This window comes from Talpa occidentalis, unplaced genomic scaffold (assembly GCF_014898055.3).
Source record: "Talpa occidentalis isolate TD23 unplaced genomic scaffold, MPIMG_talOcc4v2.1 talOcc4.12, whole genome shotgun sequence".
In the NCBI taxonomy this organism is placed as follows: domain Eukaryota; kingdom Metazoa; phylum Chordata; class Mammalia; order Eulipotyphla; family Talpidae; genus Talpa; species Talpa occidentalis.
Window position 1 is genome coordinate 37,868,664 of NW_023601212.1, and position 144,179 is coordinate 38,012,842.

Here is a 144,179-nt window from a genome sequence, read left to right on the forward strand (position 1 = left end):
AAAGTCCCCACCTATGAAGATTCTATCACCTAGCTTATTTTCTCTTTACATTTGGTCCATCAGTATCCTGGTGCCTCAGCATCTTGGCCTCCTCTTCTTACCCAATCTTAACCTCTTAAAGACTATGAATATGATCACATGAATATGACATGTCCTCAGATGGCTTTTTACCTCCTTCCCTACTCATGCCCTTGTCCCATCAATAATAGTAATTCAGTCTATTGCCTCAAGCAACCACTCTTCCAGATGAACAAAGTTTTGTGATGAACAGTCACCTTTTAAGTTGATGACCATACACCTCAAATTTCTCTATTACCATTCATTTTAAAGGTCTGTGAGACAACTTTCCTGCATCTCTCTCTCTTACCAAGTCACCTGTTCAACCTCTATTTTCTTACTCAATTGATGGGTTAACGTATTTAACAGCATGTAAAAGCTGTCAGAGAGAACATCATCATATTTGGACAGTGGTTCCATGGAAGGCCAACTTCTGTCTTTGTATTTGAGCCTAATTGCTTTCCAAGGGTACTGCTCCTATAGATGTCTTCTTGAGTCATTCTGAACTGCATGCATTTATGCTCCTGTTCTAGAGTCTGAATCCTTCTATGAGAGGATTCGGCTTTCAAGCTTCATCCTCTCTTTTCCTCTCTGCTCCACATCTAAGCAAGCCCATGAGCCAGAGTGCCTTTGCCTCTGGTTCCAGCAGGAGATTCAGCCTGAGCAGGGTACCCTCAGTCCAGCCCACCCCCTAACCATGACAAACACCCCCCAACAAACCAGTCTCCTTTCCTAGTTTGATCAAGCCACTATGCTATCTCATACCTGCTGGAGAAGCTTGGCCTGCTTTCTCCAGAGACCTCAATTATGTACCAAGTATACTTTTCGTACCCTCCGGGTATGTGTGTAGCAATCAGCAGTCTCCACAGATGAATCAAATGTTGAGTGGAAGTCCATCTGCTGCTAAAGATTGGTTAAAACACTTTAACACCTTCTACCTTAAAAAAATGTGCTTGCTAGAATTTCAGTTAGACTGTTTCAACAGGGCCTCAAAATAACATGGCTTACACATGACAGATGTTTATTTCATGCTCACATAAATATCCAAGCTTATGACCCTGCTCTTCAGCTCCACCACCACCTTGGATTAAGCCACATCTGCCCTGCACACTGTTATGCCTCTAGTCTGCCTTCCAGCCAGCATGGAGAGGGAAGTGGTAGAAAGGGCACAGGCCTCCTGTGCATACAGCTCAAGACTTAGTCACATAACTGTTTTTAGCAGCAAAAGAGGTGGGTGACATTGGTGTTATGATGAAGGCCAGGTACCTGTAAAACAAACTACTAAATAAGAAAGGGAGGATTCAACATTAGAACTGGTAGTCTTTGTTCCTCAAACCTTCTCTTAACTTTACATTCCTGTGGTAAGAAGTCCCCAAATCTATGAATATGTTAAGTTACATGGGAAGGGCAGTTAAGGTTGCTGATAAAATTAAATTTGCTTATCAACTGACTTTCAGATATAGATCTAGGATAATGCAGGAAGACCCAATGTAACAGTAAGTCACCTTAAAAGTGAATCACCTTAAAAGTAAGTCACCTTAAAAGTAAGTCACCTTAAAAATAAGTCACCTTAAAAGTGGCAGATGGGGGCAGAAGAGGAGGTCAAGGGGATGCAACATTAAGACTTGACCCACCCTTGCTGGTTTGAAGATGGAGGAAGTGTAACAGGGTGGTCCCAGGAAAGGGGGAGGTTCCCTGCCCCACCCAAGGGAGGGTGGAGCTGAGCAGGAAGAGGAGAAGCTGGAGAAGAGACTGAGGAAGGAAGCAGGATGGAGCCAGGAGACCTGGAGGAGGCGCATGGAGCCTAGAGACATGTAAAGAAACTGCGCTTGTCTTTTGGTCATGGGTGACACAGATGTGGGTGAGACCTGTGGGGAGGTGACAATGGCAGCTTTTATCTTGATGTTGATTTTGCTCTTTTCCTTCCGGGCTTGTCCGGTTGTTTGTGACCCTTTTCTGTGGGTCCCCACTGGAAGATGCTTTAGACTTGTAGCAGGCTTTGGGGCCTTGTTCTGGGCCAATCCCATTTGGATGGACTTTTACCCATGAGGGGATGGGTAACTCTGGATGCTTCATTTAGAAACTAGACTCTTTGCCTTACCTGTATTGTTTCCTAGTTTTATTAAAGTTCCTTCCCATTAAAGTCTTATATGTTTTGTGTTGATGCGGCGGATGGCAGAACCCATTTAGAATAGGCAGGTTTGCGGGGTTTGGGCTGACCCCCTCTTCCTGTCCTATAACAGAAGGAGGCCATGAGCCAAGGAATGCAGGTGGTCTATAGAAGCCCAAAAGACAAGGAAATGGATGCTCTCCTGGAGCTTTGAGAAGGAAACAGCTCTTCTGATACCTAGATTTTAGTTGAGTGACATCAGTGTCAGACTTCTCAGCTCCAGAATTATAAGATAAAGAAAATTGTGTTAAACCATTAACTTTGTGGTAATTAGTTTTTCTTTTGTTGGTATCCCTAACTCATAGAGCAGTACCTAAAATATAGAAATGGCTTGATATATTGAATAAATGAATATTTTTGCCTTGATCCATTATTTTGATTTGACACTATTTGCCAGATTTTAACTCTTGGGGGCACAGAAATGAATGACAATCTCTGCCATACAGAAAATACGAGGGTTATTATTTGTACAGAGGAGGTAGGAGAGTGGACTACAAGGAAGAATTGGAGACAGTTCATCCTAAGCAGAATTTAGAAGCAGTTTTAAAAGTTTATCAGGTAGGTGTAAGCAGAGTGAGAAGGAAGGGCCTCAAGTGATAGTGTGTGTCCTGGCAGAGAGGCCATGAACTAGCAGGTTGTATTTGGGAGAACTATGGAGTAAATGGTGGTAGGAAAGGTAGTAGTGAATATGATGCAAGGTAAGCAGGGGACCTCAGAAAACGAAACATTTACATACCATATACCATGTGTAGGGTGCAAATTTTCTCTAGTAGCTGAAGCAGAAGCTGTGAAAGCTTTTAAAATGGTATAGATATAAAAGATTTTCATTCTGGCCTTTTCACTCACACTTTAGAAGGGGCATTCTAGCAATCCTATTGGTACCAGAAGTGAAAAATTCAGCTTGAAATAGGTTAGATGAGAGGCGATGAGGGTGACTTAGAAATAGTTGAGGGAGAATGAATGAATGGCTGTGACTATCATAATCCTATGAAAAATTTAACATAATACATCTTTTGGTTTGGCTTCTGTACTTTAAAAAGTAACTTCTAATATATAAATGTGGTTTTCCCAGTAGAATTTTTATTGAGAAAAGGTTACACTGATCAGGCAATTCAAGTAACCCAATAAGGGTTGCAGTTTATTTTTCCTACTTACCATTCAGTTCCTTGTGAACTTTGCTAGTGTGGTTAGTTCTTTAGAGACCACTTGCACCTGGATAAAGTGATCAAGCAAAACTACATGTAGACCACTTACATGAGATATTATTAACTATAAACTGTTTACACCACTGTGAAAAAATTTAGAAGAATTTATTAGGAATTTCAGCAAAACGAAACTTCACAACTATAGCTAATACATAATTTGAATAAAAAATCCTTTTTTTTGTTTAAATATAATGATTTATTTCCAATAACATGCTCATTAAAAACAATGAAATAATTCCATTCATTAAAAATGCATTTATCAATAAAAATACATAATAAAGTATAATTTGTAGCATAAATGTAAACCAGTCAATTTATATGTTATCCATATTATGATTAACTTTCTTGTATGGTTATAGTGTTTTAAATCATTAACAAAATGCGGAATTATATAATATATTTACAGATAATTCTTAAAAATAATGATTCAATAGTTACTGTTATACTTCATCAGTATTTTCTCTGCAGTCTGTATCCAACATCAGGAGATAGACTGGTCCTTTGTTGGCTGCTCTGGAACATAATTTCAGGATATTCTTTTATAGTATACTCATAGACTTTAATCTTATAGATTTTAATTTAGATATAAATTAAATATTAGATATTTTACTATAAAATGTTAGATTTTTACTATAAAATATTAGATATTTTACTAAGACTAAACTCAAAATTCCAGTTCTCAAATGCAACAGATACATCAATTTCAACATAACCAAGAATTAGTTTATGTAAGGGCATCATGCTAATTATAATTCACAGCCCTTACTCTTTGCTATTGGTAAATGTGCTTAAGAAGTGCGTTTTATCAGAACCTGCTATGTAAATAATCAAAACTTAATAATTTTATTTCCTACAGGAAGCACATGGAACTCAAATATCGAATAGGTAGTTTAACCATATATATTGGGCAAAAAACCTCAGTTGTTTGGGAAGATTATTGTTAAAAATTCATTACTTTTATTTTAGAAAGCAAATAACATGCCATAAAACAAAAATTCTGCTCTAAGACATAGTTTTTACATTGAAAAATTGTAACTAAGCAGGGCCTCCCTGGTGGTTCAAGGGGTTAAGTTTCAGCACGATCAAGCTATCGCCAGTTACTGCAGCATGAGTTCCATCCCTGGCCAGGGAGCTACCCACATGGCGCAGCAGACCTCTCCTGTCTCACCTGCTGCTCCCCTCAGCAGTGTATTTCAGTGGATCTGCTCCCCACTCTGTCTCTGGTGAATCTTCTCAAACCTCCCTGCTCCCTGCACCTCTGGCCTACACCCCAGTTCTTGTATGCATAAATAAATAAAATAAATCTTAAAAAAAATTGTAACTAAGCAATGGCAGGTATCTGGAGGGTGTCCTATAGTAACCCTGCCACACTCTTGTGTGCTTTTGTCTCCTGTCACATGAAAGCTACTTGAAGACAGGAAAGCATTTTCCTTCTTCTACTCCCAGCCCTAGCAGAATGCCTTCTACCTGGTAAGTACTAAGGCAAGGTCTGTTCAATGAACAAAAAAAGACCAAAAGGATAACTTCTACAAAAAACAGCAACAAAATTCATGCGTGAGGTGGGAGGTAGATGAATGTATAAAGTTCACATAGGTCATAAGTTTTCTAGGGAGAGAGATAACTTCTGGAAATTAAGACTCAATTTTCAAATCTTAAATGAATGTCCTTTCACTTTTTGGTTTTGAAGTAAAATGGATTTATTATGTAATTAATGGTGTAAGGCTGAAAAAACCTACTTCTTGAATCAGCTATATAATACATATAAATTATAAAGTTAGACATATGACTTTATACATTCAAAACAAGATTCTTTTAAGTTCATGTGAGTATGAAAACAGTGGCACTCAAATAGTAAACAAAATAAAACAATAATAGAAACTTAGGTGCAACATCTATGAAACAACAAATACTCCCATATGTGCCCATATGTGGAGTGATGGAAACCTTTAAGAAAACTCCCTACTAATTTGAATGAGGCTAGCAATTGTCCTAGTGCATATACAATACAGTTTTGGAGGTTACTTGTGTCATATATATAATGTATAGGCATATGATTATATATTGTCTTTCTAAAATTTACATACCAAATCATTTTATTTATTTGAAATGCAGGAGATGCAAGAACATATTATGAAAGCTTTTAAAAGACAAAAATATATCTAAAGCCCAACTATTTTATTCCCAGCAGAGCACTAAGCTGCTATTTATTCTTGTTTTGAAAGAACTCCAGAAGTTTGGACTTCTATTTTCTGGACTCAAAATAGATTATAAGCAGCTAAACAGACTGGAAGGCAAGATATAGTTTGAAGTAAGCCCAAGTGATAAAAAGAGAACAGGGGATAAAGACATAATCTGAAACTTTGCATCTATCATAAATGCTAACCTGAATGTAATAATGAAAAAACAATAGGAAAATCCAGATCACAGGACATTTATCAAAACAACAAGACAACTGGCCTGGACTCTTCAAGAGTGTCAATGTGTACAAAAGACGGAAAAAGAACAAAAAGACTTTTACCAGGGCCTCCCTGGTGGTGCAAGGGGTTAAGCACCACAGTATGGGGCAGTCTGCAGCCTCCGCAGCACACGTTTGAACCCTGGGCAGCCAGGGGGAAATCCACATGGCGAGGCAGACCTCTCCTGTGTGGCTCGCTGCTCCCCTCAGCAGTGTATTTTGGTCAGTCTGCCTGTTCTGTTCCCTGCTCTGTCTCTGGTGGATCCTCTCACCCCACCCCCCGCCCCCACATCTCTGGCCTGTGCCCCAGCTCTTGTATGCATGTATAGACAGATATTTAAAAAAAAAGTTTTTCCAGATTTACACAGCAACCAAATGCAATGTAAATTCCTGAGTTCGATCCTGTATCAAGGAAATAAAATAGACACAGAGGATATTTTTCTCCCAGACAACTGGGAGAGTCTATAACAGATGTTCTATTAATATGAGACTGCTTGGAACTAACCCCACAGCCAGAGGTAAGCTGAAGGCCCCCACAAGCCAGGCCCCACCTGACAGGGAGTTGGAGCCCAGAGGGGGATCCAGCAATTTGAAGCCCAGAGAGCAATCCATTCACTCCACCTCCAGGGCAGTCTGTGGGACCTCAAGACACACCTTGGGAATCAAACAAACACAGCAGGAGGAGATATTCTGTGACAGCGACCATTAACATATTCATAGTATCACTGCCCTACTGGACTTCTGGCATAACAGTATTTGACTCGATTGGACCACCAGTTTCCAACATCCCAGAAAGAGTACACCAAAGAGATGCTAGCCAGTACCAGCGACACAGTGTCCCAATGCATAGGACAAATTAGAAAACAAGCAGCAGGGAGAAGAAAAACTACAAGCAACCAAGCAAGTCCTCAGGGAAAAGACATACCACAAAAAGAAAATCACCCATCAGATTGCAACATCAGTGACTTGGAAGAACTCCTGAACCTTCCAGAAAGAGAGTTTAAAATTGCCATGATTAAAAAACTGACAGAAGTCATAAAGGAAAACAACGATAAGGGAAAAATAATCAACAATCAGAAGATGAAATTGAGTCCCTAAAGAGGGAAGTGAAAGAAATGCAGGAGATCAAAGGATTAATGGAGGAGCTAAAGGACTCTGGGAAAAGCAGTGATAGCAGAATAGATGAAATGGAAGAATGAATAAGTACTCTCAAAGACACAGAAATAAAAAGAACCAAAACAGAAAAGGAAAGAGAAGTACGAAGGAAAAAGACTGAAGAAAGACTTCGGGAACTATCTGACTCCATAGGAAAGGAAATATAAGAGTTATAGGAATCCCAGAAGGAGAGGAGAGAGACAGGAACAGAGAAAATATTCAAGGAAATAATTGAAGAGAACTTCCCAAACATGAAGAAGGAGCTGAAAATAGACATACAAGAAGCAAAAAGAACACCAAACTTCCATGATGAAAGGAAAAATACAGCAAGACACATAATAGTAAAGCTAGCAAGAATCCAAGACAAGGAAAAAATAATGAAGCTGACAAGAGGGAAGAAAGAGATAACATACAAAGGAAAACCAATCAGACTGACATCAGACTTCTCTGAAGAAACACTACGGGCAAGGAGAGAGTGGAGGGACACAGTCAACATGTAAGGGGGAGAGGATGTCCTGAGCTAATTCCATGCAGGCTTTTTGGACTCCACCCCGTCTCCAGACCAAAGCCATCAAGACATTGGGAAAGACAAATCCCGTCACCACCAAAGGGAAGGTGGCTGGGACCTGAGGGTGGAGTTAAGCAGCCAGGTTTGGTATAAAAACCAAACACGTGGGCCTTGGGGGGCTCGCTCTCCCGCTCGCCTCCTAGCTTCATGGCTCCCGGCTTGCGGCCAGCTCTCAGAGTGCCATTTGGGATTCCAAATCAGTGGATAGGGTAGGATGCATTTAAAACTTTGTCTCCCACTTTTCTCCCTGAGTTGTACATTTCCTCATTTGCCCTTCCCTTGTAAATAAACCTTTTATTAACCTTTCGTGTGTGCCTGAGGTAGAGTATTGATAAGTCCTTTTAAGCACACGGGTGAGGACCACAGTCAGGCAACCCGTTTTGTATTGGGGCTGCCCTATAACAAACAGACTCCATGACAACAAATACCAACCAAGAATACTCTATCCTGCAAAGCTGTCCTTCCTCTATGAAGAAAGAATAAGGACCTTCCCAGACAAACAGAAACTCCGAAATTTCATCAAGATTAAACCCCTACTCCAAAAAATACTATATGGAATCCTAAAGCCAGAACCAACAGAGGGATGAATAAGAGTGAAACAAGACCACAAAAAAATTATTAAAAAAATAAATAAAACCAGAGAAAAGACAAACAAAATGGCATATACAGACACTAACATATCAATATTAACTCAGTGTAAATGGACTAAACTCTTCAATAAAAAGACACAGAGTCGCAGGCTGGATTAAGAAACAAAACCCAACCTTTTGCTCTCTCCAGGAGACTCACTTAACTACAAAAGATAAAAATAGACTGAAAGTAAAAGGATGGAAAACAATCTTACAAGCAAATGGACCAAAAAAGAAGGCAGGAACAGCTATATTTATATCAGATAAAAAAGATTTCAAACTCAAAAAGGTAAAAAGAGACCCAGACAGTCAATACATTATAATCAAGGGGACAATACTTCAAGAATAAATAACACTCATTAACATATACTCACCAAATGAAGGAGCACCAAAATATATCAGACAGCTATTATCATCTCTGAAAACAAACATCAGAGAAAACACATATGTAGTAGGAGACTTCAACACACCACTATCAACAATGGATAGATCAACAAGACAAAAAATAAGTAAGGACATTAAAGCTCTAAATAAGGATCTAGACCTCATGGGCTTAACAGACATCTATAGAACACTAAAGCCAAAAAATCTGAGTAGACATTTTTCTCAAGCGCACATGGATCATTCTCCAGTATCGATCACATACTGGGACAGAAGACAAACAACAACAGATACACCAAGATTGAAATCATACCAACTATCTTCGCTGACCATGAAGGCATCAAACTAGAAATAAACCATAAAAAGAAGGCAAGGAACGCTCCTACCTCATGGAGATTGAAACCCACACTACTGGCAGACCACTGGACTAATGAGGAGATCAAAGAAGAAATTAAAAAAATACTTTGAGTTGAATGACAAGGAGGACACCAATTTCCTAAATGTATGGGATGCAGCAAAAGCAGTATATAGCAATACAGGTTCACAGCAACTAACAAGAAAGAACTTAAAGAAACAACCTAATCTCACAGCTCAAAGTACTAGAAAAAGAACAACAAAACTCTAAATCCAGTAGAAGAAAAGAAAGAGTAAAAATCCAAGCAGAAATAAATGAAATCGAAAATAAAAAAAAAAAATCCAAAAGATCAATGAAACCAAAAGTTGGTTCTTCGAAAAAATAAATAGACAAACCTCTAGCCAGGCTCACAAAGGAAAAATAGGAGAAAGCACAAATAAATAGGATCACAAATGAAAGAGGAGAAATCACAACAGACACAGCAGAAATAAAAAGAATAATCAGAAACTACTATGAACAATTATATGCAAACAAGTACAACAATCTAGAAGAGATGGACAAATTCCTACAACTCTACAATCACCCAAAGCTAGATAAAGAAGAAATAGAACACCTAAACAGACCAGTTACAAGCAGCGAAAATGAAATGGTAATCAAAAACCTCCCCATAAACAAAATCCCAGGACCTGATGGATTTATAAATGAATTCTACCAAGCATTCAGAAACAAATTAGTGCCTATCCTTCACAAACTCTTTCAAAAATTGTGAAGGAAGGGATAATACCAAACACGTTCTATGAAGCCAACATTACACCAATACCAAAACCGAACAAGGACAACACAAAAAAGGAAAACGACAGGCCAATCTCTCTAATGAACACAGATGCAAAAATCCTCAATAAAATTTTAGCTATCAGAATCCAACAATGTATCCATAAGATAATTCACCACGACCAAGTAGGATTTATTCCAGGAACACAAGGATGGTTCAACATCCGAAAATCAATCAATGTGATCCGACACACCAACAAAAAGAAATATAAAAACCATATAATATCAATAGATGCTGAGAAAGCCTTTGACAAAGTACAACACCCATTTATGATAAAGCCCTTTGAAATTCTCGGGATACAAGGAACATACCTCAACATCATAAAGGCCACATATGACAAGCCCATAGCCAGTATCATTCTCAATGGTGAAAAGCTGAAAGCATTTCCATTAAGACCTGGAACAAGACAAGGATGTCCACTCTCACCACTTCTTTTCAATATAATACTGGAAGTCCTAGCCAGAGCAATAACACAAGAGAAAGACATACAAGAAGTCCAAATAGGCAAGGAAGAAATCAAACTATCACTATTTGCAGATGATATGATAATATACATAGGGAACCCCAAAAACTCTGCAGAAAAACTAACCTAATCAATCAGTTTAGTAAAGTGGCAGGATACAAAATCAACACACAAAAATCAGTAGCCTTCTATACACAAACAATAAATCTGAAGACAAAATCAAGAAAACCATCCCTTTTATTATTGAAACAAAAAGAATCAAATACTTGGGAATAAACCTAACAAGAGAGGTAAAGGACCTATACAAAGAAAACTATAAAACTCTGTTAAAAGAAATAGAAGACACAAGACACAAAGAAATGGAAAGACATCCCCTGCTCATGGATTGGAAGAATTAACATGATCAAAATGGCCATCCTACCAAAAGCAATTTACAGATTCAATGCTATTCCAATAAAAATTTCAATGACATTCTTCAAAGAAATTCAATAAATATTGATGAAATTCATTTGGAGCCACCAAAAAACCCCAAATAGCCAAAACTCTCCTGAAAGAAAAGAAGGGAATGGAGGCATCACACTCCCAGATTTCAAACTGTACTACAAGCCATAATAATCAAACCTGAATGGTATTGGAACAAGAACAGACACATGGACCAATGGAACTGAATACAAAATCCAGAAATAAACCCATAGATTTATAGTCAACTAATCTTTGACAAAGGAGCAAAGAATATGCAATGGAGCAAAGAAAGTTTGTTCAATAAATGGTGCTGGGAAACTGGGTTGCCACATGCAAAAAAAATGAAGCTTGACTACTACCTCACACCATGCACAAAAACCAACTCAAAACGGATTAAAGAAAGAGACATAAGACCTGAAACCATAAAATATATAGAAGGAAATACAGGCGAAACACTACATGACATGCACCTCAAAAATGTCTTTACAGATACATCACCCAAAGCAGTGATAGTGTAGCTGGGACTACATCAAGTTAAAGAGCATTTGCACAGCAAAACAATAACCAAAACAAAGAGAAATCCCACCTACTGGGAGAAAATTTTTGCATACAACACTGATAAAGGACTGATTGCAAAAATCTACAAATAGCTGATGAGACTCAACAAAAACAAAGAAAATAATCCAGTCAAAAAATGGACAGAAGAGTTAAAAAGAAACTTCTCCGAAGAGGAAATGCAAATGGCCAACAGGCATATGAAAAAATGTTCAACATCACCAAATCAGGGAAATGCAAATCAAAATCACAATGAGATACCATCTTACACCAGTGAGAATGGCACATATTAAAAAAAAAAAAAAAACTAGCAACAACAAATGTTGGGGTGGTTGTGGAGAAAAAGGAACTCTCCTGCACTGCTGGTGGGAGTGCAAACTGGTGCAACCACTATGGAAAGCTGTATGGAGATACTCAACCTACTAAAGATAGAGCTTCCATGTGATCCAGCAATTCCACTCCTAGGTATTTACCCAAAGGACACAGAAACATTAATTCAAAAGGGCATCTGCACCCTTATGCTTATAGCAGCACTATTTACAATAGCTAAGCTATGGAAACAACTCAAATGCCCCAAAATAGATGACTGGATCAAGAAGATGTGGTATATATACACAATGGAGTATTACTCAGCAATCAAAAAGGATAAACTCATGTAATATCCAGCAGCATGGATGGAGCTAAAAGGGATCATGCTCAGCGAAATAAGCCAGAAAGAGAAAGAAAAATACTGGATGGTCTAACTCATAGCAGGAATTTAGAAACCTAAATAAGGGACCAGGAAAAAGACTAATCATAATAAAGAAAAAATCAAAATCAACAAGCAACTATAAACCAGAGACACACTACGTTGGAAATGGGAGGAAAGGAATGATTATGGTCAAAATAAGGGGGGCAGAACGGTATGGGGAATATAACCAAAATGAAAATGCATACATTGTGCAAAAATGAAAAATGATGTAAGAATTATATAAAATATATTAATAAAAATATTAAATTTCATGGGTGTAACAATGGTATGTGCTTAAGTAGGAGATTGTTCTTAGCTGAGTATGTATGCTAAAGTGTTTAGGAGGGAAGTATTATCATGTCTGTAGTTAACTTTCAAACAATTCAAAAATGTGTGTGTGTGCACATGTGTCTTTATTCCTTCGCTTTACTTAACCTTCCATCCCTCCTTCCCTCCATCCTTCCATCCATTCCTTCCTATTCCTTCATTCCATCTGTCCACCCATCTATCCATTCATCCACTCACCCACCTATTCACCCATCCATCTATTTGATAAAGCAGCATGTGACCAATTGATAAATCCAAATGAAGAGTAAAATAACACAGAATAAAAATAACCCACAAAATGGCAAACAAATCCCCAAATCTCCATGCAAGATATGGCACTTCTGTTGGGGTAAGTCTGATGACAATTGTTTAAACAGGACTTATTAATCATGTGATTTTATGCCATTTTCTCTGAAAATAAATGCAAGGTTTCTGACAAAATTAGTGATGCTAAAATAGGGGGGAGTAGTATGTTTGGAGGTAAAGAGACAGAAAAGATTAATGATTGCCAACACTCACAAAGAATGAAAAATAATGTAAGATAATATTTCAAACCTACCCCTAATCCACATCATTAACTTTTTAGCTATTAGTCAGATACTCTAGCAATATAAAGACAGAGGATACCAATATGCCAGACAGAGTAATTTGCTGATTAGATAACTTTTTTCCCCTGCAGGGTAGTATTTACTATTCATGCCCGGTTAGTTGTCTGAGGTTACATACTGTTTTCAAGTAGAGCTGAAATATATGCAAGAGGGATCTCAGTTGGGTATTATCTCACTGAAGTGAAATAAGAATCATAATTGCTGTAACCAACAAATCATTATATTCAAAATTCAGACATAGAGAAATTACCACCGTAAAAATTACTCAAATAGCTGAACTGGCAGACATGAAAAATTGAAGGATAAAACCAAACAAGCATGTAAAAAAGAGTTTCCATGAAAAAAAAAAAACAGCAGGAGCCACACTGTTGCCAAAAAAGCTGGATCTGAAAATCACAGTATAACAATGCCACATCAGAACACTGACTTCAAGAACCATGTTCCCAGAGGTAAATAATAAGCTTCGAGAGGTAAGGACAGCTGCTTTCTAAGTATTATTCACTACTGTACAGAGTGTAGCAAAGAGCTGAAACATGGGTAAGAAATGTTTTATATCATTTACGTAAAAGTAAATCATAATTAAGACACTTGCAGGGTCTTCCCTTTCTCTAGTCAGGATTTCAGAACTGAGGACATGTGATGAAAACACACGAGCAAGCACCTAGTGAATTCTCTAATAGGATTTTCTTTGTTGAACACCTCAGCTAAGGATTGTGAGAGGCTGGGAAGTAGCTTAGTTTGAGGAAGTTTCCATCTCATAGACCTAATTTCTGTGATTTCCTTATCTGACCTTGGATTAGTTACTTAGGCTGAAGGTTTCTGAACATAATGACTGTTTCTTTATATCTATATGTCTGTCTGTCTGTCTCTGTCTACTTACCTAGCTAACTTCCTCCTCTCTCCCTTTCTCTCTCTTCCTCTCCCCTAGAATTCAGTGCCCAAATGAAAACCTAAGTAAGGGACCAGGAAAAAGGCTAATTATAATTATATAAAGTAAAAATCAAAATCAACAAGCAACTATAAACCAGAGACACACTACGGTGGGGTGGTAGTGGGGTGGGGGGAGAAGGGAGTAGGATCAAAACAAGGGAGGTGGGAATTGTATGGGGACTATAACTAAGATGAAAATGCATACATTGTGCAAAAATGAAAAATGATGTAAAAAATATATAAAATAAAAGAAAAAAAGAAAAAAATTCAAGGTAGTACTGTCTAGTTTTGAACTCTAAAGACAGGGAGGGATATGAGCAAGGATGGAATCATTGCCCATGTGAGTTTCCTACCATTTTCAAATTAAGGCACATATCTAAGACTCTTTGAAGAATGGGGCACTGACACCTGCTTCTGCTTCTATGATTGAAATATTATGGATGTAAAAATTGTTGAGTTTTTTTAATGATAGGATATTTGCTTGATTCTAACAAAATACCTTATTTTTGAAAGTTGGTTAGGGAGAAAAGCTCTCTAAAAATGAGTTTGAAGAAAAATTAATGTCAATACACAAAAAAGGAAAACTATAGGCCAATCTCCCTAATGAACACTGATGCAAAAATCCTCAATAAAATTTTAGCTATCAGAATCCAACAATGTATCCATAAGATAATTCACCACGACCAAGTTGGATTCATTCCAGGGGCACAAGGATGGTTTAACATCCGAAAATCAATCAACGTTATCCAACACATCAACAAAAAGAAATATAAAAACCATATGATAATATCAATAGATGCTGAGAAAGCTTTCGACAAAGTGCAACACCCATTCATGATCAAAGCCCTTGAAATTCTTGGGATACAAGGAACATACCTCAACATCATAAAGGCCATCTATGACAAGCCAACAGCCAGTATCATTCTCAATGGTGAAAAGCTGAAAGCAATTCCATTAAGATCTGGAACAGGACAAGGATGTCCACTCTCACCACTGCTTTTCAATATAATACTGGAAGTCCTAGCCAGAGCAATAAGACAAGAGAAAGACATCCAAGGAATCCAAATAGGAAAAGAAGAAGTCAAACTATCACTATTTGCAGATGATATGATAATATACATAGAGAACCCCAAAATCTCCACAGAAAAACTAATTCAACTCATCAGTCAGTTCAGTAAAGTGGCAGGATACAAAATCAACACGCAAAAGTCAGTAGCCTTCCTATACACAAACAATAAATCTGAAGAAGAAGAAATCAAAAAAACCACCCCTTTTATTATTGAAACAAAAAAAATCAAATATTTGGGAATAAATCTAACAAAAGAGGTAAAGGACCTATACAAAGAAAACTATAAAACACTGTTAAAAGAAATAGAAGAAGACACAAAGAAATGGAAAGACATCCCCTGCTCATGGATTGGAAGAATAAACATTATTAAAATGGCCATCCTACCAAAAGCAATATACAGATTCAATGCTATTCCAATCAAAATCTCAATGGCATTCTTCAAAGAAATAGAACAATTATTGATGAAATTCATATGGAATCACCAAAAACCCCAAATAGCCAAAGCTCTACTGAAAAAAAAAGAAGGAAATGGAGGCATCAAACTCCCAGACTTCAAACTATACTACAAAGCCATAATCATCAAAACTGCATGGTATTGGAACAAGAACAGACATACAGACCAATGGAATCGAATAGAAAATCCAGAAATAAACCCACAGATTTATGGTCAACTAATCTTTGACAAAGGAGCAAAGACTATGCATTGGAGCAAAGAAAGTTTGTTCAATAAATGGTGCTGGGAAAACTGGGTCGCTACATGCAAAAGAATGAAGCTTGACCACTACCTCACACCATACACAAAAATCAACTCAAAATGGATTAAAGAACTAGACATAAGACCTGAAACCATAAAATACATAGAAGGAAATATAGGTGAAACACTACGGGATTTGCACATCAAAGACATCTTTACAGACACATCACCCAAAGCAGTGATAGTGAAGACAAAGATAAACAGCTGGGACTACATCAAATTAAAGAGCTTCTGCACAGCAAAAGAGACAATAACAAAAACAAAGAGAAACCCCACCAACTGGGAGAACATTTTTGCACCCAACACTAATGATAAAGGACTGATCACAAAAATCTGCAAAGAGCTGATGAGACTCAGCAACAACAAAGAAAATAATCCAGTCAAAAAATGGGCAGAAGAGCTAAAAAGAAACTTCTCTGAAGAGGAAATGCAAATGGCCAACAGACATATGAAAAAATGTTCAACATCACTTGCAATCAGGGAAATGCAAATCAAAACTACCATGAGATACCATCTCACACCAGTGAGAATGGCACATATTAAAAAAACTAGCAACAACAAATGTTGGCGACGTTGTGGAGAAAAAGGAACTCTTCTGCACTGTTGGTGGGAGTGCAAACTGGTCCAACCACTATGGAGAGCTGTGTGGAGATTTCTGGACCTACTAAACATAGAGCTTCCATATGATCCAGCAATTCCACTCCTAGGTATTTACCCAAAGGACACAGAAACATCAATTCCAAAGAGCACCTGCACCCCTATGTTTATAGCAGCACTGTTTACAATAGCTAAGCTTTGGAAACAACCCAAATGCCCAAAAGTAGATGACTGGATCAAGAAGATGTGGTACATATATACCATGGAATATTACTCAGCATTCAAAAAAGATAAACACATGCAATTTGCAGCAACATGGATGGCGCTGGAAGGGATCATGCTCAGCGAAATAAGCCAAAAAGAAAAAGAAAAATACCGGATGGTCTCACTCATAGCAGGAATCTAGAAAACTTAAATAAGGGACCAGGAAAATGAATATAAGAAAGTGAAAATCAAAATCAACAAAAAACTATGAACCAGAGACACTTTTTGGGGGGGTGTGGGGCGGGAGGGGAAGGATTGGGGTCAGAATGGGGCGTTTGCAATTGTATGGGGGAATATAAAAATAAAATTTAAGATTAAAAAAAAATTAATGTCAATACATGATTCTTATACATAATAAAATTTCCTAAAATCAGGAAAAAAAATCTTCTTTAAACACTTACCAGAAGTGGTATTATTTGTAAGGCATTTTTGATGGAAGGATTTTTGCAAATGGTTTCTTGTACATCTGAAATAATTATATAATGATACAAAATAATTTAGTTATATATTTTGAAAGGGAATGACTAAAGAATCAATTATTAAATTCTGATGTGTCAAAACATCCAAAATTGAGTAAGAGACTTTCTCATTGACCCCAGAAAGTCATTATACTTATAGGAGGTTAAAAACTGGAAGCTGGGCCTCCCAGGTGGCACGCTGGGTTGAGCGCAGTGCTGTGAAGCTGTCCAGTCTCTGCAATGAGGTTCGTTCCCCAGAAGGCCAGGGAGAACCCCACATGTCGCAGCAGACCTCTCCTGCCTCGCCTGCTGCTCCCCTCAGCACTGTCTTCGGTCCTTGTGCTTGTTCTGCTCCCCCCTCTGTCTCTGGTGAATCCTCTCACCCTCCTGAGCCTCTGGCCTATACCCAAGCTCTTGTATAAAAATAAATAAAATCTTTAAATTTTTTAAAAAAAAATCCCCAAAACTGGAAGCTATTTCGTTAAAAAACAATTGCATAAAACTTAAGTTTGATAAAAAGGAATTCCCAGTATTTAATTATATAATATAATAATCTTTATTCAAATGTTAGGTTTTTTCCTTTTCTTCTGTTTTTTAAACCAAAAAATGAACTTCATTCTTGGAGCATCTCAGGAAAGAAGACATGTTTATTTAGCTGCTGAGGCACAAAAAATTGAGTGATTTGATCAATTCTTGCGTTTTAATTTTTCTGGCTTTTGTCTATAAAATAGCAAGCATCAGAGAAAAAGAAAAATATTCAGGCAGAATCTTTTATATGAAATAACTGATCACGTGGCAATATCTAACAGAAAAAAGATAAACTGTGTAATTTTATATCCTAAATTTATAGCCTTGGTTCTGTGTTGCTTTGTGGTTGCAGCCTCTTGCTCTTAATAGTATAGTACTTTTATTTCATTTTTTGTTTGTGTATTATTACTTTTAAATTTTAATTTTGAAAGTAACACACATAGAGTATATAAAACATATGTATATTTTAATTAATAAGAACAAGCAGTAAGATATTTGAACATTTTTACTCCTTTGAAAGTCTCCCCAGGCTCCCCGCTGCCCTGCAGAAGGCATGCCTCCTTGCCAGGTAACTCACTGTGCTATTCCTTTGTAACCTGAACACATGTATACATCTCCCAAATAATACTTAATACTGTCTAGGTTAGCCTGTTTCTGAACTTTGCATAAAGGAAATTGGATTGTCTTTGTCTTATTCAGTTCAAAATTACATGTAATTTAGTTCATCCATGATGATTTATGAAGCTACAGTTTGTTCTCCTGTGTCTTCCACCACCAGAATAAACTGTGTCTGTAAAATTTTAATTCCTGGCTTTTATAAACAATCATGTCTCCTGATATATACATGCCGGGTTTTCTCCACAGTATGCTTCCAGGGTATGAGTCTGCTGGGTGGCAGGATATTTTCATGTTTAACGGGGGCGGCGGCTAGCTATTTCCTAAGGAGGCAACTCCCACCCACATTATGTGAGAAATCCTACCGCTGCTCTTCTTACCAACACTTAGCATTGCCAGACATTCAAGCTTCTGATGAGTAGGTAACTCCACCCCTTTGTGTGAGTAGGTAACTCCATCCCATTGCATTTTCCAATACTAACGAAGTTGAATATCATTGTTTATCAGTATTTACATTCCCTTTGTTGTGTATTCCTATTCAAGTGTCCTCTCCCTTCCCATTTTTCTACGAGTTGTCTTTTTTTCTTCTTGATTTATAGTTTGTTCTATATTTTGAACAATAGTACGTACATACTATGGAAAAATAGTATGTACTTCTATTGAAAATAGTTTGTACTATAACTATTTTTCCCTACTTTGGACCTGTCTTTTCATTCTTTCAATGAGTTTGGTTATGCAGAAGTTTGTAAGCTTAAAAAGTCAAGTTTATTAATGTTCTCCTGTATTATGTTCCTTGTGATTGACTTAAGAAATCCTGCCTAGGGCCTCCCCTGGTGGCGCAGGCAGTTGAGCGCCCACTGTGAAGCTGTCCTCAGCCTCTGTAGCGCTGGTTCAATCCTAGTCAGGTGAGGGTCCCACACGGTGCAGCAGACCTCTCCTGTGGCTCTGCTGTCATGTCCGCTGCTCCCCTCAGTAGTGTATTTCGTCAGTCTGCCTATTCTGTCTCTGTCTCAGGTGAATCCTCTCACCCTCCCGCACATCTGGCCTGTACCCCAGTTCTTGTATAAATAAGTAAATAATCTTTAAATAATAATAAAAAAAGAAATCCTGCCTTACCCAAAAGTTAGAAAATATTTTCTTATATTTTCTCATAAAAAGTTTTATATATTTTCTTTCACATTAAATCTTTCATTACTTTGGAACCAATTTCTCAGAATGGTATTTTGTAGCACCCATTATGGAGTGATGAAAATCTCATCTGAAAATGACTCCAGAAGTTCTCTGCAGCTCTTCTTTCAATGTGCTAGCTGGGATCCAGGAACAGCTTTGCAGCCCAGGTGAGAGAAGCTATACCTAACTCGAACTTCCTGTGAGCTCAGTAGCTCCTTCTCCTCGCAAGAAGGCCTGCCCTTTCTCACACATTTTTCTACAACTCTTGTATGTTTCTCCCTGCCCCTCTCCCCTAATTTTTTGTTTTCTATCTTTGTGTTTCATTTCAAAACATTTTTATTATCCTACTCTCAAAGTTCACTGATTGTTTCCTTGATTCACTTGAGTCCACTGGTGAGCCATAGGAGACATTTTTCATTTTGTTCTGATGTCTCACATCTCTGAACGGCCCTTTCTATAGTTACCATCTTACTGAAATTCTCCGTTCTTTGTAGATGTTGCCTACCGGTCCCATGTTCTCTACCTACCTTTTTCACTATAACCTTTGCCCTATTAGTTACAGTTACTTAAATAAAACCATATAAACTTTTAGACTGTAAGACCAATTACTGATTACCAGGAGGGAAGGGAATGAGAGAATTGGGGAAAGGGACCAATGGTATGGTGAAGGACAGATTTGCACTTGTACCAGTGAACTTAATGTAACACAAACACATGTTGATTCTCAACAATGAACACTTGAAAACTTATATAATGTTATGATGCGTTGTGACTTCATTTAAAAAATTCCTTATATTCTTACCAGCTCATTACTACATTTAATATTTTTAAAGTACTTAATCCAGAATTTATTTATTTTTGATGGGTGGTCACAAAAGATACCTACCCTGTCTCACAATGCTAAAATGGAAGTCGATTCATAAGTTCCTAGAAGACAGTTTAGCCTGCCACAGAAATTGGCACCATCATAAATGATATAAATATAGTACACATAAAATAGTATGGTCTATTCAAATATATTCTGAATGGTTTTGTCCTTGGTAGGTGATATTCTGGATAAATTTTGTATTCTATTTTTAAATTTTAAATTAAAATGGTCTAAATACAAAATATGGCATTTTTCACAAAAAGATGCTCTTCCATACTTACAGTATAAACTTTCATTGAGACGATTAAGGGACTGTAGAATCTTTTGTTCTTCATCTGATAGTGCACAGATGGTGAACTGCTGAGTCTTATTCAAAGCCATATCTGGTTTCTGTAGCTGCTTGCTATTTATGACAGTCAGAATTTCATCTTCAGGCACTGAAGCTTTTACTAGGTTTTCAGCCATCAAAAACTCAGAAGTACTATCTGAAACTGCAGAAACATATTAATTGTTCTTTCATCCTCACTTGTCTTAGTTGACATTTCTGTATCTATTCACTTCACAAACAGAAGAAAGCCAGGATATATTTTTTTAAGTTTGCATTTTATATATTAGGATCAATATGGAGCATTTTTCTATTCCTGATATATATAAAAATGGGATATTCAAAATCGTGGCAGTGAGGTATTAAAAATTCCTAGAGTGTTACCTGAACTAAAGACAGCATACATTGTGTAGATTATTTATTTTGTGTTCTGTTATTCAGAGAGGATTAAGTAGATTGCCTTTCCAATAACAGTTAAGATGAGTTACAAACAAGAGAGTAAGAGAAAAGGAACTTAAAGATTAGAAAATTAGATGATCAGCTGAACAGAACTCAAGCCTAGAACCAGACCCAATTAGACAGAAGAATGGAACAGATGATCAAAGGCTAGAGAGAAGGGAAAGAGGACTGAATAAATTAGTTGCTAACAAAATAACCAATTTGGAGTTCACTTTACACCATTCAATTAAGTTCCAAAGGGTCTCCCCTGGTGGTGCAGGCAGTTGAGCACCACGCTGTGCAGCTGTCTGCAGCTTCTGCAGCGCTGATTCTATCCCAGCCGGCAAGGGTCCCACATGGCGTGGCAGACCTCTCCCGTCGCACCCGCTGCTCTCCTTAGCAGTGTATTTCGTCAGTCTGCCTGTTGTGTTCCCCGCTCTGTCTCTGGTGAATCCTCTCACCCTCCTGTGTATCTGGCCTGTACCCGGTTCTTATATAAATAAATAATTAATTAAAAAATCTTAAAAAAAAAATAAGTTCCAAAAAATTTAAAGAATTAAATGTAATAATCAAACTAGTAAAGCAACCTAGAGGAAAAGAAATAAATATATCTAAATTCTATATTTAGAAGGTTCTTTGAGCTTTAAAATAATGGAGATATCACTAAAAGACTAAAAAAAATATTTATTTAAGACCAGTCTTTAAATTTCTGAAGGGCAAGATTTCTGTATCTTCTGTTTGTTATTATATAGCCAATATCTAGGTGCAGGCAGAAAATTAACTGTCAATAATCATTCATTAAAATAAAAACCATAGGAACATATCAATAGATGTTGAGAAAGCATTCAACAAAGTCCAACATCCATTTATGATGAAGGCCCTTGAAATTCTTGGGATAGAAGGAACATACCTCAACATCATAAAGGCCATATATGACAAACCCACTGCCAACATTATTTTCAATGGAAAAAAGCCGAAAGCCTTTCCTTTAAGATCAGGAACGAGACAAGGATGTCCTCTCTCACCACTGCTTTTCAATATAATACTGGAGGTCCTACCCAGGGCAATAAAACAAGAGAAAGACATACAAGGAATCCAAATAGGGAAAGTAGAAGTAAAACTATCACTATTTGCAGACAATATGATAAAAACTCCACAAAAAAAACTACTCAAAATAATCAACCAGTTCAGTAAAGTAGCAGGATACAAAATCAACATGCAAAAATCAGTAGCCTTCCTACACACAAACAATCAATCTGAAGAAGAAGAAATCAGGAAAACCATCCCTTTTATAATTGAAACAAAAAAAAATCAAATACTTGGGAATAAACCTAACAAAAGAGGTGAAAGACCTATACAAAGAAAATTATAAAACACTGTTAAAAGAAATAGAAGAAGACACAAAGAAATGGAAAGACATCCCCTGCTCATGGAGTGGAAGAATTAACATTATTAAAATGTCTATCCTACCAAAAGCAATATACAGATTCAGTGCTATTCCAATAAAAATCTCAATGACATTCTTCAAAAAATAGAACAAATACTGGTAAAATTCATATGGAACCACAAAAAACCAGGAATAGTCAAAGCCCTACTGTTGAAAACAAAGGAGAAGGATGTATCACACTTCTAAACTTCAAGCTATACTACAAAGCCATAATAATTAAAAGTTTGGTATTGGAACAAAAACAGACACACAGACCAATGGAACCAATAGAAAGCCCAGAAATTAAACCACATTTACATGAACAACTGATTTTGACAAAGGAGCAAAGAATATGCAATGGAACATGGGCAGTTTGTTCAATAAATGGTGCTGGGAAAACTGGACCACCATATGCAAAAAAATGAAACTAGACCAATACCTCTCATAGTGCACAAAAATCAACTCAAAATGGATACGAGCTGGATATAATTCTCCTACATTGCTGGTGGGAGTGCAAACTGGTCCAACCACTATGGAAAGCTGTCTGGAGGTTCCTCAGTCTATTAAAAATGGAGCTCCCATACGACCCGGCAATTCCACTACTAGGGATCTACCCAAAGGACACAAAAATATTGATTCAAAAGAACACCTGTACACCTATGTTTATTGCAGCACTATTTACAATAGATAAAACCTGGAAACAACCCAAATGCCCAAAAATAGATGACTGGATCAAGAATATATGGCATATATACACAATGGAATATTATTCAGCAATCAAAAAAGATAAACTCATGCCATTTGCAGCAACGTAGATGGAGCTAGAAGGAATTTTGCCCAGTGAAATAAGTCTGAAGGAAAAGAAAAATATCACTTGTAGGAGGTTTCACTTGTAGGAGGAATATAGGGGAAACAATTAAGACATCAGGGGAAAAAAAATAATAACAACATAAAACACAACACAATGAAACAAAATCAAACAGAATATAAATCAGAGACATCCTGCAGGGGAGGGGGAGGGAGAGGGATTGGAGGGAGGGAAGGAGGGGCAACACAGGGGAGTGAGGTGATGGTGCACAGGTGAATTGTTAGAGGAAATTCTATGGAGACTATACCTGAGAGCAGGCGGTTGGGGAAAGCAAATATTGTTTAAAAGAGAACAGTGATGTAAAATATATATAAATAAATAAACAACAACAACAAAAAATACTATTAGGCATAGTAGTAATAAAATGTCAAAACTACTAAAATACCATTTCTTTGCCTGTCATATAAATATTACAAGTTGAGTCTACTTCAAGTTGGTGTACACCACTAGAATGATTTTGTTTTTTGTGGGTTTTTTTTTTTTTTTTTTTGGTATTTAAAGAGCAGGTTTATTAGAAAAGGGATAGGATAGTAAAAGTTGCTTAGACACAAGGGGGCAGGAAGAGCTGCCCCAAAAGAGACAGGTTTGCTAAGAGAGGCCTGAATGGTCGCAGGTGGGTGGCCTTGAGGAAAGCTGCCTCCGCTGAAGGAGGTCAGTAAAGAGAAGCCCCGGCATGTGCAGGTCATGGGAAGGCAGGAGGCTGCTGCCCTACAGAGGGAGAGAGTTGGTGAAAAGAGGCACCTGCATAGTCACAGGAGGGCAGTGGAAGTGCTGCCTAGAATGATTTTGAATAAAATTTTCAGGAAAATGCTTTAGGAATACCAACTCATGTTTCCTTTGATCCATTATTCATTTTTACCCAGAAACATTTACTGGGCAATTATATGCCAGCTACTATAATTTTAATTCTGGGAATCTGTCCTATGGAAATAACTGAAATGTCAGGAATAATTTTGATATAGAAAGATGTTCAATATGTTATTATTTCAAATAAAGGTAATAACCTACATGGCAACAACCTACATGTACTGGGTGAGGAGAGTGCTGGTTCTGATTGGTGGTCTAACAGTCATGTAATATCTAAGGATTTGGGGAAATAAGTAAAAGAAAAATAAAGAAATCACAGGGAACAGAGCTCAGAAGAAAATGTTTAAATTAAAACATACCTTCTTCAGTATTAGAAATACTCCTTGTAATTTGTTTTGGCTCACTTGAACTTAGCCAGACACTTTGTCCAAAATTCTATAAAAATAGAATATTAAATCAGAACATAACTCATTTAAAATTCATGACATATACATTGATTTTTGAAACTTTTATACACTTGTATATATTTTCAACTATCATTACTCATGTCATTTATGTATTTTCTATATTTTAGAGGAAATATAAAGAATTGCAGGAATTAAGTCCTTCCCATGGAAACTGGATACTTTAAAAAAATGTTGATTTTGAAAAACTTTGTAGGTTGTAGTGATGTTTTGGGGTATTTGGAAGAGGGAAGTAGGTTGGGTTGGCAACCTACAAAAGTGCTAATTAAAGGAAACATGAAAAACCTTAAGGTTTATAATCTTGGAGGTTTATCATTATATGGTGAACCACAACTTCTGGTCCAAAACCTTTGATTATGGCTAATGCCAAGGACAGTAAGTATCTTAGATGACAAAACTACAAACAGAAAGAGCTGCCTCAGTGTTGCACAGAAGTGGGAAACAGGAAATCCCAGGGCACTGGAAGTTGGCACACGTACTCAGCGCTCTCCGTGGGATCCAGCTCTCCTTCTCTGGGTTCGGGTATACTTTGTCTCTTCACGCCCATTCTGTTCCACTTTAAGAAGTAAACTATGGTTTCTCTCAAACTACATGGCTCTAACTAGCCTTTGTACTGGTCTGAAGTGGAATGGATGTGGTGTTTGAGGCCCCTCTCCATCATCCTGGCTAAACTCTAGAGAGGCTTAAGGCACCTTGGACTGAGACCATGATGCCAAGTGCAATTCTACTTTTTTTCTGTAATCCATTCATCTCTTCTAGAGTGGGCTGGTAAAAATCCAGTATGATAAAGGTGACAGGGGCTACTACTAAAATAACTGACCCTTTATTTAGGCTCTTCAGTGAAAACAAAGAAACACCAAAACTGAAAAACCAGAAGAAAACAATAGGGATGGAAAAAAATTAAACTTGAAAACTTGATTTTGATTCAGGCATACCCATTAAAAGTTACCAAGACTTTGGAAGATTTTGGGCTAATGGAAGATGCACATGGGAAAGTGTAAGTGGACTTCGGGAAAGAAAGACAAGATGAACTCTGAAGTCTGTAAGACAGAATGGAAAGGAGCAAGCATGAAATAAGAGCCAGAAAAGTAAAGATGTATTTAGAGAGGGCACTAATAATGCATTTAAAATCTAATTTGTTCATTCCTTATGTTAGACCATCTATATATCAATATTTTAAATTTAAAATATATTAATAAAAAAGGAAAAATTATTCAATTTATATTTTTTGAGATGTTTGATGTGAACAACATGAAAGCTAATAAGGAAGTACTTGTTGGCATTATTGCATTTGTGATCAGGAAGTTACATTTGTAAGCACTATGTTATTAAGTAGTAAAACTGTTACAAATGGGACCTTATTTACATAAATGTACAAATGAGTTTTGCTTGTTGATAATATTACATCATGACTTATTAATATTCTTATCCATATAAATAGTTCCTACAACACACAAACAAAAGGACCCTCAACCTATAAGTTGGAACTTAAATTCCTCGTATGACATTTTACTCCAGTTCTATTGAAATAATACTTAAAGCAGAAACTACCAAGAAAAATGCCATTCACTCATGTAGATTTTTAAATATTTTAAATTCAATACTTGCATGAGGTTAGCCCCCTAGAAAATGTCATATGTAGGTCACAGAATTATCTCCATTAATTTTTGAATTGCTATTAGTATGTTTAACTTTTATTGCATATCTTAACCTCAAACCATTTTATGAAATCACTCCTTTATTCATTGTTGACTGTTGATAAGTTTTTGTCCATCATAAACTTCAAAGTACCCTATACAAGATTTCGCAATGTGAAATGCCTTTTAATATAGCATATTTGAAACAATATCATTACCAGTATTCCTGGAGAGCGATATAATTCATTCTATTTTTTTTTGGTCACATCTTCAAGGAAACTTAGATCCAGATAGAATGCTAAACACATGGAACTATATTAGTGTTTATGATTAGCATGTTTGCTTCCTCTACCTATTGCTCTAATTTACTTTTATTTTTAATGTATAATCTAAGTAACTCTGTTGTGAATGTCACATTTCCAGAGTTGACTACAAATAATAAAATAGTGAATTCTTAAAATTGGTTTAAAGTCTTCCTTAGTACTGTTCCCGTAGGCTAATTAGAATATTACAAATTAGAAAAGTAAGTTTCTTGCCTAGATTCCAAGGCTGCTTTACGATGACTTTGGCTGTATTTATATTTATGTTGTAGTGCAGTTCATAGTAAGAGCATAGTCCTTTCTAGGAAATTTTTCACTATGAGTAGAGATTAACTTTTACTAATACTGTACTTACATTCATTTGTTCACTGTACTTCTGTCCTACAGATCCAGGATTTTGTCTTTTCTGCTCTAACAGACTTCTCTGCTTATTTTCAACAATTCGTTTTCTTCTTGTAACAGTAGAATCTTAAACAAATGCCAGTATAATATCAAAAATTGAGTAGATAATATATATCCACCATAAACTTCCAAGTTACCTTCAAACATTACAGAAAAATTCTAAATCTCATTCATTCAGCAAATTTTATTGAGCTTCTCTTATATGTACTATGCATGACAGTTACAAATAATAGATTGAACAAAATTTCTGTTTCTGAGGGATTTAGGCAATTTTAGGCAATTTCTGTTTCTGAGGGGTTTACAGTTTAGAGCAGTGACTTTCAAAGTATGGTGCTGGAACACTAGGATATGCAAAATAAATCACTCCTATGCGGGAAGGACATATCAATTTCCATTTTACATTCATTATCTACAAGTTAGAAATTAAATTTTATTATGATTAATAAGCAGTTGGCATTGGGACCCTGGTAGGATTGACAGGTAGAGGGTCAAATACTGCATACAGTACACAAAATAATCTTGTAGGAAGTATGAGGGTTGGCAGGAAGCTCTTTCACTTCCTGCAATGTACTAAATTATGCTTTGTGGGTTAACAGATACATTGTAGTACCTGAATGAGTATCAAAATGGGAAAGAAACTTTAAAAAGGCTTTTGTAGGGTATGTATTGTGTGTGTGGTCCTGTATTATTTAAGGTGAGTGGTGTGTATATGAATATCGGTCATTTATATGTTTTTTTGTATAATTAAAAACATTCTTGCAAAATCACAAAGATCATACTAGAAATGCAAGTGCAGGTATAAAAAGGCAGAGCAGATACATAAACTTGTAGTCTCATAAACTTTTTGTCACATAATGATGACAGTATAATTATAGTTACAAATTTTATCACAAATTCAAAGATTAACAAAAAATTGTTAACAATAAACTTTATCTTAAATGCACATTGTGTCTTGAGAAATTAGGTAATGATGATAGCATGTGGAATGAAGTCATTGTAATTGATAAGACATTTAATATTAAGCATTAGGATTATTAATGAGAGAAAAGTAATGTTATATAGCTAATACATAAAATGCAGTGATACAATAAAAAACCTGCAGTGCATTGGTCTAGAATGGATATAAATTACACTAAAGTACTTAGATTGGCTGTAAAGCCATAAACAGAGTTAAGTGAAAACACAGTAAGTCAAGTGTCTGAGAATCCTGAAAGGTTTCACAGAGAAGGTTATGCCTGAGGTCCACTTTAGAATAGCAGTAAAGTGTCCAAGGAAAAGGACTCTGAGTTGTAAAGGACATTATGTGCAAAGGCACAAAGAAACAATGATGTATAATTAAGAATTTCCTTGGAACCAAAGTGTAGAAAATTCAATTAGTCTGGGACATAGCATGCAAGTATGTGTGTGAGCATGCACACATCTTGTGTGTGTGTGTGCTTCGTTATAAGAGTTCAGGTAGGAGTAAAAAATGGAAGAATTTGGAGCTCTGAAATTATGTGCTAGAAAACATGGGTTTGAATATTGAATCATAGTACTATTGCTACTCTCTATATAAGTATACATACATAGCTTCATATATCTTTACCTAACAGAGATATGTGTATATAGTTATATGCATATGACTAAACATATAAAACTATATATAACTATATACCTAAACCCACAAAGATCCCGCCCCCCCCCAAAGAAAGCTGGCTAGTAATAAAACATCCAATCTTTTAGAGTAAGGATAATAATTCTAGCTAATTTGTTAGCGCATTCGTAATTGCCCAGGCATTGTTCCAAGAGCTAAAGGCACTACTTTTCTTAAAGAAATTAAGCCACAGGAGAGGATAATTGCCCAAGGTCACAAAGCCAGTAAAGAACAAAGCTGGGATTTAGTTTCAAGCAGCTGGACTCTAAAATCTGAAATTCAAGTTCTTACCCTCTATACAAATAATTTTCATTCTGAGTTGATAGCGTTACACTGAAAGAAAGGTATTTTGCATTGGGATTCAAGATGCATAGACAGCTTTGTCAAACTTATTTACACTTAAAATCTGATGCCCACTGGAAGTTTCTACTCTAGAACATTCTGATTCTAAAATTATCTTTTATTTAAAAAAGTGCTAGTCACCGTTCACTAACTTCATAAATCTTTAATAAGTCGTGACCTATAGTTTAAAAAGCACTGCATTATGTTTATTATCACCCATATGCTAAATGTGCTTTATGCTATAGTTTCTAGTAAGATCATTTGGGTAAGCAATAAAATTTCTATATATCAATAGTTTTATAAGCTTGGAATTGTTGTCCCCTAAATCTTACAAATCTTACAAAGTTCCTCTTTTCTTTCTTTGAAGAACTTGTAAAAATACCTAAAATGAAAATTTCCTTGGCCATATAACTGCAGAGTCAAGATATCTCCTTTCCTTCAGCCTATTTGTAATTCTTTTGGAGTCAAGATCTAGCAACACTCTGTATTAGAGTGTCATTTATACTATATTTGCGTTTCATTGTTCCTTGTGTAGATGTTCAATTTTGTTGATTGTAGATCGAGTACAAGAAAAGACACAGTATATGTTTAAAACTATTTGTGTATGGTTCCACTCACACACATAAACAATGCTATCTAATAGTTAGTACAATAGATGAGAACCTTGGTATTTTTGCAAATATAATATAGTTTGCACTAGCATCTCTGGTCAATTTCTAGTCTGATGTAGAAATTCTAGATATGGCAGTGTTACTACCAAAACTCAAAATAAAGCAAGTAATTTTCAATAAGTATTATATGCTTTTAAATTTGTAGTATTCTCAACTATAAACCAAAGGGAAAACTCTGAAAACATTCACAGAATAATGGCAGATCTAAGAAGTTAACTAGTTCAATCTCTTATTCAAGGATCTGGACATTCAATCTCTGCCTGAATAGTATAGAATGGGGACCTATTACCCCAAATGGGCTTTATCTTTCATAGGTGGTGGTTGTAGCTCAAATCCTCTCTTACGTAATTTTTGCCCATTAAATTATTTTTTTTCTCCACATAATCCCTCACATTTTTGAGGACACAGCTACTATTTTTGAGACACAGTTACTATGTCTTTTAGGCTTGTACCACTTTAATTGGTCTTCAGACCCAAGCCTGTGCAGCCTAGAATAATGTGGCACACAGCTATGCTTCCACAGATTTAGTTATTATTGGCTAAAATTATGTTAGTTTTATAAGAACTAAGGGTAATAATAGGCGTAAGCTCCTATTATTCTTTTTCTTTGATTTAGTTTTGCATTTAAAAAAAAACAGTTGTCAAGATGGGTATCTCTCTTCTTAGAAATGTAAAATGAAAAAAGAATAAAGCCACAAATACATACAATCAAACTGAAAAGGAAAAGACCACATTAAAATGAACTTTTATTCATCAAGAAAGTGAAACTACATATTACAAATTGGCAGAAAATAATTGCAACACGTATAACTGACACAGAATCTTGGACTATATAAAGAATTTCTATTCAAAAAACAAAACAAAACAAAATCTAATAAAACCAAAAAACCCAAGATCAGACATTTCAAGAAGAGGAAATGCAAATAGCCCATAAACATACAATGCTCAGTTCATTAGTAACTGGAGCAACAGAATTGTTATAATTAGATACCACTTCTGACCCAGGTAGATTGAAAACATTAAAAAATCTGACAGAGCTCTGGTGAGCCTGTAGTAAAGGGAACTTTCACACATTGCTGTAGAAAAGTATTTCACATTACCTAATAAAGTTGAAACTACACATACCCTATGATCCAGCCACATGTTTATCAGACAAATAAAACTGTCTCCAGAATCATTACTCATAAAAGTAAGAAACCAGAGCAACCCAAATGTCCAATAAAGGGCAAAATTTTTTTGTATATTCATATAATGTAATGTGGTAGAATAATGAAATATGAAGTATTGCTAAATTAATCAGTAATGCATCTAAAAAACCAAATTGGTTGAAAAAGCAAATTATAAATGAAATAATTGCACTTATGTGCTAAAAAATTAAATAATATTGCTTGGGATATATTCACAAAATTACAGTAAAATTATAAAGAAAAGCATAGAACCACTAACACAATTCTACTGATGGCTTCTATAAGAGAGGGAGAGGATGCAGTTGGGGCGAATCATGGGATTTCAATGATTCTAGTGATCTTTTATTTCTAAAACTGGGCAACAGGTACAAGGTCCTTATTAAGTTTTTAACTTGTTCTTAGATATTACATACATTCTTTTGTATTAAGATATACTTTTAAAATGGCAAAAAAACTTTAAAAAGTAAATTGAAAGCAAATACATGGCATCATGATTATATCTGTTAAACTGAAAACCTTATTAGTTTTGGTTTACATTTCAGCTAGAAAAGATGATTTTGAAAATTGATTCCCATCTTCCTTTGTAATTTTGTGCTCTCCATACACTGTATTGATCAATGTGCTATTTCTTTTTCATACATATCACTGAAAAATCTGTGGTTATTCATTTTTCATTTTATAATTTTTTTTATGTCCAGCTTGAGATATTGATACATAACATAGGTAAGTTTAAGGTGTATAATGTGAAGACATACATACATATTGCAAAATGATTACCACAATAAGGTTAGTTAACATCTCAATCCCCTCACATAGTTTTAATGTGTTTTTTTAGACAGCCAGGTAGCTAACATAGCTACCAGAGATACACTGTCTCCTTGCCATGCCACTTATACTATGTGACTTGTACAAATTATTAACCCTCTAAGTGCCTCAGTTTCCTGATGTATAACATGGAAGTAATATTATTTACCTCACAGAGTTATTGGAAGAATTACATTTTTCCATATGTGAACTGTGCTTAGAATAGTGACTAACACACAGTAATACAAATCTTTACCTAGAATAATTTGCTTCCATGAAATAAGATTTTTTTAATCATCATTTTAATTTATAGATGAGAAAACTGAATCCTGGAGATGCGCTGTCCAATAACTAGCCACTAGTTGTTGGAGGCGGCCACCCCGTGTAGTGAGCAGAGGGGCCTTGCCCCTTTGTCCCTAAGGCATGTGAAAACACATGTGTCTCAGAGGAAAACCTCTGAGTGACAGGACTTGGTGTTGAGAGACTGGAAAGTGACCTGCGTGGAGTCAGGCTTCTACATCTCCACAGTCTGAGAATAACAAAATGGAGAGACCCTGCGCAGTGAGCAGAAGGGCCTTGACCCAAGTCTTTAAGGCATGTGAAAACACATGCATCTCGGAGGAAAACCTCTGGGTGATAGGACTTGGTGTTGAGAGCCTGGAAGTGACCTGTGTACATCTCCACAGTTTGAGAATAACAAAAATAATGAGTGAACTTCCCAGGCTCTGGCTAGGGGGCGATAAGATTATGTGTGTGAGAACTAACCACCTGGTACCCTACTGTCTGAAGTAAATAGATAATAGTAAGAAAATAGACTAATCATTCATACATGTTATCATTATATGGTATGCTTTGATGTTACACCTGCTGCAATTAAAATAGTATATAATGAGCACTAAGACAATAAAGATTTACTGCATGTTGGACACGACAGTCCCCCATGTCTGATTTCCCTCCCCATTGTGTCCCAGGTTTGGACTCACTAGAAGTCCACAACTAGTCACATTTTAGTATTTAAATTTAACTTATTTATGTTTTTATTTATTTAGTCTCTCCACCAAATCACCTGTGCCCATACTCCTTCTGCCTTCTTCCCCTACCCCTCCACCCCTTCTCATTCCTTCTGATTGCCATTATCTTCTTTTTGCGGAGTTCAAATATTTATTTCTTCTACTGTTTTTGTGCATTTTTTTTTGGTATTTATATCCTCAGATGAGCAAAACCATCAAAAATCTGTTTTTCATTTGACTAATTTCACTCAACATAATCACCTCAAGGTCCATCCACTTTGTCCCAAATGCCACTATTTCATCTTTTCTACTTTTATTTTATTGAGGTAACATTGGTTTATAACACTGTAGGTGACTCATATATAGGATCACACCTCTCCAGATGCACGTCTTCACACTACACCTACCGCTAGGCACCCACAGTCCTGTGCACTCTCTGCTGTGTTTTCTCCCTTCCCCTCTTGTAGCCGTGATTCCACAGTTTTCTAGGATTTGTTATTGGTTTTGTTTTATCTGACTTTCTGTTTCTCTATATTACACATGCAAATGAAACTATCTCATAATTGTCTTTTTCCTTCTGACATTTCACTAAGCATTATTCCTTCTAGTTCCATCCATATTGTTGCAAATGGGAAGAGTTCATCTTTATTTTATAGGTGAACAGTATTCCATTGTGTATATACACCACATTTTTCTAATCCACTCCTCTGTCCTGTGGTACTTAGGTTGTTTCTATAACTTAACTTTTGTAAATAAGGCTGCAATGAACATAGGAGTGCAAATATCTCTTCAAATTACTGTATTGACATTCTTTGGGTATAAAACTAGGAGTTTTTAATATTTTGAGAAACCTCTATACTGGAAAATTAGATTTTTTTCCTAAGGGTAAGAACACTGGAGCTATAATACAAAATCCTGACTCTGTTTTGAACCAGCTGTGTGATCCTGGGTTATATACTTTCATTATGTGTGCCAGTTTTCTCATCCATAAAATAGGGAGGTTTAAAATCAGCTGTATCTTTAGTCCTTTCTCATAATCAATTTTTTATTCTACCTATATAATAAGGGAGGTAAATTATTTCTATAAGGGTAAGTCATTATTCAACATTAATATCTATAAAGTACACACTGTCATACTTTAGTAAGAAACATTTCACATTAATTCAAAGAGTTGCATTTTATCTATAAAAATACATACATTTATTCTTACCGGCAGTCTTTTCATTTTGACCTAAAGCATTATGCCGTCTTTTCCACAAGGTAATGGGTTCTTTAGATCTAAGAGCCACAGAGTGATGGCTTTTGTCATGATCAGGACACCTTTGGGTACAACATAATGTCCTATCTTGATGGGCAACCATTTGAGTGCTACTTGGATGATTTATTTTTGCTAAAGTTTGGCACTCAGAAGAATGATATGGTAGAGATGGCATCACATTGACTAAGTCAGAACAGACATCTGAGAATGGAAGATCAATTTCTTGATTCCACTGATTCAGTTCAGGTTCTGTTGGATGCACATGTTTTGAATTAAAACAGTCAGGTGTAATAAAATTCAGAGAATTTTCAGGCTTTACTGATTGACACTGAGGCACCTGTATCTTTTTAGCACTCCTAATATTTGAAGGAGATTTAGGAGGAGGATGAGGTACAATTATCTTACCCTGAGCATGTAAAAATGTGTTGGCTTTGTTTGCAGACTGTGGTTGAATAACAGTGCCTTTTCTGTTTGTGTATATAAAGCCTGGTTGGACCTTAGCAGATCTTGTTCTTCTAATTACTTTTGCTCCACAGTTTTGTAGAGTTTTCTCAGTTTTAGAGTCACCACTAGGGGCTTGACTTTCCTCCTTTTGTGAAGCTGACCAGGCTTGTTTAGCAATATTATAACCTGAAGGTATAAAACTGTTCCAAGGCACAAGGTCTGTTCCAGATTCTCCTAAAGTAGTGACATTTTCAGAGACAGAATCATCTGTGGGCTTTTTCCTATCAGCAGAAGTTACAGCACAAGCAGGAACTGAAATCATGTTGCTGGCAACATCACTTTCACTTTGAATGTGGAATGGTTGAGACCACTGTTGTGATATTCCTATTCTATTTTTCAGCGAATGATTTTCTTCAGCATTTTTTCCTATATCTCCAGTTTCATCAAACCACCTCAGTTTTTTAATAGTCTTTGGGATTTCTTCAAATTTCCCTTTTTCTTTTGTTAATTCAATACTATCTCTGATAGTTGCTGCTTTCTGATTTCCTAACTTAAAGCCTTGGTTTATAAGTAGTGCCTTAAAACAATCATGTTCATATTTAGAGTCTTTCTTTAAAATACTTTTAAGAAACCTCACATCATCTCTCGCATGAATGTTGTATTCCAATTTCTTGTGCTCACCAAATAAGTCACAATTAGATAATGATGTTGATGTTTCCAATATTTTTTGTTTTTTATCTTTTGACTCAGAGTTGTGAGGTATACAAGTGGCTTCAAAATTGTCTGAAAATAAAAAAAACTCTTGTTTATTACAGTTAAGATATTTTATATTTTCATCTTTAACATCTTTCAATTCCCTTAATTTATCAGAACACTGCACTGGGTTCATTTCTTTTATACATCTACTGTTCTTTGGTAAAGGCCTAGCTGATTGTGTACTAGATGGCAAAGCTAAAAGTGTTGCTGCGGGTACAAATGAAGTAGGAGCTGAAGTAGTTCCATCTTCTCGAGTTAATTCAGGATATTTCTCTTGGTCTGAAAATGAAGTCATTTCCTGGGGTAGAGAATCTGGAGTGGTCCAGGCTTTGCTGCATTTAAAGATTGGGCTTTCAGTAACTAATGGTCTTTCCCTTTTGAGTGCTCCGGAAGTGAAGTCAGTTGTCCTCACTGTGCTAGTTTCAGAGATCTTTTCCATATTTTTATCTTGTACAAATATGGGTGGATTATCTACAGAGGCTCCTGAATTATTAGTGGTATTTGTGGCTCCTTGGATAGTACTACTCAGGGCAGATGAATTTTGCTGTTTAGTATTAAAACGTTCACATGAAGGTTTACTTAAAACATCTGAGAAAGGTGTGAAAGTCTGAGTCTTTGGATCGTCTAATTTGACAAGCCAATTATTTATACGTTGAGTTTTAGAGAATGACAGTTTATCTTCATCAAAGCAGCTTAGATTAGTTGATTGCAGATTTGCTGATTGGAAGGAATTCTGCTGGATTGATGGAGAAGGCTCCTTATTAATTGTTAAATATATTTTTTCATGTTCCCCAGCCTCAAGACTGTCTATACTTGAGAGGGTTTCAGAATTTGTTATCTGATTAACTTCATCACAAAATTTCTGAAAAAGCAAGCAAACAAACTTTTTTATAGCTTAGAAACCTTTAATTGCTCAAATTAATGACACAACACACCACTGAGCAGAGTCCAATTTTCTCTGGCACACAAAATAGAGTAAAATGACTATGGACAGTGTAGGTATGTAAATACTCAATATTCCTAGAGGGGTCTCAGAGTGAAAAAGAGGGAGCTAGTAAAGACTTGTAATAAAGTGTGTTGGCCTTAACTTCTATGCTGAAAGTAACTACCCAAATACTCTACCATGGTTATAGCTTGGAAAAAATTTTGCTGTTTCTATTCCACTCAAAGTAGGGAGTTTCTTAAAAGTTTCAAATAGCATGTGAAATTCTGAAAAAACAATTATTTACAAGTGGTATTTTTTTCTGAAGCCATCACTGGAATTGAATGAGGCTAGTGTGGGCTTCCTGCTGGTAGAGCTGCATCTTTTTATTGAAATTATCTCATAGTCCATGTGGTAGAGCTCTCATGCTGACTGCATATTAGAATATTACATTATACTTTCAAATAGAGTTCATGTTTGTCAGAAACTACCTTTATAAAGTATATTTTTCTAAATATAAGAGAAGGAAAAAGTGACGGAGGAAACAGAGATTAAAATGAGTGAAAGGTAAGGAAAAAATTAAAAAAATTATTACCCTAACATTCATGATGAATTTATGTGGATCGACCCACACTCTCTCTAATAGCCTACCATTGACGAATGACATACATTTCTTTAGTGGAGAACACTGAAAAAATGGGACAGAATTATTATTAGATGTTAAAATGTTAGTCACATATTTATAATTTCATACTTGCAAACTGCTCAGATGTTGATCTTCTAGGAGTTTCTGAGTTTCCTCTAGTTTAAGCTGGAATACATCTTTGTTCATGGACAAGTCTGTCCTGCTGTTTTCCTTCATTTCTTTATCACAATTGATTTTGAATGAGTGATGTTTCTGATGCTTGTAGTCACATTTTAACAATGATGAAGGCAAGGCATTATTTATAACTCTGTGAACCACACATAAAAGAAGTTTAGTACATTTCAATGAAATTAACTTCTTTCTATATACACATAAAAAACACACTTATGTAATATGGGTGTGTATGGTGTGTGTGTCCAGATAATCACATATAAGGATATTGGAGAAATATACAGGCCTAGTAGGACAGGAATTCCAGGCAGTCAATTGTAGAATAAAAATGTATGTGGGATTACAGTGCCAATAAAGTACTTCCCCTTCATGTAGGAATGCCCAGTTATTCATGGCTTTGGTTAAGAAATCCTATTTCTCTATTGCTTGGGATAGATATAGAAGGAATTTCTGTAGCTTTGTAAAGTAGGTCCTCAATTATTTAAGAGGATTCCTCACTGGATAGTAATATAATGCATTACTCTTAGTTCTGAGTTAATGTCATGACTGGTAGCTGTTCCTCTAATCTTAGAGTAGGCAGGAATTTCCATTCTGTTTTACTAGGTGAAATAGAGGATATCCAGACATTTGTTTTCAGTTGTATCACACATATAAGCATGGTTTTCATGCTACAGAAGGGTACTCTTAATGTAGAGTTTACTTTTAGTGCCACTTCTAAGGGGTATCACCAAAAAATTATTAATGGATTACATCATTTTCTACTAGAATTTTGCATCTTCTGAAATGTTATAGCATGATACATCTCAGTACATGTAAAAGTGAAAGACAAAGAACAAAGGAAGATGTGGGGTCTCTTATTTGAGGATGAGGTGTATTAAATAGCTGATTACTGCTGCACTAGACCAGTCATGTGAATCTCAAGGGCGTTTTTTCCTGATTCAGTTTAATTCAATTATCCAATTCAATGAGGATACAAATGTTTTGAAAGGTGACCCATGGCCACCTGCAACAGAGACCTATCTCCAATACCCATATATATCTTATTTGGACAGACTGGAATAATCAGTTACCAAATTGCTGACTATCCTTCTGTGACCACAGAGAGAGCAGGGAGAGCAAGAAGGTATTCAACAATAGTTCCTGGACATTGAGAGATTATTCATCTCTTCGTTTTAGGCTTTCCTGTGCTCATATAATCCCCTTCAATTGCCCTTCCCAAACGAAATAAAGCTAAATCTACAAAATATCTAATGAACTCGATTTATTTACCTTTAAAGTTGTCGTCTCTCAACTTTTTCTTCTCTATTTCTTTCTTCTCTACTCCACTTTCTTCTCTTCTCTTCTCTACTTTCTTCCCCCAGTGAGGAGGATTGAAGGGATGGATAGGAATGAAAGGAGATGGGCAGACAGAAAGAGAGGGAGACTGAAGCATGGGGGGAAAGGAAGAAGAAATCATAAAGGAAGAAGAACAAGGAGGAATTGGAGAGGGAAAATCTAAATAAGTTAGAGGCAAATGTGGAGAGGGAGATGAATGCAATGGAGAAGAAAAAAGAGGGACAGGTAGAGGCAAAGATGGAGAGGTAGAAGAGGAAAGTGAAGGAGAGGAAAGGCTGGATGAAGAGGAAGAAAACTGCATAGAAGGAGAAGATGACGTGGAGGAAGGAGATGAAGACAAAGAAGAGGCTGGAGAATGACAGGGAGGTGGAAGGGAGAGCACTGAGGCAGGTGGATGGTCTACAAAGGCCTGGGGCAGATTTGACAATGTTGTGGTTTGTGGAATAGACTGTTGGACTGGCTGGAAAGAATCTAAGCTAGCAAAATGTTCAGGTAACGGAGCAATATAAGAAAGAGTAGGGACTGATTGATGAGGGGGATGACTGGACAAACAGGAAGGTTTCAAAAGAGGAAGAGCTTCCAAAGGGGATGGGGAAGCAACCAGTCGAGCTGGAAGGGAACGGCGAACAAGGGCAGGCGTTAGAGTGGCTGGGGTAGAACGCTGTGTTGGAAGGACATTCTTGGGTCTGAACGTTTTGTAAAATAACTTGTTTTGTGAGTCAGGATCAGGAATTGGAGAATTTTGGGGTGGGTGGGGTAGGTGGTCAGGTGGGCGAGAAAGAATTGGGGCTGGTAGACGAGGGAAACCACTAGAAAAGCTGGGAGTAACTGGGGCTGGAGGGCGAGGAAGATATTTGATTGGGTTGGACAGCAGTGGGGCTGGTAAAAAGGCCTTTGGCCGTGTAGAGGGGTCAGACGGACAGACAGGCAAGGTATTGAGCTGGCGTGTTGAAGAAACAGTTGGATAACTAGGTAGAATTTGGGAATAGTGGGATAGCAATGGGGCCCGAGAAGGAGACAGCTGATCAGGTAAGTAGGGATCAGGTGTGGAGACAGCTGGCCAGGCAGGAATGGATCTGCACAGGTGGAAAAGCATTTGGACAGGCAGGTAGAGAGATAACCTTATTAAGATGGTTTTTCTTATTTATTGGGCTGCCTCTAGGCTTTTGATTCATATTATGTTTTGTTCTCAGGGTCCATGAATAATCTTTGAGTCAACAATGTTCTCTCGCACGGGCTGAGAGAAATGTACATAGTTTATTCAGGTTCCCCTTTTCTCATTCCTTGCTCTTGAACACTTTCACCTCACAGAACTCTGACAGCCATAGAGATAACAACTACAAGCTGGACAGTCTGGTTTAAAGTACTGGTACAAAGGGCAAACAGAGGTCAAACAGACCACTGTTCAGTTCTAGCCAGATTTTTCAGGACAGCATGTAGTTCAGAGTTGACTGTCTCACCACAAATATATGGATATTGGAGATAGATATCTAACATCATTTTAAAGTACAAAAATGTAATATGGGGGAAAACATGCATCTTTTACTCTATATCTACCAGAATGGCAAGTATAATATCTTTGCGATTAGAGTTTGGCTGTAATGGAAGACTTATTATTTATATATATATTTTTTAAAGATTTATTTTATTTATTTATTTATACAAGAGCCAGGGTACAGGCCAGATGAGCGGGAGGGTGATAAGATTCACCAGAGACAGAGCAGGGAACAGAACAGGCATACTGACGAAATACACTGCTGAGGGGAGCAGCGGGCGAGACAGGAGAGGTCTGCTGAGCCATGTGGGACCCTCCCCAGCTGGCTGGGATCGAACCAGCACTGCAGAGGCTGCGGACAGCTTCCCAGAGTGGTGCTCAACCACCTGTGCCACCAAGGGAGGCCCTATTATTTATATTTTTAATGTTTTAATTTAATTTAATGTATTAATATTCTTATATCTCATTATTTCCTGAAGAAGTTTCGATTTTCCTATAGACATATTCTCTGATTTTTCATGAGGCTTGAACATTGAATACCCTCCATTTTTTCATACATTCTTTTCTCCTTTAGATTATTACATTACCATCACCTTAAATTATTTTAATCTATCACCAATATTTTCCACATTAGAGCAATTGTTATGAGTACTGATATAACTCCACTCTTTGGAAGCTCCCTGTTTCTTGGCATTACTTTACCCTCAACACATTTTAACTTGATATTCTACATTTGTATAAAATACATTCTGTATTTTTAATATGTCAGCAACTTAATATTTGTAGCTTAATTATATTTGCTATAAATATTTCTTTTTTTAGTACATATAAGTATTTCTTTTTTTTTTTTTTATAGAGGCATGTTTTCTTTCTTTCTTTCTTTGTTTTTTTTGTTTTATACATGCACTGGGTACAGTCAGAAGCGCGGGAGGGTGAGAGAATTCACCAGAGCCAGAGCGGGGAGCAGAGCAGGCAGAAGGACCGAAGTACACTGCTGAGGGGAGCAGCGGGCGACAGGAGAGGTCTGCGCGCCATGTGGGACCCTCCTCCGGTGGCCGGGGAGCAGCCGGGGATCGAACCGGCGCCGCAGAGGCTGTGGGCAGCTTCGCAACCCAGCGCTCAACCGCTGCGCCACCGGGGAGGCCCCATATAAGTATTTCTAATAACACCTGAGCCTTAATATTCTAAGATATCTTACTTATATAGCATTTGATAATTTATGTAGCACAGTCACACAAATTATTTAATACTGTTACCTATGGACAGAAGTTCAACTTTTTAATAAGTAAACAATAGTGTTCTCTATAAATTATATATATTTGCTGTCTACCAAATACATAACATCTGCATGTACATATATATAGATAAAGGTATCGTGAAGTTGTAGTTATAATGGTATATTACAATAATGACATGAAAACTATTCTAATTTAGAATGGAGGATTTCTCATAAAACAAAGATGATGTGTATTACTCAATGGCTCTACCACAGATCTGGTCTAGTGGTAACTATTTGCTAAGGGAAATCAAAGTGGTTCTGACTCTTTCTTCTAAGACTTTAAGGAACACTGTTGAACAAAACAAGTCTATCCTTTAATTCATAGCACAGAGGAGATTTTTTTAAATTGAAAATATGTGATAACACAAAAGATAACAACTGGTGTACAGAAACAGAAAAGTGAGAGTAAGAAGAACCTGCATTCAAAGATGCAAGTTACTTTTATACTAAATGTTGTGACTTTTTTTTTTAATCACTCTAAATTCCTCCTAGGGCCCCCATCTGTCATTTTTCTTTTTCAGACAAGCTTTTCTATAAGTACTCTAGAATTAGTTGCCATACTGCCTCAACTTCCACTAGCTCGTTAACTCACTCTACCTGGCTTCCCCCTCTACCACATCAGTGTACAGCTCTTGCTAGCAATCAGCTCACTGACCAGTAACTGACCACTTCTTGACCACCATCTTTCTTGACTTTAATTCCTTTGATTTCCATATCATCAGGCTTTCCCGATGTTCCGTTTCAGGGTATTTCTTGAATTTATCTTTCTTTGTTTATCATTTATAGGCTGGAATTTTAAAAAGTTAAATGACCCTCTTCTTTGCTTGCTCTACATACTCTGAGTAATCTTACTTGTACTGTCTGTGTGCTCTCATCTACATTTGTATGAGTAAAGAGTTACCAATTCTGTTCTTCTCTGTGAATCAATTCAACTTTGGTTTAACTTTCTAAATCTTTTCCCCTGGATTGTTAGTAGGATTTGAGTTACTTATGGTAAAATGATCCTTCAATAGTAAACTGCATCAGGACTGAAAGGATTGTAAATAAATCACAAATATCTATTAGGAAGCTTTGGGTTGCTGTGAATATGGTTATTTTTATAACTGAATGTGTTTCCATGGACCTGAATGTTATTCATATGGAACCATTACAACATAAGGTTTCTCATCCATCATGACTTATTTCTTTACAGCTGAACTATCAATTGTAGGGAGAGGGATATAGCAAAGATTAACTCTTAACTGCTCTGAGGTCTGCCACAAGGGCTCCTCTTATTAAAGATCATTGTCTGTTGGCAAGTAGTGTTTTCTTAAACTTTATTTTTTTTTTTATTTTTATTTATTTTTTTTTTATAGAGGCATGTTTTTATTTATTTATTTATTATATTTGTTTGTTTTGTTTATACATGCACTGGGTACAGTCAGAAGCGCGGGAGGGTGAGAGAATTCACCAGAGCCAGAGTGGGGAGCAGAGCAGGCAGAAGGACCGAAGTACACTGCTGAGGGGAGCAGCGGGCGGCAGGAGAGGTCTGTGCGCCATGTGGGACCCTCCTCTGGTGGCCGGGGAGCAGCCGGGGATCGAACCGGCGCCGCAGAGGCCGCGGGCAGCTTCGCAACCCAGCGCTCAACCGCTGCACCACCGGGGAGGCCCGGCAAGTAGTGTTTTCTGTCCTGCCTACTGTCATGGAAGATTGATTGATTGGCTGAACTAAGGACCATCATTGGTTGAGACTGAATCACAGATTTAACTTCATTCATCAGCCACTATCACATTTATATTCATGGCCCAGATTTCTTACCACAAGAACTGGCTCCTGAACATCCCTTAAGTGTCTCTGACTCACAACTTAAGCTCCTTTCAGTTACTCCCTCTCCTAAACCTCTTCTTCCTTAACAGACCTTATTTTGAGCAATAGTTTTACTATCCAGTCACTGACTAAAGCCAATCTCCAAAGTTATGCTTGACTCTTCCCAATCATCCTCCAGTTCTTAAACAGTTAAACCATGCTGATTCTTTCTCCTAAATAGCTCTCAGTTTTCATTTTCATGAACTGAAATATCACTTTACCTGATTTTCCACATTTAATGTTTCCGATTCTGGCAATATTTCCAAGATTTGAATACTGTATGCTTGCTTCAAATCTTTCAGTATGTGTTTTTAGGACAAACTGCTAAAGGCTCTTCATGATTTAACTTATGGCCTCCTTTCCAACCAACTGATCTGCTCCCAACTTCTCTTCTCATTGTACACACTAGCCAAATCAAATCATTTTCAGCTCCCTTAACACATCATGTCCCCTCATGCCTTTTCACATACTACTTATTACCTCTGTCTGGAGTTCCTTCTCAATGTTGTCTCTGATGAATGTCCTCATCTATTAAGTTTAAGGTCACATATTCACTTACATCAGTGATATTTCTCCATTCAAAATATTTATTGAAAACCTCCAAAATGCAGAGCACTGAGCTAAGCACTATAGGAAATTATCTGCATGTATAAGATTGGACCGTTGTTCTGTAGAATATTAAAGTCTGGTTGGGAGACATACTTAAAAACCAAACAACATATACAGCCGTAATTTTCAAATTTATTTCTATAGCTTTGACTTCCCACTTTATCTTAGGTCAAATTGTTTTTATACACTTCTGCTTGGATATTTATCCCTTCAACTCCAAAGATTCAAATGAAATTTAGTATGAACTTGCCAAACCTGTACCCTTTTGTCATGTTACTTTTTATTTTTAAAGTCATCAGATTCCAGGGCCTCCCCTAGTGGCGCAGCGGTTGAGCACTGGGCTGCAAAGCTGCCTGCAGCCTCTGCACCACCAGTTCGATCCCCGGCCACCAGCGAGGGTCCCACATGGCATGCAGACCTCTCCTGCTGTGCCCACTGCTCCCCTCAGCAGTATATTTCGTCACTCTGCCTGTTCTGCTTCCCACTCTGGCTCTGGTGAATTCTCTCACTCTCCCGTGCTTCTGACTGTACCCAGTGCTTGTATAAATAAATAAATAAATCTTTAAAAAAAAAGTCATCAGATTCTCTCAATCAACACTTAAAATTTCAGCTCCTTTAGATTTTTTGCTTCTTTTCATTTTCTTTATTCCATCATATACTAAATTTATAATATCTTCTTTCCCTGAAATCTTTCTATTATCTATCTTTCTTTTTTACTGTACTACCACCCTTCTAACGTAAGTCCTTTTAAAGATTTATTTATTTATTTATTTATACAAGCACTGGGTACAGTCAGAAGTGTGGGAGGGTGAGAGAGAATTCACCAGAGCCAGAGGGGAGAACAGAATAGGCAGACCAACGAAGTACACTGCTGAGGGGAGCAGTGGGTGGCAGGAGAGGTCTGCGCACCATGTGGGACCCTCGCCTGGTGGCCGGGGATCGAACCGGCACTGCAAAGGCTGCGGGCAGCTTCGCAACCCAGCGCTCAACCACTGCGCCACTGGGGAGGCCCTAACAAAAGTCCTTTTAAACTGATGACTGGCTCCTCCTGATTTTCCTACCACTCATCTCTCCATACTCCAATATTTTATTTGATCAACTTTCTTAAACTCCAATTTCTCTGCAGTGCCATTTCTCTACAGTGTGAAAGGCATTTTCATTCATTCTTCTCTCTCATCCTTTCCTCTTAACCACTCAAAATGGTGGTTCAGATATAGCCTTTTCTCATTATATAAAATAGTACTACTCCAGTTAGGCAGTCATGAGCTATCCTTTAGATTATCCTACTTATTTTCTCTAGTCTTGCCTCCAACTTTTCTGTCCCTTTCTTTTTTTAATTCTTTTTTTTCTTTTATGCATACAAGAGCTGAGATACAGGACAGAGGTGTTGGGGGTGAGAGGATGCAGCAGAGACAGAGTGGGGAACAGAACAGGCAGAATGACCGAAGTACACTGCTGAGGGGACCAGCGGGTGAGTCAGGAGAGGTCTGCTGCGTCATGTGGGTTGCTCCCTGGCCGGCCGGGGGATCAAACTCGTGCTGCGGACAGCTTCATAGGTTGTGTCTTAACCCCTTGCACCACCAGGGAGGTCCCTCTGTCCCTTTCATTCTCCAACATTCCCACCAATTATCTATCTAAATAGAGAAAATTATATCACTCTGCTTAAAATTCTCCACTGGCTCTCTACTAGTACTAGAATAAAGTTCAAACTTCCTAGCTAGATGGATAAGCATTTCACATCTGATCTTAATCGACATTTCTAGATCATCTCCTGTACTTCCAGCAACACATCTGACAGTCCTGCCATTCTTTGTGGTCTGTGTCTGCTACAATACTGTAGGCATGAACATGCCTAAACCCAAACTATGCTTCCTTATTAAGCAACTTGTATTCATCCTTGAAGTTATATTTTTCCAACTTCAAATTTTGTACTTTGTCACTTTGCTAATATTTGTAACACCCACATTACACTTATTACGTGTGTATTACAATGCAACTGCCATTCCACAATATTACAATGTAACTGCAAAAACTTCTTGAGCAGAGCACCACACCTCACTCATATGTAAACCATGCTAATCAATGTCCAGCACACAGTAGGTACCTACCACTTTCCTTCTAGCCTCCTTACCTCTCTAGATTACAATTTATCAGTTTGACATCCATATAAAAGAAGATAAGATCTCTCCCATCTTAAAGCAAAAAAAAAAAAAAAAAGGCTGTATCTTAGCCCTACACCCCTCTGGTTATTGTTATCTTTTCTTTTTTTTTTTTTTTTTTTGAGAGTATTTGAAAATTCATTTTATTTTTATTTATTTTTTTTTAATATTAAATTTTATTTTTATATTCCCCCATACAATTGCAAATGCCCCATTCTGACCCCAATCCTTCCCCTCCCGCCCCCCACCCCCCAAAAAGTGTCTCTGGTTCATAGTTTTTTGTTGATTTTGATTTTCACTTTCTTATATTCATTTTCCTGGTCCCTTATTTAAGTTTTCTAGATTCCTGCTATGAGTGAGACCATCCGGTATTTTTCTTTTTCTTTTTGGCTTATTTCGCTGAGCATGATCCCTTCCAGTGCCATCCATGTTGCTGCAAATTGCATGTGTTTATCTTTTTTGAATGCTGAGTAATATTCCATGGTATATATGTACCACATCTTCTTGATCCAGTCATCTATTTTTGGGCATTTGGGTTGTTTCCAAAGCTTAGCTATTGTAAACAGTGCTGCTATAAACATAGGAGTGCAGGTGCTCTTTGGAATTGATGTTTCTGTGTCCTTTGGGTAAATACCTAGGAGTGGAATTGCTGGATCATATGGAAGCTCTATGTTTAGTAGGTCCAGAAATCTCCACACAGCTCTCCATAGTGGTTGGACCAGTTTGCACTCCCACCAACAGTGCACAAGAGTTCCTTTTTCTCCACATCCTCGCCAACATTTGTTGTTGCTAGTTTTTTTAATATTTGCCATTCTCACTGGTGTGAGATGGTATCTCAAGGTAGTTTTGATTTGCATTTCCCTGATTACAAGTGATGTTGAACATTTTTTCATATGTCTGCTGGCCATTTGCATTTCCTCTTCAGAGAAGTTTCTTTTTAGCTCTTCTGCCCATTTTTTGACTGGATTATTTTCTTTGTTGTTGCTGAGTCTCATCAGCTCTTTGCAGATTTTTGTGATCAGTCCTTTATCATTAGTGTTGGGTGCAAAAATGTTCTCCCAGTTGCTGGGGTTTCTCTTTGTTTTTGTTATTGTCTCTTTTGCTGTGCAGAAGCTCTTTAATTTGATGTAGTCCCAGCTGTTTATCTTTCTCTACACTATCACTGCTTTGGGTGATGTGTCTGTAAAGATGTCTTTGATGTGCAAATCCCGTAGTGTTTCGCCTATATTTCCTTCTATGTATTTTATGGTTTCAGGTCTTATGTCTAGTTCTTTAATCCATTTTGAGTTGATTTTTGTGTATGGTGTGAGGTAGTGGTCAAGCTTCATTCTTTTGCATGTAGCGACCCAGTTTTCCCAGCACCATTTATTGAACAAACTTTCTTTGCTCCAATGCATAGTCTTTGCTCCTTTGTCAAAGATTAGTTGACCATAAATTTGTGGGTTTATTTCTGGATTTTCTATTCGATTCCATTGGTCTGTATGTCTGTTCTTGTTCCAATACCATGCAGTTTTGATGATTATGGCTTTGTAGTATAGTTTGAAGTCTGGGAGTTTGATGCCTCCATTTCCTTCTTTTTTTTTCAGTAGAGCTTTGGCTATTCGGGGTTTTTGGTGATTCCATATGAATTTCATCAATAATTGTTCTATTTCTTTGAAGAATGCCATTGAGATTTTGATTGGAATAGCATTGAATCTGTATATTGCTTTTGGTAGGATGGCCATTTTAATAATGTTTATTCTTCCAATCCATGAGCAGGGGATGTCTTTCCATTTCTTTGTGTCTTCTTCTATTTCTTTTAACAGTGTTTTATAGTTTTCTTTGTATAGGTCCTTTACCTCTTTTGTTAGATTTATTCCCAAATATTTGATTTTTTTTGTTTCGATAATAAAAGGGGTTTTTTTTTGATTTCTTCTTCTTCAGATTTATTGTTTGTGTATAGGAAGGCTACTGACTTTTGCGTGTTGATTTTGTATCCTGCCACTTTACTGAATTGATTGATGAGTTGAATTAGTTTTTCTGTGGAGATTTTGGGGTTCTCTATGTATATTATCATATCATCTGCAAATAGTGATAGTTTGACTTCTTCTTTTCCTATTTGGATTCCTTGGATGTCTTTCTCTTGTCTTATTGCTCTGGCTAGGACTTCCAGTATTATATTGAAAAGCAGTGGTGAGAGTGGACATCCTTGTCTTGTTCCAGATCTTAATGGAATTGCTTTCAGCTTTTCACCATTGAGAATGATACTGGCTGTTGGCTTGTCATAGATGGCCTTTATGATGTTGAGGTATGTTCCTTGTATCCCAAGAATTTCAAGGGCTTTTATCATGAATGGGTGTTGCACTTTGTCGAAAGCTTTCTCAGCATCTATTGATATTATCATATGGTTTTTATACTTCTTTTTGTTGATGTGTTGGATAACGTTGATTGATTTTCGGATGTTAAACCATCCTTGTGCCCCTGGAATGAATCCAACTTGGTCGTGGTGAATTATCTTATGGATACATTGTTGGATTCTGATAGCTAAAATTTTATTGAGGATTTTTGCCTCAGTGTTCATTAGGGAGATTGGCCTATAGTTTTCCTTTTTTGTGTTGTCCTTATTCGGTTTTGGTATTAGTGTAATATTGGCTTCATAGAACGTGTTTGGTATTGTCCCTTCCTTCTCAATTTTTTGGAAGAGTTTGTGAAGGATAGGCACTAATTCGTCTCTGAATGTTTGGTAGAATTCATTTGTAAATCCATCAGGTCCTGGGCTTTTGTTTTTGGGGAGGTTTTTGATTACCATTTCAATTTCGCTGCTTGTAATTGGTCTGTTTAGGTGTTCTATTTCTTCTTAATCTAGCTTTGGGTGATTGTAGAGTTGTAGGAATTTGTCCATCTCCTCTAGATTGTTGAACTTGTTTCCATATAACTGTTCATAGTAGTTACTGATTATTCTTTTGATTTCTGCTGTGTCCGTTGTGATTTCTCCTCTTTCATTTATGATCCTGTGTATTTGTGCTTTCTCCCTTTTTCCTTTGTGAGCCTGGCTAGGGGTTTGTCTATTTTATTGATTTTTTCAAAGAACCAGCTCTTGGTTTCATTGATCTTTTGGATTGTTTTTTTAGTTTCAATTTCATTTATTTCTGCTTTGGTTTTTATTATTTCTTTTCTTCTACTGGTTTTGGGGTTTTTTTGTTGTTCTTTTTCTAGATCTTTGAGCTTCGAGATTAGGTTGTTTCTTTGAGTTCTTTCTTGTTTTTTGATGTGAGCTTCTATTGCTATATATTTTCCTCTTATTACTGCTTTTGCTGCATCCCATACATTTAGGATATTGGTGTCCTCCTTGTCATTCAATTCAAAGAATTTTTTAATTTCTTCTTTGATCTCCTCGTTAGTCCAGTGGTCTTCCAGTAGTGTTGCTTTTAATCTCCATGAGGTAGGATAGTTCCTTGCCTTCTTTTTATGATTTATTTCTAGTTTGATGCCTTCGTGGTCAGAAAAGATGGTTGGTATGATTTCAATCTTGGTGTATCTGTTGATGTTTGTCTTGTGCCCCAGTATGTGATCGATCCTGGAGAATGATCCGTGTGCGCTTGAGAAAAATGTGTACTCCGTTTTTTTTGTGTTTAGTGTTCTATAGATGTCTGTTAAGCCCAAATGCTCTAGGTCCTTATTTAGAGCTTTAGTTTCTTTACTTATTATTTGTCTTGTTGATCTATCCATTGTTGATAGTGGTGTGCTGAAGTCTCCCACTACATATGTGTTTTCTCTGATGTCTGTTTTCAGAGAGGACAACAGTTGTCTGATATATTTTGGTGCTCTTTCGTTTGGTGAGTATATGTTAATGAGTGTTATTTCTTCTTGAAGTATTGTCCCCTTAATCATAATGTAGTGACCATTGGGGTCTCTTTTTATTTTTTTGAGTTTGAAGTCTGTTTTATCTGATATAAGTATAGCTGTTCCTGCTTTCTTTTTTGGCCCATTTGCTTGTAGGATTGTTTTCCATCCTTTGACTTTGAGCCTATTTTTATCTTTTGTAGCTAAATGTGTTTCCTGGAGACAGCAAAAGGTTGGGTTTTGTTTCTTAATCCAGGCTGCAACTCTGTGTCTTTTTATTGAAGAGTTTAGTCCATTTACATTTAGAGTTAATATTGATATGTTAGCATCTGTATTTGCCATTATGTTTGTCTTTCCTTTGATTTTATTTATTTATTCTTTTAATAACTTTTTTTTTTGGTCTTCTTTCGTTGTTATTCGTCCCTCTGAGGTTCTGGCTTTAGGATTCCTTGTAGTATTTTTTGGAGTGGGGGTTTAGTCGCAATGAAATTCCGGAGTTTCTCTTTGTCTGGGAAGGTCCATATTCTTTCTTCATGGAGGAAAGAGAGCTTTGCGGGATAGAGTATTCTTGGTTGGCATCTGTTTTCTTGGAGTCTGTTGACTATGTCCCTCCACTCTCTCCTTGCCCGTAGTGTTTCTTCAGAGAAGTCTGATGTCAGCCTGATTGGTTTTCCTTTGAATGTTATCTGTTTCTTCCCTCTTGTCAGCTTCATTATTTTTTCCTTGTCCTGGATTCTTGGGAGCTTTACTATTATGTGTCTTGCTGTGTTTTTCCTTTCGTCGTGGAAGTTTGGTGTTCTTCTTGCTTCTTGTATATCAATTTTCAGCTCCTTCTTCGCATTTGGGAAGTTCTCTTCAATTATATCCATGAATATTTTCTCTGTTCCTACATCTCTCTCCTCTCCTTCTGGAATTCCTATAACTCTTATATTTCCTTTCCTCATGGAGTCAGATAGTTCCCGAAGTCTTTCTTCATTCTTTTTCCTTCGTACTTCTCTTTCCTTTTCTGTTTTGGTTCTTTTTATTTCTGTGTCTTCAAGATTACTTATTCGTTCTTCCATTTCATCTATTCTGCTTTCATTGCTTTTCCCAGAATTCTTTAGTTCCTCCATTAATTCTTTGATCTCCTGCATTTCTCTTACTTCCCTCTTTAGGGACTCAATTTCCTTCTTCTGATCTATCACTTTTTTAATCATGGCAATTTTAAATTCTCTTTCTGGAAGGCTCAGAAGTTCTTCCAAGTTGCTGTCGTTGCAATCTGGGGAGTGGTTTTCTTTTTGTGGTGTGCTTCTTTCCTGAGGAGTTGTTAGGTTGCGTGTGGTTCTTCTACTCCCTACTGTCTGTTTTCTAATTTGTCGTATGCGTTGGGACACTGTGTTGCTCGGACTGACTGACATCTTGGGTGAACTTCTCCGCTCCCCTCTGGCTCTTCCAGGAGCCATCTCTGTCTTCTGGGGGAGCTTTCTGCTGGTTTTAGGCAGTTTTTACTGTAGAAATGTCCCTGTTCTCAAATGGCGAAGCGGGATGCAGTCCCTGCGCCTCCGGTTTCAGGCACACTCTTCTGCGCCCCCGGTCTGCCCTGGACGTGGGTGCCTGCTCCCTCTGTGGGCTCAGACTGCTGGTCGGAAGGGGCCTGGCGTGGAATAACTTCCCGGCTGGCCACTGGGTCCTGCAGAAGCCTTCTGCCCTTTTCAAGCAGTCTTAAGAAATTTCCTGTTTTATGGGGTGTTAGTGACTTTTTTTTCCTGGTCGCTAGGTGGCGCCAGAGATCTCTCCTATTGTCCTTGGGGGGCTGTTTTTCGCCTCCCCCCACCCCGTGGGACAGGGAACAGAGCGGGAATGGTAGGGTACACCTCAACAGCTTTGGGGTGCTGTGTCTGCCTTGTGCCCCACCGTCGTGGAGAACCCACGCCCCGAATTTTCGTGCCCTGGGTCTCAGTTCAAAGCCCTCAGTTCCAGGACGCGGGCTGTAGCCCAGTTCAGTGGCGCGGGAAGGGCGCCTTTTGCACTGCTCCCGTGCCTGGGCGCCTGGTTCCTGCTTACTCAGGGAGGGACCTTCACCTCAGTGAGGACCTCCGCGTGTCTCCCCGCAAGCCTAGGTCGTCTCCCCGCAAGCCTAGGTCGCAGGCGCGGGGACCTGGGCAGCCGGGATCCCGGTCCGTGTTTTCTTTTCAAGCGTGCCAAGCGCGCAGCTTTCCCGCGCAAGCTTACCGGCAGCCCGGGCTGTGTGCGAGTCTCCTGGGGTCTTTGTTCTTCTCTAATGGCGCCCGGAGCCGTTCGCTCACCGCCGCAGCGGATCCTGCAGGGTTCGCCTCAGCTCCCGTTCACGGGGTGTGGTGGCTGCAATAGTTCCTTTCCACTCACAGTCCCGCTTGCTGCGTCGTTTGTTCTTGTTGGTCGTTTTAGTGTGTTGTTTTCCTCCTCTCTGCCGGTCGGAGAGTGCCGCCTCTGTGGGCGGGGGAGGGGAGCAGGGTTCTGCGCTTCCCTCCCTTCTAGTCCTCTTTTATGGCCAGTTTCTTCTTCGGGCAGTTTGCTGGAGTCGTCAGTTTATCTTCCGTGTCCCAGTTCTCACTGGGACCTGCCGCTTTTCCTCCCTATTAACTTTTTTTAATGGGAGATCTTACTCGCAGCGTCTCCTCGTATTGTTATCTTTTCTTTCTTGTTTTTTAATTCTTTTCAATTCATTGCAATCTCTTTTCTGTCTTCACCTCTCCACACAAATTCCTCTGACAAAAGGTGCCAATATGACTTTTTGGTTGTGAAACATAGCTCACATGCTATTGGGTATGCTCTCTGCCCTTCCAGATTCACTTTCCACACTTTTCTCCACTTGTCTTTCTGCTCAGCAGTAACAAAATGATCTCTTGCCTTTGGATTTATGGCAGGCAGTAGCAAGAAAAGGGATTGAGAGAGGAGAGAGATTTTGCTCGTTATTCCTCTGGCTTCCTCTCTGCAGGGCTTGGCCAGCAGTGGCACTGTGCCTCTGTGCAGGTCCGCTGCTTGCCTAGCATCCCTCCTCTACCACTACAGCGCTATTCAGCGCATGTCTGTGGTAGTAATGCTTACTGTGCTGCCAGTCTGGGGGTACTTCACCATCTTTGTTGGCTTCCCGGTCCCTTTATCAACTTCTTCTCAGTTAGGCCTTTTAAATTTTTCACTTTTATCTTGCCAGTATCCTAATACAACTTTTTATGTTACTTATTCCCCAGGAGCCATTTGATATCTGTACAACACTTTTGTCCCAGGAACTCTGTCCTTCATTCATTTCCATACACTAACCTTGCGTAGTCCTGTATCAACCACTCTAACTCTTCCTCTTACTTTTGCCCCACTTCCTTAAATGTTTCTATTCTTCAGTGTTCAACCCCAGTTCAGTTTTGACAGAAATGGCCCCTGTTTTGTCCTTTTTAATCCATTATCCACACTTGTTCACAATAGATTGGAATGATATACTGAAATAGAAATGTTGATCTCATTACCCATCTGCTTAAAATCTTTTACTAAATCTTCTTAAACTCTCCCAGTAAAGTTTATATTTACCCCTCTAATCTCATATCTAGCCAAGCTATTGTTATTTTGCATTCTCTGATTCAGCTATACTTTTCCTTCCAGAATACAGCACCCTTCTGATTACACTTGGCCTTTGCACATGCTCATCTCTCTGTTTAAAAAGCATCTACCCACTTGTTCCATGATCAACTCCTATTTTCTTCAAAGCTTTGCTGAAGGCCTTTCCGGAACTTTAATGAAAATTGAGGGGATGAAATTGTTCTTAGCTTTTAACTAATAGTCCTAAGAGAACTATTAGTCACAGGAATTCTAAACACATAACTTAGTAAATAACATTATATACAGGTAAAATCTTAATATAATTTATTATTTGAATTGTAGAAATCTTTATATAAATAAGTATTAAGTATTATTATCACCACTCCTTTGGTTATACTTTTTGGGCCATTATCTTACTTCTCTTTTATATTATGAACTTGGGATAGTATTTTACAATATCATATTTCTCCATATCCCCTTTAACAATGTCTGATGTACTACTATACAGGTAGCACTTTCAATAAACATTTTGAATAAATAAATGGAAAATAAAAATGTCAGGGGATAACCTGTGATTGACTGGCCCAACCTGTTGCTTCTAGATGATTCATTTAAGCTAACCTAGAGAAGAACCAGGAGATCCTGAAGACTTTTCAAGACATCAAGGAAGTATTTTCAGTGACCAAAAACCCCTTTGTACCATAGAGTTACTCTTTTTACCTAAGTTTATATGACTACAATCCAACACAAGGTTTTCTTCTGGGTAAAGATGACTAGCCAATATTATCAAATGGTTTTATATAGTTTGCAAGAAAATTATTCAACAAAGACTACATTGTAATGGCAAAGACTATAAATTAGAATTGTGCCTTATACTTCAAGCAATTTACATTCCCCTCAATTTAATATGTGAAAATAAAACAGTAAATTCTAAAACTGAGATGATAATTCATGAAAAGTATAGACACTCACCAACAAGAAAGCTATAAATATTACATATTAATAATTACACATAATAATGATAAATCACTTACCTACAATTTATTGTTGGTCTGTGGGAAGAGGGAAGGTTTACTTCTGATTTTAAGGTGGATTCCTGGATTTGTTTGAGGGCCTCTTCTAAAGGAGGAACTGGTTTTTGAAAAACTAGGGGGATAATAAAGAAAGGTCAAATAATACAGAATCACTTCCTCATCAATGGTCTCCTCATATATGCAATTTAACTGGTCAATGATACAAAATATTACTTTAAAACTTTTTAAAAAGAAATTAGTGTAAAATATCATGTTTTAAATTTAGATATCTAATTCTCAAAGAGAAACTTTTACCTCAAAAGTCTCATCACCAATTTTAAGAATATTTATCTTGAAAAAAGAAACTTTGAGAATTACCCAGGTGCTTTATTCTGGCATGTAAACCCATCAATATTTGATTTCATAGTTCCATAAATTTCTTTTTTTTCCCTAAAGATTTATTCATGCATACAAGAACTGGGGTACAGGCCAGATGCGCCAGAAGGTGAGAGGTTTCACCAGAGACAGAGCAGGGAGCAGAACAGGCAGACTGACTGAAATACACCGCTGAGGGGAGCAGCAGGCTTGACAGAGAGGTCTGCTGCACCATGTGGGACCCTCGCCGGGAGACAGGGATCAAACTGGCACTGCAGAGGCTGCGGACAGCTTCACAGCGCTGCGCTCAACCACCTGCGCCACCACGGGAAGCCCAGTTCCATAAATTTCTTTTGAAATTTACAAATATCCAAATATCCTTATTAAAAAAAGATATAAAAACACCAACTAATGTTATTGAGCACTTATTGTTACTCATTGTTACAGACATTACTTTGAAGCATTTTATCAGTGTTAACTAATTTCATGCTGAATATAACCTACGAGGCAGATGCCATTTGAATCTCCATTTTGCAACTGAGGAAACAGAGGCACAGAGAAGGTAATTTGTTCAAAGTCATATATCACGTTGACAATCATCTACGCGTTACTCTGCACAACCTTTAATTCTACTCTACCTCCCATGCGGACTCCCTGTCTCAGTTTTCCACTGCACCTTTGGTACTCAACCTTATTTAGCTTCTCATACTTCTTGAAATACTCTTTTCTCCTTCTTTGAGTACAAATGTAGGTGTCTTTTATGAGTATCACTTTCCCTGTGGTCTTGTTGAGTGGAGACTTTATTTTTCTCCAATTGCATACTATAAATAACTCAAGGTTTGGAGTTTGGAGATAGAATAGGTAATTTTCTAGCTTTTCAATGACACCTCCAAATCATCTTTCCTCCTCTCTCCTTTAAAAAAAAGCCATGTTGATTAAAGAACTAGACATAAGACCTGAAACCATAAAATATATAGAAGGAAATATAGGCAAAACACTACATGACATGCACCTCAAAGACATCTTTACAGACATATCACCCAAAGCAGTGATAGTGAAGGCAAAGATAAACAGTTGGGACTACATCAAATTAAAGAGCTTCTGCACAGCAAAAGAGACAATAACAAAAACTAAGAGAAACTCCACCGACTGGGAGAACATTTTTGCACATAACACTAATGATAAAGGACTGATCACAAAAATCTACAAAGAGCTGATGAGACTCAACAAAAACAAAGAAAATAATCCAGTCGAAAAATGGGCAGAAGAGCTAAAAAGAAACTTCTCTGAAGAAGAAATGCAAATGGCCAACAGGCATATGAAAAAATGTTAAACATCACTTGTAATCAGGGAAATGCAAATCAAAACTACCATGAGATACCATCTTACACCAGTGAGAATGGCACATATTAAAAAAACTAGCAACAACAAATGTTGGTGAGGTTGTGGAGAAAAAGTAACTCTCCTGCACTGTTGGTGGGAGTGCAAACTGGTCCAACCACTATGGAGAGCTGTGTGGAGATTTCTTGACCTATTAAACATAGAGCTTCCATATGATCCAGCAATTCCACTCCTAGGTATTTACCCAAAGGACACAGAAACATCAATTCCAAAGAGCACCTGCACCCCTATGTTTATAGCAGCACTATTTACAATAGCTAAGCTATGGAAACAACCCAAATGCCCAAAATAGATGACTGGATCAAGAAGATGTGGTACATATATACCATGGAATATTATTCAGCATTCAAAAAAGATAAACACATGCAATTTGCAGCAACATGGATGGCGCTGGAAGGGATCATGCTCAGCGAAATAAGCCAGAAAGAAAAAGAAAAATACCGGATGGTCTCACTCATAGCAGGAATCTAGAAAACTAAAATAAGGGACCAGGAAAATGAATAACTATAAGAAAGTGAAAATCAAAATCAACAAATAACTATGAACCAGAGACACTCTATGGGGGGTGGCAGGTGGGGAAAGGAGGGATGGGGGTCAAATAAGGGGGCTGTAATTGTATGGGGAATATGAAAATAAAATTTAAATAAAATAAAATAAAAAAGCCATGTTATCACACTTTTGGAGTATTAAAAAATTTGCGGTTTATTTTAAATGTTTAAGGAAATCCAGGATATTATTATGTATGGATTATTTGAAACTTGAACTGTAGAGACAGTCCATTTCCCAAATCCCAGAGGGGTGATATACAAGTAAACAATGCACAGTTCTGGGGTAGTTTACTGGATATGCAGATTATTAAGGACCAATCCTCTTGAGTCAAATACTATCAACTTAAATTGACTACATAGTGACTATTTTTCTAATTAGCATACTCAATGTCCAATTGGGTTTTTATTGGTGTAAAAAATGGCTTTCTTTGTTGAAATTAAAGGCATTCAAGACAAGTGAACTTTCCTGAACACATTTTAATCACTCGCTACAATAGCAAGAATAGAGAATAAGAAACTTATGGATGGCATTTGAGGATTGATCTCCAATCACTCAGATTCAGTGATTAATGTATGAATATTTCTGATTGTCCAATGGGAGAATGCACAGAGTTCTCTGTGCGCTTATTGATTTTTGAGTGGCCCTTATATGTAAGGTGTAGTCAGAGCAGCTAAAAGGACAAAGATCTATGACTTTATTGTTTACTATACAAGTTGTCCTTTTTTCTTTTCTTTTAAAGATTTATTTATTTATGCATACAAGAACTGAGGTGTATGTAGATAAGGGGTGTGGGGGATGAGAGGATTCACCAGTGGCAGAGTGGGGAGCAGAATAAGTGTATCTGCTGAAATACATTGCTGGGGGGAGCAGCGGGAGACACAGGAGAGGTCTGCAGCATCATGTGGGTTAGCTCCTTGGCTGGGGATTGAACTCATGCCCAGTGGAGGATGGCTGGCAATAGCTTACAGTACTGAGACTTTAACCCCTATGCCACCAAGTTGCATGAATTGCTTTGTGTTTGCCTTGCTAATGAATTCCTAGTTCTGCTAGATTATAGTTTAAGACTCGCCCTTATTAATCCTCACCACTTGTTATCTATCAAAGAAAGAACTATGTCAAAACTAACTTAGGGCAACTCACAACTACCCATTATATTGCTTGTCATTGTCAGCTAGCAATCTCCTGGTCACCACCTTTTGTTCAGTAATGATAATATAAGCCTACATTTTATAAGTACTTATTGTGTAATAAGGTTTATCCATATCATTTAATCTACTAGCTCCAATCCTATCTGAAACTCCCAATCTGTTGTCCTCTAAAGCCAGGGAAAAAGACAGCTATCATGCATACCTGGTGATCCCTTTGTTTAATTATCATAAATTTCAGAATAAACTAAAAAGACCATTAAACAAGCAGTTGTCTGTAGTTTTTCTTAGCTTTGTTCATGCTTGTCACTCATAGCATTAAATTTTCTTAAACTATTAATTCAACATTTAATATAGGTAGTATAAATAAGCATATGGCTCAGAAATAAAAATATGATACACATTTTGAAGTTTTGTTATCATCAGTTATTTGTGTATTCGTCCCCTGTCTATGCAAATACAAACAATATAAATTCTAATTTTCCCCTTTTCTCACACAGATGGCAGAATATTATGTATACTGATATGGACCTTGTTTATATACTTAACAATATTTCATGGAAATCAGGGATTGACTCAGGTTATGAGAATATAGGAATGCTCACCCAGGTGTGAGAATATAAAACTTATACACTTTGGAATGATTTGTGATACTAATTTACTAAAATTAAATGCTAAATTTTGTTTTTACTACTCTTAAAAATCAGTTTTAAGAAGGAAACATTGTAAGCCATTGTGAAGTAGAAGCAAGCTTGCAAGCTTTCAAAATTTACTATTAGAGGCAACCAAATATTCAAGCTAAACCCAAATTATTATTTTTCACATGAATAAGGTCCCACTAGTGAAAAGGATTACTGATTTTTTGAATTTGAATTTTTACTTTGTTTCTTAACTGATTTTATTGTCACTCAAGACAAATATGACTATAACATTCATTTTTGTTCTTATATTGTTCTAGAAAGAAACACACCTGCTCTTCTCCGCTGTGAAAGAGGAATATGAGCACGCTGGAATTTTTCAGTAACTTCTTCAAACTTTTGCTTTCTTTGTTGAAGTATTTGTTCTCTGATTTGGTGCTCTCTTTCTTCTTGCTCTTTCCGTTTCTCTTCAAAAGCTCTATATTTAAAGCATAAAGTAGATAACAGAATTAGGTAATATGTGTGAAAAATTTTAGCACAGAGGAGTTTCAAAACAATGCATTTATTATAGAACATTATTTTCATATTTCAGAATTGTACTTAGAAATAATAAATTTTAAGTTTAAAAAAGTCATGGTTAAGAATTTAGTTATCACATCCTCGCCCACATTTGTTGTTGCTTGTTTTTTTGATATGTGCCATTCTTACTGGTGTTAGGTGGTATCTCAATGTGGTTTTAATTTGCATTTCCCTGATTATAAGGGCTGTTGAACATTTTTCCATAAGCCTGTTGGCCATTTCCATTTCTGCTTTGGAGAAATGTCTTTTAAGTTCTTCTGCCCATTTCTTGACTGGACTGTTTATTTTGTTTTTGTTGAGCCTTTTGAGTTCTTTGTATATCTTTGTGATCAGTCCCTTTTCAGTTGACTGGAGTGCAAAGATTTTTTCCCAATCAGTGGGTTGTCTCTCTGTTTTGGTTAATGTCTCTTTTGCTGTACAGAAGCTTTTCAGTTTGATGTAATCCTAGGTGTTTATCTTTTCCTTGACTTTCTTTGTTTTGGGTGATATGTCTTTAAAGATGTTATTGCAATGTATGTCTTGTAGTGTTACCTATATTTTCTTCTATATATTTTATGGTTTCAGGTCTTATGTCCAGTTCTTTTATCCATTTTGAGTTGATTTTTGTGCACGGTGAAAGGTAGTGGTCTAGTTTATATTTTTTTGCATGTGGTGGTCCAGTTTTCCCAGCACCATTTATTGAACAAACTGTCTGTGTTCCATTGCACATTCTTTGCTCCTTTGTCAAAGATCAGTTGTCCATGTAAGTGTGCTTTTCCGACATTGCTGGTGGAAGTGCAAATGGGTCCAACCACTATGGAAAGCTGTCTGGAGGTTCCTCCAGTCTACTAAAAATGGAGCTACCACCAGGAAACACATTTAACCACAAAAGATAAACATAGACTGAAAGTAAAAGGTTGGAAAACAACCCCACAAGCAAATGGACCAAAAGAAAGGCAGGAACAGCTATACATATATCAGATGAAATAGACTTCAAATTAAAAAAAATAGAAAGACATAGACGGACATTACATCATGATCAAGGGGACAATATATTAGGAAGATAAAACACTCATCAACATATACTCACCAAATGAAGGAGCACCAAAATATATTAGACAATTATTATGAGCTCTGAAAATGGACATTAAAGAAAACACATATATAGCGGGAGACTTCAGCATTCCACTTTCACTAATGGACAGATCAACAAGATGAAAAATATGTAAAGACACTAGAGCCCTAAATAAAGGCATAGAACTCATGGACTTAACAGACATCTATAAGACACTGCACCCCAAAAAATCCGAGTACACATTTTTCTCAGTGCACACGGATCATTCTCCAGAATCAATCACATACTGGGCCACAAGACAAACATCAACAGATACATGAATGTCAAAATCATTCCAACTATCTTTGCCGATCATAAAGGCATCAAACTAGAAATAAATCATGAAAAGAAAAAAAGGAACAATCCCACTTCATGGAGATTGAAATCCACACTACTGGAAGACCACTGGACTAATGAGGAGATCAAGGAAGAAATTAAAAAATACTTTGAGTTGGATGACAAGGAGGATACCACTTTCCAGAATGTATGGGATGCAGCAAAAGCAGTAATAAGAGGAAAATATATAGCAATACAGGCTCACATCAACAAACAAGAAAGAACTCAAAGAAACAACCTAATCTCACATCTCAAAGAGCTAGAAAAAGAACAACAAAAAAACCCTAAAGCAGTAGAAGAAAGGAAATAATAAAAATCAAAGCTGAAATAAACAAATCGAAAATTTAAAAAAAATCCCAAATATCAATGAAACCAAAAGTTGGTTCTTTGAAAAAATAAACAAAATAGACAAACTTCTAGCCAGGCTCACAAAGAAAAAAATGTGAGAAAACACATATAAATAGGATTATAAATGAAAGAGGAGAAATCAGAACCGAATCAGTAGAAATCAAAAGAATAATCAGAGATTACTATGTACACTTATATGCAAAGAAATTCAACAAACTAGAAGAGATGGACAAATTCCTAGAATGGTATAATCATCCAAAGCTGGACAAAGAAGAAACAGAACACCTAAATAGAACAATTACAAGCAGTGAAATTAGGCAGTTATCAAAGCACTCCCCAAAAACAAAAGCCCAGGCCCAGAAGGCTTTACAAATGAATTCTACCAAACGTTCAGCAGTGAACTAGTGCCTATCCTACACAAACTCTTTCAAAAAATTGAAAAAGAAGGAATACTACCAAATATGTTCTACAAAGCCAACATTACACTAATACCAAAACCAAAGAAAGACAGCAAAAAGAAAGAAAATTACAGGCCAATCTCCCTAACAAACACTGATGCAAAATTCCTCAACAAAATCCTTGCCAACAACAGAATCCAACAATGCATCAAAGGGATAATACACAACAACCAAGTGGGATTTATCCCAGGGGCACAAGGATGGTTCAACATACAAAAATCGACCAATGTAATCCAACACATCAACAAAAAGAAAAAAAAACAACATATGATCATATCAATAGATGCTGAGAAAGCATTCGACAAAGTCCAACACCCATTTATGTTGAAAGCCCTTGAAATTTTCAGGATAGAAGGAACATACCTTAACATGATAAAAGCCATATATGACAGACCCACCGCCAACATTATTCTCAATGATGAAAAGCTGAAGGCCTTTCCTTTAAGATCAGGCACAAGACAAGGATGTCCTCTCTCCCCACTGCTCCTCATATAATACTGGAAGTCATAGCCAGGGCAATAAGATAAGAAAAGACATACAAGGAATCCAGATAGGGACAGAAGAAGTAAAAACTATCACTATTTGCATATGATATGATAATATACATAGAGAACCCTAAAAACTTCACAGAAAAACTACTCAAAATAATCTACCAGTTCAGTAAAGTAGTAGGATACAAAATCAACATGCAAAAATCAGTAGCCTTCCTACACACAAACAATAAATCTGAAGAAGAAATCAAGAAAACCATCCCTTTTATAATTGAAACAACAAAAAAAATCAAATACTTGGCAATAAACCTAACAAAAGAGGTGGAAAACCTTTACAAAGAAAACTATAAAACACTGTTAAAATAATAGAAGGCACAAAGAAATGGAAAGACATCCCCTGCTCATGGAGTGGAAGAATTAACATTATTAAAATGTCTATCCTACCAAAAGCAATATACAAATTCAATGCTATTCCAATAAAAATCTCAATGACATTCTTCAAAGAAATAGAACAAATACTGATGAAATTCATATGGAACCACAAAAAATCATGAATATCCAAAGCCCTACTGATGAAAACAAAGGAGAAAGGAGGTATCATGCTTCCAAACTTCAAGCTATATTACAAAGCCATAATAATTAAAAAAACAAAATGTCTTTGAGGTGCATTTCATGTAGTGTTTAGCCTATATTTCCTTCTATATATTTTATGGTTTCAGGTCTTATGTCTAGTTCTTTAACCCGTTTTGAGTTGGTTTTTGTGCAAGGTGTGAGGTAGTAGTCAAGCTTCATTCTTTTGCATGTAGCAACCCAGTTTTCCCCGCACCATTTATTGAACAAACTTTCTTTGCTCCAGTGTATATTCTTTGCTCCTTTATCAAAGATTAGTTGACCATAAATATATGGGTTTATTTCTGGATTTTCTATTCAGTTCCATTCATCGGTATGTCTGTTCTTGTTCCAATACCATGCAGTTTTGATGATTATGGCTTTGTAGCATAGTTTGAAGTCTGGGAGTGTGATGCCTCCATTTCCTTCTTTTTTTCTCAGGAAAGCTTTGGCTATTTGGGAGTTTTGGTGATTCCATATGAATTTCATCAATAATTGTTCTATTTCTTTGAATATGTCATTGAAATTTTTATTGGAATAGCATTGAATCTGTAAATTGCTTTTGGTAGGATGGCCATTTTGATAATGCTAATTCTTCCAATCCATGAGCAGGGGAGACACATCACCCAAAGCAGTGATAGTGAAGGCAAAGATAAACAGTTGGAACTATATCAAATTAAAGAGCCAGCAAAAGAGACAATAACAAAAACAAAGAGAAACCCCACCGACTGGGAGAACATTTTTGCACACAACACTAATGATAAAGGTCTGATCACAAAAATCTACAAAGAGCTGATGAGACTCAACAAAAACAAAGAATATAACCCAGTCAAAAATGGGCAGAAGAGCTAAAAAGAAACTTCTCCAAAGAGGAAATGCAAATGGCCAACAGGCATATGAAAAAATGTTCAACATCACTTGTAATCAGGGAAATGCCAATCAAAACTACAATGAGATATCATCTTATACCAGTGAGAATGGCACATATTAAAAAAACTAGCAACAACAAATGTTGGCAGGTTGTGGAGAAAAAGTAACACTCCTGCACTGCTGGTGGGAGTGCAAACTGGTCCAACCACTATGGAGAGCTGTGTGGAGATTTCTCGAACTACTAAAGATAGAGCTTCCATATGATCCAGCAATTCTACTCCTACGTATTTACCCAAAGGACACAGAAACATTAATTCAAAAGGGTACCTGCACCCCTATATTTATAGCAGCACTATTTACAATAGCTAAGCTAAGGAAACAACCCAAATGCCCAAAAATAGATGACTGGATCAAGAAGATGTGGTATATATACACAATGGAATATTACTCGGCAATCAAAAAAGATAAACACATGCTGTTTGCAGCAACATGGAGGGAGCTAAAAGGAATCTTATTCAGCAAAATAAGTCAGAAAGAAAAAGAAAAATACTGGATGGTCTCACTCATAGCAAGGATTTAGAAAACCTAAGTAAGGGACCAGGAAAAAGACTAATTAATACAAAGTAAAAATCAAAATCAACAAGCAACTATAAACCAGAGACACACTACGGTGGGGGTGGGGGAGCGGGGAGAGGAAGGATTAGGGTCAAAATAAGGATGGGTGCAATTGTATGGGGAATATAACCAAAATGAAAATGCATACATTGTGCAAAAATGAAAATGATGTAAGAATTATATAAAATATTTTAAAAAATTAAAAAAACAGTTTGGTATTGGAACAAAAACAGACATACAGACCAATGGAACTGAATAGAGAGCCCAGAAATAAAACCACACTTATATGGACAACTGATCTTTGACAAAGGAGCAAAGAATATGCAATGAAACATGGACAGTTTGTTCAATAAATGGTGCTGGGAAAACTGGACCACCACATGCAAAAAAATATAAACTAGACCACTGCTTTTCACCGTGCACAAAAATCAACTCAAAATGGATAAAAGAACTGGACATAAGACCTGAAACCATAAAATATATAGAAGAAAATATAGGTAAAACACTATAAGTCATACATCACAATAACATCTTTAAAGACTCATCATCCAAAGCAAAGATAGTCAAGGAAAAGATAAACACCTAGGATTACATCAAACTGAAAGGCTTCTGTACAGCAAAAGAGACATTAACCAAAACAGAGAGATACCCCACTGACTGGGAAAAAAACTTTGCACTTCAGTCAACTGAAAAGGGACTGATCACAAAGATATACAAAGAACTCACAAGACTCAACAAAAACAATCCAGTCAAGAAATGGGCAGAAGAGGGACTCCCCTGGTGGCTCAGGTGGTTGAGCACAGTGCTGTGAAGCTGTCCACAGCCTCAGCAGCACCAGCTTGATCCCAGCCGGCTGGCGAGGGTCCCACATGTTGAGGCAGACCTCTCCTGTCGCACCCGCTGCTCCACTCAGCAGTGTATTTCGGCAGTCTGCCTGTTCTGTTCCCCGCTCTTTCTCTGGTGAATCCTCTCACCTTCCCGTGCATCTGACCTATACCCTGGTTCTTGTATAAATAAATAAAAAATAAATCTTTAAAAAGAAAAAAAAAAGAAAAAAGAAATGGGCAGAAGAACTTAAAAGACATTTCTCCAAAGAGGAAATGCAAATGGTCAACAGGCATATGGAAAAATGTTCAACATCCCTTATGATTAGGGAAAATGCTAATTAAAACCACATTGAGATACCATCTTACACTAGTAAGAATGGCACATATCAAAAAAACAAGCAACAACAAATGTTGGCGAGGATGTGGTGAAAAAGGAACTCTCCTACATTGCTGGCGGGAGTGCAAACTGCTCCAACCACTATGGAAAGCTGTCTGGAGGTTCCTCAGTCTACTGAAAATGGAGCTCCCATATGACCCGACAATTCTACTCCTAGGGATCTACCTAAAGGACACAAAAACATTGATTCAAAAGAACACCTGTACACCTATGTTTATTGCAGCACTATTCACCATAGATAAAACCTGGAAACAACCCAAATGCCCAAAAATAGATGACTGGATCAAGAAGATGTGGCATATATACACAATGGAATATTATTCAGCAATCAAAACAGATAAACTCATGCCATTCGCAGCAATGTGGATGGAGCTAGAAGGAATTATGCTCAGTGAAATAAGCCAAAAGGAAAAAGAAAAATATCGGATGGTTTCACTTATAGCAGGAATATAGGGAAAACAAATAAGGTGGTATCAATGTAAAAAATAATAAAAGCACAAAACACAACAAAGCCAAAATGGACAATTATGATTTGTCCGAAAAAAATCTGATTTCAGAGACATACTGCAGGGAGGAGGAGGGAGAGGGATCAGAGGGAGGGAGAAGCACAGGGGACTGAGGTGATGGTACATGGGTGCATTGGTGAAGGAAACTCTATGGGGACTACACCTCAGGGGGTGGGGGGAAGCAAATATTGTTTAATAATGAACATTGATGTGTAAAATTTAAAAAATTAATATAAAAATTATAATAAGCAAAAAAATATGCAGTGCATCAAGAACTGGTGTGAGAAACTCATTAATAAAACATTTACCTGAAATACCAAAAAAAAAAAATTTAGTTATCTTTGTAAGTTTTAAATTCAGAACATCATTTAGGTCTTTATGACTAAGAAAAGGCTGTATAACAAAGCTCTTCTAATTTCTCACAGACCGGCATAGGTGTTCCCACCTTCTAAGCCCTCCTTTGGAAAAAATTCTAAGAAGTTACACTAATTTCTTTCTGTAGATGAACAATTAATTCATTTGTGAAAGAAACAGTCTTGAATATTTATGGGGAAGTCAGGAAAATATATTTTCTTTTGTAGACTAAGCATTTTATTAAATCTGAACTGTGCTATAAATCCAGACAATTTACATAAAAATCTTTATTTCTAACTTTTCTTAAAAATGTGTAAGATTGGTAACCCTGGACAGTTATTCATACATGACTACAAACACCTGCTGTTTATCCCTCCAATTTCCTATTTTTCTTAATTTCCTGTTTTATTTATTTCTAACATGCTTTTAGACATGTGAAATATATACACATGTTGATTCTGTGATGCTACAATGCAATGTCACTTCAATAAAAAAATTATATTTGAAAAAAAACTTTCAAAGAATTAATTTTGTCTGTGGGAAATGTGTGTGTGTGTGTGAGAGAGAGAGAGAGAGAGAGAGAGAGAGAGAGATTCAATAATTATCTGGACAATAGAAAGATGAAAAGGCAAGCCTGCATCTCTGTACAGAAAACTCCAAGTGACCTCTGGAGTGCATGTGGTTGGGAGGTGGTTGGTTAGAATTCTTGTGCTATAGGTTACTATTAACCATCCTTCCAAAACCCATTTTTGGGGCCTCCTGTCTTTGGGGCCTCCCTGGTGGCACAGGCAATTGAACGCAGCACTGTGAAGCTGTCCACAGCCTCTGCAGTGCCGGTTTGATCCCCGCCAGCCACGGAGCAATCCACATGGCGCGGCAGATCTCTCCTGTCTCACTCGCTGCTCCCCTCAGCAGTGTATTTCAGCCAGTCTGTCTATTCTGTTCCCTGCTCTGCCTCTGGTGAATCCTCTTACCCTTCCACACATCTGGCCTGTACCCTGGTTCTTGTATAAATAAATAAATCTTAAAAATAAAACCCTCCTTTGATTGGAATATGTTCTAGTCAACATAACTAAGATTTAGGGAACTGTATTTTTGGGCAGCAGGGCTACATCTGTCAGGTGGTCAAGCTTCACATGGTAGGTGGGAGGAAGTGGTGTGGTGTGATAGTGGTAGACAAGATCTTTAACTCCCAAAATAATTCCCTTCAAGAATCCCTCAGGTCAAGACAGGGAGGCCTGCTTTTACAACTTGATTTAATATAGTACTTGGACCTCCCTGGTGGCGCAAGGTGTTGAGTGTAAGCTCTATGAAGCTATCAGCAGCATGATTTTCAACCCTGGCCAGGGTGCTGGCCCACATGGGACAGCAGACCTCTTCTGTTTCACCCACTGCTCCCCTCAGCAGTGTATTTCAGTAGATCTGCCTGTTCTGCCCCCTACCTTGTCTCTAGTAAATCCTCTCACCCCATCCAACACCTCTCGCCTAAGCCCCAGTTCTTGTATGCATAAATACATACATACAAACAAATATAAAATAATCTTGATTTAACATAGTACTCGAAGGACTACTCAGAGTAATTACAAAATAACAAGAAATTAAAAGATCAAAATTGGAAAGGAAAAAGTAAAATTATTTCACAGATGACATACTATATGGAGACAACCTCAAGGATTCCATAAACACTCATATCACTAATCACTTCAGCCAAGTTTAGAATTAAAAATCAATACACAAAAATCAGCAGCATTTATATACATCAACAATGTACAATCTGGAAAGAAAATTAAGAAGACCATTGCATTTTCAATACCATCAAAAAGGAGAAAATACCTAGGAATAACTTAACCAAGGAGGCAAAACTATAAAGAAATTTTAAGACAAATAAATGGAAAGATATCACATGGTTATGGATTGGAAGACTTAAAATAGTGGTAATAGAGTGGTTTGTTTTGTTTTTTTTTTTTTCTATTTGTTCCCGTCAATGTATTTTATAGTTTGGGTCTTACATCATGTTTTAATCTATCTTTAGTTATCTAAGGTGTGAGGTAGTAATCTACTTTCAGGCTGTACAGTTTTCCCAAAACCAATTTGTTGAAGAGACTATCCTTTCTCCAATGTATACTACTGGTTCTTTTGTCAAATTAATTGTCCATGGATGTGTGGGTTTACTTCTGGACTTTCAACTCTATTGTATTAGTCTGCTTTTGTGTTTTTGTTCCAGTATCATATTGTTTTTATTATCATAGCTTTTTATATTGTTTGAAGCCTGGGTGTGTTATACAATCACTCGTCCTCTTTTTTTGCCAGGAATGTTTTGTTACTCAGGGTCTTTAGTAGTTCCAAATGAATTTCAGTATTGTTTCTTTCTTCAAAGAATGCCATTAGAACCTTAATAGGGATTGCATTGAATCTATACATTGCTTTGGGTGGGATGGCCATTTTAGCAATGATAATAAATATCTTTCCATTTTGTGTGTCTTCTATTTCTTTTAACAATATCTTATAGTTTTGATTGTGTAGGTCCTTCACCTCTTTTGATAAATTTTCTGTGAGGTATTTCATTCTTTTTAATTGTGAATAGGATTGTTTTATTCTTCCTCTTCTAACTTGTTGCTTGCATATAGAACTGATTATTGCAGATTAATTTTGGTACCCTGCTCCTTTATTGAATTATTATTTCAGTTAGTTTTTTAGTGGAGTCTTTAGGGTTTTCCATGTATATTATATATTATCATGTCATAGTTTCATTTCTTCTTTTCCAGTTTGGATTCTTTTATATCTTTCTCTTGCCTGATTGCTCTAGTTAGGACTTACAAAATGATGTTGGATAGTAGTATTGACAGTGGACTTCCTTATCTTGTACCAGATCTTAGAAGAAAAGTTTTCAATCTTTCACCACTGAGTATGATGTTGGCTGTGGGTCTGTCATATATGGCCTTTACTCTGTTGAAAAATGCTCCACCTATCCTGAGTTTTTTGAGGGTTTTTATCATAAATGAATGTTGAATTCTATATTCAGTACAACTATCTTTCAAAGATGAAACTAAAATAAAGTTATCCTTAGATAAACAGAAGTTGAGAGTATTTATTGTAGAAGTCCCACCTAAGACATGCTAGAAGAAGTTCTTCAGAGTGAAGGGAAATTATACCAGATGAAAACTTAGATGTATACAAAGGAAAGGAGAACACTAGAAACAGTAAGTACGTAGGTAAATGGGAAGAGTATGTTCCCTTTTCTTTTACTGTTAAAAAGATAATTGTGGATTCAATGCAAATATTGCAACATTGTAATTTGAGGTTTTTAACTAGTAGATCTAAGAGAAATGAAAACAATAGCAAATAGGCTGTCAGGGATGCAGGTAAACAAACTAAAAATGTTGAAAGATCTTTACAAATGGTCCACTATTAATGCTCAATAGTATAGTTTGAATATTGTAATCTCTAGAGCAGCCATTAAAAAAAGTGAAATTGTTTTCATTAAAAGTTTTTTTTTTCTAGTTCTTTTTTTTATTTATTTTTTATTTTTTTTTAAATAATAAATTTTATTTTTATATTCCCCATACAATTGTAACCCCCCCATTCTGACCCCAATCCCTCCCCTCCCGCCTCCCACCCCCCAAAAAGTGTCTCTGGTTCATAATTTTTTGTTGATTTTGATTTTCACTTTCTTATAGTTATTCATTTTCCTGGTCCCTTATTTAAGTTTTCTAGATTCCTGCTATGAGTGAGACCATCCGGTATTTTCCTTTTTCTTTTTGGCTTATTTCACTGAGCATGATCCCTTCCAGCGCCATCCATGTTGCTGCAAATTGCATGTGTTTATCTTTTTTGAATGCTGAGTAATATTCCATGGTATATATGTACCACAAAGGTAGGAAAGGAAGAGATAAACAATACAAAAAAATCATAGAATTAACAGAAAACAGTTAAATGATAGACCTAAGTCAAACTTCTTCAATAATTACTAAATATAAATGAACTGAACACTCCCATTTAAAAGGGTGACAATTCTTTTTGAAAAGTCATGTTTTTGCACAGTCCAGGTCCTCTGAAGGCATTCATAGCCAAGTTACAAATGTTTATATAGGGAGACATTCCAGGGCAGAAAGCTTAGAGAGGTCCCCCTTGGAGATAAGGCATTCTGGGTTAGTAAAGATAGAGATATTTCCTATCCTTCCCTGGAAGTCTCTTGTTTTAAGACAAGGCCTGTGTGTTCTCTCTCTTTTCTCTTCTCTCCCCTCTCTACCTCCCTAACCTATAAGGAACTGACAAAAGATACTGTTTTGGTTGCTGCTTTCCCCACAAGTGACAGCCTCTATCTTTGAAAGAGAATATGCGTTTTCTTTCAGACTGCCTGAATATATATGAAACTGTGGTAAGCTCAGTCATTAGATAGTAATAGGTTAAAACCTTAGACTCTTCAATGTGGTATATATACACAATGGAATATTATTCAGCAATCAAAAAAGATAGACTCATGCCATTCACAGCAATTGGACGGAGCTAGAAGGAATTATACTCAGTAAAATAACCAAAAGGAAAAAGAAAAATATTGGATGGTTTCACCTACAGCAGGAATATAGGGGAACCAAATAAGACATCAGTGTAAAAAAATAATAACACAAAACACAACAAAGCAAAACAGATAATTATAAACCAGAGACATCCTGCAGGGGAGGAGGAGGAAGAGGGATCATAGGGAGGGAGGGAGGGAGGAGCACAGGGTACTGAGGTGATGGTGCATGGGTGCACTGGTGAAGGAAATTCTATGGGGACTACACCTGGGGGAGGGAGGAAGCAAATATTGTTTAATAATGAACAATGATGTAAAAAATTTATTTTTTAAAAAAAAAAATTTAAAAAAACAACCAAAAAAGCCCAAAAAAACCTTAGACTCTTCAAAGTTTTTCAGTTTCTGACTTAGCACTTGGTAGATAGGATATAAAGTAAGACCCTGATGACCACTGCAAATACAGACAGGATGAAAACAAAGGATGGAAAAGCAGAGGGTACTTACAGGATTATATTAATATCAGATAAACTAGGCTTTAAGAGGAGTATATCAGAGATTTCATAATGATAGAAGGGTCAAATTAAAAGGAAGACATAAAAATCACAAATGTGTATGCACCTATTAGCAGAACTTAAAGATATATGAAGCAAACACAGAACTGAAAGGGAGAAACGGACAAATCCATAGCCATAGTTTCATATTATAACATCCCTCTCTAATAATTGACAGAAACACCAGATAAAAATAATGGTAAAAATAGGTATGTGAACAATACTATCAATTACCTTGACCTTGTTGATACTTAAAGAACATCAGTTATTTACACCCCCAAATTGTAATACATATTCTTTTCAAGTACACAAGAAATCTCACTTTGGGCCACAAAGTAAATGTAATGAATTTCATAATATTTAAATCTTACACAGTACGTTGTCTTAGCCAAGCAGATTTAGCTTAGAATTCAACTATGATATCTAGAAAAGTTCCAATTGGAAATTAACAACAATATAATTCTATTATTTTCTACTTGAAGTACCATTGGTATACATCCTTAGTATTTTATGGTGTTTTCCCTTCAGGTGAAGTTGCCACAGTGCACCCCCACCAAAGTACCCATAGTTCTCCACCAGACTGTTGTGCTCTCTCCCACTCTGTTCTGATTCCTCTCCCTTCACCATGGGATGCCTCAGTTCTATGGTCAGTTTTCAAGGGAACAACGTAATTCTAAATAAGACACTGGTTAGTCAATATTAAATGACATGGAAATGAAAATACAGCATATCAAATTTGTTAAATATATTATAAGAATGTTCAGAGGGAAATTTATGACTTTAAGTGCATTTATCAGAAAAACAGAAAGGCTTAAAATCAATGATTTCAATTTCTACCTTAAGAGGTTAAAGATGAGGGGCCTCCCTGGTGGGGCAAGGGGTTAAGCATCACACTTTGAGGCAATCCACAGCCTCTGCAGCACAAGTTCGATCCCCGGCCAGGGAGAAACCCACATGGAGAAGTAGACCTCTCCTGTCTCGCCCGCTGCTCCCCTCAGCAGTGTGTTTCAGTCAATCTCCCTGTTCTGCTCCCAACTCTGTCTGTGGTGGATCCTCTCACCCCCTGGATCTCTGGCCTGTACCCCAGCTCTTATATACATAAATAAATAAATCTTAAAAAAAAAAGAAGCTAGAAAATGAGGGGCCTCCCTGGTGGTGCAAGGAGTTAAGTCTCAGCACTGTGGAGCAATGGCAGCCACTGCAGCACGAGTTTGATCCCTGACCAGGGAGGTGACCCACATGGTGCAGCAGACCTCTCCTGACTTGCCCGCTGCTCCCCTCAGCAGTGTATTTCAGTTAGTCTGACTGCTCTGCACCCCACTTGTCTCTGGTGAATTCTCTCACCACCCCCCACACCTCTGGCCTGTACCCCAGTTCTTATATGCGTAAATAAATCTTTAAAAAAATAAAAATAAATTAGGTAAACAGGCAATATTTCTCTGAAGACATGACATTTAAGCTAACATTTTTGGATTAATAAGGCCAATAATTAAAAGAATGGGGGGAGGGGAATACTCTAGACAGAACGAGTCACACAAGGTAAGTTGGGAAAAAGAAAAAAATTTAGCATGTTCCAGAAATTGAGAAAATACTACCAGTTCAGAAAAGTTTAGCAATGAGGAATGAAGAATTTCCAAAAGTAGGAGTCGGTATTTTCCTTCATATAATCAGAAAGTCATTTGACAGCAAATTGCCAGCACTGTTACTTAATATTGTTCCATAGTGGCCCTGTTCTCTGGGCTTAAATGTATACAAATAATAATTTCACACAGTATTTTCTTGGATAGGAGATTAAGCATGTTATAGATCAAAACAAATTAAACAGGGATGCAATGTGACAAAAAAGCAGATTTCCACTCCCAAACTCAATGATAGGCCCAATAATAAAAAGTTGTAATAAAAAATTGTAGTGATGATTAATACAACTTTTTTTTTGTATTGAAAGATGGTAAGTCTTTTTTTTTAAATAAATTTTATTTTTATATTCCCCATACAATTGCAACCCCCTTATTTTGACCCCAATCCGTCCCCTCCTGCCATCTACCCTCCACAGAGTGTCTCTGGTTCATAGTTTTTTGTTGATTTTGATTTTCACTTTCTTATAGTTATTCATTTTCCTGGTCCCTTATTTAAGTTTTCTAGATTCCTGCTATGAGTGAGACCATCCGGTATTTTTCTTTTTCTTTCTGCTTATTTCGCTGAGCATGATCCCTTCCAGCACCATCCATGTTGCTGCAAATTGCATGTGTTTATCTTTTTTGAATGCTGAGTAATATTCCATGGTATATATGTACCACATCTTCTTGATCCAGTCATTTATTTTTGGGCATTTGGGCTGTTTCCAAAGCTTAGCTATTGTAAACAGTGCTGCTATAAACATAGGGGTGCAGGTGCTCTTTGGAATTGATGTTTCTGTGTCCTTTGGGTAAATACCTAGGAGTGGAATTGCTGGATCATATGGAAGCTCTATGTTTAGTAGGTCCAGAAACCTCCAGACAGCTTTCCATAGTGGTTGGACCAGTTTGCACTCCCACCAACAGTGCACAAGAGTTCCTTTTTCTCCACACCCTCGCCAACATTTGTTGTTGCTAGTTTTTTTAATATGTGCCATTCTCACTGGTGTAAGATGGTATCTCATGGTAGTTTTGATTTGCATTTCCCTGATGACAAGTGATGTTGAACATTTTTTCATATGTCTGCTGGCCATTTGCATTTCCTCTTCAGAGAAGTTTCTTTTTAGCTCTTCTGCCCATTTTTTGACTGGATTATTTTCTTTGTTGTTGTTGAGTCTCATCAGCTCTTTGCAGATTTTTGTGATCAGTCCTTTATCATTAGTGTTGTGTGCAAAAATGTTCTCCCAGTTGGTGGGGTTTCTCTTTGTTTTTGTTATTGTCTCTTTTGCTGTGCAGAAGCTCTTTAATTTGATGTAGTCCCAGCTGTTTATCTTTGCCTTCACTATCACTGCTTTGGGTGATGTGTCTGTAAAGATGTCTTTGATGTGAATATCACGTAGTGTTTTGCCTATATTTCCTTCTATGTATTTTATGGTTTCAGGTCTTATGACTAGTTCTTTAATCCATTTTGAGTTGATTTTTTGTGTATGGTGTGAGGTAGTGGTCAAGCTTCATTCTTTTGCATGTAGTGACCCAGTTTTCCCAGCACCATTTATTGAACAAACTCTTTGCTCCAATGCATAGTCTTTGCTCCTTTGTCAAAGATTAGTTGACCATAAATCTGTGGATTTATTTCTGGATTTTCTATTTGATTCCATTGGTCTGTGTGTCTGTTCTGGTTCCAATACCATGCAGTTTTGATGATCATGGCTTTGTAGTATAGTTTGAAATCTGGGAGTGTGATGCCTCCATTCCCTTCTTTTTTTTTCAGCAGAGCTTTGGCTATTCGGGGTTTTTGGTGATTCCATATTAATTTCATCAATAATTGTTCTATTTCTTTGAACAACTCTTTTTTTAATTAATTTTTTTACAATGTTTGCTGACTTTTCTCAGGTGTAGTCCCATAGAATTTCCACCACCAATTCACCCATGCACCATTACCATAGTCCCCTGTGCTCTTCCTGTCCTTGCCCTGTTCTCTTTCTCTCTCCCTCCCCTGAAAATCATTTCTGATTTGTAGTTGTCTTTTTATTGCTGTTTGCTTTTTTTTTTTTTTTAGCTTTATTATTATTTTTTCCCTTCATCCCTCATGTGGTACCCCTGTATTCCTCCTATAAGTGAAACCACCTGATGTTTTTCTTCTTCCTTCTGACTAATTTAACTGAGCATTATCCCTTCCAGCTCCATCCATGTTGCTGCACATGGCGTTAGTTTATCTTTTCTGATTGCTGCATAGTATTCCATTGTGTATATATATATATATATATATATATATATATATATATATATATATATATATCACATCTTCTTGATCCAGTCATCTATTTTTGGGCATTTGGGTTGTTTCCATGTTTTACCCATTATAAATAATGCTGTAATAAACATGGGGTGCAAGTATCCTTTTGAATTAATGTTTTTGTGTCCTTTGGGTAAATCCCTAGGAGTATAATTCTTTCCTAATATAAAAGTGAAAAATATACCTTCTCCATCACTACAGAATTCAGAGTAGTAAGAGTATGTTGCTACTTCCCATCAACCCTGGAATTAGCTCTTTTCACAGAACATGCTCTACTGCAGTAACTTCAAATTTAATTATTTTTGAAAAAAAAAGTATATATTTAAGGCATACAGTATGATGTTTTGATATGTGTACACACCATGAAATGGTTACTATGATCCAGTTTCCATTTCTCTTGTGGTAAGAACAACTGGGCTCTAAGATCTTTGCAAATTTCCAGTATATAATACATTGTTATTAACCACAGTCACCATGCTGTACTTTAGGTTTTCATAACATACTCATAACAAAAAGTTTGCACCCTTCCTTTGATCAATCTCTCCTTTTCTCCTACCTCCAGAATTTACTTTTTTTTTTAAGGCTAAGTAATATTCCAAAATGTGTGCATGTGTGTGTCTTGGGTATTGTAAATAATGAGCCTTAGCAACTTTTTGAAGGGTCTGTTTAACATGTGAAATTCTGCCTCAGGAAAGATATAGACAACCTCGGCTCAAAGTGAGCTACTTCATCAAATAACAATCATATGCCAAACTGTCTTGGTTTCCTAGGAATCCACAACTATGCAGTATCACTTTCTTCTGTTGTAAATAACTTACAAAGTGAACAAATAACCATCATGGCAACAACTTTAACAAGAGAAACCAAACTGTAGTATTAGGAGCACAGGAGACACAGGAAGAACTGGAGAGTAGTCCTTTGGTGACATATTTCCTTTTTCTGGATAGAGACATATTTGAAATTTAGATAGCTACAACTTTATATAGATATGTCAGATGGTAGGAAAATCCCTCTCCACAGGCCTCCTCAGACAGCATCTTACCAAGGAGAGATAGGGGGTACCTCATTATTGCCAGGTGGGTAGAAGTTCACTTGCCCCATGATGTAATCTCTGTTAATACTTGGGCAGAAGAGGGCCTCATTACCACCAGATAAGTATGAAACCCCAGAAATCTACTCAGCTTCTCTGACCCCATTCTGGCAGGAGGGTTGGGGTACCTAGCAAGGGTGGAAATGAAATCTAGGCTTCCTACTCAGCCTTTTCTGGCATGGATGGGACTGGGACCACAGTTGTTTTCTGTGATGTTTGGATGAAATATCAAGGATATTGTCTGTAAGTGTTGTCTTCTCAGGTGCTAAGACTAGAGACAGCAAGTTTACTTGAGGCTTTTTTTAAATTTTTATTCAATCTGTTGACATTTTCACGTTGCCTAATTCTTCTATTCCAAGTGTATTATGTATAAATTATTAAAAATTCAGGAAACTTACCACCATGTTGTTCCTTAGTTGTTAAGGTTCCCTACCCCAAACCTGATGTCACCAGAGGTTGAGTGGCAAATCTATACTTCCCCCTCCATCAGTCAGTAATGAGGTATATTTCCCCTTCCTACTCTCTTTTTCTGTCAGTGCCAGAGAGTTAGTTAAAGTTGAAGGTTTAAGTAAGCCCCTGAGTCTCACAACATAATATTTAAATGTTCAGATTTCAATTAAAAAAAAAATCGCTTGGCCTTCCAAGAACTGGGAAGATCCCAAACTGAATGAAAAACACAATCCACAGATGCCAACATGAAGATGACTGAAGTGTTAGAACTATTTGGAAAAAGGTATTAAAACAGTATGATAAAATGCTTCATCGAGCAACTGTTTTAATGTTTGCAAATTAAAAAATTTGAAAATTTCAAAAAAGAAATAGAAGATCTAAAGAAGACCGAATCAAAAAATTTAAAACTGAAAAATACAACTGAAACTTTAAAAACCTAGTGAGTTTATTAGGCGAGTCTTCATAGAAAAGATGTCAATTCTCCCAGAACCACTTATATAGTTATACTAATCAAAATTGTGTAATTGTGTGGTATTGATATGAAGTATAGAAGGACAAACATATAGACTAATAGTACAGAGAACCCAAAAGTAAACCACAAATATGCTCATTTTTTTGGCTGAAAAAACAACTCGTGAAGAAAGGATTTTTTTTCCCAAAAATATATTGACCTAAGTCTCACAGCTTACATAAGTAGGCCCAGTTTATAAAACCATAAATTATAAAAAGTTAATAAAGCTATAAAACTTTTGTTACTGGAACCCAGCTGCCTCAGCCATGGGAGGCAGCAGGAGCAGTGGTGTTTTCAACCTGCTGCTCCACCACAATTCGGTTGTGGCGCACTGCAGAGCTTAGTAACTGCCTTTTTGTCAGTTGTGGCAGTTGCTTCTCAGAGACCTTTTATGTAAAAGTGCACTTCCAGGATTGTGGAATTGACCAATCAGGTGTGAGCAAGGAGCTGATTGGTGCTAAATGGTCCAATCAGAATTTTGTTATCAGAACCCAGTCTCTCACCACAAGTCAGCTGTGGCAGTTGCTCCTCAGAGCCCTTTCAAGTAAAGCGTACTTCCTGGATTGTGGAATGGACCAATCAGGTACTATTGGTGCTATTGCTGATTGGTAAATGGTCCAATCAGCCACAGGATCGAAAAATGGTCCAATCAGACTTGTGGGTGGGGCACCCTGAAAGAGGATATAAGCCAGGGTAAGAGGGAGCTGAGAGGGACAACGTGACACCAGCCTCCAGAGAATACAAGAGACAACCCCAGCAGAGAGAAAGAAGACACCAGCCTCCTTCTCCCCAACCCCCCAAAGAGGAGAACACGACTCCAGCCCCTAAAGAAAGAAAGATGGTTCCAGATACTCTGAAGAAAGAAGATATGATGCATCCAGGAGCTGACCTCTGCAGAGGGAAGAGAAGCCAAAGGACCGTGTCACGAATTGGGCTTTGGTCCTGTCGCTGACATTGCCTGAGAGGAGCACCAAAGGCCTGGGGCCTGGTGCCTCGAAGAGCTGTTTGTTGTTGGGATGACCCAGAAACTCACAAAGAGCTGTTAACTCTGGGTGTCTCTGACACCGCTTGGGCATGACCAGTAGTGCCCATCACTACTGACTGGTGCAATCCAGCACTCCTGGTGACTGGTGGCGACCATCATTGATACTACCTGAGTGAGATAGCCACCACTTTAGGATATAGTGAGCTCTTTGTTTCCCATTTGAAAAATAAACCCCATGGTTATTGTTCCTGGAGCGTGAGGTCTCTTGCAATTGTGCACGTGGATGAGAACCCACAGACAGTGACCTGTCCTCTTACTGGGCACTGTCCTTTGTTAGGCTATAGCTCTTGATTTTGGTTTTTTGCCCTTTAGGGCTTTTTGGTGGCTTTCTGGTCTCAGAGCCTGGGCAGGTAGGTGGCCGTTCCATCTATCAGGCCTCCTTTGTGGCCATCTCCGCCCTGTTTCACTTTTAGAAAAGAGAAAATCTTCAGGATCTAGGTTTAAGTAAAGGTCTTATACTTGATATCAAATGTACAATCCATAAAAAGAAAAGCTGACAAACTGGAATTCATGAAAATTAAGATAAAGGCCATTAAGAGAATTTCATTAAAGAAGACAGCAGATGGAAAATAAACACATGAAAAGACTGCTACATCATTTGCCATTAGAGAAATGAAAATTAAAACCATCGTGAGACATTACTATACAACTGTAAGAATGTTTAAAATAAAAATAGCATCACCACCACTAGTAAGGATGTGGAAAACTGAATTACTCTTACATTGCTGGTGGGTAAAGTCACTCTGAAAAACATTTGAAAATTTCTTAAAACACTAAACATGCAACCACATAATGACCCAGCAATTGTATTGGTCATTTCTCCCAGAAAAATAAAAGCTAATGTTCAAATGAAATCCTATACAGGAATACTTATAACAGCTTTAAACACAGTAATCCCAAACTGAAATTAACCAGAAGTTCTTCACTGGTGAATGGTTAAACAAACCCTGGGACAATGCTCAGCAATAAAAATGAACCACTGATGCAAACAACAACCGGATGAAACCTAGAGAATTGTGTTAACTAAAAAAAGGCCAATTCTGATAGGTCACATCAGTATAATCTCAATTATGTAACACTCCAGAAATGAAAAAAACTGTAGCAATGAAAAGAGATTAGTGATTTCTCAACTGTGGGTGTGGGAGGGAAGTAGATGTAGCTATAAAAGAGCAACCTATGTAGTGATGGAAATGTTCTGTGTCTTAACTGTATAAATGTCATTATCCCGGTTTTGAGACTGAACTATAATTTCTGCAAGATGTTACCACTGGGGAAAACAGTAAAGGGTATCATAGGATCTCTATGCATTGTCTATGTTAATTGCACGTAAATCTACAATTATCTCAAAATAAAGAATATAATTAAAAGAAATTATAGTTAATAGTGAGAGAGAAAGTTTGATAGAAAAACTCACCAAGTTTACTTTTAAGGCCTATTGATGTAAGCTAAATAAAGGGCAAGAGAGTTATAAAACAGCAAAACATTTGATGCTTACCATAATTATGCTCATCATAATTACATGAAGCTCAAGCACATTTATCAAAAATCTATATAAAGCATTAAAGGAAGGTTCACTGTAATTTAGAAAGATTTATACTAAAGATGTTAAAGTTTGCATCATCTACAGATATTCCATTTCTGTAGATGGAAATGCTTGCTTCGTTCCCTTGCTTCGTTCAGTATAAGAGCATTCCACCTGCTCTCTGCTTCCAGTCTGTGCTCCCAATTCATTCTCTATTCCTTTGCTATATAATGAGCTAAAATATAAATCTAATCATGACACTTCTTTGATTTTGCTCTTTTAATAGCATCAGAGTCAGTCCTAAATTGGGATTTGATTTCTTTAGCACAAAAGTATGTCATGAAATATCTCTTAGTAACTCTATAGATTCATCTCCTGACTCTCTTCCGTGTTTTCCTGAGTATAAATCACATATAAATTTTGTCTTATATTTAATGAAATTAAGATCATTCACATATTATTCTCATTGTATAAAATACCTTCCTGCTTCATGTTCCCTGGCTAACTCCTGGTTATCTGATAAGACTTTATTCTTTAAGGAATTCTTTCTTGTTCGGTAGTACTATGAGATGTGCTTCTATAATACTTTATTGGTTACTCTATCATAGTATTTACTGAACAGCACTCTCATCTTTTATTACTTCACTATTAGTAATCTGAAGGAAGGAATCATGCATTTTAATTTTTATCCACAAGTATTTGAAACCTTGAGGTTTCCCAGTAAATCTTTGTTGAGTGAATAAATGGCTGTCCTTTATGACATTTTAAATGGTCAAAAATAATTTGCAAATATCCTATATTCCTTTCAGTTTCCTTTAATATGTTATGAATAAATTGTGAATTCACCAGTCAAAAGGTGTACAGTGGATGAATGGGTTTCAACCGTCTATTGTTAGCAAGAAACCCACCATACCAACAAAGACAAGCATAGACTCAGAGCTAAAGACTAATGTTCCCCAATATACTTTAAAATGCCAACATTACACTACCGCTTAAACTGGAAAAAGACAGCACAAGAAAATTCTAGACTATTATCTCTGATGAACACTGACAAAAAAATCTTCAATGAAATACTAACAAATTAAATTCAACAGTTTATCGCAAGGATTATATACCATGATTAAGTGGAATTTGTCCCAGGGATGCAAGGATGGTTTCATATACATAAATCAGTGTAGTATGTCACAACAAAAGTAAAGATAAAAATCACATGACAGGGCCTCCCTGGTGGTGCAAGGGGCTAAGCACAGCACTGTGAAGATATCCAGTCTCTGCAGCATAAGTTCGATCCCCTGCCGGCCAGGGAGCTACCCACATGGTGCAGCGGACCTCTCCTGACTTGCCCGCTGCTCCCCTTAGCAATGTATTTCAGTCAGTCTGCCTGTTCTGTTCCCCATTCTGTCTCTGGTGAATCCTCTCATCCCCTGCACCTCTGACTTGTACCCCTGTTTGTGTATGCATAAATAAATAAATCTTTTTTTAAATATTTTTTATTTAAATTTTATTTTTATATTCCCCATACAATTACAACCCCCTTATTTTGACCCCAAAGCCTCCTTTTCCCGCCCCTCACCCCCCCATAGAGCGTCTCTGGTTCATAGTTGTTTGTTGATTTTGATATTTTCTTTCTTATAGATATTCTTTTACCTGGTCCCTTATTTAAGTTTTCTAGATTCCTGCTATGAGTGAGACCATCTGGTATTTTTCTTTTTCTTTCTGGCTTATTTGGCTGAGCATGATCCCTTCCAGCTCCATCCATGTTGCTGCAAATTGCATGTGTTTATCTTTTTTGAATGCTGAGTAATATTCCATGGTGTATAAATAAATCTTTTTAAAAAATCACAGGACAATATCAACAGATGCTGAGAAGCATTTCTAAAATTCACCACCTACTTATGATAACAACTCTAAACAAGATGGGAATAGAAGGAACCTACCTCTATATAGAAAAGGGCATAAAACAAATCAATATAATACCTACTGGTGAAAAACTGAAAGTGTCACCATTTCTGTTTAACTTAGCACTAGAGGTTTAGATCAGTATTATCAGACAAAACAGGAAATAAAGGAAACCCAAGTTGGAGAGGAAATGAAATGATCATTATTCACAGGTGAAACACTGAATATAGAAACCCTAAAGACATCATCAAAGTTATTAGAAACAATAAATACAGCAAAATGGCATGTTACAAAAGCAACATATGAAAATCCATGCCTTTTTATAAACAACAAACAAAACACAAACGATTAAGGCAAAAAAACCTCCATTTATAATTGCTTCAAAAAGAACTAAATACCTCAGAACTAAGCCAGTACTAAGGAAGTAAAAGATCTATTAATGAGAATTACAAAATGCTATTAAAGGACTTGTATACCAACACAAGGAGATGGAAGATTATCCCATGCCTGTGTATGGGGAGAATAATCAATATAATCAAGCTGACTATCTTAGCTAAAGTGATAAACAAAATTAATTAACACAATCCCCACCAAAATACCAGCAATATTTTTCAAATAAATTGAATAAAAAATGTTGACATTTATATGGAACCACAAAAGGCCTAGAATTGCAAAAGTAACCCTGAGAAAAAAGGAGAAAAATGGAGGTATCCTGTTACCTGATATCAAACTTTACTACAAAGCAAGAGTACTAAAACCAATATGGATTTGGTACAAAAAACAGATACAATGGATCAACAGGACAGAATTGAAAGCCCAGAAATAAATCTAAGTATACATATCAGTACCTTATATGATGACAAAGTAGCTATTATCATACAATGGGGAGAGGGTATACATGGTGCTGGGATAATTGGAAAGTAACACATAAAAGAATTAAGTTGGGTCAGTTGCTAATCCCATACACAAAAATAAACTCCAGATGAAATAAAGAGTTAGACATAAGGCCTGCAACAATAAAATATATAGAAGAAAACATTGGTGAAATACTCCACGATATCAACAAAAGATGTTTTTGATGACTCAACTCTGGCAAAGGAAAAACAAAAATAAACAAGTCAAAAAGCTTCTGCACAGGAAAGAAAATACAAGAAGATAATTCACCAAAGAGGATACCCAAAAGCCATTGAAAAAAAAAGTTCATCACTGCTTCCAATAGGAGAGATGCAGGTTAAAATCACAATGAGATACGATTTCACATCTGTGAGAATGACACGTATTTAAAAGACACCCAACAACAAGTGCTGGAGAGGATGTTAATAAACTATTACACTGTTGGTGGGAATGTAAAGAGTGCAACCTTTATGAAAAGCAATCCGGATTTACTTTAAAACACTAAAAATGGAAATACCATACAACCCCAAAATCCCACTCTTGGACATCTATCCAAAGAACATAAAACCATAAATACAAGAAATTATATGCTTAACAATATTTATTGCAGCACTATTTACAATAGCTAGGACAGAGAAGCAGATTAAATGTCCATCAACAGATAATTGGACCAAGAAGATGTGGTCTAGCTACACTATGCCATAGTAAATACTTTTCAGTCACAGGAAAGATGAGATACAGCCATTTTCAACAAAATGAAGGGTGTTTGAGATAATTACGTGTAGTAAAGTGAGTCAGAATGATAAAAAATAAATACTAGACTTTTACATGGCAGAGGATTAAAAATGTAAAATACCTTAAAAATTAGTGGACATCAATAAACACTGTTAAGGCTCTATGGTTGAGAGAAGGGAGAAGGAAAGGACAAGGGAATGTAAGAGATGGTGGTGGGAACTATGTAAAGCATCCAGTACAGTGACCAGCCCGTCAAGGTGCTAAAATATATAGTAGGTAATAGTGTGATTGCTGTTGTAAAGACTAAATCAATATTCTAGTGCTTCAAATTTATTGCAGAACTGACCAATTCTGGCACAAAAATATTCCTTTAAGACAGTATTAGAGGATAGCCATACTTAATAACCATGAATGTATAAAAAATGTATGTCATTTTCGGGCCACCCCGTGGCACAGTGGTTGAGCGCTGGGTTGCGAAGCTGCCTGCAGCCTCTGCAGCGCTGGTTCAATCCCCGGCTGCTCCCTGGCCACTGGAGGAGGGTCCCGCATGGCGCGCAGACCTCTCCTGCCGCCCGCTGCTCCCCTCAGCAGTGTATTTCAGTCCTTCTGCCTGCTCTGCTCCCTGCTCTGGCTCTGGTGAATTCTCTCACCCTCCCGCACTTCTGACTATACCCAGTGCGTGTATAAATAAATAAATAAATAAATAAATAAATCTTTAAAAAAAAATGTATGTCATTTTAAGCTATTTATGGAAATAAAGAGCACTTAGTGCTACCGATATTTTCCTTTGAGTTCTACTTAGGACACAGCACTGACAATGTCTAAGTATAACTGAGAAACAGTGGAAGGAGACTGCTTCCATATTAGTCTAAGAAGACTGTTTCCACTTGTAGGAAAAAAAATACAACTCTGTGTTTATTATGTGAGTGGAAAGCATAAACTGAGATGATGTAAAGCAAATGGATAGATAATGGCAAGACCAAAAAAAGGCCATGATACATATTCTGAAATTCAGAAGTGCACATATTACTCTCATAGATATTATTAGTATTTAAAAAGAACATTTTGTGTCTTAGCACTGTAGGGTAACAGAAAAATAAAACATAAGCTTATAGTGGAAAATGTTCTTCGTCCTAGAATTTCAAACCAAAATCTCTTTTCTGTATTTTCTAGATCAGAATTCTGTCAAGAAGACAGGTAAGAACTTTGAAATAAATATTAATTCCAATCACAGATGAGAAACTAAGACCCAAAGAGATTAAATTACTTACTCTAAATTATGGAGGTAGGATTTAAACCTAAATCTCTGACTTTAAAGCTCATAAGCTTTAAAACATGATTATTTATTGTTATTCATCACCTATTACATACCTATTATTCACTTTAGGAACTAAAAGGTAGAAGAAAAACAGGAATATACAAATACGAAACAAAAACAAGCTTCATTAAAATAATTTCAACTATGCCAGTCAATGAAAGAGTTAATCTAAAGAGAGATATAATGCCAGAGAAAAATTACAGGTAAACAATTTTGTATTCCCCAAATGGGATTTTCAACATATGCCCAATGATGTAGTTAATAAACTCTAGGGATTTTCTTCTATTCATGTATTGTAGAAATATGGACAACATAGCAGAAATAACAATAAAAAAATGACACAACTTCTTTCTTAAGTCTGGTAATTCAAACATATCTTGAAAAATATCAAGCAGTTTTCATTTTTTATTTCCAGTTTAAATGAGAAAGCTCTTAATGACAGTAATTTTTAGACTTTTAAAAATCACATTCCCATTATTCATATTTCACCCCACTTTTCTGATCAGATGTATGAGGGTAGGACATATACAAAAATTACATATAAGTGAACTATAAATTAAAATCAAAGTATACTAAACACTAATCGGTAATTTTTAAATTTATCATGGAATGATTGAAAAACAAAGAATATAACATTTTCATCATTTTAAGACGTCTTTATGACATTATAATAAGTTCTATGACAAAAAAAGACTAATATTATCACAGTTGGTGGAATTAGATATTAAACACACCACAATCTTTGTGCTTTAGGCAGAAAAGCAATAATAACATTTACAAAGTCACACAAATCTTGAACAGTGTTTATAGATAAAGCACTGTCCTGACTTAAGTTAGTAAAATGCTCCAAAGTTGAGCAATTATTAATTTCTAATGATTTTGTATTTATTCACTTCTGAACAAAATACACTTACTTTTTCCTCCGGTTTGACTCCACAAAATATTTACGTGCTCGATTTCGACATATTTTTTGTTGCTGCAATAATATCTGGCGTTCTTCTTCTAAATTTTTGTTCAGGTGGATTTTCATATCTCTAATATTACATAAAGTTAAGGACTTTAAAGGTCTTTAGTGGATGACTGCCATTGCTAATTGATATTATCACTGCCCCATATAAATGATGTAATGATTTTTTGTGGAACGAGTATGTGTACACACTCATGGTAGCATATGACTGGCAAATGTTTTATATTAAAAAAAAAAAAACGACTTGGTATTAGAACTGAAGAAATAATTCACTTTCCCTGGGGAAAAAAAAAACAAGTTACTTTTAAACATTATGAACTTGGTCAAGACTACTTAACTTTTCTTTATTATGAAACTTGCCAAAACCAATGAAATGCACATGACTGGATTTTTCAGTCTTTGCTATTCTCAAAAAACACCCTAAATTTACATAGCAAATTCCAAAATTCTTGGTCTCGTATCCCAAGCATTTTATAATTTTTTCAATTTCATTTATCAACATATCTCTACCTGAGATACTTATGAACAGAACCATTATGTAGCATGTCATTATCTCTCAGCACATGCATAGCTAACTACTCATTTGTTTAGGGCTACCTCAAGTGTTCTCCCATTAGAAGCCTCTTCAACCCCCATGGGAGGAGTTGACATCTTCAGGAGTGTCATCAGTATCTCTTCTACATTTCCCTAACTCCAGTGGCTGGCATGGTGATCTATATAGTAACGACTTAGTAAAAACTTGCTGAATCATTTTTTTGGAGAAAACGCTCAGTAGAGATACTGAAAAGTGTATATATTTTTATAACTTCTAGTGCCATGTAGACACATTGATTTCTAAGAGGGTCATGTAAATTTCTGTCATTAGAAATATACATACACAAATTTTAAAACCTCCTGAGTGGAGGACAGTACTTTACCCTCCCAGCCCCCCCCCTTTTTTTAAAGAAAGACCAGGTAGAAAATGTTTTATTATATATTAGTACAAAAATAGGATATTTTCTATGTTTGACTACTTTTTGGCATAGTTCATAGTCATAGTTCATAGTCACTGGACATTCATGTATTGAGAACTACTGAATTAATTTCAATAAATTCAATACATTGAAAAGCATAAATACTAAGCTTCTATGGTAGTGCAGATATTGTCCTTAGATAAATTTTTAAAAGAATAATCTTTGAAATATTTTCATTTGAAATTTGTTTTTTATGGTTTCCAATATATTAAATTATACTTTTTAATGAGGTGATGTTGGTTTACTTTATTTTCTTATATTTCAAAAAGCAAATTTACTATACTTCCAAACACATGAAAATTGTGAAATTTTATTTTGACAGTTCTAATTTACATTTTATAAGTATGCCATTTTAATCAGCTCAAGTTTATTTTGGAAGTAGTACAAAGTGTAACTCAAAGTAGTGTCAATGAATTTAGACTACTGCTTAGAGGTTTTGGAGATAGGAGGTTTTAGAACATAGTTAAAAGGGTTCTTACTGTTAACTTTAAAGATGTCATACGTAAACATGTTAAGGCTATCTGGAAAGAAGACAGTTGAAAATAAACAACAGGTTTCCCTAGATATGAGAAGCAGAATGTTGCTACTTGGCATGATTTGGTAGTGTATTTTGAGGGTTTGGTAATACTCAATTTTTTTCCATATAAATTAATGGTAATAGGGTTCCCAGACTCAAAAAGTAGCATACCAAATCATATCAAGTAGGAATGTTCTATTTTTGGATAGTGGAAGCGACCTGTGTAAGAAAGGTAGGATAATTTATAAGCCAGGGCTACTAGAAGAGGCAGGTGATAAACATAATAGGGCAGATGAATGGACTCACTCCTATCATAAAAGTGATATGCCATCAATGAACCTGGAAAAAAAAGAGTTTGTTTGTTGGGAGGGACCTGAAGGAATTTATGGCCTCCACTGCAATCTGAAGTAGTTAAGACGGGCTAATCAGAGTGGGGGGCGGGGAGGTATTAGGAGGGAGAGGTGATAAAGATCTGGCATATACAGGCATTAGGAAGAATGAGAATCCAGCTCTTGTTTGTGTGAAGATGGAAACCATCACTCTGTTGTGGGGTCTGTCTAGCTTTGTGATTTTTCTGACAGTATTTTTATTATTAGAGGGAAAAAGTAGAGAAGTAGGGCTATATTAGTTACTGTGTAGTTGAGGCAGAAGAAAACATATGCAAAGAACCAAGGATGCTGGAGTGGAGAGAGATGTATAGTAAGATGTATAACAGATAATAAGAATAGATTATAAACTGACTATAAAGAAAGGGAGGCATGTGTGTGTGCTAGGATAAAAAGGAGGGAAAGACTGGAGATATTTATGAGACAAAAAGACATTGTATGAAGGGGACATGAGCTTTCACTTTTTTTAAACCATCCTATTTTTATCTTGAATTCTAAGAGATCAGAATGATAGAACTTTAGCTAGTTTTAATCAGATGAACTTTATACAATTTGATTCTTTTATATCTTTTAGAATCAGGAAATTCTAATTCAAGTGATAAAAAGTTTCAACAGAAAACTGGAAGGTCCCTGAGTACTGAATTCATATTAGGAAATCACGTGTAGAAATTTCATCAAGTCACTTGCTTATTTCAAAACTACAGTTCTTTCTTTTGTTTGTTTTGTGTTTCTCCATTTGTAACAGGGTGGTCCCCAGGAAAGGGGAAAGTTCCAGGTTCCCTGCCCCACCCAAGGGAGGGTGGAGCTGAGCAGGAAGAGGAGAAGCTGCAGAAGAGACTGAGGAAGGAAGCAGGATGGAGCCAGAAGAAGACCTGGAGGAGGCGCATGGAGCCTAGAGACACGTAAAGAAACTGCTTGTCTTTTGGTCGTGGACTGGGTGACACAGATGTGGGTGAGACCCGTGGGGAGGTGACAATGGCAGTTTTTATCTTGATGTTGATTTTGCTCTTTTCCTTCCGGGCTTGTCCAGTTGTTTGTGACCCTTTTCTGTGGGTCCCCACTGGAAGATGCTTTAGACTTGTGGCAGGCTTTGGGGCCTTGTTCTGGGCCGATCCCATATGGATGGACTTTTACCCACGAGGGGATGGGTAACTTTGGGTGCTTCATTTAGAAACTAGACTCTTTGCCTTACCTGTATTGTTTCCTAGTTTTATTAAAGTTCCTTCCCATTAAAGTCTCATGTGTTTTGTGTTGATGCGGCGGATGGCAGAACCCATGTAGAATAGGCAGGTTTGCGGGGCTTGGGCTGCCCCTCTCCCTGTCCTATAACACATTCAGTCACTCATTCAGTAAATTCGAGCATCTACTTTGTAACAGGTATACAATGGTTAACAAACACCAAGATCATTCAAAATAAATCTCATAAAAAGTGCTTTTTTCACCTAGTAACATAATGATACTGTTGATTTAGTCTTTTTATCATGTTCAGAAGAATTCCCTTATCCCAATATAAACATGACATGCATCTCAGTAACATCTTTAAAGACTGATCCCCAAAAGTAAAGAAAGTGAACAAAAAGATAAACAGCTGGGATTACATCAAACTAAAAAACTTCTGTGCAACAAAAGAGACATTAACCAAAACAAAGGGGCAGCCTACTGACTGGGAGAAAATTTTTGCATGCCATACAACTGATAAGGGATTGATGGGAAAGATCTACAAAGAGCTCACAGGATTCAACAAAAACAAAGTAGCAATCCAGTTAAAAAATGAGCAGAAGAACTAAACAGACACTTCTCCAAAGAGAAAATGGAACTGACCAACAGGTATATGAAAAAATATTCAATACCCCTTATAATCAGGGAGACGCAAATCAAAACTACAATGAGATACCACCTTACACCAATGAGAACGGCACATATTTAAAAAATTAGCAACAACAAATGTTGGCGAGGATGTAGAAAAAAAGGAACTCTCCTACATTCCTGGTGGGAGTGCAAACTGGTCCAACCACAATGGCTAGCTGTGTAGAGGTTCCTCAAACTACTAAAAATGGAGCTACCACATGACCCAGCAATTCCACTTCTAGGAATCTGCCCAAAGGAAATAAAAACATTAATTCAAAAGGATACCTGCACCCCTATGTTTACTGCAGCACTATTTACAATTGGTAAGATATGGAACAACCCAAATGCCCAAAAATAGATGACTGGATCTATATACACAATGGAATATTATTCAGTGCGGCAGGCTGTGCCTCCCATGCTGTCTCTTGACCTGGTCAGGGCATTGGTGGAGACTCCCGAGAAGCAGGGAGTTCCTGTGCTCCCCCAAGAGGGAAAGTTGTACTTCCCAGAAGAGGGGAGTTCTTGCACTTCCCAAAGAAGATCTGAACTAGGGAGTCTCCATGGCAAGGCCTGCTAATGCTCTCCTCTTTGTTCTTGGTTAATGCTGAAGTAAGTTAGTTATTAATTGGCATGTGAAAACCTAACTTGGACCCAGGTGACAATTGGCTTATTGTTCTTACGCATGAACTATCACAAAAGAAGTAAAAATTGTTAAAAATATAGTTAGGAAAGAAATGTTTTGGCCCTGAGAACTGTGGAGAACAAGCTGCCCTGAACTAGCTATGCTTGGAAACCATAGCCTAACCTGGGGGGTACCTGTTTGCAGCAACAATACATCTGGTGTATGCAAAAGGCCAACAGTTCGCAGGATGTGTGGAGGTTAGGTATTTCTAGTTAAAAGTTAGATTTCTGTAGAACTAGACAGTATTGATGAGCTACTTTAGATCACTTTGAAGTAATTGATAAATAGGCTAGATGAATTGAGTACTAGAGAATGGGTTGATTTTAGTAATATGGCATAACAATGAACTTTCATGTCTACTCCAAAATTAGGAAGGCTTGACAGGATGATTGCTTGTTACTGAACATTGTACTGTCTTAGACAATTGATTATGTTAGAAAATGAGTTGTACCTAGGAGAGTAATTGTCCCTGTTGATTTTCTTCATCAGATTAAAGAAGTGTCCTTTTGTAGTATGAGATCAAGAGGGTCTTTGTATATTCATGAGAAAATATGTAATGATTGTTTCTGTTCTGCTCTGATGCTTATGCTGATGTAATCTCACCACTCACCTTAAGGTATAAATAAAGACCTGCTGAGACCCTCAGTAGGAGATACTTGCACTAAATAAGGTGTCTGTGTCTACCTCACTCCTACCTCGCTCCACTTCCCCCCGACGCCGTCCTCTCCTTTCTGAGATCCCTGACACGACATCTAGCTGGAGCTGGTCTCCAGCAATTCAGCAATCAAAAAAGATAAACTCATGCCATTCACAGCAATATAGATGGACCTGGTAGGGATTATGCTCAGTGAAATAAGTCAGAAGAAAAAGAAAAATACTGGATGGTTTCACTTATAGGAGGAATATAGGAGAACCAAATAAGGGATCAGAAAAAAAATACATGAAAATACAAAATTAACAGGCAACTATAAATCTGAGACATTCTGCAGGGGAGGGGGAAAGAGAAGGATGAAAAGGGGAGGGGAAAGCACAAGGGACTATAGTGATGGTTCATGAGTGATTTGGTGGTGGGAATTTTATGGGGTCTACACCTGAGAAGAGAAAGCAAATATTGTACAAAAATGAACAATGATCTAAAAAATGCATAAATTAATATATATACTATATGCTAGCAAAATATACATAAACTAGAAAAAAAGATATATATGGATAGTCTATAAATGTGTATGTGTGTATATATATATATATATATATACACACACACATACATATACACACACACCAGCAAAAGTTGCCGGATCTTATCAAAGCCTCTTGGACATCTATTGAAATGATCATTTACGACTTTCTTAAATTTAACCAAATTTTCATATTTAATCATATTATTATTGAAGTATATTTTTAGTAATATATTATTTATATTTAACCACAGTTAGTATTTAAATATGTTTTAGTAATATATTTCTTTACAGGAAATTGTCATAATTCTGGAATTAAGTCCATTTGGTTCTGTTCATTTAACATACTGCTAAATTCTACCTACAAACATGTTCTTTGTATCAATGTTCACACCACATAAACTAAAAATATTAAATCTACTACTATTTCATTAATGAAAATGATGGAATGACACTACTTGTCAGTGAGCCATTTACAGTGCTTCCTTAATTTCTGATTTAGAGATAAATCAGGGTCAGTGTGACAAGAATTCAATGTCCAAAAAAATACAATGTCAAGGGAAGAGAATCAAATCCACGCGGAAAATAATCCAATTTGCCTCACAGTAGGCTTTTAAGAGTTCAGTTGTGGGGAGAAGAAAGGGCAGAAGGCAAAGTTCATGTTGATAATGATGTAGCTGTTATTACAGGTTATCATTTTAAGAACTTGGCCAAAAAAGGAAAAGACAAAAGGGATGGAAGCTTGAGGAAAGCATGATTAGATAAGGGATATTTTGCCACTAGGGAAGATCTGTACATACCTTTCTTCCTCACTAGGATCCTGCTCTGAGCTCCGAGACCAGTAAAGCCGAAAAGCAGGCACTCAATTAATATTGTCAGTTGATTTGTTGTTAAAATGGCAACATCCCAGAAAAAAGGTAAGACGAAGATAGGAAAATGAAGGGGTTAACTTGGAAAGAGATGATACCCCGTTTCCTGATTATACGGCACCATCGCTGTAAACCAAGTCCTTTGACAGTACAAAAGTTAAATTCTAATCATCATATCATTCGCTGAAGGAACAAAACTCTTGTACTCTCAATTTTCTAGAATGCAACCCACAGCAACATCAAAGCTGGTCTCCACCACTTTTTAGGAAAAAGTCAGAATCCGGCGTATGGGATTCCAGGTCCACAAGCGCTTCTGCTTTCCTCTCTGCTGTCGCTCTGACAACAGACTGGGCAAAGGATGGAAAACAAAACAAATTACCCAACTATGCTAGGCTTTAGCAGCTCTGGTAAACGAATTAGGGGTGTATTAGGTTGAGTATAAAAACGGACCCGTTCAGGACAGCAAAAAACACTTTACTTATGCGTGGATTCCCTGCGAGCTGCGTGATTAATCAGGAGATAGATAATAGGAAGTAAAGACTGTCATTCCACAAGGCAAGGAAACAATCCCCACAGAACATATGACTGGTGTTATTTTAAATTTGCAAAGGACGTTTACACCAAAGTTGATGAATTAAGACAGGACAACACGGTGGCGGGGAAAGCGGTCATCAACTAGTATAAAATGGTATAATTTCAGGACTAAGGGAGCAAAGTCGCTGAAGCAAATACATGCACTAAGATGACTGGCTCGTTTCTACCCCCTGCGTCAGTGAAAAGGGAATCTGATGGGGGGAAGGAAGGGCCGCGCGCCCCACACCGCTCGCTACCCCGGCAGCCGCGGCTTGGAAGGATACAGATAAGCGCCAGGTCGCTGCCGCCCGCCGCTCAAACGAGGGATGAGGAGGGCTCGGTCGCGGGGGTCCGAGGATTCAGCGGCTAGCCCCGCGACGGCGCTCCGGGCCCCCGGCCTCCCGGCCAGCATCCTTCACCTCAGCGCCGCCTCCGGGCTCGCCCCCAGCGCCTCCGTCATGGCAGCCCCGCTTCCTCCTCCCCCCAGCCCCTCCCCGCACTCCGTCCCTCAGGGCCCGCGTCACGGGCGCGGAAGCGTTGGTCGCGACAGCTCTGGTTCCCGCGCAGCGGCGCCGGCGACTGTAGTGGCGACGGCAGCGGCGGCGGCGACGACCTTGCTCGGCAATGGGAGAAGTGGCGGCAGCGACCCCACCGCCGCCGCCGCCATCTTGACAACCAACCGACGCCGCGTCCTTCGCGACGGAAACCAGGGCGTCGGGCGCGAGGGGCGTGGCGTCTCCTGAGGTAACCAATAGGAGGCGCCGGCGGCCTCCGCCCGGGGGCTGCGACGGTGGGAACCTGCGTCCTCGGGGACCCGCGTCCCTGTGGGAGGGGAGGGCTTGAGCTGCGCGCTGGATCCTGCCTCGGTTCTCTCTCCTCTTTTTATTTTATTTTTTTTTTAAGCTTAGGTGTCTTTTTTTTTTTTAAAGAATTTTTTATTTATACAAGAACTGGGGTACAGTCAGAGGCGCGGGAGGGTGAGAGAATTCACCAGAGCCAGAGCGGGGAGCAGAACAGGCAGAAGGACCGAAGTACACTGCTGAGGGGAGCAGTGGGTGGCAGGAGAGGTCTGAGCGCCCTGTGGGTTGCTCCCTGGCTGGCCGGGAATCGAACCCGCGCTCCAGAGGCTGCGAACAGCCTCACAGTGCGGTGCTCAACCCACTGCGCCACCAGGGAGGCCCTCTCTCTTCTCTTTTGAGAGGATGTTTTCGTGGGTGTATTGCGAGCGATGAAAGACAGTGAGATATGAAATCCCCAGATGCAGGCCAACAGGGGATTCTGAAATGATTGCCTGGGGGATCGTTCGGTGTAGGGCTTGCTAACTACCGAATCCTGCTGTGGGGTTTGAGTTGCGAACCTTTCCGGGGCATCACTATTCTGAAACATCATCTGTTTTAAAAAAGGAAAAAGCTTTGTAAAGTGGAAATTTCCTTTCTCTGAATTTTCCCATCCACTCCACAACAGCCGCATCCCTACTAATAAGGCCAGCGTTTCTAAGACTCCAATTGGTGCCTGCCTTGCTGCCAGATTCGGGAAATAGACCATCAAGGCATAGAAGGCCTGGAAAGAAAGAAAGCCAGATTTAATCTAGCAATCTCCTGGGATGATACGCCAAAAAGAGATCATCCTTTTGAAATTGTTTCAAGAGGTATGGAAAATTGAATCGGTTTTTGAGTCATAATTATAGTAACTATGCAAATGAAAATTTGAAAATAAGCTGAAACAATTTGTTGGGTTCCACTGTAAAAGTACATACAAACGACAGTGTTACAGCCAGGTCTTTTTTTTGGTTTTTTTTGGTGGGAAAAAAACCCAGATTGGAAGCAGAATGTACAAACTGAATAAAAATCACTCACCCACTATCCAAATGCCTTGTCCTTAAGAATCAATTTGCTCATTTTCAGAGTTCAAATAACAAAATTTTCCAGTTGAAGTTATTTAAAACAGTTTGCAAAATTGAATGCAATGACTCAAATTGGAATGTGCTCTGGTTAAGATTTTAAGTGCCACAACAAATCCAGTTTTGATTTGAAACTCAAAAGGCATAATAAGCCCTCTTCAGAACCATGCTGCAGAGCCGAATATGTAATCTTGGCAAAGGAAGGTTAGATATGGTCATATGGACAATTAACTATCTTGGCAAGTTTTAAACTGGCCTAGCCACGGGTGTTGACCTTGATTCATTTCCCATTGCTAGCATCACAAGTGTGTTTCTCCAGGGCACATTTAGGAACAGTAAGCCAAGTGGGGCAGTATGAAGTACAAATAAAAGTGAGAAGATTGTGGCTGCTATTTGCAATATAAATTTTGCTATTAGTTTGGCATCTTGTAATGTGTAGGTATCTCATTACTTTGTTGCATGGTATATTAGCATTAAGAAATGTGACTAGGTTTCTCAGTTGCCCACAAATGCTTGCTCATGTAATCATTCTTCATTTAAATATTGCTTTACAATATAATCATGAAGAATAGAAATTTTAAACACAATATTGCCAAATTTTTTAATCAGAATCTATTTTTGACCTTTATATTACTTCTTTCTTCAAAAAATAAGCATCCCACATTTTAAAAAGTTATATATCCTGTAGTCTATAAACAAGCCCTTTAGATATTTGGAAAATAGATAACTTTAAGACATAATTTTTTCTCAACAGGAAAGAAGTATGATTTCAGCAATAAAAGAATAATATACTAAAGTCAATACATTTTGTTAGAAGAAATAGCTGAATTAAACATACTGCTTAATTCTTCCCTACTTCAGGACCAGAAAACAATTCATTCTTTTATTATATATTGAGTATTTTCTAAGTGTGAAGCACTTCCTAGGTGCTGAGATACAGTGGTGAGCAAAATGGCAAAGACCCTGTACTCATAAAGCTTGTACTTATTGTTTCTTATTCACTAGAATATATTAGGTAGCGAAAATGCTATGAAGAAAAATGGAGTAATGTAGGGGGATAGAAATTGGTGTCAGTTCTATTTTTGATAGGATACTCAGGGAAGGCCTCTAAGGAGGGGAAATTAGGACAGAGGTCTGAATATAGAAAGGAGGCTAACCTTCATCCAAATATCTGGATGAAGAATATATTACAGACAGAGGATGCTTTGAGGGCAGAATTATATTTGATATGTTCAAAGAGCAAGACCAGAACAGTGGTTCCAGAGCAGTGAACTAGAGGACTTGTGCTAGGACATGAGATTGGAGAACTACTTCAGATTCACTGGGACTTACCTAATATGGAAGGGATTAATATAAGATATATCTTCCAATGGAGTGAAAGCCACTGGAGAACTTAGAGTAGGAAAGTAATATCTAATTAACCTTTAAATAAAGAATCACTCTAGCTGCTGTAGGGAAACTAGATTATAAGGGACAGGACTAGAAACAAAAACAAATGTTGTTATTTTAGGTTAAGGGAGAGATTGTGGAGATCTAGGCTACGAATGTAGCAATGGAGGCAAGCAAAGTGTTCAACTTTTTTTTTTTTTTTTTAAGATTTACCTATCCATGCATACAAGAGCTGGGATACAGGCCAGAGATGTGGGGTAGGACGTGGGGGTGGGGTGAGAGGATTCACCAGAGACAGAGTGGGGAACAGAACAGGCAGACTGACTGAAATACACTGCTGAGGGGTGCAGCGGGCGGGTCAGGAGAGGTCTGCTACACCATGTGGATTGCGTCCTGGCTGGCCGGGGATCGAACCCTTGCTACGGAGGCTGCGGACCACCCCATAGGGCTGTGCTCAATCCCTTGCACCACCAGGGAGGCCTAAGAAGTGTTCAACATTTTAACCTGAGTTAATAGGATGTGCTGATGAATGGCTGTGGCATAAGAATGAAAACAAAAACAAAAACAAAAACAAAAAAACACCAGAAAGAATCAAATATCATTCTCAGACTTGGGAGTGAATAAAGGGTATTGCCACTTACTGAAATGGAAGAAATTGGTTCTGAGTGGGAAGAGGAATAGTGGACTTTCATCTTGCATGTGAGGCGCCAACTTTATTAACATGATGTTATAAATTATTAATTATCTTCTATTTACAAAGGAAACTAGTTATAACCCCTTTATGGTTACATGGCATGTTCACACACTACCTGATTGGGTGCTTGTTAGAACTGTTGATTCATGTGAGGCAGCTGTGGTGAGCTTTCATTTTCATCTTGGCTGAGGCTGTTTTTTCCATTTTCTGCTGAAGTATTTTCTTGCTCAAATTTTTCCTAAATTTGTGTCTGGGCAAGCTGTGAAAGAACAAAGAATTTTAACATCTGGATGCTTTCAAATTGCTAAAATCTTGCCATTTTCACAAGAATTCAACTAGAAACTTATGGTTAAAGAAAATATATGCCCTGGGCCTCCCCAGTGGCGCAGCGGTTGAGCACTGGGTTGTGAAGCTGCCTGCAGCCTCTGCACTGCCGGTTCGATCCCCAGCAGACGGATGAGGGTCCCACATGGCACACAGACCTCTCCTGCCGCCCGCTGCTCCCCTCAGCAGTATACTTCAGTCCTTCTGCCTGTTCTGCTCCCTGGTCTGGCTCTGGTGAATTCTCTCACCCTCCCGTGCTTCTGACTGTACCCAGTGCTTGTATAAATGAATAAATAAATCTTTAAAAAAAAAGAAAAGAAAAGAAAATATATGCCCCTACTCGTAATGTATAATGTAGATTATAAAGGTCATCAATAATACCAGCAATGTTAGAATTATAGATGAGTCAAATGATGATGATGATGATGATGATGGCATCACCACATCTAAGTCCTTGTTGCCTTATATGCGTGTGCAAAGAACTTAGTGCATAGTAAATTACTGGCTTCACACAACAATCCTTCATTCTACAAAAAGGTAATTAAGTTATTAGCTCATATAGCCAATGTCCCAGAGCAAAGGAGTAAAGGATCGAGATTCAAATGCAGGCCTTCTTTTTTTTTTTTTTTTAAAGATTTATTTATATATGCATACAAGGACTGGGGTACAGGCCAAAGGTGTATCAGGGGGCTGAGAGGATTCACCAGAGACAGACTGGGGAACAGAACAGGCAGATCACTGAAATACAATGCTGAGGGGAGCAACGGGCGAGTCAGGAGAGGTCTGCTGTGCCACGTGGATTACCTCCCTGGCCGGGGATCGAATTTGTGATGCAACGGGTAGCTTCACAGTGCTGGGTCTTAACTCCTTGTGCCACTAGGTAGGCCCCTCAAATGCAGGCCTTCTATCCCAGACTTCCAACCCTCCCATAGTGCTTATTGGAGAAACTCTGAGAGTTTCAGTGGAATGAAAGGTAAGAATGTTTGGTTTAAATAGTCATAGTTGTGTGGAGATTTCTGGACCTACTAAACATAGAGCTTCCATATGATCCAGCAATTCCACTTCTAGGTATTTACCCAAAGGACACAGAAACATCAATTCCAAAGAACACCTGCACCCCCATGTTTATAGCAGCACTGTTTACAATAGCTAAGCTTTGGAAACAGCCCAAATGCCCAAAAATAGATGACTGGATCAAGAAGATGTGGTACATATATACCATGGAATATTACTCAGCATTCAAAAAAGATAAACACATGCAATTTGCAGCAACATGGATGGCGCTGGAAGGGATCATGCTCAGCGAAATAAGCCAGAAAGAAAAAGAAAGGTACCGGATGGTCTCACTCATGGCAGGAATCTAGAGAACTTAGATAATGGACCAGGAAAATGAATAACTATAGGAAAGTGAAAATCAAAATCAACAAAAAACTATGAACCAGAGACACTTTTTGGGGGGTGGGGGGTGGGAGGGGAGGGATTGGGGTCAGAATGGGGGGGTTGCAATTGTATGGGGAATATAAAAATAAAATTTATTATTTTAGAAAAAAAGGTAATTAGAAAAAATCATTTAAAACATTAGGACACTTTATTTTTTTTTATTATTTATTTATTTATTTGTTTATACATGCACTGGGTACAGTCAGAAGAGCGGGAGGGTGAGAGAATTCACCAGAGCCAGAGCAGGGAGCAGAGCAGGCAGAGGGACCGAAGTGCACTGCTGAGGGGAGCAGCGGGCGGCAGGGGAGGTCTGCGCGCCATGTGGGACCCTCCTCTGGTGGCCGGGGAGCAGCTGGGGATCGAACCGGCACCGCAGAGGCTGCGGGCAGCTTCGCAACCCAGCGCTCAACCGCTGCGCCACCGGGGAGGCCCCAACATTAGGACACTTTAAAAGTAAGAAATGCATTATATTAATTCACATATTCATTCAGAGCACATTTTTCCCCCAGTTTCCTTAGTTCGCTTCATTTTGCCCCCCCAACAGATATATTTCATACAATTAGCAAAAAATAATTGATAATTGAGGTTGACATGTTATATTTTCTCCTGATTTAGCCTCTTGTGCTTCCACTTCCCAATTCCACAGCTTGAATAAACAGAAAATTAAATCAATAAAATCCATTTCATTACAACTGACCCATATAAATTATTTTTGACACCATGAATGTGAACACATGGCAAGCTTTAAGGTTGTTAAGTAAGCATGCAAAATATTTACATAAATGGTCTTGTGATTTGGTTATAAATTATATGAATTACTCAAAGGAAAGTTACTGTGTACCCGTGAAATAATAATGATGATGGAGTATCTCTTATTAACTATACATAAAGAATATAAAATATTTTATGTGTACTTAGCACATAAGCAAATTCCTTTACAAAAAACAATTAAGCAGCAAATAAAACATGCTTATGTGCTGGAAATGGACAGCTGGATTTATGCCACTCTTGCAATATCTCCATCTCAAGCCATATGGTTCTTGCTCATTAATGCAATTTTTTTTTTTTTAAATAGAGGCATGTTTTATTTATTTATTTGTTTGTTTGTTTGTTTTGCTTATACATGCACTGGGTACAGTCAGAAGCGCGGGAGGGTGAGAGAATTCACCAGAGCCAGAGCAGGGAGCAGAGCAGGCAGAAGGACCGAAGTACACTGCTGAGGGGAGCAGCGGGTGGCAGGAGAGGTCTGCGTGCCATGTGGGACCCTCCTCCAGTGGCCGGGGAGCAGCCGGGGATCGAACCGGCACTGCAGAGGCTGCGGGCAGCTTCGCAACCCAGTGCTCAACCGCTGCGCCACCGGGGAGGCCCTCATTAATGCAATTTTTAAAGAAAGTCTCACTTAAGATTAAGTCTGAAGTATGATAAATAAACAAAAACTTATTATAAAAAAAAACAAAAAAAATAGTTGAGGAGAATAGATAATTTGCTTAAAATTTCACTTTATTAATATTTGAGTGCCTCTTGTGTACAGTCACTTTGCTAGTATTGTGGAAACTATGGTCTAGTCACTGCCCTGTAATTCTTAGGCTAAGAAAGGAGATGGAGAAAACAAGACTCAGAAACATGTTTGCCTTTGCTTCTTAATTTTCAGGTAATGATTATATAAAGAAGAGAAGGAGCCATGGTAAGGTAGAATTTGAAGACTCATCACAGACATTGATCATCAGAGAGTTGTCATTTTCAGTAGCAATTGTTCCTTTGTGTTCAAAATTTCTGAAATTTCAACATTATAGATTTAACACATACAAGTAAGGGTCCCAGAAATTTGGCAATGATGTGGTTAATATCATCATAATCGATAAACTAAGTTCAATTAGAAGCATATTTTATATCTGAGTTATCTGCTCTGGATGTCCACATTGACTAAATTCTGCTTAGTATTTTGTAGAAATAGTTTCATTTAATATTCTTCCTACTACATCTCTCATATCTCCTTCCTTCCTGTTTTTATGTAACCTGATTATTGAGGTATATCTGTCTTATCAAAAGCATTTTTCCAAGACCATAAAAAATGCACTCATAAAACTATGATTTTACAAGTGCATTACCTGTCTATCTATCTATCTATCTATCTATCTATCTATCTATCTATCTATCTATCTATCTATCTATCTATCTATGTGTCATCTCTGTATCTCATCATCTAGCTATTGTCTATATGCCCAAAGCCTGGATTTATAAATCAGGCAAGTAGTGATGAAAAAGATTTCATATAACTTGAAATGTCAGGATCTCTAGAGGTCACCTTGTTTTGCATTTTTTTAAAGATTTGTTTATGCATACAAGAGCTGGGGTGAAGGCCAGAGATGCAGGGGGGTGGTGAGAGAATTCACCAGAGACCAAGTGGGGAGCAGAACAGGCAGATGTACTGCAATACACTGTTGAGGGGAGCAGCAGGTGAGATAGGAGAGGTCTGCTGCACCATGTGACTGTGGATTGTTTCATAGTGCTGTGCCTTAATCCCTTGTGCTACCAGGGAGGCCCACCTTGTTTTTCATATGAAAGGTGTTCCTTTAAACAAGGGCATAGAAACTAGTAAGTATTGGCTTCTGGGGGTTTTTTGTACACTTTCCAAACTCTGCATTGTAGTTCTTTCCACAGAGAGCTTACTGATAATTGAAGTTTTTCATTTCTCCAAGAAAAATAAAAGTATCTTTCCCAGGCCTCACTTGTGTTCTTAAATATATGCATTTTGCTTTGAGGAAAAGCCATACATACATCATTCTATGGTAAGAATTTTAGCAATATTATCTTAGCATCAAGAAAGCATAATGATACAGTTTTCAAGATATATATTAGAAGTCTGAGAGATTGATTATACTCACAAATATGGAAAAAGTATTTACTAGAAATGCTGAGGCTCTCCTTAAATGATAATAATTTTGAACTGTGGAGACCATAAACTGAGGATTTACTTATAACACATTTCTTGTGGAAAATTTATGAAGAAATTACAAATTTTTAAAGAAATTATAAAAACTAGCCAGCAACTTTCTGATTAACTGTGATAATGAAATATCTGGTAGGTAATAAAAATTTCACTTGTTTTAAAAGGAACTGTTCTAGAAACTTCATATTTCAAAGATAGCTATATGAATTAGAACATTTTATTCAAAACAATGTCAGAGTGAGAGCTAATGTAATGCATTCAATACCATGAGAAGATGTGGTTTTAAATTCCATATATGTAAATGTTGGTTTATAATGTTAATTTTTCTTTATAATGTAGACCTGGTGCGGGGTGAGAAGAGGGGCCAGTGAAAGGATTCACCAGAGACAGAGTGGGAAGCAGAGCAGGCAGATTTACTGAAATACAATGCGAAGGGGAGTAGTGGTGAGACAGGAGAGGTCTGCTGTGACATGTGTGTTTGCTTCCTGGCTGGGGATCGAACTTAGGTGATAGCACTGAGAGCTCACCCCTGGGGCGCCAGGGACACCCTTATAATGTTATAATGTTTTATTGATTTTTTTTTAAATTGAGGTAACATTGGTTTACAACACTGCATATGATTTAGGGATATAGGTTCACACCTATGTCAGATTTATGTCACCACACCATGGCCACCATAAAGTACCAATAGTTCTTCACAGTAGATCATTGGGCCCCCTACCCACTTTGTTTCCACACCCGTACCCCCTCCTCTGGTAGCCTCAATTCTGCATTCATATGTGTAGGATTTGTTTTGGTTTAGTGTTGTCAGGTCTTTTGTTTTGTTTCTCTATATTCCACATGTGAGTGAAATCATCCTATATATATGTCTTTTCCTTCTGATTTATTTCACTTAGTATAATTCTTTCTTTATGCTTCCTGTTTCAATACCTCTCATCTTCTAAAATGAGAACTGATACTGAGGATACTGTCTCTCAGTTATATCAGATTAAATTATTTGGGATACTATAAATTATTACGAGGCAAATTTTCATTAAGAAATGTTGACAACATATTTTCTTGGTTATTCCTGAGTCATAATAATACTAACTAGAATATACAACTCTGAGTCTTTAGACAGAATGAAATATTAATATGTTTACTTGAATATTTATTCAAGATCATATATTCATGGTTTTTCACTATAGTTATTTTTAATAGCAATACAATATTTAGCAAATACTTTTTATTGTGATTTAAGGAAATTTACAAAATTCAATTGTTTCTTATACAAGAAGTACCAAAAAACTACTAAGAAATTTGATGGATGAACATATGATTTCCTTGGATTATTTATCTAACCAGATATGGATGTTTAACAGTGCAAGTGTACACTGACATAAGGTGATATAATTAGCTAGAGAGACAGTCTTTTAATTTTTTAATGCAGTCCTACCTAGACATCTATTTAATACCTATATGTTAGAGGCACCATAGTAAACACCAGGCAAACAGGAAGGAAAAAAGAACACCTCATTTGAGGAGCATATGGTCTAGGGGAGCAAAAAGAGAAGGTATTGAAAAAATACACTATGAATGCTGTTAGAATACACAAAAGAGAAATTTGAGACTTGAGATCTGACATCCAAGAAATTCACAGATGATAAGGCCTGAGGGATGAGTCATGAAAGATGAATATATGCTGCAAAAGTGGCAAAGGTCAGGGAAGAAGGATAGTACACCTGGTTCTGAGGAACTATTTGGATTTTGTGGGGGCAGAGGTTTAGGGGTAGGGGGCTGGCAGTGGAGAGTGGCCAGTGAAGTCAAGTGTAAGGAAACTGACTTAAATTTATTTATGCATACAAAAACTGGGGTGTAGGTCAGAGGTGCAGGGATGGGGGATGAGAGGATTCACCAGAGACAAAGAGTCAGATCTATTCAAAAACACTGCTGAGGGGAGCAGCAGGTGAGACAGGAGAGGTCTGCTGCACTATATGTGCTTTAGCTCCCTCGCCAGGGGTCCAACTCTTGCCACAGTGGCTGCCAATAGCTTGATAATGCTGAGAATTTAACCCCTGCACCACCAGGGAGCCCCTCGTGTGTGTGTGTGTGTGTGTGTGTATGTGTGTGTGTGTGTGTGTGTGTGTGTGTGTTGAAGTTAGTGAGCTCAGGAATCGAGTTCTCATTTTGACCACAGGAGTTTGGAGAAAGCAGACCAGGTCTTTTGCTCACAGACTAGTTTAGTCCCATAGTGAGAAGTGTAGTGTTTCAGCCTTTTCATTCTTGTCTTTTATTGCTTCAAATTTTCCTGAGCAGGTGGTACATTTGAAAGTTCTGTTTAAAAACTTAATGCACTCTTATCTAGGAAGCTGGAGGAGCCTGCCGGAGGCCTGCCAGGGAGCAGTTTTCCACCCAGACAATGTGCGCTTTCCTAAATCAGGAAGTTTTTCCTGCTCTTTGAAAGCCATGGCTGTTGCAGAAGAACTGGATGTGTTGAAAATAACATGGCTTTATATAACTGCATTCTGGGTTCCCTTTTACCACTTACTAAGAATTAGTCTCCAGTTAGAAGAAAATAAAGCTTCAGAATTCCTCTCACCTATAAAAAGCATCTTTGACATGTTTGAAATGTTTTAAATTGGGATATAAAATTTGAAAAGAAAAAGAAACAAGACAGAATCATTTGGAATTGAGCAGTTTTGGTACTAAAATGTGGTGTAATTAATAGGAAATTGGGTCTCTGAGAAAAATGCCCTATAAATTTTACAAATGTGAACTAATACCTGAAAGCTTCCAGCAAATAAGTATTATTGAGGACCTAGTCTATGATCTTTCTTTTTCCTTGCAAAAGAAAGGGTATAAGGTGTTACAGAGAATCTCCTATGTGTCAGGGACTAAGACAAGCACCTTCACATGTTATTTTGTGTTTTTATCATTTTAGTATGTCTCATTTATTTCCCATAACCACCCTTAGGGAGGTGGTATAACATGGTGATTAAAGGATAGACTCTGACCTTAGACCACCTGCCTTCAAGTCCCTGATCTGCCATTTTCTTGATGTCAGTTTCCTCACCTAGGGCACCTACCTCACATGGTAACATGTGCGTTCTTATGAGTATTAAATGAGCGAACAAGCATACAGCTCTTAAAATATTACCTGACACATAATAAGAGCATTATAAGGGTTTGCTCTGATGATCATCATCCTCAGAGGAGATTATATAGCCCAGAACAATCTAAATCTGTTCACAGTTATATAGATGCTGATGGTAAAGCACATGTTCCAGCCCACATAAGTGCTTCACTGTAAACTTCTGTCACAGCTCTGAGCACAAAGTTATTTCAAGCCTGTCTCAGCCATTCAGAACAAAGGCAACAAATCTAAGTCTTCCGGAAACCAAGGGGCAAGCCAAACTTTTGTAGAGACCATCTGTATTTTGCTGTGTGGTAGACACTTTTTCTTTTTCTTTTTCTTTTTTATAAACTTTTTTTGGAAATCAGTTTTTTTTAAGATTTATTTATTTATGGATACAAGAGCTGGGGTGCAGGCCAGAGATGCAGGGGGTAGGGGTGAAAGGATTCACCAGAGACAGATTGGGGAGCAGAACAGGCAGACTGACTGAAATACACTGCTGACGGGAGCAGCGGGCAAGACAGGAGAGGTCTGCTGTGCCATGTGGGCTGCTCCCTGGCCGGCTGGGAATCGAAGTCATGCTGCAGTGGCTGGTGATAGCTTGATAGTGCTGTCTTTCACCCCAGTGCCACCAGGGAGGCCCTAGACACTTTTTCTTTGCATATATATGCCTTACCACATAAGCTGTCAGCATAACACTATGATGTACGTAGTCATTGTGTTAATGATAGGTGTATTGTTATAATGATATTACACATGAAGTCTCTTAGCTAATGGTTCTCCCTTAGGAAGGGTAGAACTTGACTCTGACCCAAACTGTCATGATTTTGTCTCTCTGGGTAATTGATGTTGTAAGGGTTGAATTTATATATTACATTTATAAATACAATGCAAAGTAAAGCAACTTAGAGTAAAATGTAATGTCTATATCCACACAATCTGTCTACAATCCCTTGGGAAGTGCACGTTTTGGAGAGGCGATTATAGGGTGCACAGTTGTATGTATTGCCACCAGAGCAGGCTCTCGTGTAGCATACTTCCTTCTTGGTGACAGGTTTCCAGTCCTTTCTCCTTGATAATAGTGATTCCACTACTCAAATAGAGTAGTCAAGGATGTGTCCATTGCAGTTAATCTACTTCTTTGGGTTTTCTTCTCATTCATTCTTCTCATTCATAGATTTCCTTTACATATTATGCCCCTAAGAGAAGCTAAATTCTGAAAAGCATTATTTTCTGGGCAAGAAGATGCATAATTATAAAATGTTAAATAAATGTTGGTCCCAAATGAAACTTTTCAATAGTATAGAATACTAATCATGAATATGTTATTAATAAAAGTTTTTTGCAGTATAAATTCCTTAATACCAGTTCTTCCATGTATTTTCTCCTTAGCTCTAAAATTGAGATTTTTTTCCTTTCTAAAAGTTAATAAAATCACTGTATCATTTAGTGGAAACTATAACAATTTCAGATAGCACTGTCAGTTCTCTATAGTAAAATAATGATTAAGTCATAAACGTACACTTGAAAATATCCTAAATAACAGTTTTCACTTTTCTAGGTTTAGATTGTACTATATTAAAGATACCATTGACTTTGTCACCAAAACACCAAGTGGTTTATATATTATCCACCCAGAAGGATCTAGTTACTCATTTGAGGTAAAGTTTTCTCTTATATGAAATAGGAAAAGCATCCAACCAACTTTATACTTAAAATTTCAATTGTTTTATGTTTAGATATTTTAATTTAAAATTTTAAAATAAACTGGTAAGAGTTCCAGTTTCATAACTTTGTTTGTCTGGGAATCTTTGCTCAAATGATAAACCAGTAAAAGAACTAGAGTTTTTCAATCTTCTATGCTCTTTAAAGTAAATCCCTTTGGTGCAAGGGCTTATATTATCTTTAGAGTAGGCAGAGCTAAGCACCATACTTGTCTGCTTTAATCAGCTGATGGACATTAGAAAATAATAGTGTTCTCTGCCTTGAAGCCTACTAAAAATACTTTTGATTTCCCTTCCTTTCCATGGCCATAATTTCTTTGAGTGACAAGTAATCTTTTGTGATTGTATAGGATATTAATAATTTAAAAATAACTTTCACTAAAGCAAAAAATCTGTTGATAAGCTGATACATTTTTAAACTGAATGAAACAAATTAGTTTTACGTCTATCTTTAATAGGATTTTGAGAAGAAATTCCTACTGGAAATTATGTGTCATTGACAGAATATATTATATGTCAATGTAATTAATATTATATATAGCAATATAAAATTATGTATGTAATTTTTCTGGGTAGTTTTTTGTGCATATAAAAGTTTATGATACTGATATTATACCTTATTGATAGTCCTTATTAAACTCTAAAATAATTTTTTTCTAAGTAGATACTATCAGTTTCTCAGAGTTACTAACATTATCTTTTGGTGCCCATTGACAAAATGTCAAAAAATTGGGAATTAGGTGGGAAATAATTTTAAAATTATCTAAATTATTTCGCCTACACATTCAAAAATGGACCAGAACAGATGTGGAAGGGGAAGGCTTCTAATTTTGTGATGAGTGGGATGCATAATCGCCTCTTTTGTGGGAAAGTGTTGGCTCCCTAGATCCTTCCCACTGCCTTTCTCTGTCTCTGTGCAGGAAGTTTCTGACAGAGAGGACTGCTCTGTTTCTCCCTCTGTCACATGTAGGGAGCCCCTGGGGCTGTCTTCTTATGGACAATTTACATGTCAGCTCCTGTTAAGATGATACACAAGGCATGCCTGTCTGCGCAATTGCAGTCTGAACACAGGTCTTCCATGCTCCAGGGGGAAAGAGCAATCAGGAGCAGGCACATAGGCATATTTAATACTTAAAAAAAAAATCAAAGAAATTTTTCCTTAATTCAAAGAAATAGTTAATTTGTAAAGAAACATATCAATCTGCTTTATCTAATCAGTACTGATATTACTCAACTGAAAAGTAGAGTTGAAAAATAAAAAGATAACATTAAAATGCCACACACGGTGTGCATTTTAAAAAAATGACTGATACAGGGGCTATAATTATGCTAACAATATGTTTGTGTTATAATAATATTTCTGGAGATTAAAAAATTTGAATATATAAACGATATATAATTTTACTGCAACTTTCAGTGGAATTATCTTCTTTTTCTCTAGGCTTTAGGGTGAAATGTGAATTTTATATCAAAGAAGAAAATAAAGTGTTATATGGATTACAGAGGAAGTGGATGGGATGATGATACAGAAAAGAATAGATGGGGTCTCTGATTTCCAAATACTGTGGTGGGACTATCTGGGTGGATTTGGTGAACTTTCAAGTTAAATTCATTTATTTGTCCCCTATCTTTTTTCTTCTTTTTGGTATTATACCTATAGATTATATCTCTCTTTTTTATTTATTATATTATTTTATATATTTTACATCATTTTTCATTTTTGCACAATGTGTGCATTTTCATCTTGGTTATAGTCCCCATACAATTCCCACCGCCCCCTTGTTTTGATCCTACACCCTCCTCCCCACCCTGTAGTGTAGTTGCTTGTTGATTTTTATTTTTACTTTATTATAATTAGTCTTTTTCCTGGTCCCTTATTTAGGTTTTCTAAATTCCTGCTATGAGTGAGACCATCTGGTATTTTTCTATTTCTTTCATATGATACAGCAATTCCACTCCTAGGTATTTACCCAAAGGGCACAGAAACATTAATTCAAAAGGGCACCTGCACCCTTATGTTTATAGCAGCACTGTTTACAATAGGTAAGCTATGGAAACAACTTAATGCCCCAGAATAGATGACTGGACCAAGAAGATGTGGTACATATACACAATGGAATATTACTCAACAATCAAAAAAGATAAACTCATGCAATTTGCAGCAACATGGATGGAGCTGGAAGGGATCATGCTCAGCGAAATATAGATTATATCTTTATTAGTCAAATCATTAGTAAAAATAGCAAATCCTTGTGGATTTCAAATATAAGTTGAATAACTCTCTTTATATGTCAAATTATTTAAAATAAACAGATCTCTCAGCTGGGATCTGGAAGTCTTTTGTGAATACCTGTTGGAATGCACTTTCGGCGAAAATTCAAAAGTGTCTCCTGTGCACCGGGCAGGGTTCTGCCAGGGACTCAGCAAGTATCTGTAGAACGAAAAGCTGGTTGGGCAGAGTTGTCACAGACCCTGAGGTTCCTGAGACATGTGCTGTGTGTACACAAGCAAGGGAAATGGGAAACTGAGGTACATGACTGTACAAATTCAAATTATGTGAACTAGAAGTAGCATTTTTTGAAAATATTAATAAAAACCACAATGTTCAAAATTTGAAAAATGTAAACATTAGGAATTGTAAACCTTAGAATTGTAAAATTCTCTTATGTTATTGCTACATGGTAACATCACTTTTGCTGGTTGGACAGAAAAATATTGAATTTTGCATTAGTTGGAACATCTCTGGGTGATTTTGAAGATTTTTATGCTATTATTTTAATGTGTTTATAATTAAAATCTTTAACATCCCATTAATAATGTCATCTATGGATTCAGTAAGTAGTGGTGTTAGTCCTGCTACTAAAAATGCTACTGCACGCCAGTGATTTTAGGAGGGGCAGGAAATGTAATAAAATGTTAGGAATGAGGCCAAATAAATGGTATATTATGGAATACAGTTAATATACTTGTAGTTTTCATCATTAATTCAGTCAGTGCTTCCTCAGAAATTAAGTAATCATAAATCAATAGGTGGTTAATTATTATCTTTCTTATTTTATGCCTATTTCTATGGGGAAATTATGTGTTATGGTAAAAAGGTGTTCAGGCAGGTATCTGTCACATAAACAGATTGCTCTCTATTTGGTATATTAAAAAATAGATTTGAGATTAAGAAAAACATATTGTTAACTCTTAAATTTGGTGTTAGGCAGGGACACTGAATTGGAGAGTCATAGGCTGTGAGAGATTAAGTAGACCCTGGGGGACCAGTTCACTTCCTGTGCCCCCTTTCTTTTTGTACATTTTCAGAAAACTTTTCATTTCTAATTGGGCATGTAGCTAAAATGTCAGTGAATACCTTGGAGAGGACATTCTACCTTGGCTATAGTTTTCATAGTTTGAAAATTGTCACAGGGTTCCCCAACTCTTGAGATTTTGACTAGAACTTTACCTCCTCGTTCAGCAATTTCATGATTCAGGTAGAGGGGTCTGTGCTAGAGCAGGGTATACAGATTTAGGCTGTGCCACATGGGTGGAGCAAGGCAGAAAGGCATTGGCTAGAATATGCATGTATGAAGTATTTGGTCTGAATGTGGGGCTTAATAATTGTTCCTGGATCTACACTTGTCTTGGAAATATTGACCCCAAACCTGAGAATACTCCAGTGTTGCTCCATTATGATTCCATTCGTTAGTAATTGGCCAGCTGCATTATAACAGAATATTTTTTCCCCACAAAGCATAAGTCTGAGAGATGGAACAAAATAATTTCAACTGAGCATTTTCAGAAAACATTTCATGAGGAACTGCTGTTTTGGAGGTTAAATCTCTTAACTACATCAGAATACATAATTTGCTTACCTGTCATAATGTTTCAACTGTTTTATTATTGTTGCTTATTGTTGATATGTTTTAATGTAAATCTTGTTTTTTTTTAAAGATTTATCTTCATTTATTTTTGTATACAAGAACTGGGGTGTAGGCCAGAGGTACAGGGGGTGAGAGGACTCATCAGAGACAGAGTGGGGAGCAGAACAGGCAGATCTACTGAAATACATTGCTGAGGGGAGCAGTGGGAGAGAGACAGTAGAGGTCTGCTGTGCCATGTGGGTAGCTCCCTGGCTAGGGATCCAACTCATACAAGTGTCTGGCAATAGCTTGATAGTGCTGAAACTTTAACCCCTACACCACCAGGGAGGTCCTAAATCTTGTTTCTTTTCTTAATTAATGTTTAAGTGAATTTAAAAATTTCATTTGGGGAGATTAAGAACAAAACAGAGATTAACTATCCCCAATCTAGGGAAAACAAGTGGGAAGATGTGTTTTTGTGTGTGATACTTTTGATAAACTGAGCTGGGGCTGTAAGTTCCTCAAATGATTTATGTAAACTATCTCAATTGCTGAAACACAAAAAAAGGATTTGTTATATTAAAGGGTTATTCTAATTTGTAGTAAAATATATTTTTAAAAGCATATTTTTACAGGTGAATTTTGACTAGGACTAAAAAAGACCTTTCATATAGTAAAAAAAAAAACAGTTTTATGCTGTATATGGCACTGGATTCTGAAGATGACACATTCTCTTATGCATCATATGATAATTTTTGGCTAGAGGATGAAGCGAGATTTTTAAAAATGCACTTAGGACAGTATCCAGGAAATGCTGGTAAGTTTTTTATTCTTAAATTATCCAGAAAACTCACTAGCAGGTGAAGATAAAAGTAATTCAATCTCTTGGTATTTATGTGATGGAGCTTCAGGGATTAAAGAGAGGGAGAAAATGATTCCAACTGATAGCATCCAGAAACTCTTCATGGGAGAATAGTTTTCAACAAGGGATTAAAGTTAAAATCAAGCTGGGGAGCTTTTAGAAAGTAGTCATTCCTACAGAATCTGATTAAGTGTAAGTCCAGATATTTGCTTTAGCCGTGGGGGTGACATATTGGTGTCTGTATAGTCGAGAACCACTGACCTGTACTTGGAGGAATGGGCAAGCTTTTGGCAAATGAATGCTGGCAAAGAGAGCAGTTTGTGTCAAGGCACAGAGGGAGGAATATTACCAGTCACAAAGTTATCTGGTATGGTTGGAATCTATGACTGCTGACATGGTTCAGTTTTGAGACATTGGGTGAAAGTCTGAAATTCAAATTTTGATATAGAGGGAACATATTATTTTTAATGCCTTCTCTTTAAAAGTATAACAATCTAAAATACAGAACATGCTATGTTAGGAAAAACTAATGTAGGGCTTCTCAGAAAGATAATTAGGATCTAATTTAGATAATAAGATCTATAATGCCAACAGTTTTTTTTTATTACAGAGCCATCAAGATTGCTATTCCCTATGCTACATTTTCCCAGTAAAATAGTTAGGTAACTTCAACTGCTGATCACATAATACAATCAAGATAAAAAAAAGTGTCTATAGACTGTAAAGATAGACACATAGATAAAATCAGGGTGTTAAGCAGGATCAGGTGTGTGGTAGAGGTGGGAGGCCATTTTGATTTTGAGTTCAGAGCAAAAATAAAAATATGAAACCGAACTGTCAAAAATGCACCAGCCTGTGCAGGAAATTTTGAAGCAATAAAAGACAAGTGTGAAAAGGCTGAAACATCACACTTCTCTCCATGGGATTGAACTGGTCTGTGAGCAAAAGGATCCAGGGGCTTTCTCCAAACTTCTGTGGTCAAAAGAACTCAATTCATGAGCTCACTAACCTCAACACACACGCACACATTTCAATAAACTTGAGCCACACAGCTATTCCATGAGGACAGATACCCCTGATTCTAAAATTTGACAGAAATTCTCCTGGGTTCTCTCAGAAAACCAAGTGTCTTATTTAACTGCCCCCCTCTTAGAAAATATGATTTTGAGTTGTAATGGACTATTTCTTAAAAGTAGACCTATGCATTTTGTTATTTTTATTATTTTTTTTAGATTTATTTATTTATGCATATAAGAACTGGGGTCTTGGTGGCCAGAGGTGTGGGAGATGAGAGGATTCACCAGAGACAGAGCGGGAAACACAACAGGGAGATTTACTGAAACACACTGCTGAGGGGAGCAGCAGGCGAGTCAGGAGAGGTCTGCTGCGTCATGAGGGTATCTCCCTGGTCGGGGATCGAACAGCTGTGGACAGCTTCATAGGTTGCATCTTAACCCCTTGCACCACCAGGGAGGCCCGGATCTATGCATTTTATTAAAATAATTTATTAAATATAATTTGGTGTAGAGCTGATTTGATATACAACCCTCCCAGTTGGTAAGAGTTTATCCAGGAAACTATCCGTGGAGGAATCACAAAGTGGAGGCAATGCTCTAGAAGTGTGGTGTCTTTATGAAACTCTGGAAGTTACTGCACTGTGGGATTTGAACGTAAGTCTTCTCTACAAGCACTTTTTTTTCTCATGAAGTTCAGAGTCAGAAGCTCTGGGGTAGAGATGTGTGGAAGCATAGTGAAAACAGGTAGGGGCTTTGATTTTTTTTTTCTAAAAATTTTATAACTTCACTCTCAGTATTTCTGGTTTTACAAAACAGAACTATTCCTGTCACTTAGATCACTGGATTGCATTCACCAAAGTACTTAATCTTTGAAAGGGATGGTAAATATCAGGGATATGGCATGTAAAACGTCTAATGTTAGCCCTTTAAAATTGGCATTAACTACTGTTCCCGTTAGTCCATATATCTTTGGAGAACAATGAAGAAAAGAAATACTTTAAGAATATAGCTGATGTTTTTAATTGGGCATTCATATAAATTTGGTGGCCATAAATAAAATCAAACAACTTTTGCATGTGTGAATTGAAGTTTCTTGAAGTTAGACATTTCAACTTCATCAGACCTCTCTCTCTCTCTCTGAAGTGATGTAAAATGGCAGGATGCATTTGCTGTAAATTCTTTTCTTCTCCTAAATGTCCAACTGCCACATTAATCTTACCCAAAGTATGTCAGGTCTACACACCATTTTTTGCCACTTTTAGGCCAGTTTTCTGGCCTAAAACTAACTGATTTTGCTTACACAACCAAACTTCTATTTTGGATGTGGATTTTATATCAAATGATCACCCTAAATTGCCTAGCACATTCAGAAATTCATCACCATGTTTTGGTGTATTGTAGTCTGGAAGAGAGGTCTTAGTCTGATACATGGTAGAAAAGAATTCATTCCTTATTTCTAGATGCAATGATTTTGCAAAATGGCTGGTAAAGGTCGATTAAAATTACAAAAACTGGGGCCTCCCTGGTGGCGCAGACGGTTGAACACAGCGCTGTGAAGCTGTCCATAGCCTCCACAGCACGACTTCAATCCCAGCTGGCCTAGAAGATACCCACATGGTGTGGCAGACATCTCCTATCTCGCCCACTGCTCCCCTAAGCAGTGTGTTTCACTCAGTCTTCCTGTTCTGTTCCCTGCTCTGTCTCTGGTGAATCCTCTCACCCTCCCACACATCTGGCCTGTACCCTGGTTCTTATATGCATGAATAAATAAATATTTTAAAAAATTACAAAATTGCCTTCACAGCTAGTCATTTCTCAGGTGATGCATTCCAGGGCTTCAGAAAAGAAGATAATAAGAATGCAGTGCCTTTCAGCACATCAGATGTGGATAATGGTGGGTGCTGCCCTGCCCTCCTGGGCTGTGGTCCATCTGTGAAGAGCTACACTCATCTCAGTACCTCACTGGCTGGTGGTTCAACCAGTGAGGTCTTCTGAATCTGAACTTCCCTGGAAAGCTGCTTGCAACTGGGATTCAACTGGGCACAGGGACCAAAACAACCTACCTGTCAAGATTAAATCTGTTTTAATGAAAATTAGAAGAATTTACAATCCATATTTTAAGTAACCTTATTATAAAGTGTAATGCATGTTCCACGGTTATTTTTGATAATACATTAAAGACTTGACAAAGTTTCTTTTTTACCTGAGTGTTTCAAACATATTAGCCAAAATTTAACTATAGGTGACATTTAGGTGTAAAGTATTTAAATATAAACCTTTAATTTTGTAGAGCTTTACAAAAGAAAATATGACTTAACTATGTTTTTACTACTAACAATATTAACATTTTGTAATAAAATTTGTTTTAAGTAAATGACAATTGACAACTTATCTTCCTGGAATCAGGTGTCCTATTCAAGGACTTACCCTTTTCTTCAGAACATATGAACCATAGTAGACTGTTAGGAAAATTAAAGAAAGAAATATATTTACTTCTATATTCATTCTAAATGGTTAACTATGTGCCCTAAAGATAATTTCTATTGAAGATAATTACAAGGAATAACTTTGTACAGATTAATATGTATTCTTCACATAATTTAAAAACCTTATGATTTCTAGACAATTCTACATTATTTTATGAGTTATGAGTTTGCTGCAAAAATAAAATCCTTCTTACTATCACATTTTATTAGGATTAGCAGTATTATTCTTGTCATAAATATACTGTGCATTTAGATCTTGACCAGTTTCATCCAAACCTACATTTATACTTTAACTCATTCTAAGTCAGTACAAGCTGTATGAAGCAGTGTTCCTCTCTACTTTCCCCGCTAAGTTGGCAGGAGCTGGAGAGGTAAGGAAAAACTATGGGGAAAGGCAGCAAGGAACAGGCTGGGGCAAGCGTCAGTTACACTAGGAAGATGAGCAAAACAATCAAGAATTGGCTTGGGGCCTCCCCTGGTGGCGCAGTGGTTGAGCACTGGGCTGCAAAGCTGCCCGCAGCCTCTGCAGCGCTGGTTTGATCCCCAGCCGCTGGCGCTGGCGAGGGTCCCACATGGCGGGCAGACATCTCCAGCCGCCCCCCCCACCAACACCCCCCCCCCCACCGCTGCTGCTCCCCTCAGCAGTGTACTTCGTTAGTCTGCCTGTTCTGTTCCCCACTCTGGCTCTGGTGAATTCTCTCAACCTCCCGAGCTTCTGACTGTACCCAGTGCTTGTATAAATTAATTAATTAATTAAAAAAAATGGTTTGAACAGAAGAAGACTGTCCAGAGTATGGGTTATACAGTGTAGAGGTAGATGTAGCTAGAAAATGAAATGGAAAGAGGACTGAGTAAAAAATACATATGAAGAGTCAGATGGTAGGGTGAGATGCTTGAGCCCAGAACAGGGCTAAGATAGATCAGAACATGGAATCTGATTCAGGTTCTGGGATGCTCACCACTCAAGACTGCTTGGATTTCCTCTCCAAGCAGTGAAGAATCAGTGCAGAACATTTGTGGGATGAAGTGAACATGGTTCTCATGGCACACCTGGCACAGAGGCATAGCCCAAGTTCTGAGTCTCAGCAGCAGGGTGAGAGGTCCACCCAGCAGGAGATGCAGGCTGTGGACTCACTGCCTTCTATACCTGCAGCAGCAAGCACACAGAAACAAACCCAGCTACATGTTCTGACAATCATTTTGCTACTTAGCAAGTCAGGTCTCACGTGTGGGCTGTGGGTCTTGAAACTGGCTGAGTTCAGTGAGGGCCATGTTTATTGAGTTGCAAGGTCCAGGGGCTTTACATTTTAATCCCATCATAAAGATTATAGAGATCATGGAATAGTGAGGGTAAAAGCAGATGGGATAGATGTTGGGACATCAGGGAAAGACAGAACCAGAAAGCAGCAAGGAATTTTAAATACCGCAGGCTTGGAAATGGGGAGATATATGAGACTGTGAATGGCTAAAGGACAGTGGCTCCCAGGATGGCCTGTGAGACACTATCACAATATGACCCCATTGCAACCCCATTCATTGGAAAGGAGAAGAAGTATTTTGGGCAATAACTCTGAGCCTTAGGATCCCAGAAATGAAGTGCCCTGATCAGTAGGAGAAGTTAAAGCATCAGGGCAAGTTCTCCTTTTTGACAATTACTAACTGAACAGCATGCACACATCTTAGAAGGAGGCAGAGAAGGTCACCGCCACATGCCTGTGGTCTGAGTAACATCAAAATAGATTTATTCTTTTGGGTTCTGAGGACTTCCCACTTAAGCTACAAACACTCCATTCTTTTGTCAACCTACACCTTAATTGCTGGAAAACATTTGAACTGGGTCCAGTCAAAAATCAAAAGGAAAATACACAAAGTCAATAGCTGCTCTATGCACCAGCACAGATTAGTTATGGAAAGAAAAAAGTTGAGTTTCATAAAAGCTTTGGAAGTAACAGTATTTAGAAGTAGGCTGAGAACAAGTAATAATCTCTTTAAAAACAATTATGTAACATTTCTGAGAAATGCAAACAACTCTGAATAGCAACATGATCATGATCTTCCATCAGAAGTTCTAGCATGAAAGCCCCTGGTATTGTGACATTGAAAAGAAGGTTTGAGACCCAAAAGCAGGTCAAGGTTGTAGGAACAATGTCTGAGGAAGACCTCAGTCATCCCAGGGGATCACTGACATGCACCATCTCACTGGCACATATGAGAGTTTATTGGGGGAAAAAAGTATAGGTAGGCAGGTAGAACATATTTGGTAGGCAGTATACTCTTGGAAGGAATATTTTTTCATTATTTTTTCATTGAGGTAGCAATAGTTTCCATCACTGTATAGGTCTCAGGTGTACAGTTTCACACCTCAACCATCTATACATATCACCCTACACCCAAAGGTCCAGTCACCATCCTCCACCCACCAATCAGCCACCTGTACCCATACCCTCCTGGGAACTACCATTCTGTTTTCAGTATGAATGTCTGTTTTGTCTGTCTTTTTTCTTTATATTCCACAGATGAGTGAAATCATAAGCTATTTGTCTTTCTCCTTCTGACTTATTTCACTTAGCATCATTGCCTCCAGTTCCATTCACATTGTCACAAATGGCAAGAGTTCATTTTTTTAATATAGCTGAATAGTATTCTATTGCGTGCATGTGTCATACCTTTTTAATCCATTTATTTTCCCTTGGGCACTAAGGTTTTTCCATATCTTGGTTATTGCGAATAGTGAAATGAAGATGGGGGTACACATACATTTTTTATTGTGTTTTCATATTCTTGATGTAAATGTTCAGGAGTGGATTGTTGGAGTATATGATGTTTCTATTTTTTTAAATTTGAGGAACCTCTTTTCCATAGTGGCTGTATCAATTTACATTCTGGGAGAGCAATGTTGTAACAGTACAGTCTTCCTGCTTGAGAAAATGGCCTCATTTGGAGGAGAGTTCATGGAAATTTCATGGCTGGCCCCAGTCTGCTCCTTCCATCAAGTCACTGTAGACCCACTGAGCTGTCAGACGGGGGGAGACAAGGAGCCTCCAGAACTATTTGGATCTGTCCGCAATGTAATCTAAATATTTAATGTAAGGCCATCATGAAAGGCCATTAGGACTTTTTTAATTTTGAGAAAATGTGAAGTGTTTTTGGATTGCTGACACAGTTGGCTAAAACAAAGATGTTATTAGAAACAGAGAATTAAGTCGTGATTTGCAATCATTAATCAATGAACTGTAGACACTATTGTTAGTGTTCTCATTCCCAAGACTACATGCAAAGGGAAAGAAGTAAGCACATCTGAGAAGTCCCTGCCTCAGTGGAGGACTATGGTTCCTTGGTGCTGGGCAGGTTGTAGTGACACCCACCTAAAGGAGGTGATCCTATACCTCTAAATCTTACACAGTGTTGTAAATCAATATTACCTCAATAAAAAAATGTAAAAAAGAAAAAAGGTTAGAAATCCATAGATTGATGCAATAACAAGAGATAGGAAAATAGGTAAGAGAAGACAAAAACAATATTTATAATCTATTGAAATCTGTCAAACCAGGCTTGTCATCAGTCCCCCGCACTGGTGCCCTACCCCAGGAATGATGGAGATGGTCAGAAGGCCAGTACTTTCAGGTCACATAAACAAGCACAAGTGGGAAAGCTCTGAGAAACAGAAATCAGAAAAAAAGGCTAATATTGAAACATCTAAAAACCCATTTTCATTTCAAGGTTCCTAGTTTGACACATTTAATATATTCATGCCTTTTGCTTCTATAAAAGCAGAGCTTAAGAAATCAAGTGATCATTTCATGGCATTAAGAATTTAATGCATTAAACAGCTAGTAAGATTCAGTATTTGATTTTCCATAATGCTTGAAGTGTTTTATATTTCAGCTAGACTAGTCTTCTGAAACTGAAACACATGGTATAAGGAGAACTTTGATTTCTTGTAAATTACAGAAATTTGTACGGACACATTTGAAAACACACTCATTAATATATATCTTCAACAATACTGGATTTGCAAATGTGGACATGAGTTATCTTACCAAAACTATTTCATTTTTGGGTAAAATTCCATAAATACCTGAAAAAAAAAAACCTCCTAAAACCTTCTAGAAATAGAAGTAAATAGACTTACTATCATTAGTCAAAAATATCAAGGCAACTGATATCCTGAAAATTCAGTCCTTTGTACAGCCTTCTACCATCTGGACAATAGTGTTTGAATCAAGCTTTTCATTTTAAGAGAATATTCATGTGAATAGACAGAGACACAATTCTGTAGAATGAAGTGTATTTGGTGAGGACCTGCCTTATCTCCACTCCAGGGTTCCAATCAGTCAGGCCCTGAGAGACACCCATTGCTCTGGGTGTTCACAAGTGTGCTGGGTACAGACAACCACGTGAGCACCCAAATGCCTCTCCTGGCTTCAGCTGCACTTGGGTCCTTTAAGGGGCTCAGTTGGGGATGCATTGGCCTGACAGAGCCCACGTGAACTAAACAATGGAAGAAGTTCAGGCAAAAGAGCAATCTAGGTGTGCCCTAAGTAAGCGTGTGAGGAAGAATAAACTCAACAGTATTCATTGTATTTTTTTTTAATTCCTTCATTCTTTTCCTATTTCCTAAGGTAGCTGGAGACCCTCTGCTTCCAAGGGGCTAGAATGAAAACTAGAGCCTTTTCCCTTGAGAGAAAAGTCTAGTAGACTCATCCTTCCTTTCCCTGGTTTGTGGTTCTGTTTCTTTACTACTTGGCAAGTGTTGACAAAGGAGGAAAACCTGTTTCATGGCTCAGAAAATTGCTTAGGCTGATGCAAGCCCCTGCGTGGGATGTTTCCCGCATGTTACTTATCTCATCCTGTGTACCTGACCCCCTCTCCTCCATCTGGTGCCGGCTCTTTATTGCTTCATCAGCTTCAACCCTAAAGGCTTCATATATGGGTGGAGGCCCAAATTACTTTTGTAGCTCCAGAAGGCCTGCCTCAGGGCTCTTCCAGGTTTTCCCTTGTAAATCTTCCTTATTTGCTGAGTAAGTGGCAAGGACTATCTTCTGGTTGAATTCATGACTCTAAGAGCTGAATGGAAACTAAGATGCAGGTCGAGGATATGGCCAAAGAGGCCAGTGACCCATACAACCCTTTAAACTTTGTTACAGAGCAAGGCAACTGAGAGCCAGGATATTGTTGAGACCCTATCAGGTAATGGCAAATTAAGCCGAGTAGTGGCAAAACTAGTTACACTTTGGGTAGAAAGGATGCCTGTCAGTTTGTCAAGATAGATGAATGTGGGGAGGTTAAATAGCGACAAGAAGAGGCAAGCTGGTGATGAAATTCCGGGAGTGGTGCCTTTCCTTGGTGCTATCTTCCTAGTGTGAACTCAGGACAAACAAAGGGAAACATCTAAATTCTACTCCAAAGTGGATGAGATATGGGTCCATGCGCCCTAATACTTTATCACTGGTGGAATTAGGAGTTTTGTGAAAGCCTGTGCTGCAGAGTTGGGGTTATAGATGAGGGTTGCTTTAAGTGGGTCTAGAGATAATGATTGTGAGTTGTGGGTGTAGAGGATTTTTGAGAATCTTACCCTCCTAACTGGATGGGCTCCAGAAGTGTTGCAGTAAATTTTAGCCAAAAACCTTTCTCTACCCAGACAGGATCAGAGAGAATGTTCATGGTAAGTTTGCTGATGTGTCTTAGAAGCTTCTGAGAGTCTCTGCATTAGACCTATAGTCTCTATGCAAGATGAGGGGAGGCAGTTGAGCCTCAAGAGTAGATGCTTGCTTACCTTATAGGGTTATTTGTCTGATCCTTACTTCCCGGACTCACAGAGAAAGTTCTTGAGCCACAAAAGCATCTCTTCCACAAATATGACTCTTGTACTTGTCTGTAGACTGCACCAATTCTGGACAATGCGCTTCATATTTCCTGGTTTTAGAAAAGCAACCTTCTCATTGGCATCTTTTTCCAGGAATTCCTGCTTAGCATGTTGGCACTGCCCCCACAATGGCCCTGCCTTCTGCTTATCTTGTTCCCAGGTTTTGAGAACGAATGGGAATAGAATTTTTGAGACTGTTCCCCCTTTGTCTTTTGTAAAACATAGTTCTGCAGTATGGAACGTGTTACTAGTAGAAAGGGTATGTTGGGCTGGATAGCAGAAGAACTTACAAGGCCTCACAGAACATGAATAAGACAAAGGACACAGAAAGCAGGAGACCGTGCAGGCCAACATCTGGAGACAAGAACTCCCCAGTGCAGCTTCCCAGTGTCTTCATCTGCACAAGGATGTACTAGTCTCCAGATTGACTTGCCAAGAATTGTGTGATGACAGATCTCTATTTTGGGAGAGATACTTAAAAGTTTCAGTAGGGTCTTTTAAATGTCTCTCTTAGTCACATAGCCAAGCCAGGTTATCCAATAGGTCACAGGGGTAAAAGCCATCAATAAACAAACTGGTCCTGGCCAACACTAGGAGAGTTTGCCTTTAAACAGCACATTATAAATCATTAGTGTCCCTTATCTTAGCTGAGTCAGTGCCAGAATCCCAGGAATTCCCAGAGATAAACATGGAGTTGTCTGGTCCAGCTGTAAGATAACCATCCTATCCTCTCTGACACTTACTTGGTCATGCCTTTTAAATTGTAGGTTGTGACTTTTTCTTTTTCCTGAAACCTTGGCCATTTGTAGAACAGAAAGAAAAGGACATTTTCCAAAGCAATAACTCCAGTGAGCATTGTTTTAAACACGCCTGGTTAACAAGTTCCTAGCACTAGCAAGCATGCTCACCATCATATATAAGTTTAACAGTAGTTTCATCTCCTTCCAGCACTGAACATATTTTGGAGATAGATCACTTCTTGAAGAACTGAGACACAGACTTTTTCCCTCAGTGCTAGGTGCTTTCTGCCTGTGCTCCTCTTTCCTTTCTCTTGACCATCTCCAGTATCATCTCACCATGGGTTTTGGAGTCTTGAAAAGGCCCATAGGCTTTCAGGTGCTCAATGATGACTTGGTGGACAATAACTACATTGGAGGCACATGCCATCGCGCGGATGTGGCAATATTGGAAGCAGTTTCCAACCCACCACCTGCCAACCTTTACCATGCCCTATATTATTGGTATAACCACATTAAGATTTTCAAAAAGGAAAGGGTCTGTCCTCCAGGAATGAAGAAAGCATTAGGTAGACATGGCCCTGCTGATGTGAAAGACACCACAGGAAGATGAACTTGCTCGCTGGATCTGATGAGAAGGAGGAAAGTGAAGACACAAAGAGGTTAAGAGGAAAAAAAACTTGCACTGAGTGAGCCAAAGAAAGTCAAAAAACCTGCATTATTGCCAAGTCGTCCATCTTATTAGGTATGAAACTGTGGCATGATGAGCCAGACATGGAAAACTAGAGGAGTGCATGAGAAGCATTCAAGTAGACAGCTTGGTTAGTGGCTCTTCTAAACCAGTACTAGTGGGTATGGAATTAAGGAACTTCAAGTTCAATGTGTGGCTGAAGACAATAAAGTTGGAACAGACAAGCTGGAGGAGCAGGTCACTGCTTTTGAGGACTATGTGCAGTCTACGGACAGACATGGCTCTTTCAACAAGACCTAAACTCCATCATGGATCAAGGCCCTTACAAAAGTTTGAAAGATGAAAAGAAAAGGACATATAATTTATAAGCCATAAAAACCACCCTTTAAAAGCACACAGTTCAGTAATTTTTAGTGTATGTACAAGATTATGTAACTATTTCCATTACATAATTGCAGAACATTTTTGTCATCTTCCCCCCAGACCTCCTCTCTCATTAGCAGTCACTTGTCATTTGCCTCCTCCTCACCCTACCTTACAACCATAAAATCTACTTTCTGACTTGATAAACATAAGTCTGCCTACTTATGAACATGTCCTATGAATGGACTCATACAATATGTGACATTTTTGTGTGGCTTTCTTCTTTTAGCATTATGTTTTCAAGTTTCATCCATCTTGTAGTATATATCAGCCCCTCACTCCTTTTTTAGACTGCTGTATTGAGATATATTTCACATACTACATCATTCACACATTTAAGGAGTACAATTCAATGGTGTTCATTATATTCAGAATTATGCACCCATCACCACAATTGACTTTAGAATATTTTCATTCCATCTTTCATATACTGTATTTGGAATTCCTTATACTTTGTGGATAAGTAGACTAATGATTTTCATCAAATATGGGGTGTTTTTGATTATTATTTTTTCAAATATTTTTTCCACTACTTTATCTCTCTCCTGACTCCCATAATGCATATGTTGGTGACAGCTATTCTTGATGCACAAACCTTCAAGGATCTATTCATTTTTCTTTATTTTTTTTTTCTATCCTCAGACTAACTAATCTCAATATTCAAGTTTTCTGATTCTTTCTTATGATGCTCATATCTGTGATTGGGGTCCTCAAGTGACAATATCACTTCAGTTATTGCACCTTTCAACTCCAGAATTTATATTTGCTTCTTTTAAAAATATTTCTGTCTCTTCAATATTTTTAATTTGATGCACATTATTCTCATGCTTTCCTGTAAGTCTCAAAAGCTGGTTTCTTTTAGTTTTTTGAATATATTTAAACAGCTGATTCAAAGTCTTCATCTACTAATTCCAATATCTGGACTTTCTCAGGTACAGTTTCTATTGTTTTTGGTCCTGTTTGTTGTCATATTTTTTGTTTCTCTGCATGTCTTACAATTATTTTGTTAAAAATTGGAATTTTATGGGGCCTCCCTGATGGCACAGGGGTTAAAGTCTCAGCTCTATCAGGCTATTGCCAGACACTGGCATGAGTTTAATCCCTGGCCAGGAAGCTGACCCACATGCCACAGCAGACCTCTCCTGTCTAGCCCACTGCTCCCCTCAGCAGTGTATTTCAGTGGATCTACCTGTTCTGCTCCCCACTCTGTCTCTGGTGAATCCTCTCATCCCCTGCACCTCTGACCTACACCCCAGGTCTTGTATGCATAAATAAATTTTTAAAATCTTATAAAAAATAGAAATTTTACATAATGTGATGTGGTTACTGGAGTTCAAATTCTTCTATGTTCCCCAGAACTTGTTTTTGCTCCTTTTGTGATTATTTGTTTAATGAATTTTCAGAACTAATTTTGTAAAGTCTTGGTTTTTTTTTAAATGTGTGGCCAGTGAAATATTCGCTGGTTAGCTTAGTGATCAAATAATGATTGGATAGAGATAAATCAATAAGCCACTCTCCTGAGTGGCTCTGTGTGTGTTTTGGGGGCATGCCTTCAACACTCAGCCAGGCAGTTGAACAACCTCTGCCTTAGTTTTCCTCCTTATGCAAAACCTGAAAGTCAGCCAGAGGTGAGAGCTTAGGGTCTTCCTGAGTGTGTTCATACCCTTATAAGTGCACAGTGCTCTCTACATGCAAATGGTCTTCTAACTTCCCAGGAATCTATCAATAGATGAATCTTAGGAAGATCCTAAGATTTCAAACTAAAGGTTATACAGCTTGTCAAATCCCCTATGGGTAGACAACTTATTCACCAGTTTTCCCTTTTAAGCTTTTTGGTTAGGCCATTGTTTGTCCCAACTATTACCCATTGCCTTAGGCAGCTGCAGTGTTATGCAATTCCCTCTGTTTTCAGTAAACAACCCCAGGGTGGGAAAGTTGCTCAGCAATGGAAGAGCTCTGAGGAAGGCCAGATAAAGAGAGCCTGGTGAGTGGGCTCAGAGGGAATCAGCAGGCAGAGAAAATAATAATAATTTGAAGGACTTTGCATTCTCTCCAGTGTATTTCAGGCAGCTTATTTTGCCTATGATTATAAGCTAGTATTTTCAAAGCTATGTCACTGTTTTTACCAAGATTCAACTGTTTTTTCTTGAAGAAATTATCCCCAGATTGTTGCAAGTCTTTGGTTAGCTTCTAGAATTCTGCAATGGTTGATTCTAACAATGTTTTTTTCTTTTGCCGTATTATCATTGCTTGTATAGATGAGAGGATTTTTTTTTTTTCCCTAGGACTCAGGTTTAAATGGAAGACTGTATTGTATGTCTTTAAATGATGTTTCTCAGTTTGTTTTATTATTGATATTAGTGGTATCATAGATTTTTTTAAAAAATCAAATTAATCTTACCAATTACACCAAGGAATAGCCCCACTATATGAACCTGTCACCTTTGCTCTTGCACTACCACGCCTCTAGCTTTATTCAGTCTTTCCCCTCTCCTTCCCCATAACATTAGACCAGATACGTTGAGCACAAATCTCTTTAGTAGTCCTCCGTCGCAGTTGGCTGGTGCTCCCTCTAGTGGCGCCACAGTGGACAATGGATTTAAGATTGCCGGGCGCTCACAGGTTGGAGAATAGTTGTTTTCCTTTCTCTTGCAGCCTCCAGCTTGTCTTGTGTCTTTCTCATTCCCATGTTTTCCCTAGGAACTGTTTTGGAGACAGAAATTCAGCTGTAGTGTAGAGCATTACAGAAAGAGCTTGAGCTCTATGAGAAGTTCTCTGGGGCTACTACCATGGTTGTTTCTAATACTTGTCTAAATTTGATATGTCTTCACTCCCTGCAAGAGGGCTTGTTTCATGAATTGGGATGGGATTATATTGACATTAAGGTATGAGCGTCTGAATGGAGAGCCCATCCTACGTCAGTCAGGCTACAGATAGGTTTAGGGTATTACCTTGCAATCATTCATCCTCTTTGATAGATCAACAACCAGTGTCTAACCCGGAGGAACATGTGTCTGCACAAATCATAGGTTTTCAGTTTTCTGCTAGAAGCTGGGCAGCAGGAATTCTAGTCATAAGATTCATGGTTTCCCTTTATTCGGATCTCATGGACACTTATTAAAATAAACACTTCCTTTAGCTTTTGCGAGATTGTTTTAATTACTTTTAAACAAGAATTCAAGTCCTATCTTTCATGGTGCTGATTGCACTGGTTGGACAAGGTTATTTAATATCCTGTCAATATTGTCCTACCATGCACCTGCATCCAGGAGGAGCAGAGAGCAAGCATTTAATTTGCTCAGGTAATAGATGCTGATGAAATGTGGCAGCCTTTTCTCAGTATCTTGTTAGGGGAAAATGATGTCTTGAGCTAATCCCATACAGGCTTTGTGGACCCCACCCCCACTCCAGACTAAAGCCATCAAGACATTGGGAAAGACAAATCCCGTCACCACCAAAGGGAGGGTTGCTGGGACCTGAGGGTGGAGTTGGGCAGCCAGGTTGGATATAAAAACCAAACACGTGGGCCTTGGGGGGCTCGCTATCGCTTGCCTCCTGGCTTCACGGCTCCCGGCTCCTGGCCAGCTCTCAGAGTGCCATTTTGGGATTCCTGATCGGCGGATCGGGTAGGAGTCATTTAAAACTTTGTCTCCCACTTTGTCTCCCACTCCTTCCCTTGTAAATAAACCTTTTATTAACCTTTCGCATGTGCCTGCAGTAGAGCATTGATAAGTCCTTTTAAACACGCGGGTGAGGACCCACAGTCAGGCACCCCGGTTTGTATTGGGGTTGCTCTACCAACAATCTTATGAAAGCTAATCCATGTTACAGCTCAATTTCTGTTTGCTCTATCAAATCTCCATTGTTTTGCTTCCTACGGATATGGATGGGTGGGGTTTCTGGGTCTTCAGATTCCCTCCAAAGTCAGAGCATCTAGCTTCCCAAAAACTGGATGTAGGAGCCAATGGAATTTGGGTTATTTTGGAGCTGCTGATGTCATGAGATGTCTCTATTCCAGAGTAGGACATATGATTAAAGGTAAGAGACAGAGGAGCTACCTCCTTTTCTCCACTGCACTGTTAACCTACAATATTTAAGCAATTTTCATTGGCAAAATTCAAGAGAATGAATTATCATACCTGTGATGTGAAGGTTTAAGACTTATCTCTGTTTTAATACCAACTATGCATAGATTGGAAAACAGCACTTGGTCCTCAAGATACCTTATTGCCTTATGATGCAAAGTCATTGTGATAATGAAAGACCATAGTACACCTGTGCCTACCTGTGGTGGTGGTCCCACAGGCAAACCTGCATTCACAGGGTTCTTGTCCCTGATCTGACACAGTTCTGGGAATATGGTGATGATCCAGGACTCTCTACATTGGATGTTTAAATCAGACCCCCTTGTCCTTAAGACACAGTATTTGTTTTTAATCCAAACAAAGTTGAACATTGCTGGGGTGGTAATTTCTATGCATAGTGAACTCATGTTCAAATAACAATTAGTAGTCAAAATAGCATAATTTCTACAGAAGGTAACAGGGTTTTCTGACAGTGTTTTGAGTTACAGGGCTCCCTGGTGAAGTGTTGTTACTTGCTTTTGCCACTTCTGAATTATCTTACCACTGAAATTAGGGAGATCATTTATCATCTCCCACTTTGTGTCTGGTAGACAGAGAACCACCTTTGAAAATGTTGGCATATTCCTCTTATATGTCTCAATGGAAAGAATGCTATCCGCATCCTTTAAAAGGATATAATCAAGGCTAGGTAGTGAGCGTCTAATTTCTATGTTACAATCCACTAGGATTTCTGCCTTATGAAGTCCTTAATTGGAAGAAATTCTTTGTTTACACTACAGAAGCCAGAATGTAGCTGGGGCCACCTCTGAGTTCAGATTTCTATCAATTAGTTGAGAAAAAAGAAGGTACCTTCTGGCTGAAGCTTCCATAATCTTGTATTTATACTGATATCACTAAAGAAAGGCTGGGAAAATTTTCTGTACTTGCTTGGTCTAGCAATTTCACATTTTCCAATCCAATCCCATACATATTCCCCAAATTTTGCCAACTTCAAGAAGTAATACCCTGCTCTTGCTTTGGCAGATGAGTTTCCCTTTCATCATCTCAGCCTACCTCTTCCTCTACTGCCACCATGTGGTAGACATGGAGACATGCCGCTCAGATCTGTAAGGCTTTGCAGCTCTGCTGCGGGGTGCAATGCACAGGCAACTCTTAAAATGCCAGCTCCTTCAGGGTCACCTGGGTAGTTAGCCAAGTTCACCCTCTTGTTAGGGAAACTCATTGACTTGAGTAAGGCAGGGAAAAACGGCTTGGTCAATACAACCCAAGTCAGGACAACCGGGTGCAATGCTCTTTAGCCACCCCTCTATTCTCCTTGCCATCTGACTTACCTTCCTGCCTTATTCTTCTTCCCCACCTTCCATTCATATTTATGAGTCCCTAATAAAATATTTTGCACCCTGAATTCAGTTTCAAATTTAGATTCAGAAATCCCAACTTGCCACAATTGGTACCAGAAATAGTATTGATATGGTGGGGTTTTGGACTGGATCTCTTGCTGTGTCCCTGGTCTTGAGGACCTCATCACTGTTGGTGGGAGGGAAACCAAAAACTTTCACTGGGGGTGTAATGTGAGGGCTCACCAAAGGAGGGGAAGCCCTACTAGGTGCAGTGTGCCAAGTGTTTGTGACATAGAAGCTACAAAAATGAATGAATGGGATGGCTATTACGTTTTGGAAAGAAAATGAACAGGTAATCAAAATTAAAGGTGAAAGTCAGAATACTTATTGAATTGTGTATAAAGAAACATTTCCTGCAGCAGGAGGGTTGAGAAAGATAACCATGTCCAGGGTCCAAATGTCTGAGTAATAGGATGTCAAAGATGCACAATCAAGGCAGATCTGTTGTGTCAAGTTTAGGGTCCTAACTGGGTAGTCTAGATCCCTAAAACATGAGATGGAGATATCAAGGAAGATGTCCCCTATATTTTGACTCCCCAGAAATCTCTGAATCTGCAGAAATGGCCTATACCTTCTTAATAAGAACACGTGATTTCTTGTGTTGAAAGACATTGTACAGATATTTCTCCTGCAGAGTAACATATGTCCACGCAGGGCCTATTTCCCATCTGTCATCCTGGCCATTATGGTTAAATTGCAGAATAAACCAATATGAGAGGTGCTGGAGTTGATAAGGGAAGGAAGGGAATATACCTCAAAGCAGTTGCAGAAGTGTCCTGCAGAGGGCAATCTAAAATGGGATTATGAGGTTACTTGACCATGTGTTATCTGTGGAATTGATTATGAGAGAGTATTGACTTGGCAGTACTCTGCTGAGACAAAACATTTAAGTGGAAAAGCTGGATTTAAGCTGGAAAAACAGCAGGAAATGAGGCGAACTTACAATTAGGATGGGTCTAAGAGGATGAAAACCACAAAGGCTTAATCGAAGTGAAGTTGATATGCTATATCTAGTCTGTTGGTGGTTGAAGGAGGGATTGAAAAGCTCAGAGAAGTAGGCATGAGGTAATTAATGTACTAATAGGATCCAAAAAAGCCATTGATGATTATGCTTTATGGGAACTAATGGGCAATTTGCAAGTAGCTTTGTTGGTTGGTCAAGTGGCTGGAAGGTAAAAGGCTATCAGTTAGAGAAAAGGAGTAGGCATTTGGATGAATATGTTAAAGAGGCTACAAAAAGGTAAAGATTTCTGAATTGGGTGATAGTGTTCACCGGACAGCATTTATTATGGCCAAAATAATAAACAACTGAAATGACAAAATAACTTGGCCAACCAACACCGCCATTCTCTGCAAGATGGGCCCCATGCATGCCATGCCTGTCAGATCACACATGGCATGCTGCATGAGCCAGCAGGGTGGGCTTTCACTTAGCAAAGTTGATCTACACTGAATGTCCAGCCCACCAGCATCAGACACCAGCACTGAACGCCAGCTTCCGCACCATATGTGGTGGGCAATCTCCAGGATGGCCCCGAGGGGTTGGGGTATACTGTTTCCTGGTGTCCGTGCCCTCGTGGAATCCTCTCTCTGTTAATGTAGCTGGATGTGATAACTCCTAACAAACAGAATATGGCCAAATGGTAGGTAACAGAAAAGATCTCGAGATACATATAGCTCTCCATAATTATTACTGTTTGCGTGAATGTTCATGTCTTTTATCCAGGACTTTAAATCTAGAGAACATCTACTTGAAACTAATGACATAATCCGGTATCTGATGTTGGGATAATGGAGAGGGGATGCCTGGTTTCCTTCGGCCTCAAAAGTGTGAGGTGAGGTATTACTTTCTAGCAAGATTAAAATAATGGGAGGAGCCTCTGTCTTGCTGTTTTAAGAAATTGCTGAAGATTAGTAAATGACAACAAAACATATTCTCTCCCAGCTTCTGTGGGGTGAAGGGTCTGGTACAACTCAGAAGCTCACAGGTTTCATGGTGTCAGCCAGACAGTCTCATGTGGAGGTGTGCCTCGGGCAGATTCGTTTTCTGAGCTCATTTAGGTGGTTGGCAGAAGTCACTACTTTGAGGCTCTTACATCCTGTCTGCCAGGTGACTGTCTCTACAGGAAGTTCACAAGTGCCTATTTGCTTCTTAAAGACTGGCTGCTGAATCTTTTGCAGTTTGCTAAATTATATAACACAAACTCAAGAGAACTCCTCCCATTGCCTTTGGCAATTTTCTGTTGGTAGAGAAGCGAGCCATAGGTCCCACCTATACTCACGGCAATGTGACTATACCAGGGCTATAAGGTCATGACTTTAAATGACTCTTAAGGGGTGTTGGGCACAACCTCCTAGATACTCATCAGCTCAAAAAAAAAAAAGGGATGAGGAGCTCAAAAGGGGGGGGTGCAAATGTGTACTATATATTAAAAAACCTCACCATGATAACAAGTGCCTAGTCTATTTTATATATTTTTTACGTCATTTTTCATTTTTGCACAATGTATGCATTTTCATCTTGGTTATAGTCCCCATACAATTCCCACCACCCTTGTTTTGATCCTACTCCCTTCTCCCTCCCCCACCCCCGCCCCACCTCCCACCCCCACAGCGTGTCTCTGGTTTATAGTTGCCTGTTTATTTTGATTTTTACTTTATTATAATTAGTCTTTTTCCTGATTCCTTGTTTGGGTTTTCTAAATTCCTGCTATGAGTGAGACCATCCCGTATTTTTCTTTTTCTTTCTGGATTATTTAGCTGAGCATGATCCCTTCCAGCTCCATCCATGTTGCTGCAAATGGTATGAGTTTATCTTTTTTGATTGCTGAGTAATATTCCATGGTGTATATGTACCACATCTTCTTGATCCAATTGTCTATTTTTGGGCATTTGTGTTGCTTCCATAGCTTACCTATTGTAAATAGTGCAGACTATTTTATTCTTCAAAGTTAACAATCTCCCTTTTTGATGACTAATTTGGTTTTCAGTTACCTTAATGGGGAAAAATATCAGGGAATTATCTAACTCATTTAAACCTATAAATGAACATTTTTTATAACTTTAGCACTTATTTAACTTTAATATTTTATAATTTAATATTATTTTTTAGTTTTTACATCTATTATAATATGTGTAAATCAGAGATTCCTGGAGAAAAAGAGCCAACGGGAGATTGCTCTTTTTCTGTTAAGGTCTTCAGCTGATTGGATGAGGCCCACCCACTCATATTATTGAGGGTAAAATGCTGTTCTCAAAGTGTCTTAATGGCTTAAATGTTAATATTTAAAAATACCTTCACACATATGTAGAATAATGTTTGACCAATATCTAGAGGCTCTGGTTTAGCCAAGTGGACATATAAAATTAACCATCATGCTACGAAATCTAGTTGCCTTCCTTAATCTGCTCAACTCCTTAATTTTACAAATGAGAAAACAAAAATGAAGTGACTTGTACCAGACTATACTGCAAAATATTGGTAAAGCTGGCGTTGCTAACTCTCCTCCCATGATACCGTAGCCCATGGGCTTCAACATGGGAATAGTTGGAATGTAAATGCTTTTACTTTCAGCAGTGAAGTTACTTTTCTCACACATGGGCTCCTTCCATTGGGTAATAATAGTTACTATGAACATAAAAATAGAACCAATGGGGCCTCCCTGGTGGTGCAAGGGGTTAAGTCGCAGCACGATGAAGCTCTCCATAGCTACTGCAGCACAAGTTCAATCCCCGGCCAAGATGCAAACCCAGATGGCGCAGCTGACCTCTCCTGTCTCACCTGCTGCCCCCCTCAGCAATGTATTTCAGTAGATCTGCCTGTTCTGCTCCCCACTCTGTCTCTGGTGAATTCTCTCACACACACACCCCTGTACTTCTGGCCTGCACCCCGGCTCTTTAACACGTACATAAATAAAAATAAATCAAAAAATAAAAACTAGTAAAGAGTCTGTTAAAAAAAAATAGAAACAAACCCACAATTTATGAAATAACAGAAACTCAGCTCACAGTTGATTTAGGCTTTGTCTTCATCTAATTTATGTTAACACCAATGAAGATCGGCTACTCTTATTTGTATCAATGAACATTTGTGAACCTTATCATGCAACTATAAACTGTTATAGACACTAGCAGCTGCCTATGCTTTACTTCTAAGAATAAAAATTTATTCCTAGAGTTACAATGTTGGCACTTGGTAAGTGACAACATCTAAGCGTCTCTGTATCAGTAATGGTGCTGAAAGTCCCCAGCTAGAGAATGACCCCACTTTTTGAAAGTCAAGGCATCTATTAACCCCTTCTATGGATTCCACATACTTATTTCCTTAGAAACAGGAGTCTCGCCACATCCAGGAGGATAAAACATCTCCTGTGTTTTATTTAAGTCCTAACCTTTCTCCATATACATATATATATATATGTGTGTGTGTGTGTATGTATGATTTTGTTTCTCTCTGCCTTTCTTTCTGTTTTAACACCAGCTTTTCTCATGTGAATGTTGCACTTTCATGCTTACCAAGAATCCTGGGCTTGTGTGCTTTCTCTGCTTCAGCGCCTTTGCTGAAGAATACATGTCTATCCCTGGTTGCTGACAACCTTAGCTTTAGTGACATGGTTGGGCATACTAGTCATGGAGCTGAAGATGACAATGGATTAACTTCTGCATGGAAATCAAAACGCCTCACAAATGGGCAGTTTGTGTGCTTTCCCAGAGCATATTTTGTAATGTACCTTAACTGTGTTCCAAATTGATATGATGGTCCAATGTTTTTTCTTATTAGATTTAAAATTTTCACATTAAATTTTAATTCACTGAAGACAGTAGTAAGAATTTAAGTTTAATTTAAAACAAAATAAACATTACATATTATATGCCAAAGTATCCACCAGCAGATGGCAATATAAGCTCAAATGTTACCGGTAATGGGACATTAAATAATTTACAGACGACAGAAATCATATGTGAAATCCATTGGTTATGTTTTCAATTTACTCATATTATTTTCCTGCACCAAGATGTTCTATGTCTTTTCTTTTTATGACAATTTAAAAGCTACAAAAAAGTCATTAATTTTATGCTTTTTAAAATATGTAGTATCGTTGGAATATATCTTTAATTGTAAGTAAAATCAGATTAGGTTATATATGATTTTATGAGAACTCAGACGTTGTCTATATGCAAGTATAATAGGTTTCCAAGGTTCAAATTACCCTCTTTTAAATGTCAAGATCTTATTGTCAGGGAGGGTCCTTCTAAAATCAGGTGGTTTCCCAACCTAAACAATTCCTAGAAACTTTTGCAGCCAGCTGATAAATTTTGGATCTGGACATTTCCATAATTTGATGAGCTTATGTATATGATAATTATTTCATTCTATTGCTTCCTTCTATTACATTAAAACCAAGCATGTGCACATGAATGTAAAATGGTGTGAGTGAAAATATTTGTTTATTTGAAAATTCTATAATTCAAATTTCTTGAGTTATATTTCTTCATAATTTATGGGATTAATTAAAGTCTATTAAGGAGCCCGTATTACATTGTTATACAAAGAATCAAGGACACCTTGAAATTTCTTAGAGCAATGATCTGAAAACTCTGCTTCCTATAAAAATCACCTAGGAAGCTTTAAAAACTCCTATATCTGCACCATGCCCATGAAAATTAAGTAAGAATCTGAAGGTGAGGTCCACTTATCTGTAACTTTTAAAACTCCCAGTGTGGTTTTAGCAGGAAATTGGTGTTAACTCCCCAGCCATGTGACACTTCCCATTTCTGCTGGCAAAACTAGACTGTCTCCTTTGCTACATGTATAAAAATTGCAAATTGCAATCAATATACCTCTAATTTTTCCCCTTGGGCTGATCATTGTGAAAGTAGTGTCTTGTTTTCTTAAACTATTAGCAAGTTTGGACCAATGTCCATATATTTGATCACCATTTCCATTTCTCTACTTTCTTATATTTTCACATTTTATATTTTACATGCCATTTTTCTACAGTTAGAGCATGTTAAGTGATTTTTACAGATTAATGCTTTGCAATTGACTGTTGGAAGATATTTTGGCCATTAAAAATTCGGAATTTTATTTAAATATGGCTCTCTTCTTACTGTTGAGTGACTTGCTTCACCTAAAATGGTTTTACCCATGGATAGATCATTTATTAGTCCTCTACATGTTCATATAAAATGTAACATTTACTTTTACACTATGTAATCCCACTGGCCTTTTTTAAGATGCAAGGAAAAGGAAATGCTTCATTTCTGGGGCCTCCCTGGTGGCGCAGTGGTTGAGCACTGGGTTGCAAGTCTGCCCGCAGCCTCTGCAGCACCGGTTCGATCCCCGGGTACCGGGCAAGGGTCCCACATGGGGCGCAGGCCTCTCCTGCTGCCCACTGCTCCCCTCAGCAGTGTACTTTGTCAGTCTGCCTGTTCTGCCCTCCGCTCTGGCTCTGGTGAATTCTCTCACCCTCCTGTGCTTCTGACTGTACCCAGTGCTTGTATAAATAAATAAATAAATCTTTAAAAAAAAAAAAGAAATGCTTCATTTCTGCAAGATAGTTATTCATTTATACTAGATTTAATGACTTAACCTTTAATCAATGACAAAGTCATTGCTGAATGTACAGACACAGAGCAACATTATAACCCATGAAGGCTGTATCATGCAGATAAATTTTGTTTTATTTGCAGTATTTGGATGGCATTCTCTTGACTGTGGTGGCCTGTGAACACATCGTGGCCATCTGCCATCCCAACTCCCCCAATACATGGTCAACATGATCAACCTTTGTATCATCAGTGCCCGGAATTCTCTGTTGGTGCTGAGGCTGTCATTCTGCACAAATTCAGCAATCCCTCACTTTTTCTGTGAACCCAATAAGGTGATTCAACTTGCCTATTCTGACGTAGTGATACTGTTTGCCGCAGTTCTTCTGACTGTTGGTCTCCTTGTAGGTTATCGTTATTATTACTCTAAAATAGTTTTCTTCACTGGTGGAATCTCATCAGCTCAGGGAAAATATAATGCATCTTCCATCTAGACATCTTACCTCTCAGTTGTGAAGTCATCTGGTCCTGGACTTCTGTGTTTTGAGAGAGTTTTGATTTCTGTTTCAATTTCTTGCTGTGATTGGTTTGTTCAGCTTTTCTATTTCATACCTATTTAGCTTCAGATGATTGCATAATTCTAAGGATTTGTCCATCTCTTCTTGTTTGCATCTACACATTACAAAAGCCTTTATTACATTTAATATGCATAATTTCTCCTATAAAGAAAACATGTTCATTAGTAAATGGATTACTGACTAAGCCATTTTACTTGAATGCAGATGTTTGCATATTAATGTTAATAGTAATCTCTACAGATTTTTGCAGTCTATTGTAACTTCTCTTTTTCATTTTTGATCATATTTATTTGAGTTTTTTTTCCTTTTTTCTTGGTAATCTTAGCAAGAATTTTGTTTATTTTTTCAAAGAACCGTATTTTTGTGTCATTGATATTTTGGACTGTCTCTTTTATTTCTACTTCATTTATTTCTTTTCTAACTTTTATTGTCCTTCTTTTTACTGGATTTTGGGTTTTTTTATCCCCCTTTTTCTAGTTCCTTGAGATGAGAGAGAGAGAGTAGGTTGTTTATTTGGGCCCATTCTTGTTTCTTGATATGGGTTTGCATTGTTATATATTTCCCTCATAGTAATGCTTTTGATATGTCCCTTAAGTTCTGACAGGTTGTGTCCTCATTATCATTTGTCTCAAGGTGTCTTTTATAGGTGAATTCAGTCCATTGATGTTTAGAGTGATTATTGATATATTAAAGTCTATTAATACCATTTTGCCCATAATTTTATGGTTTTATTTATTTCCTTGTCAAGTTATTTTTGTTTGTTCCTCTCTTTGGTGTGGGTCATAAACCCACCATGTTTTTCTATCAGTTCCATTGCTTAAGTGGTAATGAGAAAAACACCAATCTTGCTCTGCAGTCCACACTGCAGGACCCCTGTTACCCAGCCTCCTCAAACTCTCTGAAACAATTGAGAGAAAAGGAATTCTTTTAAACACATTTTGAGGCCAACATTACTCTAATACCAAAACCAAACAAAGACAACACACAAAAAAGAAAACTATAGACCAGGCCCCCTACATAGATGCAAAAATCCTCAATAAAGTCTTAGCAAACAGAATCCAACAATGCATTAAAAGGATTATACATCATGACTAAATGGATTTATACCAGGGACACATGGATGTTTCAACATTTGAAATTCAATTCAGTGTAACTCACCATACCGATGAAAAGAAAGATACAAATCATATGATCATATTAATAGATCTAAAAAAGCATTTGACAATATCCAATATCCATTTATGATGAAGACCCTCAAGAAATCTGGTGGTAAATGGAACATAGCTTAACATAATAAAAGCCTATATTGACAAACCCACAGCTAGTATTATTCCCAATGTGGACACACTAAAGCTGACCATAGATCTATGGCTTTCAGAGGGAGCAGGGAAAGGGGAGGGTGAGAAGTGGTAGGTGGGAGAGACACAATGAATTATGTGGAGGACCATGGGTGCTCCAGTGGTGGGAGGGCTAAGGGGACTACCCCTGAGGGGGTTAATCTTATACTGTTAAAACACTGTCAAGGATATGGGACAACTGTACTTCAATAAAAATAAATTAAATTTGTAAAAAATATATAAAGTCATGCCATTTGCAGTGACATGGATGGAGCTGGAAAGAATCAAGCTAAGTGAAATAAGTCAGAACCAGAAGGGTAGATACTGATGGTGTCACTTATATGTGGAATATAGAGAAACCAAAGGGTCAGATAAAGTCAAACTCAAAAACTAAGCATTGATGCTAACTATAGAACTGAGGCATCCACAGGAGGGGAAGTGGGAGTGTGAGAACAAAGTGGGGAGTAGCACAATAGACTATGGAAGTGGACTATGGGTGCTTTGGTTGTGGGTGTTACCAGAACCCAGCAGCCTCCCTCAGCAGCTGGAGCCAGCAGCAGCAGTGGTGTCCTCTCCCCCTGCTGCTCCATCACAAACCAGTTGTGGCAGTTGCTCCTTCGAGCCCAGCAACCACCCTTTTACTTCTTGGATCATGGAATAGATCAATCAGGTCTGAGCTGTTAGCTGATTGGTGCTAAATGGTCCAATCAGCCTCAGGAATGAAAACTGGTCCAATCAGACTTGTGGGTGTGGCACCCTGAAAGAATATATAAACCAGAGTTATTCTAGCCTCCAAAGAAAGAAGGGGAAGACTCTGTTCCTGGAGATGGGGGTGGCTGGATCACCCACTGGGCTCTAAATTGCTGAATCCCCCTCTGGGTTCCGACTGGTGGCCAGACAAGGACTGGCCTTGGGGGCTTTTCAGCTCACCTCTTGCTGTGGGGGCAGCCCTTTCCCAGTTCTAAGCAGTTTCAGTGGTGCTGGACACAAAGGCAAAGATCCCTATTCTAAAATGGTGAGTCAGAAGGGCACTTCCCTGTGCCTGTGGTCCACCCCGGCGGTCAAAATGGATATATTTTATAATGGCATATGTTAATGGAAAGCAAAGCAAAAATTGATCAAGATTGCAAATTCTGGCAAAACTTATAATAACTTAAGAAAACAGTAAAAATCCTCTTCCACAAATATCAACCAGAGAAAACACAATATGTTCCATTGATTTGGGTTGGGAATTTTAAAAAGGCAGCAAGAAGTATTAATTTTGCTGTCGAAATGTGAAGTTATGTCTAGGAGAGTCAATCTGTAGGCTACTATACATATTAAAATTACAGATATTCATTAACTTATGATTATGTAATCTCAGAACTCACTTTGATCTCATTTAGATCATCCTCTGTGGTGGGGTCTATCCTGTGCATTGTAGAATATTTAGAGTATCCCTGGCTTCCATCCATCCTTCAATGATAAAACAACAAAATGTCTCTGAATTTTGTTTACTATCCCCTTTAGGACAGTATCTCTTTCAGTTGACAACCACAGTTATAACTTAATATTGTGAAATGATTTTTGTAACATTGATACAATAGTAACTGAGTGAGAAATAATATGAAAATCATAAGTGTAAGTGGCATAGTCGCATCATGAAATACTATGCAGACGTTGAAATAATATATCAGCAGTGCCCTAGATAGGGGACACATATAAGGCACTATTGTATAAGAAGGAAGAGGAGAAACAAGAAAGAAAAAAGAATGTCCTAAAACATAATGTTTTTTGTAATGTGCTTAATAGTTCTTCATGCATTTGAATTAAAAGCATATGAAAAATGGATATGCCCATAATATAAAAATAAATGAAAGGTCTTGACTGAGATTCTAGCTGATCCTATCCTGAAGTGTCTGTTGGGCTCTTGATTCATCTAGATGGGAATTCTGAGAAAAAGCTCTCCCTGTGGAAGTCCAAACACCTCCCTGATAGCTGGTGATGGAGAAGGGCGGGAGGGTCTGTTCCCAGAAAATACAGAAGAAAGGAATCAAGCATAAATCCATGAGCCACAGTGAGGACTCCGAAGGAAACCAGCATGTCCCATCCAAGACTGCATGCTGAGACTGCCTGTAGAAGAGATATTTACAGTTCAATTTATCTCATGAGATGTTCATTAAGTACATTTGCCAGTTGTTTCTTTAATCTCTATGTCTATGATTGGCTGTGGGACACAGATGTGGATAAACAGGAAGTTTTTCCAAAAATTCTCTGTTCCCAAGAGACCAGGTTAGAGATCAGTTGAATCCAGCTTTTGTACTCCTTCTTGATATCGCCTGTCTTTCAGAGGTCCAACTCCTAAAACAGGGTGAAGGAGGCCACAAAAGAGGCCACAAGACAGGAGGCCAGATGGAAGTATTAAAACAGCACCCCACCTGCCCAGGCCCTGAGACAAGGGAACCACCAAAAAGCCCCAAAAGGCCAAAAACCAGAACAAAGGGCTATAGCAATACAACCCACACACAATAGGGGCCTATGGGCTATGGCTGAACAAAGGACAGTGTCCGATAATGTTTCGGGAACCCCGCCATCTTAGAGGTGGGAGCCAGCAGAACAGTGGTATCCTTTCGACCCTGCTGCCCCACCAGCAGTCAGTTGTGGCAGTTGCTCCTCAGAGCCCAGTAACTGCCATTTGTAATGGACCAATCAGGTGCGAGCTGTGAGCTGATTGGTGCTAAATGGTCCAATCAGACTTGGGGGTGAAAGAGGGTATAAGACAGGGTTGGAGGGAGCTCAGGGAGCCCCCAGAAAAAGGAGATGACAACCAGAGTCCCCCAAGAGAGAAGAGGACAAGGGAGGCCTCAGAAGGAAAGGAGATAATGACCCCAGCCTGAAAGAAGAAGACCAGGGTGCCTGAAGAAGGATACATGATGCCAGACCCCTGAAGAAAAGAAGAAGGGGCCTCCCTGGTGGCGCAAGGGGTTGAGCACAGCACTATGGGGTGGTCTGCAGCCTCTGCAGCACAGATTCGATCCCCGCTGGCCAGGGAGCTACCCATATGGCACAGCAGACCTCTCCTGCCTTGCCTGCTGCTCCCCTCAGCAGTGTGCTTTGGTCAATCTGCCTGTTCTGTTCTGTTCCCCGCTCTGTCTCTGGTGAATCCTCTCACCCCCCGCACCTCTGGTCTGTACGTCAGTTCTTGTATGCATAAATAAATAAATCTTAGAAAAGAAAAGAAAAGAAAAGAAAAGAAAAGAAAAGAAAAGAAAAGAAAAGAAAAGAGAAGAAGGCAGTTCCAGCCTCCGAAGAAAAAAGAAAAGACGCATCCAGCAGCCGCCCTCTAAGGAGGGAAGAGAAGCCAAAGAACTGTGTCATGGACTGGGCCTCGGGCCTGTCTCTGACATTGCCTGACAGGAGCACCAAAGGCCCTGGGCCTGGTGTCTCAAAGAGTTGTTTGTTGTTGGTACCTGGGTGAGGCAGCTGCCACTTGTGGGTACAGTGAGCTCTTTGTTTCCCCAGTTTGTAAATAAACCCCATGGTTGTTGTTCCTGGAGTCTAAGTTCTCTTGCAAATTGTGTGTGCTGGTGAGAACCCACAGACAGTGACCTGTCATCTTATCGGGCACTGTCCTTTGTCAGGCTATAGCTCTTGGTTTTGGTTTTTGGCCTTTTGGTCCTTTGGGGTTTTTTGGTGGCTCTCTGGTCTCAGAGACCCTGTGGCCTCTCTTGTGGCCCTCTCTGCCCCTGTTTCAATAAGAGGACAGGTCATTGTCTGTGGGTTCTCACCCACACACAAACAATTGCAAGAGACCTCGGGCTCCAGGAACAACCATGGGGTTTATTTTACAAACAGGGGAAAAAAAGATCTCACTATATCCACAAGTGGCTACTACCTCACCCAGATAGCGTCAGTGATGGTCACCACCAGTCACCGGGAGTGCTGGACAGCACTGGCCAGTAGTGATGATCACTGCTTCAGAGACACCCAGTGTTAACAGCTCTTTGTGAGTTGTTGGGTTATACCAAAAACAAACAGCTTTTTGAGACACCAGGCCCAGGGCCTTTGGTGCTCCTTTCAGTGTCAGAGACAGGACCGAGGCCCATTCCATGACAGAGTCCTTCAGCTTCTCTTTCCTCCTCAGAGGTCAGCTGCTGGATGCTTCTTTTCCTCTTTCCTCAGAGGATGGAACCAAGTGTTTCCCTTCTTTCATCTTCAAGGGACTGGTGTCATCTCCCTTTCTTCAGGAGCTCATCTTCTGGGGGGGGGAGGGGCTGCTTCTTCTCTTCCCGGACCCCTGTCCTTTTCTTTCTGGGCTGGTGTCATCATCTTCTTTTCTTTTGATTTATTTATTATTTATTTATACAAGCACTGGGTACAGTCAGAAGCGCAGGAGGGTGAGAGAATCCACAAGAGCCAGAGCGGAGAGCGGAACAGGCAGATGGACGAAGTACACTGCTGAGGGTAGCAGCGGGCGGCAGGAGAGTTCTGCGCACTGTGTGGGACCCTCGTCCGGCGGCCGGGGATCGAACTGGCGCTGCGGAGGCTGATGGGCACCTTCGCAACCCAGCGCCCAACCGCTGCGCCACTGGGGAGGCCCATCATCTTCTTTTCTTGATGGGCTCTCCCAGCTCCCTCCAACCCTGACTTTCATCCACTTTCACCTCCAAGACTGATTGGACCATTTAGCACCAATCAGCTCACAGCTCGCACCTGATTGGTCCATTACGAACAACAGTTATTGAGCTCTGAGGGGCAACTGCCACAACTGACTTACAGTAGAGCAAGAGGTTGAGAACACCACTGGTCCTGCTGGCTCCCATTGCTGAGGCAGCTGGGTCCCAGTAACACTCCCAGCACCTTACGCTAATTCTGAGTTAAAGTTTTCTTCAAAGTTTAAGATGGAAGAATCTGTGTTGATTAGTTCCCTTGGACCCTCAAAGCATTGACTTGTGCTTGATTTCTCCAGAAAATTACTTTTCTTCTTTTCAAGTAAGGGGATGCCTTTGTTCCTTAATATAAATCTGTGGGCACTAAGCTTGGTTTCATGATGCATTTGCCAAAACAAGCGGAAATTTCATACTTATATTACCAGTTAATAGATACTATTTACTTTGTCATTATAACAAGGTTAACTATGAGATATATTTAGCTCTTTTTTGGCAGTATCACCTGAGCTTCAGACTGTAACTTTTTTCAAATTCATTCGATGAGGTATTATTATTACGAATTCCAATCTTTGCTGTAGAAGTGGAAGGGCTTATTGATCTGTGAATGTTATAATTTGAGTAAATATTCCATCAGTATATCTATGGCTTTCAAACACTGGAATTGTAGTTCTGAAGTAGAGATGATTTTGCTTCTTGGAATATTTGGAGATGTTGAAAAGACTGTTATTAATAATCTACCAAACAAAGTATATCACCCACACAAATAATGATCCTGTGCCAATGACAACATAGAAGGTGAGAAAAACAATTTTAGATGAGCAACTCTCCAAGTTCAATGTGCGCAAGAATGGTGAGGAAAATATTGTTATATACAAATTCTAATTCAGCGGGTCCTAGAAAGTTCCAGAGATTCTGCATTTCTAACAAGCACCTGGAGTAGGCTGCAGGTGTAGCTTCTGTTCTGCACACCTCAGCATCTCTCACCAGGCTCTTTGATTCAGCGTTAATCATGTGTATGGAGTTTTAGATCTTTCCTCCAAAAATAACTTTAAAATGATTTTTGAATGAAAATTGTTTTCATTCATACTAGAATCTGCAATCAAATTTGTGCCCAATTTTATATAATGACCTCGAACAACCTTAAATATTATGCATTTGAAAAAGACTTTACCATAGGAAAAATAAGGGCCTCCAAAAGATTTCTACATCCTAATGCCAGAATCTCAGACTACATCAGTTTACATATCAAGGTATGTAGATTAGGTAGTAAGTAGAATGACATTGTTAACCACTTGGGCTTAAGAGTAATATGGCAATTTGCATTTCTTCTTTGAATAAGTGTCTGTTTAGCTCTTCTGCCCATTTTTTTAACTGGATTCTTTGTTTTTGTTGAGTTGTGTGAGTTCTTTGTCTATCTTTGAAATCAATTCCTTATCAGTTGTGTGGAGTGTAAATATTTTCTCCCATTCAGAAGGGTGTCTCTTTGTTTTGGTTATTGTCTCCTTTGCTGTCCAGAAGCTTATTAGTTTGATGTAATCCCAGCTGTTTATCTTTGCTTCAGGGGATGAGTCTCTAAAGATGTTTCTGAGACGTGTGCCATGGAATGTTTTACTAATGTTTTCTTCTATATATTTTATGGTTTCAGGTCTTGTGTTCAAGTCTTTTATCAATTTTGAGTTGTTTTTATATGCATGGTGTGAGGTAGTGGTGTAGCTTCATTCTTTTGCATTTGGTGGTCCAGTTTTCCCAGAACCACTTATTGAACAGACTGTCCTGGTTCCATTTCACAGTCTTTGCTCCTTTAGATACAATGGAATACTATTCAGCAATCAAAACAGATAAATTCATGCTGTTCGCAGCAATATGGATGGAGCTGGAAGGGATTATGCTCAGTGAAATAAGTCCGAAGGAAAGAGAAAAATATCAGATGGTTTCACTTATAGGAGGAATGTAGGGAAAACAAACAAGATCAGGAAAGAAAGATAAAAATAACAGGTAAACTATAAATAGGAGACATTCAGCTGGGGAGGGGGAGAGAGAGGGATCAAAACAAGGGAGGGAAGAGCACAAGAGACTATGGTTATGGTTCACAGGTGTTTCAGTGGTGGTAATTTTATGGGGATTACACCTGAAAGTGTTAGGGGGAAAAGATGTCCTGAGCTAATTCCATACAGGCTTTGTGGATTCCACCCCGACTCCAAACCAAAGTGAAGGTTGCTGGGACCTGAGGGTGGAGTTAAGCAGCCAGGTTTGGTATAAAAACCAAACATATGGGCCCTGGGGGCTCTCTAGCTCTCACTCTCACCTCCTGGCTTCACAGCTCCTGGCTTGTGGACAGCTCTCAGAGTGCCATTTGGGATTCCAGATCGGCAGATCAGGTAGGACACATTTAAAACTTTGTCTCCCACTTTTCTCCCTGAGTTGTACATTTCCTCATTTGCCCTTCCCTTGTAAATAAACCTTTTATTAACTTTTCGTGTGTGCCTGCAGTAGAGTACTGATAAGTCCTTTAAAGCGCTGTGAGGACCCACAGTCAGGCAACCCGTTTTTGTATCTGGGCTACCCTGTAACAAAAGGAGAATGACCAACAATGTAAAAAGTATATAACTAAAAAAAAAGTCAATGTGGGACTAACATGATGGTAATAGCCCTCTAAATGTGGGAAAAGAAGAGCCACAGTAGGGAGAAATTTGAAAATGTTAAGCTTCTCATTATGAAGACAGAGAAAGATCACAAGTCAAGGAAAACTGCACTGCCCTGGGAACTAAAATATGAAAGTAAATGGAATCTCCTGTGGAGTCCCTGGAGGACCCCATCCTTGTAGACATTTTTATTTAAGCCAATGAGGCTAATTTCAGTCTTCTGTCCTCCAAAACAATAAGGCATAAATTTCTCTAAGTCATCAGTAATTTGTTAGTGCAGCAATAGGAACTGAATACTGACATTTATTCCATCTTTTTGGGGGGATACTGGATTTAAGCTTCTTTATTTAAGCTACTCATTTAGCTATCCTTGGTTAAGGAATTTATGTTGAAATTCCAGATTGATTAAGAAAGTCAATTTTAAGTGAATTTGAAAATTTTCTTCCCCACAACTGGTATAGAGAATTATTTCTTAAACATTAATGTGGTTATAACTTTTAGGTCTTTGATATACTCCAGCAAGAATAGCAATTCTTTATTAAAATTTAGGTCACCCATTCTAAATTAAATCCTTTTAATTTTATGTTAATTTAAATGTTCATTCTTTTCAACTCTGTCCTCTCCAACCTCTGCCAAGTTTTTACATCATACAAAATGGAATCAAAAATGAATTGAATAGTCACATATTTGTGTGACTGTTCCTATCTGAATGGAAATGTATGCCAATATACCCAAATATACATGCGTATGACCTTTTTCTTTAATGTCTTCTTTGGACTTAATAAATTTCAAAATATTTCATTGATCCTCCCACAATATCCATCTGTAGAGATATTATAATTGCAGTACAGGAATTTTCAAGCAGAATCAGGAATATAATTTATTAAAATGATAAAACACACCAATCATTTATTGCAAGCATAAAATCCTGGTATATGGACATTAATCTTCTCTACTTCATTGTGTGATGTACAACATGAAAATATATACTTCGCATAATGATAAAATTTAAAATGTTGCTTCCTCATACTTAGGGTCATGTCTGACTTAAAGATTATATTTATCTGTTTATTCAATCTTGCCTTTCAATGTAGACTCCAGTGAGAGACATATGCAATCATCAGGTTTTGCCAGTGAACTGTGTTAAGGGTTCTGGATATCAAGCTGAATAAAGTAGTAAAACCAGGAAAACAATTGTGAAACATAGCAACACATTTGAATTGTAAGTGCCTGACATACAGCTTTTGATTTCTGAGCCATCCAAATCAAAGATATCCATGTCAAATAAACATACATCCAGTTAGAACACAAGCACCCAGGGTGCCCCAGCCATGAAAGTTCCCCAGTAATGTAATATACTGACTCCAACTTTTCATTCCTGTACTCCAGTTGACAGTCTTCTATTTTAAATTTTCCAGTAATGAGTGGACACTTAAAACATTAGAAATCCTCACCTTGGACCTCAATAAGGCAGAACTTCTGGTTCCTGTTCCATCACTACCTGAGACTTAGCTATCTGATCCTAGGGCAGAAGAAGTACCCTCTAGGAACTGTAGTGAGCTTCGTTTTT

General features: G+C 37.9%; 2 protein-coding genes and 1 pseudogene across 9 annotated transcripts; 2 read left to right on the plus strand and 1 right to left on the minus strand.

Annotated features, from left to right (window-relative positions):
- Window positions 1-3,367: 3,367 nt before the first annotated feature.
- Window positions 3,368-96,145, minus strand: CEP126 (centrosomal protein 126). Of its 8 annotated transcripts, none has more exons than XM_037505727.2 (12): window positions 92,192-92,319; window positions 84,789-84,908; window positions 58,284-58,429; window positions 53,865-53,976; window positions 36,674-36,872; window positions 33,750-35,859; window positions 26,846-26,958; window positions 24,429-24,504; window positions 20,487-20,696; window positions 16,968-17,032; window positions 3,871-3,945; window positions 3,368-3,439 (listed from the first exon to the last, which is right to left on the minus strand). In XM_037505727.2, exons 1-11 carry the CDS (start codon window positions 92,317-92,319, stop codon window positions 3,883-3,885), a joined length of 3,342 nt encoding a protein of 1,113 aa, XP_037361624.1. In that variant the 3' UTR covers window positions 3,368-3,439; window positions 3,871-3,882. The 8 variants fall into 8 exon arrangements, with proteins under 8 accessions (XP_037361624.1, XP_037361623.1, XP_054549230.1 ...); XM_054693255.1 differs by lacking the exons at window positions 3,368-3,439; window positions 92,192-92,319 and adding exons at window positions 13,833-13,902; window positions 96,006-96,145 and having other exon boundaries at window positions 3,913-3,945; XM_054693254.1 differs by lacking the exons at window positions 3,368-3,439; window positions 92,192-92,319 and adding exons at window positions 13,833-13,902; window positions 96,006-96,145 and having other exon boundaries at window positions 3,913-3,945; window positions 84,789-85,119.
- ANGPTL5 (angiopoietin like 5) lies at window positions 93,136-113,291 on the plus strand. The gene is given in 12 exon segments (XM_054693905.1): window positions 93,136-93,145; window positions 101,845-101,964; window positions 102,742-102,834; window positions 105,278-105,289; window positions 105,292-105,377; window positions 106,918-106,956; window positions 106,958-107,042; window positions 109,924-109,971; window positions 109,974-110,105; window positions 112,986-113,123; window positions 113,126-113,215; window positions 113,218-113,291. Coding segments are annotated over 12 exon segments (927 nt in total).
- Window positions 113,292-120,595: 7,304 nt separating this feature from the next.
- Window positions 120,596-121,246, plus strand: LOC119242144 (elongation factor 1-beta-like; annotated as a pseudogene).
- Window positions 121,247-144,179: the final 22,933 nt, after the last annotated feature.

Bases quoted from the DNA above. Each gene is read 5' to 3' on its own strand.
- CEP126 (XM_054693252.1), bottom strand. From the start codon at position 92,319: ATGCTGGCCGGGAGGCCGGGGGCCCGGAGCGCCGTCGCGGGGCTAGCC. The intron at 84,909-92,191 runs GTATCCTTCCAA...ATGTAATATTAG, and splicing joins CAGCGACCTGGCGCTTATCT to AGATATGAAAATCCACCTGA. The intron at 13,903-16,967 runs GTAAGTGTTTAA...TCCCTTACTTAG, and splicing joins TACAAATAATACCACTTCTG to GTTTTCATTTGGGCACTGAA.